Below are 128137 nucleotides of genomic sequence, written 5' to 3' on the forward strand. Positions count from 1 at the left end.
TGTCTTGAAGAGTAAGTCAGCACGGTATCAGCTACACAATGTAAATGCTACACGTCATAATTAACTCGTACAGCTTCGGACACGGCGGGTTTCACACATCCGAGCAAGCAGAACTGAGAGCTTGGCCTGCATTCCATGTGTGCAGTAATGCCATCGTCTCAAAGAGTAGGCCAGCACCGTATCAGTTACACAATTTAAGTGCTACACGTCATAATTAACTCGTACAGCTTCGGACACGGCGGGTTTCACACCTCCGAGCAAGCAGAACTTGAGAGCTTGACCTGACCTGCATTTCATGTGTGCAGTAAAGCGAGCTTCACGTGCCAGTCGATGTCAGTACCAGCGCTGACCCACCAGAACTATGCAAGCACAGCCTCTGGGGAATTGTGATAACAAACTCGAGTGGTGAGCGGTCAGTATAGAGTGTGTGAGTGTGTTTGTGATTAACAAATTGTGCATGTGTGCAATAAGTACACAGCTGACATGCGGTGCGGCTGTTCAAGGGTCGTTTGTTATGGACACGCAAAAGAGTGCTTCGCTGTTTAGACTTTTTCTTGACCAGAGAGGGGTGAAGGGGAGAGAGAGAGAGAGAGAAAGAGAGAGAGAGAGAGAGAGAGAGAGAGAGAGAGGGGGGTTGTGGAAGGGAGAAGGGGTGGTGAGGACATGGAAGAGAAAGTTCAAGCGGTCAGGAATTAGGGAGGGGGAGTGGCAGGGGGGCACGGTGCAGACCAAACACTGATTGGAGTGTCCAGAAGGAGTGTGCGCAGTTACAGTGTGTACGGACCAGAGAACATGACGAAGTAAGATGATAAAATTGACTATACGTCCCGATACGTTCATGTTTAACCGTATTAATATATTACTGTAATGAGTGGTCAGTGCCAAGAAACTCGAGGGGCGGGCTGGTGGCTGATTTATTGGGGTTGTTTTTGACACGTCTAGACTTGGCTGGCCTTTTTTGTTAATCTTATGCAATCAACGCTGTCACTCTGTCTGTCTGTCTGTCTCTGTCTGTCTCTGTCTCTCGCTCTTTCTCTCTCTCTCTCTCTCTCTCTCTCTCTCTCTCTGTCCGTCTGTCTGTCTGACTCTCTCTCTCTCTCTCTCTCTCTCTCTCTCTCTCTTTTAGTAACGGCCTTGAAAGACTCTCAATGTCTACCACGACGTGTATCATATCTACTCAAAAGCTTACACTACAGCTTGAAGGAAAAAAACACCCACCTAATACTAGACAAAGAAGAAGTTAAAAAACACATAAAAGCAACGTGCGAACAAGAACCTTACCATGACAACCAAGTTTACACAGACACGGACACATTATACTACTGCGACGAAAACAAAGTGTCTGAATGAGAAGCTAACAAAAAAAGAAGACACTAAAAACAACAAAATAATGAAGGAAACAACTGCGAGAAAAGAAGAAAACGTAAGAAAGAACACAGAAAAACACACTACAAAGATAACTTGATAACTGAACTGATATAGACATTTAAGTTGACACTGGAACACAAAACGACTTGAAGAAGCAGCTAACATGTGACAGGGGAGGCTACTGCTCCTTTCACAGCAGACTCTGCACCCGAGTTGTTGGCCTTTAAGTCAACACCGGTGGATTGTGGAATTCTGTTTGTGATGGGGTCTGGTGGTTTCCGATTGTCTGTATGTTCATGGAAACCTTCGGGTTTGCATAACAGTTTTTATAGGGCTAAGAAATTAGCCCTAACATTTTCAATCCTGTTTGATTGCACTTCGCCTCCCGAGGTGATCGTAGTGTTACGGCACTCGGTTACAAACACAAAACAAAACAAGAAACAAAACAACAAAACTTCACACACTGACGCACACACAAACACTATTAATTAACTTACCTACCTGAAACTTGTAGGGATGTCTAAACTTACTCAAATATCCACCCACATATCGACATCCAGGCCAGGCTTACCAGAGTGGTTTCTCCTACGCACCAAGGCCGGAGCGTCGCCAGTCAACACTTCTATATATACACTAATCAGGCCAAAATGATCTGTATCTCAATGTCTGGTTACTCCATCCCAAAACACAAAACTCAGCGCTAAAAGCACTACTAAACAGCAAGAATATGATCTACATAAGTATCGTTTCTACCAATCCGGTCACTATATGTACACAACATCTGCTCCAAAACACTCCTACACAGTTCGCAATAATATATGTATGTATGCTGGTCACCATGCGCTGATCGGTCATTGTGTAACACATCAGGGATAAAACACTACACGCACAAGCTGAAATGATTTGTATTGTGTCCAACAATCCGGTCACTGTGTACACTTACTCACTGCTAAAGACAGTTGTCTCCACACCGAGAGGTCAAAATGACCTATCTGTATCACGTCACGGTACAAATAGGACTATCAGTCTTCCACGACCACCACTGACGGACATGACAGTGTGTGATTTACTTGACCACTGAGAGTGACCTAGCTAGACCAAGTCAGAAGCCATCCTAGTGTCTAAGCGGCACAAACGGTGTGTTCTCTAAAATTCCTGCTTTGAGTGTGATCTTGCGTGTCAGTCAGCGCTTCTTTTGCTGTCATGTTAATTCTTCCTTGATGGATGGGAACAAGTATGCTATGACATATGATGAGCTGTAAGTATTCGGGCAGGGATTAACTTCTTTAGTACAGTATATAAAATTATACCAATGTGTAGGGTGGGGGTGAGCGAATGTTTAGAAAACGGCGTATTTTCTTTTGTGTACTTCATTAACGAAAGTGGTTAAGTGCAGGCCGACGGGGCTAGCTGAGTGATGCTTCAAAGAAGGTGCACAGCGAGGAATCACTGATGTGCAGCAGATGAAGACGCCGTGCAAAACCCGGTATTGGTGGTGCGTTCAGGTACCGATGAATCTAGGTCTTCTTCTTCTTCTTCTTCTGCGTCCGTGGGCTGAAACTCCCGAGTACACTCGTGTTTTATGCACGAGTGGAATTTTACGTGTATGGCCGTTTTTTACCCCGCCATTAAGGCAGCCATACGCCGCTTTCGGAGGAAGCATGCTGGATATTTTCGTGTTTCTATAACCCACCGAACTCTGACATGGATTACAGGATCTTTTCCGTGCGCACTTGGTCTTGTGCTTGCGTGTACACACGAAGGGGGATAAGCCACTAGCAGGTCTGCACATAAGTTGACCTGGGAGATCGGAAAAATCTCCACACTTAACCCAACAGGCGGCCGCGACCGGGATTCGAACCCTCGACCTTCCGATTAAGAGGCCGAGGTCTTACCACCCCGCCACAGCGCCCGTCTAGGTCCAGGTCATTGTGTTGTGTTCGATGATGAATCTAGGTCACTGTGTTGTGTTCGAGGATGAATCTAGGTCATTGTGTTGTGTTCGATGATGACTCGAGGTCATTGTGTTATGTTTGATGATGAATCTAGGTCATTGTGTTGTGTTCGATGATGAATCTAGGGCATTGTGTTGTGTTTTGTTCGATGATGAAGCTAGGTCATTGTGCTGTGTTCGATGATAAATCTAGATCATTGTGTTGTGTTCGATGATGAATCTAGGTCACTGTGTTGTGTTCGATGATGAATCTAGGTCATTGTGTTGTGTTCGATGATGAATCGATGTCATTGTATTGTGTTCGATGATGAATCTAGGTCATTGTGTTGTGTTCGATGATGAATCTAGGGCATTGTGTTGTGTTTTTGTTCGATGATGAAGCTAGGTCATTGTGCTGTGTTCGATGATGAATCTAGGTCATTGTGTTGTGTTCGATGATGAATCTAGTTCATTAAGTTGTGTTCGATGATGAATCTTGGTCATTGTGTTGTGTTCGATGATGAATCTAGGTCATTGGGTTGTGTTCGATGATGAATCTAGGTCATTGTGTTGTGTTCGATGATGAATCTAGGTCATTGGGTTGTGTTCGATGATGAATCTTGGTCATTGTGTTGTGTTCGATGATGAATCTTTGTCATTGGGTTGGGTTCGATGATGAATCTAGGTCATTGTGTTGTGGTTAATGATGAATCGAGATCATTGTGTTGTGTTCGATGATGAATCTAGGTCATTGCATTGGGTTGTGTTCGATGATGAATCTAGGTCATTGTGTTGTGTTCGATAATGAATCTGGCTCATTATGTTGTGAAATACGTATAGTCAATGCTTCCACATATTTCGAAGCAGCAGCCAGGCGACAAGCTTGGGTTTGTTTCTTGTGTTTTTATAGTTCAGTGCTGATGTTCTGGGTTGTTTTTTTAAGTGGATAATTCCGATTAAATGTGTATAAAAGGCATTATTAATTACTTGATAATGGACAGGAGAAAGGTAATGGGAACAGAATTTGTCTTTGTCGGCTTCTGAGAAGTAAAATCTGTGATGCGATTTTGATTTGGAACGTGGGAGGATCAAGTCTGGAAGCTTTGGAAGCTAGGACACTAACTTTCATACAGTACCCGAAACCCTTGAGGTGTTCTTCTGCATTCACAAATCAAGAATTCAGGTTCTGGAGATTTGCAGGTAAGATAGTTTTGTTTCTGATTCATGTTACGTAGGACGAAGAGAGTTACCCTTCTTTCTTGTCCAGCGTGAATTGCAGATTTTTGCGTTGTTGTTGCCAGGGTTCTCTAATTTAGATACGTCGTATTTTTATTGTTTGCCTCTGAAATGCATATCACCAAAAAATGCTCCCATAACAAACAAGAAGCTTGAGCATCAAACCCACGCGCTCACATTCCCTGCGACTGGAATGCAAGACACGAAGATCAGTGCACGCTTTTTATATTTAGTCAAGTTTTGACTAAATATTTTAACATCGAGGGGGAATCGAAACGAGGGTGTGGTGTATGTGTGTGTGTCTGTGCGTGTGTGTGTGTGTGTGTGTGTGTGTGTGTGTGTGTGTGTGTGTGTGTGTGTGTGTAGAGCGATTCAGACTAAACTACTGGACCGATCTTTATGAAATTTGACATGAGAGTTCCTGGGTATGAAATCCCCGAACGTTTTTTTCATTTTTTTGATAAATGTCTTTGATGACGTCATATCCGGCTTTTCGTGAAAGTTGAGGCGGCACTGTCACGCCCTCATTTTTCAACCAAATTGGTTGAAATTTTGGTCAAGTACTCTTCGACGAAGCCCGGGGTTCGGTATTGCATTTCAGCTTGGTGGCTTAAAAATTAATTAATGACTTTGGTCATTAAACATCTGAAAATTGTAAAAAAAAATAAAAATTTATAAAACGATCCAAATTTACGTTTATCTTATTCTCCATCATTTGCTGATTCCAAAAACATATGAATATGTTATATTCAAATTAAAAACAAGCTCTGAAAATTAAATATATAAAAATTATTATCAAAATTTTTTTTTCGAAATCAATTTAAAAACACTTTCATCTTATTCCTTGTCGGTTCCTGATTCCAAAAATATATAGATATGATATGTTTGGATTAAAAACACGCTCAGAAAGTTAAAACGAAGAGAGGTACAGAAAAGCGTGCTATCCTTCTCAGCGCAACGAATACCCCGCTCTTCTTGTCAATTCCACGTGCACTGCCTTTGCCACGGGCGGTGGAGTGACGATGCTACGAGTATACGGTCTTGCTGCGTTGCGTTGCGTTCAGTTTCATTCTGTGAGTTCGACAGCTACTTGACTAAATATTGTATTTTCGCCTTACGCGACTTGTTTTAAAGGGATACTTTGTTCCCAAAAAACCTCTCTTAAATCGCCCAGTAAGCTACACAGTTTTTGCAATCTGATCTAAAAGGTTAAAAGTCTTTCCGGAAGCGGGGAGGGGGGGGGGTGGGGGGGGGCGTCACAAAAACTACATGGTGGGTGAAGGGTGGAGACTTTTCCGATCTTCCAGGTCAACTTATGTGCAGACCTGCTAGACAGTGCCTTAATTTCTCCCCCTTCGTGTGTACACGCAAGCACAAGACCAAGTACGCACGGAAATCCATGTAAGAGTTCGGTGGGTTACAGAAACACGAAAATACCCTGAACACAGCCCCCGAAATCGGCGTATGGCTGCCTGAAAGGCAGGGTAAAAAACGTTGATACACGTAAAAAAACCAATCTTGCAAAAAACGCGAGTGTACGTTGGAGTTTTAGTCCATGAACGAAGAAGAAGAAGTACATGGTTCGGTTTAAAAAAAATGAAATGAAATGATGAAACCACGCATGAGAGATGCATTCGAATTATTCTTTAAAATGTTCAATTATGCAAATTCCAAATGCTGTGTTGCATGGGTAGTCTTTCGGAACGGTGCATATGCTCCATTGGACTTTGTCAGTCTTTCTTTTTACGCAGTCTTCTGCTTCTTCTTCGTTCATGGGCTTAGACTCACACGTTCACTCATGTTTTTGGCACGAGTGGATTTTTACGTGTATGACCGTTTTTACACCGCCACTCTGGCAGCATACGCCGATTTCGGGGGAGGCATGCTGGGTATTGTCGTGTTTCTATAACCCACCGAACTCTGACATGGATTACAGGATCTTTTCCGTGCGCACTTAATGGTCTTGTGCTTGCGTGTACACACGAAGGGGGTTACGTCACTAGCAGGTCTGCACATAAGTTGACCTGGGAGATCGAACAAATCTCCACTCTTAACCCACCAGGCGGCAGGGACCGGGATTCGAACTCACGACCTCCCGATTAGGAGACCGATGTCTTACCACCACGCCACTGCGCCCGCCTTTTACGCAGTGAAATATGTTTTAACCCGCACCACAATCTCCTGCGTCCCGTACAGCATGAGATGCGCACACCATTGCCAGACTGATTACACATTTGACTTCCTGAATCCAACGGCTCGATCTTCTCTCCCGACGAAAACGAACCCGGCACCACCACTGAATAAGATATATGACGGATTACGGGATTCTGACACAGAAGAGTTTGATATATTATAAGAAACCACTCCACGATTACAATTCATTAAATTCATCATGACAGTTACGGAGCATTTTTAAATGCTTTTTAAAAAGGTGTGTCAAAATCACAGCACAAGGAATGCCCTGCGAACTTTTTAAACTCAAATTCGATTAGAAAACACTACCAATAGCTTATTCTTAGACACTCTATCTTTTGTAGCAAAACAATAGTGAAAGGCAACACTTCATTTTGATTTGATTTGGGTTCAGTTTTATATAACGTGGGGGATATATTGCATGCCGTCTTTTAATTGGGGCCTTCTGGAGGCGTAAGGTAATTTGTGTAAACTTGAAACACCTGCTCCATACACAGTGACGCGGAGAGAGATTGTAAAAATAGGAAGCCATGAGTACAGCACAATCATATACTTGATGGGTTTTAAAGCATGATGTATGCAAGACTCTCTCACCCTCTGTCAGTCACTCTGTCAGTCAATCAGTCAGTCAGTCAGTCACTTATTCACGCACACACACATGTACACGCAAGCACGCACGCACACACGCACGCACGCACGCACACACACACACTCACACACACTCGCACACACACACACACACACTCACACTCACGCACACCCACACACACACTCACGCACACTCACACACACACACACACACACTCACACTCACGCACACTCACACACACACACACACTCACACGCACACTCACACACACACACACACACTCACACTCACGCACACTCACTCACACACACACACACACACACTCACACTCACGCACACTCACACACACTCACACACACACACACACACACTCACACTCACGCACACTCACACACACTCACACACACACACAAACACGCACACACTCACACTCACACACTCACACACACACACACTCACACACGCACACGCACACACACACACACACACACACACACTCACACTCACGCACACTCACACACACACACGCACGCACGCACGCACACACACACACTCACACACACTCGCACACACACACACACACTCACACTCACGCACACCCACACACACACACACACACACACACACACACACACACACAGCGTAACTGGGCTGGTGCGCGAGTGCACCAGTCAGGACGATGGCGCCTGTACGCCAACGACATCTTCATGACTAAAAACCCCATTGTGTTTAATTACTGTATTTCACTCGTTCAACCGCAGTTGACCGACTGTGTTTCTGGCTTGTGAACTGAACAGGGCCCTGCGTGACAAACAGATCCCCCTGTGTCAGACTAACATATTGTGTGAGAGGGATCATTGATGTTCGTAGTTATATGGTGTGTGTCTTGAGTGATGATTGATTTGTATGCTTGTATTATCGTGAAACGCTTTTGTTTTCTCTCACAACTTCAAGAGTTGGCAAAGTCTTTTTTTATCAAACGTGTTCACTTTACCACGTAACAATCAGCGCTTTTCACACTAAATCATCATGATGTCAATGTTTGTACACTCTGTGTTTCAGAGTCATTTACCTCACTTGACGTCAAGACTATATGCATACGCACAGGTCTTCATTTGAAACACCCTAAACTTAAATTCTACCCCCACAGTATCCGGTTAATGTTACCTTATCTAGGAAAGAAACTGATTCTTCCCCCATGTAACACGATACCATAAGAGAACCAATCTCAGATATTCGCCACCAACAAAAGAAAACAAGTCGCGTAAGGCGAAATTAGTACATTTAGTCAAGCTGTGGAACTCACAGAATGAAACTGAACGCACTGCATTTTTTCACAATGACCGTAGTCCGCCGCTCGTGCAAAAGGCAGTGAAATTGACGAGCCAGTTTAGCGCGGTAGTGGTTGCGCTGTGCTGCACAGCACGCTTTTCTGTACCTCTCTTCGTTTTAACTTTCTGAGCGTGTTTTTAATCCAAACATATCATATCTATATGTTTTTGGAATCAGGAACCGACAAGGAATAAGATGAAATTGTTTTTAAATACCGGCCCCCGTAGCGCAGTGGTTAGCGCATCGGGCTGCGAGCCGGGAGGTCGTGGGTTCGAATCCCATCAGGGTCATGTGGGTTTTTTGGGCTACGGTCGGCTCCTACCCAGAGTGGAAGGGCTATGGTTCCTATGGGAAGGCTGGAATCACACAGCTGAGTGTCATTCACTTAACGAATGCGACTTTGAGGGTGCTCAGGTTCTGTATACCTGACCAACACCGCAGGTGCGGCAGTTCTCGGGCCTGGTTGACGCCAGGATATATTATGACAGAAAGCGTAGAGTGCTGCCCTGTCACGTAGTCTCAAACACCAAATTGGAAATCCAAAGCATCATCATAATCATCCTCATCTCATTAATTATCCAAAATATAAATTGTCCTTGCTCTTGTGGCCCTTCATGCCCGGAGCTCTCATGGTGACCTTGGTCTCAGTGTTCCTGTTCGATCCTTCCCTGAATAGTAGTTCTGCTGTCAGTCTTCAACGTGTGACGTTCTGGGGGGTCGACGGAGGGACGTGGTGGCGGTCTGCTCTCTGGAGGGGACGCTCACTCAGTCTGGCTCCGCGACTTAAAGTCAATGTCGTTTGTCGGGGGCATAGTAGGTAGTGGGCTGCGTCCGTTAGCTCGGGACAGACCCACTACTGAACACCGTCGAAGTGACTCAGCAGAAGTGCAGTGTCATCTTCCGAGGGTAGCCTACCGCAGCGACCCGACATCCCCCCCTGGAGCGTCTGTAAAATCGACAAGTCTGGCAGCGGAACGAAATTCAGAGGTTGGAGCAGCGAGTGCAGGGACAGGGCGGTGTGAGAGCACAACGGGACAAGGTGTAAGGACGAAAAAAAAAATGTTTTTAAATCGATTTCGGAAATTTAATTTTAATCATAATTTTTTATATTTTTAATTTTCAGAGTTTTTTTTTAATCCGAATATAACATATTTATATGTTTTTGGAATCAGAAAATGATGAAGAATAAGATGAACGTAATTTTTGATCGTTTTATAAAACAAAATGTAATTACAATTTTCAGATTTTTAATGAGCAAAGTCATTAATTAATTTTTAAGCCTCCAAGCTGAAATGCAATACCAAAGTCCGGCCTTCGTCGAAGATTGCTTGGCCAAAATTTCAATTAATTTTATGGAAAAATGTGACAGTGCCGCCTCAACTTTTACAAAAAGCCGGATATGACGTCATCAAAGATATTTATCCAAAAAATGAAAAAAAGTCTGGGGATATCATGCCCAGGAACTCTCATGTAAAATTTCATAAAGATCGGTCCAGTAGTTTACTGTGAATCGCTCCGTCTACACACACACACACACACACACACACACACACACACACACACACACACATACCACGACCCTCGTCTCGATTCCCCCTCTATGTTAAAACATTTAGTCAAAACGTGACTAAATGTAAAACGGACTTTAACACACACTCTGGAATTGATTTTTTTCAGAATGATGTCACCAATTCTGGGAGTGGTGTTATACGTTATAGGAAGGAAATGAAGAAAGAGCGCACTTTCCGTGTGAAGTTGGAAAGATGAAGGTGCACGTTCGTATCTGCAGAAAATGGCTGAGGTATGTGCACAAGTGTATTAGCTGATTGAATGTCATGATTCATCTGGTTGCCATTGTCATTTATCTATTTATTGATTTAAAACAAAATCTTATTTATACAGTCAGTCATTCAGTCATTAATGCATTCATTCGTGTATCAGTTTTTATTATTTATTTATTTATTTATTTATTCATTTATTTATGTATTTGTTTAGATTTGTAAATGATTGCATTGTGCATCAACTCCCGATATACCTATTTTGTGTTTGAAGAGAAAATAAGCTCAGACATCGAGAACATCTCTTGCATGGAAAGAAGGTTTATTGGATTTAATTGATACCGATCGAGACCGTAATGTTTCGGTCAATCTATGATTTAGTGTTCTTGGCGTGAAAGAAAATGCAGTGCGTTCTGTTTTATTCTATTCACTGTATTAAGTTTGATTTACGCGACTTGTTTTATTTTTCATACAATTTTAATGAGGACATTATTCAACTAATTTTGTGTAAGAAACAAAGAGTCAAAGATTGTTTTACGAAAGTTTCAACCAGTTAAAAAATGAGGTTAAAACAGTGCCGCCTCAATTTTCTCAAAAAAGACTCCCAAAAACCCCACCGGATAAGAGACATTTATCGAGAAACAAAAGGAAAAGAAATGTCTGGGGATATTTTCTGTAAGAGATCACATTCGAAGTTTCATAAACATTTGACGGGTAGTTTTCTAGGAATCGCTGTGCACGCAAATACATACACACATACTTGCGCCATCACCCTCGTCTCGATTCCATGTCTGTCTTTCTGAAAACATTTAGTCAAAACTTGATAAATGTAACAATTAAGTCGCTAGATAACAGATTTGAATTCATGCATCCAACGGCTTTTTGACAAATGCGTACCCATCAGGACTGAATAAGATATGTCGACGAATAGTAGGGGAAGGGCCCCTAATATGGACCACTTTTTGTTTATTGCTGATAACTAGCTTGTTTTCGTGCAAAGAAGTTTCATTTTGTGCTTGGTAGTCCTTCTTTCTTAGGTTAACCGTTAGGCCTAATTAGAGTAAAATAGCTTTGATACACATTCAGCAAAAATTAAATACAGAAAAAATCACAAAGGGTCCATATTAGGAGCCTGGGCGCCTAATATGGACCAGTGAAGCGGACTTCACGAATCACTGTAAAAAGCCCCCTATATTCCAAAATAACATGATACAACTTAGTGTACAAGTCAGCCTAATTAAAATATGGTCTAGATTTATCTGTTTAGGGTTGATGAGAGCATTATTTGAAGCACACCAGGAAACTAAAGAAGCTTATCAAAAACAGAGTGAAAATAAGTGAAATTATCAACTTCCACGAAAAGAAGACTTTTCGTTGCATTTTTTTTAAATCTCGAGGGCTAGTTATAGGTTATTACCAGCAAGCTTCTTAATGAATTAATGAAAATAGCCTTTAGCTTTTATTTTCTTCGATTTGTTGAAGGCGGTCCATATTAGGGGACTCGCACATACTTTGAGATTTTGCTATTATTTTTTGTTTGCAGTAGAAACTCGGGGTCAACACTGCTAAAATGTAACAAATACGGTTTTAGCTGTCATATATAGCCATTTCTGTTTGATAAAAGCTTTGGCTGTAGACAGAAACGAGTCCGTTTTAGGCGGCAAATTTAGAGTGAACGCTGCCAAAAGTGAAAAAAGAGAAAAAGCCTAACGGTTTTGAGATTTGTGTTTCTGCAACTGTTTTGACATGTGCAAGTTATCCAAAGAGGGTGAATACAGCGAATAAAACTTTTTTGAGCGCTCTAGCGCCGTTAGTTGGTGGTGGTCCATATTAGGAGCCGGTCCATATTAGGAGCCCTTCCCCTAGCCCAAACTCCTTACACGGGAGAATTTGCTGAAGAAAACCGCTCGCCGATTAAAAATCCTTTAATCAGTTAGCATATGAGCGTGTGTGTGTGTGTGTGTGTGCGTGCGTGTGTGTGTGTGTGTTTGTGTGTGTGTGTTTGTGTGTGTGTGTATGTGTCTGTGTGTCTGTGTGTCTGTTTGTCTTTGTGTCTGTGCGTATCGGTGTGTGCGTCTCTGTTTGTCTGCGTATCTGTCTTTTTTCAGTGTCTGCGCGCACACACATGCATCCTTCCTGCAGACAGCAGCGAAATCAGACCGAGCACATTCTCTTTCCAAAGCTGTTCAAATCAGAATGTTGTTGTTGTTGTTGTTGTTGTTGTTGTTGTTGTTGTTGTTGTTGCTGCTGCTGTTTAAGATTGTAACCATGGAATGACAGGACCACTTAGGATTACCGCTGATCATTCTTAATCGGTCATTCCCATGCTTAACATAACAACTGCGGACGTTTGCCAAACGGCTCACTATAAAAAAAGAATACTTGCCAATACGACGCGACTAGACAAAGCAAATATACAACTTTAGTTTAACAATGGTAAAGACCGAATCAGAATGATACTCTGGAACTTTCACGAGACATTGACCCTCCCATTGATAATTATGCATGGTGTTGCAGGTGGATGTTCCTTACGATGGGGTTCACGACTCTCCTGTTTGTCTGGAAGGTCTCCTCCTCCGTCCAGAAACCCTTGTTTTTGCGTCCTGCCTCCACCCCCGCACACACAACCCCGCCACCCACACATCGCCCGCCCGGCGCAACAGTTGTAACGGGCAACGACGCTCAACACTCCACATTTGGGAGGGGGGTACAGTTAGAACCTCACCCCCAAGTTGGAAACCTAGAACAGTCAGAACCACAGCCCTCATCTGTCAATAGGGAACATTTTAGGAAACAACCCATAGTTGAAAAGGGGGAAGAATTAGAAATGCGTTCCCAGTTTGGAAAGCAAGAACCTATAGAACCAAATTCCAAATCTGCAATGCTTGAACGTTTAGAACCTGGAACTCGAGACCGTTCGGAAGTACAATTCAAACCTGAAAAACAAGAACAGCTCGCATCACAATCCAAAACTGAAAAGTGGGAACAGTCAGAACGAAAAACGAATTTGAAAGATAGCCCAAACAATACTTTAACTCCAACTTCTCAGGCAGGCAAGAATTTGGGAACAGTGCGGCAGATGCTGGAACAACGTCAGTCCAATGATCTTTCTTCTGCTCTGCCCAGTACGGTGCCTTCAAAGAACAAACAAGGTACATTGGCATCAAGCGAGGTAGAATTTCTTCCTCGTGGGAATGTGTCATCATCAAATAATGAAGAAACCTTCCCTCCAGCTGTGTTGTCTTCATCACGGGATAAATCTGGACCACCTTTTTCGACACTCGTACGTAATGCCAGTGCGCGGGATAGCGATGCGAGCATCCCCCAAGTAAATCATCGCGCACACAAGAATAAGACCGAATTTAAGGGGACAGATCTGAAAAGTGAAGGCAGTGGATTTAAGACAACAGATTTGAGATTTGGAGGCAGTGGATTTGAGGCGGCAAATCTCAAGATGCCCATGAGCTTCAATGACGTTGGGGACATTGACCACCGCTTGCTGGCTCCAAGGACAACAGCAGCCAAGTGCCGCCCTCATCATCACGTGGCTTTCAGCAAGGTTCACAAGGCGGCCAGCTCAACAGTTGCCAACATCCTGCAGCGCTACGGCGTCACGAGAAACCTCAACTTTGCCTTGCCCAACAAACAGCCCAAGACCCCCCGCTACAACTACATCAGCCATCCTGGCGAGCCCCTCTTTCCATCCATCGTCCTACCCCCTCCAGTAGGGCAGCGCTACGACATTCTCTGGAACCACGTTGTGTACAATCGTACCTTCTTGGACATGTTGATGCCTGCGGACACCGTCTACATCAGCATTCTGCGCGAACCTTTCCAGCAGGCTGTGTCTGCCTTCATGTTTTACAAGAGCATAGACACAACAGGTTCGCAGCCGTTGAAGGTGCATCCATTTTCCTTGTTCTTGGACGACGAAACGCAACACGCCCCGCTGTTGGACTATTACCGAAACAAACAGTCGCAGGATCTGGGCATGGAGTTTTGGCACGTGCTGAACGCTTCGCTCCGACACGGCTACCTGCAGCAGCTGAACCGCGACTTTCCCCTCGTCATGATCACAGAGTTCTTCGACGAGTCGCTGGTGCTGCTGAGACGCCTGCTGTGCTGGAGCGTTAAGGACATCCTGTACATGAACCAGAACGAGAACAGACACAAGCCCAGCTTCGTCTTCAGCGCTCAGGACTACGCTAAGCATCGTGAGCTGGCCGAGGCGGATTACGAGCTGTACGAGTTCTTCCGGCGCAAGTTTCTCCGCACCTTGGCGGCTCAGAGTGTGGACTTTGCGCAGGAGGTGAACCACTTTAGGGAGGTGTTGCAGCTCGTGCACACCTTCTGCGAATCGCCTCAGGTTGTCACCGCAACAAGCCCGGGATTTGTCGTGCCGAGGTCGCCATGGAGCGAACCTTTCTTTGTGACACGGCAGGACTGCCACATGCTCGCGCTGCCCGAGCTTCCCTTTTTGGACATCCTGCTGACCGCCAGACTTGCTCACGGTGACCTCATTCCTGTCAGCTTTCTGCAAAAACCCAGTGACGTTGTTCAGTGGTCGGACCCACTGCCGGAAAGCGTTCAGGACCCACCAATGTACACTCTTTCGCATACGAACTAAGCTACGGTTTTGGATGCGGGGGTCTTTTTATTGTGTGTGTGTGTGTGTGTGTGTGTGTGTGTGTGTGTGTGTGTCCCTGATCTGAAAATAAAGGATAGCGCACAGCCAATGAAACAGCGTAACCAGAGTACCGCCATCTTACTGCACCGTACTACACTGACAAATAGGTCAAAGGGAAATAATCGTAGTTTCGAGAGTTGACAGCAGTCTTCTTTCGCTGTATCGAACGGTGTCCCAAGATGGCGAATCCGGTGGCGTCAATGTTTTGATAGCCAATAAGAAGGGACGCGCTATCCATATAGTTTTAGATCAGTGGTGTGTGTGTGTGTTTGTGTGTTTGTGTGTGTGTGTGTGTGTGTGTGTGTGTGTGTGCGTGTGTGTGTGTGTGTGTGTGTGTGTGTGTGTGTGTGTGTGTGTGTGTGTGTGTGTGTGTGTTTCCACAGGTGTCAGAATGCGGGTGTGTGTGTGTGGATCTACCAAAAGGTCTATGAGCATGTGCACAATTTTCTGCAGCTGCATAATTATATATTAGTATTTGTGTACATACTCCACAAATTGTACATAGCATGTATTTACATTGAAACAGCGAAGTGAAAGCAGTGTTTTCCTGCTGAATCTAAAATATACATAACACAACAATAACAATGATTTGAACGATTGTAAAATTCTCGGTTTGTCTGTCTGTTTGTCGGCATATCTGTCTGTCTGTCTGTCTGTCTGTCTGTCACCCCCCGCGGGTTAGGGGGAAGAATTTACCCGATGCTCCCCAGTATGTCGAAAGAGGCGACTAACGGATTCTGATTCTCCTTTTACCCTTGTTAAGTGTTTCTTGTGTAGAATATAGTCAATGTTTGTAAAGATTTTAGTCAAGCAGTATGTAAGAAATGTTAAGTCCTTTGTACTGGAAACTTGCATTCTTCCAGTAAGGTCATATATTGTACTACGTATCTCCCCCCCCCCCCCCCTTTCCCCGTCGCGATATAACCTTCGTGGTTGAAAACGACGTTAAACACCAAATAAAGTAAAATAAAAGTAAATGTCTGTCTGTCTGTCTGTCTGTCTGTCTGTCTGTCTGTCTGTCTGTCTGTCTGTCTGGTTGTCTGTCTGTCTGTCTGTCTGTCTGTCTGTCTGTCTGTCTGTCTGTCTGTCTGTCTCTCTCTCTCTCTCTCTCTCTCTCTCTCTCTCTCTCTCTCTCTCTCTCTCTCTGCAAAGGTATTACCACTTCCAAACAATAAGGATCTTACAGACCCAAACAACTTTAGACCTATATTTCCCTCATACCTGTTCTTTCTAAACACCTCGAAAAGCACATACAACAAGAGGCAAAGCCTTCAAGGCTCACGTAAGAAATCGACAAACAGTAACACAAACTCAATCACTCCGTCACACATACACACACACAGTAAGCATAGTGCAAGAGTGCGAGACACTAGATCTAGATATGTCTGTCTGTAGCCTACTTACGGGGACACGACTGCCAGATGGCCAGATCGACACTGCGCTTTCGACAGTGCTTCCTCGCGCAGACACTGGAAACACGCTGTGCAGATTAACCTGTAGGAAATCTCCTTTGGTATCTTCTTTATCCTCGTCGCGATATAACCTTCGTGGTTGAAAAGGACGTTAAACACCAAATAAAGAAAGATCTTCTTTATCTATATTTCTGGAGCTACGAAACCGAACAATGTGAAATCATGAGTCGTCTTCTCCGAATCGGCGAACTGCAGCTCGGTGATAACTGTATCTATACCACAATCCTTCACGCGATCTGACCTAACCTTGACCCCTGACCTGGTCTACATACCACACACGACACAAACCAGTCAGCTGTTTTTACCCCCCCAAAAACCCCCACAAAACCCCCCACCACCCGTTTTCTTTGGATACACACTTTAACTACATACGTGCCGACGAAATGTTGATCATTGCTTCAATACTTTGAAGCTGTTGCTTGAATAATAACCAGGTAAAATTAGTATTTCGGTGTTCAGTCAAATGTTAAAGTTTCTACCACAGACATACATACATACGCACGCACACACGCACAGATAGACAAAAGTTAGCATCGCATAGGCTACACTTACGTGAGCCAAAAACACCTACTGGCATATATGGAACAAATGAATCTGTTTCATCCTTTTCAATCTGGATTCCGCTCTAAGCATTCCTGCCACACCGCCTTAAGCTCTTTATGCGAGACTTGGCTGTCAGCAATAAACAAAGCAGAAATAACGGGAGCGTTGTTTTTGGACTTTAAGAAAGCCTTTGACCTAGTAGATCACTCACTTCTACTAAAGAAATTAAAGTCCTATTCAAAAGACGACTCCGCCTGTCCCTTTTTTGAATCGTATCTTTCAAAATGGAAACAGTATGTATCTATTAACCGCAAAACTTCGTCAAACGAGTTTGTCAGGAGTGGTGTCCCTCAAGGGTCTGTATTAGGACCTATCTTGTTCTGTATTTATATAAATGATTTACCCCTTCGTGTGTCCGATGAAAAAGTTAGATGTGAGTTCTTCGCGGATGACTCTTCTGTTCACACCCGTCAAAAATCTTTGGAATCCGTCAACTCTTCTCTTCAAACAAGTGTGGATGAAATCACTGAGTGGTGCATTTCTAATGCAATGATCATTCATCCGATTAAAACAAAGAGTATGGTGATAACCACGAGACAAAAACACCAATTAAGTCCTTCAGTTGGTTCAACTCAAGTGCAGCAAGTTAGGGAACATAGATTATTGGGTGTTACCATTGATCAAGAGTTGAAATGGCAAACTCATTTGAGTAATATTTGCAAATTAGTATCAACAAATTTGTACCTGTTATCAAAATTAAGGCATTACTTAGATTCTGCAACACTCAAAATGTTCTATTACGCCCACATAATGCCTCATATAAACTTCGCATCGACACTTTGGGATAACTGCAGTGATAAACAATCTTCTCCTTTGAAGCAAAAGCTGGAGATTTCACTTGCAAAAAGGCGTGCAGGTCAACAGAAAAGAGGAAAGAATGAAGCTACAAAATCTTCTGCTCAGAGAAACAAGAGGGGAATATCTTCTGATCAGAGGGAAACAAGGAGAACATTCTCGACGATGCGTTCTATCCCGGGGGGAAGCATTTGGTACTGCTTCATGTGTGGCACCAACTCCCCTGAGAACATGATACAGTGCCAGAGGTGCACACAGTGGGCACACGAGGACTGCGCTGACAGCAGCGGACAAAAGGACTTCGAAATCTGTACTTAGCAATTTTTGTGTGTCTGCAAAATCAGTTCTTAAATCTGTTCTTAGTTATTTGTTTTGAGACTTTATGCGTAATGATTTTTACATTTAGTCAATTGGGCAGGTAGCCCTTTTATATCTATTTGTCAACAGAAGAGGGGTACAAATGAAGCTGCGAAATTTCGTGGTACTGCTTCATGTGTGGCACCAACTCCCCTGAGGATATGTTTTTGTGGCAGAAGTGCACACAGTAATCACACGATGACTGCGCTGACAGTAGAAGACAAAGGACATTGTCTGCGAAATTGGTTCTTTGCCTATTTTTTCTTTTAAAATTTTGTTAAGGTTTTGTTTTTCAGTCCTTTTTAGACCAGTCCTAGCCCTTATTTATCTTTTTGTTTTACATTTAAATTGTTATCCGATTTGTTATTTCCTTGGTAAAAATCAAAATATGATGTTGAAAAAAAGACATTCACATAAAATGGCTTAATCAAAATGTTATGACGTATTTATTTATCTTGTGTGTGTGGCAATGTGTGCTTGTTTGTGTGTGAATGAGAGTGTGTGGGTGTATATATGTGTGTGTGAGACACAGACAGAGCTAGAAAGAGAGTAAGGGTGTGTTTGTATGTGTTCCGAGTTTGACAACACAGTGTTCCACTTTACACACCCATGCGTCCAACCTGGAACAAATGCAGACATTTTTATTATGGTCAGTCTGATGAGTTGCGTGATTTTTATTTTATTTTATGTGGTTCGTTTATTTACTGATAGAGTCTAGTATGTGACAATATAAAGAACGCTTTGCAATATCCATTTTTTTGTCTGGTACGGCTGTTTCTCCTTAACTGTTCCAGGTTTAGCGACTTTCCCCTACTTCAGCGCGCTCAACGTTCGCCTTTTTGAACTCTCGATGAGATTTGTTTCTCTGGTGGCAAGCTTACCGTTCACAAACGCATGCGTACTAGTTAGGATTCCCCCAATTTTCGCGACCTTGACCGAATACTCTCGAAGTCACCACTCCGGCGTTCATGCATAGTGAACAGTTGGAAAGTTAAACTTCGGGAGTTCCCACTTCCGAAAGAGGCCTCTACTTCCAGTGTTGCTGACTTCCTCCTCATGCATACGGGCCCAGATTAGCGCGGTAGCGTATTGTGCTAAGCAGGAAAGCGCGCTTTTCTGTATTCTTGTTAACTTTCGGAGCTTGTTTTGAATACAACCTATCATATCTATATGTTTTTGGAATCAGGAAATGATAAAGAATAAGATGAAATTATTTTTGGATCGATTTCTTAAATTTTAATCGTAAGATTAATTAATCTATTTTCGTTAATTGTGATCACATTTTAAGAGTAAACATGACATATGTATATATTTTTAGATTCAGAATGTGATGAAGAATACGATGCAATCAATTTTAAATCTGTTTGCGAAAAATCGATTTTAATGAGCAAACTCATTAATTAATTGTTAAGCCTTCAAGCTGAAATGCAATACCAAAGTCCGTGCTTCGTCGAAGATTACTTGACCAAAATTTCAACCAATTTGGTTGAAAAATGAGAGCGTGACAGTGCCGCCTCAACTTTCACGAAAAGCCGGATATGACGTCATCAAAGACATTTATCAAAAAAATGAAAAAAAATCTGGAGATACCATACTTAGGATCTTTCATGTCAAGTTTCATGAAGATCGGTCCAGTAATTTTCTCTGAATCGCTCTACACACACTCACACACACATACACCACACCCTCGTCTTGATTCCCCCCTCTACGTTAAAACATTTAGTCAAAACTTGACTAAATGTAAAAAGACACATGATCAGGCCCCACAGACGTAAATTATCACCTTTGAAGACGTTCATAATTTCTTTCGTCCACGGCTCAATGGTTAGCGGAGGCACCTAACCAACACGGGATAATGGGTGTCTGTGGTGATTTAGAAAAACAAGCCACACACACACACACACACACACACACACACACACACACACACACACACACACACACACACAAAACACGTATAATTGCTCTCTATATAAGGAATAGCTGAGGGCCATCTTTGCGTGAAATGAGCTAACCGGACAACAAATGACACGGAAGCAAAATCAATCAATCAATCAATATGAAGCTTATATAGCGCGTATTCCGTGGGTACAGTTCTAAGCGCTTGTCGAAGAGTTGTCAACACAGGACTAACAAAGAAACTAACATCTTCAGACGGACACGAACCCTATCACACACTAGCAAACCCTGGTAAACATACAACAAACAACTGTTTAACAACAGTGTACACATCAATAGCTAGGTCCAAACAAAATAATATTAAGCACAAAGAAAACACCTCTCACAGAGCACAGCACAAGAATGTCTTTTGGGGCACAACACATCACGTCGAGCATGAAAGTCGCAGCCAGCTACGGGAAGAACTGAGTCTTCAACCTACTCTTGAACGCGTCAAGAGAGGGGCTCTGGCGAAGCTCAAGCAGCAGGGAGTTCCAGACGGAGGGGCCCGCAGAGGGAAATGCACGCTGACCAGCAGATGCGAGTTTCGAGCGAGGGATGTGGAGGCGGAGAGGGTCAGCAGCAGAACGAAGGGGACGGTCGGAGGGCTGGGTGTACAGGTCCAGGGAGGATTGAAGGTACTCGGGAGCAGAGTCGTTGAGACACTTGTAGACCAGAGTGGACAGTTTGTAGGAGATTCGGGTGTTGACAGGGAGCCAGTGCAAGGAGCGAAGTAGGGGGGTGATGATTGTGGTCTCGCTTCGTCTTCCTCAACGTCAGCCTGGCAGCGGCGTTCTGGACTCGTTGTAGGCCATGAATGGATGAGGCGGGGAGGCCAGCCAGAAGGGAGTTGCAGTAGTCCAGACGACTGAAGATGAGTGAGACAACCAGCTTGACACAGGCGTCGTGGGTGAGGTAGCGACGGATGGAGGCGATGCGTCGTAGGTGGAAAAAGCAGGTCTTGATGATGAAGGAGATGTGTGTCTGCATGGAGAGAGTGGAGTCGAGAAAGACGCCAAGGCTCTTGACAGCAGGGGAGAATGGAACAGTCGCGTCATCCAGCTGGAGGTCGGTCACAGTGAGGGAAGCAATCTTCTGTCTGGTCATACAGTATGTGACTATGGATCCTACCTGTTTATGCAACAGTCGAACCTACCTGGCGACCACCTGTCGATAACGACCACCTGCCCATAACGACCACCCAAAAGGACCTGCAACGCTTTCTAGCTTCTGTATCATTCACCTGATGTGTGTGCATTTTCATGGTTATGCTCGATACAGACTAACACAGACCACCGGAACCCTAACGGGAAGCTGAAGCAATACAAAAGCCGTTTTTTGGCGTCAAAACAAGTTACAGACTGCTCCTAGATTTCTATCAACATTAATAATTCGTTTAATCGATGATCCAGCTCTGCATGAGCATTAGCGAAATGGGCGGAGCTATAGGTTTGTTCCAGCTCTGACGCGAGTCGCGTTTGGTTTTGATTATCTGCTAGAGGCAGTAAATATTAGCAAAATATCAATTATGGTCGCCATGTGCATGTAAAATTGTCATCTACATACTTCCTCAAGCAGATAATCAGTGTGTGTGTGTGTGTGTGTGTGTGTGTGTGTGTGTGTGTGTGTGTGTGTGTGTGTGTGTGTGTGTGTGTGTGTGTGTGTGTGTGTCGACATTTTTTTTTTATTCATGGACATCAAACACGTCGAACAGGTTAGTCCTGTCCCTGAACATACAAATTCTTCGCAGTTGAGGTGCGACATCCGCCATGTTGTTTTTCAACTACTCCAGGGTTAGAAAACGTATAAGTTCAAAACAGAGGGACTTACGATTGTCAACCTCAAATTCTGCATCGGTATATTTTACACTTGTGTTAATCTAGATCTAGGATATAGTTTATCCCGGACGCGAAAATTTTTTTCACACGTCAGTTACGGGCTTTCAATCCCGAAGGCTATTTCCGAGTAGCTACGAACGTAAACGGAATTTCCGATGTGTACGGATGCTTATTGATTAGAGTTGTCGTTCAAGTCTCGCTAACCCAGTAGGCCTACACGGTAGCGCTGGAATGAGTGCAATCCGAGCTACGAACTTTGCCGATTGCATTCTAGAGATGATCGTCACTGCTGCAGGGTCAATGTGTGAATTAATACGATAGAGCGAAAAGAATTGCACTCATCACTCGCTCAATTCATGCTGAGGCTTACAAACTCCCAGCTTGCAGAACATCGTAACAGCAGTCTTTCTTCCCTCGCACCATTGGCGAGTGGAACGCCCTCCCACCACAGGCAGTATCATCAGCCTCGGTGGAATCCTTCAAAAGTTGCACACAGCAAACATTTTGAAATCTCCGAATCTGCTTGCATAAAGATGACGCAGAGATATGTACAGTATCTCTGGATGACGCAAGGATAGTGTTCGACTCGGCTCTTTGACTTGGTAATCATCGGAACTTCCGATTAGGGGAAGGGCTCCTAATATGGACCAGCTCCTAATATGGACCACCTCCTGTTCTGACAAACTCAACGGCGCTAGAGCTCCCCCAAAAAGTTTTCTTCGCTGTATTCACCCTCTCTGTCTCGGATAACTTGCACATGTCAAAACAGTTGCAGAAACACAAATCTCAAAACCGTTAGGCTTTTTCTCTTTCTTTCACTTTTGGCAGTGTTCACTCTAAATTTGCCGCCTAAAACGGACTCATTTCTGTCCACAGCCAAAGCTTTTATCACACAAAAATTGCTATATATATATGACAGCTAAAACCGTATTTGTTACATTTTAGCAGAGTTGACCCCGAGTTTCTACTGCAAACAAAAAATAATAGCAAAATCTCAAAGTATTTGCGAGTCCCCTAATATGGACCACCTTCAACAAATCGAAGAAAATAAAAGCTAAAGGCTATTTTCATTAATTCATTAACCTTTGCCGGATGCCGCTTTTGACTACGCACGCCCGACGATGCGGGTTTGTCTGAACCCATACATTTGAAAGAGGGTTTTTACCGTTTATTCCTCTAACGACGATGCGGGTTTGTCTGAACCCATACATTTGAAAGAGGGTTTTTACCGTTTATTTCTCTAACGACGGGGTGGGTTCAGGGAAACCCACAGCGCTACTTCAGTGGGTGCATCGAGTTTCTCCCTTCACCGACCTCTTGCAGGGAAGGGAGAGGGGGAGGGAGAGGGGGAGGGAGAGACTGAGAGACTAAGAAAGAGAGAGAGAGAGAGAGAGACTAAGAAAGAGAGAGAGAGAGAGAGAGACTAAGAAAGAAAGAGAGAGAGACTAAGAAAGAGAGAGAGAGAGACTAAGAAAGAGAGAGAGAGAGAGACTAAGAAAGAGAGAGAGAGAGACTAAGAAAGAGAGAGAGAGAGATTAAGAAAGAGAGAGAGGGAGACTAAGAAAGAGAGAGAGGGAGACTAAGAAAGAGAGAGAGAGAGACTAAGAAAGAGAGAGAGAGAGACTAAGAAAGAGAGAGAAAGACTAAGAAAGAGAGAGAGAGACTAAGAAAGAGAGAGAGAGACTAAGAAAGAGAGAGAGACTAAGAAAGAGAGAGAGAGAGAGACAAAGAGAGAGAGAGACTAAGAAAGAGAGAGAGAGAGACTAAGAAAGATAGAGAGAGAGACAAATAAAGAGAGAGAGAGAGAGACTAAGAAAGAGAGAGAGAGAGAGACTAAGAAAGAGAGAGAGAGAGACAAAGAAAGAGAGAGAGAGAAACTAAGAAAGAGAGAGAGAGAGACTAAGAAAGACAGAGAGAGAGAGAGACTAAGAAAGAGAGAGAGAGAGAGAGAGAGACTAAGAAAGAGAGAGAGAGAGACTAAGAAAGAGAGAGAGACTAAGTAAGAGAGAGAGAGAGAGACTAAGAAAGAGAGAGAGAGAGTAAGAAAGAGAGGGAGAGAGAGACTAAGAAAGAGAGAGAGAGAGACTAAGAAACAGAGAGAGAGAGAGACTAAGAAAGATAGAGAGAGACAAATAAAGAGAGAGAGAGACAAATAAAGAGAGAGAGAGAGACTAAGAAAGAGAGAGAGAGAGAGACTAAGAAAGAGAGAGAGAGACTAAGAAAGAGAGAGAGAGAGAGACTAAGAAAGAGAGAGAGAGATAGAGACTAAGAAAGAAAGAGAGAGAGACTAAGAAAGAGAGAGAGAGAGACTAAGAAAGAGAGAGAGAGAGACTAAGAAAGAGAGAGAGAGAGACTAAGAAAGAGAGAGAGAGAGACTAAGAAAGTGAGAGAGAGAGACTAAGAAAGAGAGAGAGAGAGACTAAGAAAGAGAGAGACTAAGAAAGAGAGAGAGAGAGACTAAGAAAGAGAGAGAGAGAAAGAGAGACTAAGAAAGAGAGAGAGACTAAGAGAGAGAGAGAGAGACTAAGAAAGAGAGAGAGACTAAGAGAGAGAGAGAGAGAGACTAAGAAAGAGAGAGAGAGACTAAGAAAGAGAGAGAGAGAGAGACTAAGAAAGAGAGAGACTAAGAAAGAGAGAGAGAGACTAAGGAAAAGAGAGAGAGAGATTAAGAAAGAGAGAGAGAGAGACTAAGAAAGAGAGAGACTAAGAGAGAGAGACTAAGAAAGAGAGAGAGAGAGACTAAGAAAGAGAGAGAGAGAGAGACTAAGAAAGAGAGAGAGAGAGACTAAGAAAGAGAGAGAGAGAGACTAAGAAAGAGCTAGAGAGAGAGAGAGACTAAGAAAGAGAGAGAGAGACTAAGAAAGAGAGAGAGAGACTAAGAAAGAGAGAGAGAGAGAGACTAAGAGAGAGAGAGACTAAGAGAGAGAGAGAGACTAAGAAAGAGAGAGAGACTAAGAAAGAGAGAGAGAGAGACTAAGAAAGAGAGACAGAGAGAGAGACTAAGAGAGAGAGAGACAGAGAGAGAGACTAAGAGAGAGAGACAGAGAGAGAGAGAGACAGAGAGAGAGACAGAGAGAGAGAGACAGAGAGAGAGAGACAGAGAGAGAGAGACAGAGACAGACAGTCAGATAGACAGACAGTCAGATAGACGGATAGACAGATAGACGGATAGACAGATAGACAGATAGACAGACAGACAGACAGACAGAGCAACTGACAACAGACATACAGACAGAGAGATACGGACAGACAGACAGAGAGACAGACAGTCTCTTGGAGACAAACAGGCAGACAGACACTGTTCCGCCGCTTTGGTAATTATGGGTGTAGCAGAACCCGCGCCGTCGGCAGAGGGATAGTTACAATCACTACTACTCTTTAAAAGTATGGGTTTGTGTGAACCCGCGCCATCGGTAGTGTTTATGTAAATTATCATTATCAATTAATTTTAATGTTTTGTCATGTACACACTAAAAATTTGCAGACAGAGAGCAAATTAGGTGTGTGAGAGATACTTAAAATTTCAAAACGATACCTTTAATGGTTCCAGAGTTACAATGATTTTAGTGTGTCTCTGGGTACAGGTGAACCCAGGAAGCACGGCAGCTTGCTGGAAATAACCTATAACTAGCCCTCGAGATTGAAAACAAACGCAACACAAAATCTTCTTTTCGTGGAAGTTGATAATTTCGCTTATTTTCACCCTGTTTTTGATAAGCTTCTTTAGTTTCCCGGTGTGCTTCAAATAATGCTCTCATCAACCCGAAACAGATAAATCTAAAGCATATTTTAATTGGGCTGACTTGTACACTAAGTTGTATCATGTTATTTTGAAGTATAGGGGGATTTTTACAGTGATTCGTGAAGGCCGCTTTACTAGTCCATATTAGGCGCCCAGGCTCCTAATATGGACCCTTTGTGATTTTTTCTGTATTTAATTTTTGCTGAATCTCTATCAGAGCTATTTTACTCTAATTATGCCTAACGGTTAACCTAAGAGAGAAGGACTACCAAACACAAAATGAAACTTCTTCACAAGAAAACAAGCTAGTTATCAGCATGAAATAAAAAGTGGTCCATATTAGGAGCCCTTCCCCTACGTTCGTAGTTACTCGGAACCAGCCTTCGGGATTGAAAGCCTGCAACTGATGTGTGAAAAAAAAATTGCACACGTCAGTTACGGGCTTTCAATCCCGAAGGCTATTTCCGAGTAGCTACGAACGTAAACGGAATGTCCGATGTGTACGGATGCTTATTGATTAGAGTTGTCGTTCGTGTCTCGCTAACCCAGTACACAGTAGCGCTGGAATGAGTGCAATCCGAGCTACGACCTTTGCCGATTGCATTCTAGAGATGATGTGACAAATGGATTTGTACATAATTTAGTCTAAAAAGTGTTTAACACATGTGTACAGATTGGCTTGCCATACTTGTGGTTCACATGAGTGCAGAAATCCCCTGTTGAGATGAGGTGACCTATTTTTGTAAAGTATATCTCCATTGGCTGCTATTGACCAAACATTTGGAGAGAGCAGACGTGTCTCTGGGTGTCTCCACGTTTAGTTGTAATGTTGCTCACCAAACAGTGAGGTCGAATGCTGTACGACTCGTGTTGTGGAAGAATCATGTGTGATTCTATGCTGTGAATATACAGGTATTTATTGAATTGTATTTTGCTCAGTAATATTGACTTGTGAAATGACTGTGAGAGTCATGTTGTAAATTGGGTTGGAAAGCGTGAGCTGTTGTCAGCCATTGTTGAAAAGAGACTGTTTGTATGTTCTTTTGTAATGAAGTCATTTGTGAATGAGCTGTTGTACATACTGTAACAGCATAAGCTAGTTGACGGATAAATGAATAGTATTGAGAAAGAATGGCAGTATTATTTTGTGGAAAAGTTTATCTAAGAATTGAGACTTATGGTAGCATAAACTTTTTACGCAGCACCCCGGTGGGAGTGACGAATGCACCACTCGGCTGCGGGAGAGAGAGAAGAGACGAGCATTCCTTCCTTGGCGCCACGGATCCGTGGATTGTGGGCGCAAGGTTGTATCAGCGCAGGAGTTCTGGAAACCGGTGGAACCCCACCCCATATTCACCACGAGCTGTATTCTGTCGTGGAACCGGCACGGTTGGCCTAGTGGTAAGGCGTCCGCCCCGTGATCGGGAGGTCGTGGGTTCGAACCCCGGCCGGGTCATACCTAAGACTTTAAAATTGGCAATCTAGTGGCTGCTCCGCCTGGCGTCTGGCATTATGGGGTTAGTGCTAGGACTGGTTGGTCCGGTGTCAGAATAATGTGACTGGGTGAGACATGAAGCCTGTGCTGCGACTTCTGTCTTGTGTGTGGCGCACGTTAAATGTCAAAGCAGCACCGCCCTGATATGGCCCTTCGTGGTCGGCTGGGCGTTAAGCAAACAAACAAAAATTCTGTCGTGGGTGATTTGGATCCAGAGTATGTACCCGTTGAATAGTGTGTAGTCATTGTATGTGTGAATTACCACTGAGGAAACATAATCGACAGAAGGATTGTGTGAGACGAGGACTTCGTCAACTGAGAATTACGTGACATGTGAAATGTGCGTAAAGTGATAACTGTGTTAAACAGGAACCATAACCGTCAGAAGGATTGTGTGAGACGAGGACTTCGTCAATCGTGAGACAGTTAGTCTCCTACGCGTTTTCAAGATATTATTCTTCTACGTGAATGCAAGTGATTTGTAGACTGCATGAGAGATAACATATTTGTATTTTTGTGTTGATGTTACAATATAGGTACGAGGGCAAAGGGCAGTAATTGTGTTTCAGTCTTTGTACCTAGTTTGAGTGCTGTGTGTGTGTGAGTAAAAGTTAGTTAGTAAACAGAGCAGAGCACGCATATTTTCTGATATATATAGTAACAAATACACACAGACACTTACACGAAAAAACCCTCCGTAACAGATGATCATCACTGCTGCAGGGTCAATGTGTGAATTAATACGATAGAGCGAAAAGAATTGGACTATTTGCAGTCTCTAACCTCGACTCCTACATATACTGGCCTTCAACAATTAATTTTTGTCAAAATGTACTTAGTATCCAAGGGCGAATCCAGGATGTTAAGGCAAGGGGGGCCCGCCCACCCAAACTTTTTTGCACAAACTTGATGGCGCGAGGCTCCTGAATTGAGGGCGCTAAGCGCCCTAATTGAGGGCGCGAAGCGCCCGAACAAGCTAGGGGGTCCGGGGGCATGCCCCCAAGGAATTATTTTTGTCAAGGAAGCAAAATGCTGCAATCTAGGGCCACCCCTGAGCTCAAAAACTGTCATTTAATCATATCTCTCTCTCTCTCTCTCTCTCTCTCTCTCTCTCTCTCTCTCTCTCTCTCTCTCTTTTTTTTCCCCTGAAGGGGGGGCCCGGGCCCCCTTAGGCCCCCCCCCCCCTAAATCCGCCACTGTTATCATAATTATCAAAAACTCTTGTTCTCGGTCAGCCCTGATTGAGCCCTCGGAAATTCTCTCCACCTGGGTCTTGGTAGACCAATGCTTGTTGCGTCACTTTTGACGTTCAACAGATTTCGCATTTTGATGACGTAATTCATGTACACAACATTCTTACTCTAGGGATACTCAGTGATTCCAAGGTGACACTTTCTCACAAATAGCCTTCATTTGTACGACCTTACATTTGATTTTGGTCAATATTGTGTGGGAAAAGTCCCTATGTCTTATTAGCTATTTAGATACTCAAAGTGAAAAGTGAGAAACACATGTTAATTCCGACTCCAGACTTCGACGATATAACATCGGCTTCTGCGCGTCAATTACTAAATAATGTTAGGCTCATGGTCTGTCGCAGTTTATTTATCTCTCTGCTGCGTAAAGTCAGAAAACTCAACATCAGTAACAACAAGGTATATCGCGTAGCTAGATTTGTGGATAACCTGTTTTTACAACAACAGCAACAACAACAAGAACAATAGCAAAAAGAACAGTAGCAGCAGCAGCCGAGGGAACTGCAACATCAGGCAGAAGCATCATCATTACAACAATAACATCAACAACAGCACCACCACCGTCATCATCAACAACAACAACAACAACAACAACAAGTTGTTGCATTTCATTTTGTTGAGCGGTTTGTGCACACAGTTCTCCAGAATGCCAGTAACTGATAAATCCTTGTTGGAATCGGTCTTTCGCGACGAAGACTGTCCCTTTCAAGAATTTAACTTCGTAAATATTTTTGAGCTGCACAGCGTGTGCGTTTGCATGTCGACATATAATTACGTGTTAATGCCCGATGGGATCCGTTCGCGTTTACAGGTATGTAGATCTACTAAGCCGCTTAAATCGCTGTCGTCGTGGAATTTTGCCGTAACTCGATTCTTGGCTATTCTTTATGTTTTTGTGCTTTAAACTCTGCAAATCACTCTCTATGAGATTGACAATACATGATTTAAAATTCTTTTATCTTTCTATCCATACCAGAAAGGAATATAAAAACCATTTCATTATAAAAGAATAATCAGTTGTGCCCATCTTCTGAAAAGCTATTTAAAACGAGTAACTCCAAAATTCTAGGACGACGTCGTTTTTGTGTTAATTTACACTTGTTCAATGTGAGCTAGAAATATGTAAAGAGAAAGATGCGTAAACGTTTAGCTTCGAATGTGTACGTAAGTCAATGGTGTGCATTTTGCGTAAAGTGTGTGTGTGTGTGTGTGTGTGTGTGTGTGTGTGTGTGTGTGTGTGTGTGTGTGTGTGTGTGTGTGCATGCATGCGTTCGTGCGTTTGTGTTTCTGTGTGTGTGTATGCGTCGGTGTGTGTGTGTGTGTGTGTGTGTGTGTGTGTGGTGCTGCTTCCTTTATTACAATTAGACATGTGGTACGTGTTTTTGGGGTGTTGAGATGCATCTCTCTCTCTCAGCGTCGTTGTTACACGACACTTGAGATTGCCACAAGTTCTCAAACGTCGTATAGTTGTGTTCTTTTATTCTACGTCGCCCGTCTTCGCAGCAACAGAAAACAACTCGTCAAATTGAGTTCGAGGATTTATTCAGCATTCAATACATACAACTGCACAACGTAGCAGAACTCAAATAGAAGCTTTTTTTAACATTCAAATCGCGCTGGCATATATAGTAAATACTCAATCTCGAGAATATTCCAGACCGAACATGATACAACTACATTATACGAGCCGTGCGTGGACTAAACTAGCGACATTCTCTCTGACGTACATCAAAAGCGCCGACACACTTAATCCGAACGAACGCCACGAACTCACGACTAAAACAGCATGGTAAACAACTTGTTTTGACAGGACTAGAAAGTTCACCTGCATTCTCGTCCAAGCATAAATATTGTGTTTACAAAATATAATATCGGTACTTTCCCACAAAGCACAAATAAGTCAACTACATGCAACACACAAAACTGAACCAAAGCTCAGCAACGGTAGCGTTTCCTAACATTACCCCCAACACAAGAAGAAATTTACCTAATTTCTTTCAATCATTGAAACGCTACCTGTACACATACTATGTATACATAACAGATTGAAATCCAGGTATGTACATTAGTCTGTTGGAGAATGAACACAGTTTTACTCACATACTCGGCTGAGAAAATCTGCTCCAACATTGTCTGAACCTTTGATCGATTCCACTCGCATATCAAAGTTCTGCAAGTACATCACCCACCTCATGATACGATTATTCACAAACTTCGCAGAGTTCAGGTAGGTGAGGGGTTTGTGAACAGTCTGAAGCACGAATTTCACCCCTTGGAGGTAGAGTTCAAATTTCTTGATTCCCCACACGATGGCTAAACACTCTTTCTCCATGGTCGAGTAGTTCTTCTCGGCTCCTGACAGCTTCTTGCTGGCATAGCTGACCGGAAACGGTTTACCTCCATGTTCTTGCATCAGCATGGCGCCGATCCCTTCGTCCGATGCGTCTGTACGCAAGATGAACTCTTTGGCAGTATCAGGAAGGCGTAGCACCGGGTCTCGTGACATCAGGTCGCGCACGGTCTGGTATGCCTTCTCCTGAGCTGGTCCCCAGAGTATTCGGTTGGGGCATCCTTTTCGGGTTATGTCCGACAAAGGCGCCGTTATGGCGGCGAAGTTTGGAATGAACTCTCTGTAGTACCCAGCCAATCCAAGGAAGGATCGCACCTGCTTCTTGGTTTCAGGACGTGGCGCATTGAGGATCTTGGTGACGTTTTCCAACAAAAACCCCTTTTGACCTTCCTTCAGTGAATGACCTATGAAGTCAACGTTGTCGGTCCCCTAAATGCACTTGCTGGGTCTCACGGTCAGATTGGCTTTTGTCAGGCGGGAAAACAGTTCCCTCAAAGTCTCCAGATGCTCCGCAAAGGTCTCCGTGTGGACTAGCAGATCATCCCAGTAGTACACAACATTCTTCATTCCTTTGAGCATTTTTCGCATTACCCTCTTAAGGGTAGCACCACTGTTCACCATGCCAAAAGGCATCCGCAGGCACTCATACGTTCCGTCTGGAGTTGCAAAGGCGGTCTTTGGTATGTCCTCTTCGCGCACAGGAATCTGCCAATATCCCTTGCTGAGATCGATCTTTGAGAAGATCTTACTGCCGGTTAACTGTCGGAATAGATCAGTTGCCGTCGGCATTGGTTCAGGGTCAAACACGGTGATCTTATTGACTTTCCTAAAGTCAATGCATACCCTGTTTGTGCCGTCTTTCTTCTTGACAACAACAACGGGAGATGAGTAAGGGGATGATGATTCACGGATGACCCCCATCTTCAACATGTTGTCGATGTCCTTCTTCAAGGATTCCCGAGCCTGAAACGGGATAGGGTATGGTTTTGAGCGAACAGGAACGTCAGATGTGAGGTGGACTTCATGTTCGACCAAGGACGTAGAGCCTGGAACATCAGAGAACCTATGGGTGAAGTCGCCCATAAAATCATGCAGCTCTTTCTGCTGGTCTTCTGTCAGGTCAGGTCCTAGCTTGACGTCGTCCACTCCCTCTTTCTTGTGGAGGTCTCCCAACTCCAGTAGTTCCTCACCATCGAACTCGTCTAGTTCGGCTGGTTCTTCCACACTTGCTGCGACCTGTACTGCTTCCGGAGGTCTCTCCACATACAGTTTCAGGAGGTTAGCGTGGTAGATCTTGGACTTCTTGCCGACATTCACCTTGTAGTCGTTGATCCCTACCACGGCCTCAACCTCGTATGGGCCTTTCCACTGCATCAGTAGTTTGTTGTGATCAGTGGGAAGCAGTATCAGCACTTTGTTACCTGGTGTAAACTTCCTGTTTACGGCTTTGCGGTCGTAGTAGTGCTTTCCGCTATCCTGAGACTTTCTCAAGTTTTCTCTCGCAATCTCGAGAGTCTCCTCCAGTTTCTCTCGCAACTCGAACACGTACTGGTAACTGTTCTTCACTTCAGGTGTGTCCACATCTTTCGTCCACAATTCCTTTAGTATCTGCATCGGGCCTCTCACGGTCCGCCCGTACATCAGCTCGAACGGGGAGAATCCAGTGGACTCTTGTGGCACCTCCCTGTATGCAAACAGCAAGGCATTGATGTAGCGATGCCACTGCCTTGGCTGCTCACTGCATAGTTTCTTCAGCGTGGACTTCAGCGTCGCATTGAATTTTTCGACCAGCCCATTGCACATCGGGTGATAGGGTGTCGTAGTCAAGTGACGAATGCTCAGCAGCCTGTTGACCTCTTCCATGCATTCAGAGACAAACTGTGTCCCCAGGTCTGTGAGGATCTCTTCAGGAACCCCAATTCTGCTGAAAATGTCCACAAGTGCCTCGGCAACAGTCTCGGTGTCAATTTTCTTCAGAGGCACGGCTTCTGGGTACCTGGTTGCATAGTCTACCAGGGTCAGTACCCAACGATGACCCTCTTCACTTGGCGGTTTGATCTCGCCGATGAGGTCAATGGCCACCCTCTTGAAAGGTCGGTCGATCAAAGGCATCTTCTGCAACGGCACTTTCGGGACCCTTCCTCGAGGTATGGTTTTCTGGCAAATATCGCACGATCGGCAGAATCGAGTCACATCTGCATGCAGTCCTGGCCAGTAAAACGCAGCCTGGATTCTGTCCGATGTCTTCTTGACACCCAGGTGACCTCCCATAATAGAGTCGTGGGCCACCTCCATCACCTGGCGCCTAAGTGGTTGAGGCACCAGAACTTGACGTAATGGCTTCCCACCGTTGACTCTCGCGTGCTGGAACACTCTGTACAGGATCTTGGCCTTCACCTCAAAGTGCACAGTGCCTTCGCCCTTAGTCATCTCCTTGACAGGACGACTCCTGTACTTTGTCAAGGTCAAATCAGCTTCCTGTAGCTGAATCAGCCGATCCCTGTCCACGACAGCAGTTGCAGAACTGTTGGTGACCCTGAGTGGCGTAGTTGTTTTGTCCTTCTTCGCCTGGGCTCTGGTCGTCACAGCGCTTACAACCTGCGGCTGGTCGCGGCGATGCACAGTTGCTCTGTCATCTCGTAACAGTTCGCTGATATCTTCATTCGCGAATGGCAGTGGGTCTTCCTCCTCAGCAGCAGGCTGAGCTGAGCCCATTCTCCATTCGAAATCAGGGTCATCAGGACGTCTCGCACCCCCAATGTTCCCAATTAGTAGATCGTACAAGGGCTTCTTCAGGCAGACGGCCTCAACTTCTCCGGTGAAGTATGGAGTATCGATCTGGATTTTTACCACTGGTGCCTTCACGCATTTGCTGTCAGCCATGAGCGTCCACTTGAAGTCACCAGTGAACTTCTCTGTTGGCACCAGATCCTCTTTGACAATGACTCCATTGCAGCCCGAATCTCTGAGAACAGTCACTTCCTGCTTCTCAACAAATCCCTTCGACACGGGCATGTTCGACACTGACACAGCTGCGCTGGCGACGACAGAGATTGACCTGCCATTGGCGAGTAGAAGCTGGCCATCAGATATACATTCTTCCACGTCCGATGGTGTATCCACTTGCTCGGCAGCCCTTGGGAGTATGACGCTGCTCGCACATACTTGTTGGTTCGAGCCACTCGTTTGCCTCTTGTTGTCGTAATATCTCCGTCGATGTTCTTGCGCTTTGTCATTGACATGTCCGTTATTTTTCTTTTGGGGACAGTTGGCGACTCGGTGACCCTTGGCATTGCAATGGAAACACGTTATGTTCTGCCCTTCATTGGATGATGGTGCGGACTCAGTTTGTCCCTTGGCAGGTTGGTTTCCCTGGTTTCCGCTCTTCTGGAAAGGTTTCGTTGACTTTGACGTCCCCAGGGTCCTTCCATGTGCAATGAGATAACGCTCAGCAGCATCAGTAATGTCCTTCAAACCCCGCAGTTTTTGCTCTTCCAAGCGGGTCGCCAGGTCCTTCGGGCAGGCATTAAGGAACTGCTCCTTCACGATCAAGTCCCGCAGACTCTCGTATGACTGCTCTTCACCTGATAACTCCACCCACTTCTGCAGGTATGACGACAGGCGCTCCACAAACTGGCTCGGTGTCTCTCCAGACAATGGCTGGCATTCGCGGAAGCGTTGACGGTAGCCCCTTTCAGTGAAGTTGTAGCAACGCAACAGAGCTTCCTTCAGTACATCATAGTCTCTGGCGTCATCGTTTGAGAGTCTAGTGTAGACCTCAAGTGCTGCCCCAGTCAAATGTGCGCTGAGTTGAATCGCCCAGTCGTCGCGCTGCCATCTAGCACTCTCAGCGAACCTCTCGAATCTTGCAAGGTAGCAGTCGATCTGGTCCTTCCCGTCAGCGAATGCTGGAAGTTTCGGTGCCCTGTGTAACATTTGCTGCTGGTTATCTCTTTGGCGTGGTGCCTCGTGCTCATTTTGAACACGCACCATTTCTGTCTGAAGCTCTAAACGCTTCGTCTCCATTTCTATTTGGAGCTCTACGCGTTTCAGCTCCATTTTCCTTTCTTCACGCTGTGCTTCTCTTTCTCTTTCTTCACGCTGCGCTCGTCTTTCTTCACGCTCACGCTGCGCTTGTCTTTCTTCCCGCTCACCCTGCGGTCTCGAATAGCAGCTAGCATCTGCTGAAGAGACATTAAACCCCAAAAACCAACCAACCAACCGCTCACGCTGCGCTTGTCTTTCTTTTTCTTCTCGCTGCGCTTGTCTTTCTTCACGCTCACGCTGCGCTTGTCTTTCTTCACGCTGCGCTAGCAGTTGTGTCTGGGACTCGACGAACTCCGTCAGCTGCTTGTCTTTCAGTCCCAGTTCAACTCCTTTTGCCCAGAACTCAGCCATTCTGGTCTTTTCCGGTGCGTTCGTCTGTATTCTTTCACAGCCACGAACGTAGACGAATGTAGTCTTCTAAAAGAACACAGTCTCTACTGCACCTCCGATGCTTCTCTCGTCGCTGTTCACCTTCGTAGACGCAGGCTGCCACCCTCCTCGTCTAACGTGACGGCGCACTCTGCTCACGATACGTACACGACGTACCTCAGTCGTATTTCGTAGTATTAATGCACTAGCTCCGCGACGAAGTCCGTCTCGTCCAAACGGCAGCTAACCTCTGTAATCCCGATACACTCCGGCGTCGCTCACCGTACCGAGCTGCGGCGATTACCAAACTCTTCACCAGTCACACCGAATCCACGGTTCCGTAGTCTCAATACTGATCCCTCAGGATACACCCGATTGATGGCTACCTCCTGTGACTGTCTTGACACTGGTCCTTGTTGCTGGAAAACCCTTGGCGTTAAACGTAGATCCTTGGCTTGGCCCCCAATTGTTACACGACACTTGAGATTGCCACAAGTTCTCAAACGTCGTATAGTTGTGTTCTTTTATTCTACGTCGCCCGTCTTCGCAGCAACAGAAAACAACTCGTCAAATTGAGTTCGAGGATTTATTCAGCATTCAATACATACAACTGCACAACGTAGCAGAACTCAAATAGAAGTTTTTTTAACATTCAAATCGCGCTGGCATATATAGTAAATACTCAATCTCGAGAATATTCCAGACCGAACATGATACAACTACATTATACGAGCCGTGCGTGGACTAAACTAGCGACATTCTCTCTGACGTACATCAAAAGCGCCGACACACTTAATCCGAACGAACGCCACGAACTCACGACTAAAACAGCATGGTAAACAACTTGTTTTGACAGGACTAGAAAGTTCACCTGCATTCTCGTCCAAGCATAAATATTGTGTTTACAAAATATAATATCGGTACTTTCCCACAAAGCACAAATAAGTCAACTACATGCAACGCACAAAACTGAACCAAAGCTCAGCAACGGTAGCGTTTCCTAACAGTCGTGATATAACCTTCGTGGTTGAAAACGACGTTAAACACCAAATAAAGAAAGAAAGAATCTCTCTCTCTCTCTCTCTCTCTCTCTCTCTCTCTCTCTCTCTCTCTCTCTCTCTCTCTCTCTCTCTCTCTCTCTCTCTCTCTCTCTCTCTCTCTCTCTCTCTCTCTCTCTCAATGCCTCCGACACGTCTGTCTGAGTCTTGCAGTGTCCATTCTCATCATCCACAGATCGTCCTGAGCTGTACGGGTGTGGTGATCGCCTTGGGGACGTTACTGGTGACCTCCTCCATGATCAGCAAGACCTCCACTGCCGTCAACATATCCGTCATCTTGCTCTACAACATCCTGCGTCTCTCCGCTGCTGGCTTCCTCGCTAGCTTCGCCCTTGTCCACAACAGGCAGTCTTTGCAGAAGGTATACTACATCATTTCAGGCACCTTGGTACTTGTGTGTTGTTTGCATCTGTTTTCCAACACTTTTATTCTGAGGCTTGTCTTTTTCAATGAACCACATGTTAGTAAGCCGACCATTAGCCTTTTTGAAATAAAGCAGTTTTTCGTGAAGGCATAATTACAAGTTCAATCTTCATAAAGACTACTGCATTTCATAGCTAACCCTTCCCTCTTTCACGCCTCGCGCATTACTGGGTCACCGGGTAACCATGTGAAATTCAGCGGTCGCACGTGTGAAATATGCGTTGGAAAAGGGAATTTACTGTTGAAAAATAAATGATGATAGCTGCGTGCGTGCGGGCGGTCGGGCTTTTGGGTGGGTGCGTGCGTGCGGAATTTCAAGATGTACCGGGTATAGCAGCTGTGCAGGGTATTTTACTCGGGGGTCGCGCTGACATTGAATGATATCCGGAGGTTCAAACAAAACTATACATATTTTGCGTAGCGATATCGCTTTAATGTGTATGGCACCCGAACATGCAATATTTACCCAGCATGGTTGGTTGGCTGGTTATTATTTTGTATCGTCTCTTCAGCACGCGACAAGGTGTCAGCCCCGGCTTCAGATAATGTGTTGGGGGAAATCTCGTTGGGGCTGTGGAAGTGGGGGTGGGGGCGGGGGTTGGGGGAAGGATTGCAACAATGCACAATTCTGCCTCTGATCCGTGGCTGAGGTGCACGGACCGAAAGTTGGTGTCATCCAATCGGGAGAGAACAAACCGCGCGGTCTGATTCGTTGAGATCACAACAAATCTCAATTTCAACCAATCAAACACCGCGGTTGGCTCCCACCCGGTTCCGTGGTAACTTTCTCGTGCACCTCGGCCGGCCAGGTGTCCAACTTCATGTGGCTGATGGGCACGTGGGGCGTGAACTACACAATGCTGGACATGTCCATCGAGCAAATCTTTGTGGTTTTGCGGCCTGACCTCGCGCACACCAAGGTGAAGGCCATCAACGCCGTGAAAAAGACGTTCTTCGCCCTTTTGCTGGGGCTGTGTGCCAGCGCCATGGCCCTCATCCACGCTATTGGCACTGCAAAGGTCTTAGTTGTGTGTGTGTGTGTGTGTGTGTGTGTGTGTGACGTGTTGTTGTGTGCGTATATATATGAGAGTGTGTGTGTGTGTGCGTGCGTCTGTGTGTGTTGGCTTATATATATATATATATCTACTGAATCGCGAGACAGAGTATGCAGCGTGGCGGTTCGCCGGCTTAGAGCACGTGTTGAAAATTTTCATCCACCAGTTTGTGCCCGGGGTCCACCTGAATATGCCCACCAAATTTGATGCAGAATATTTACGATGGGAGGGGTAGTATATATTAGTGGCAATATTTTGAAGATGGGAGGGATTTTCTACACGAATTGCAATACTTAGATGTACTACCAAAAGCGCTGTGCACGGAAAAGCGCTGCTTTTGTGTGGCGGAAGTGAAAGAAGTGAAGATGTAGAGCCGAACAAAAAAGTGTTTATTTTCGTAATTCGTATCGCGAAACAGAGTATTTATTCACCGCGGTTCACCGCAGCGCAAACACACACACACACACACACATCACACCACACCACACACACACACCACACCACACCACACCACACACACACACACACACACAACACTATCCTTGCGTCATCCAGAGATACTGTACAGATCTCTGCGTTATCTTTGCAAGCAGCTCCGGAGATTTCAAAATGTTTGCTGTGTGCAACACATGTTCAACGACAACATCTAATACGGATATTTTGGATGTTTTGAAGAAAAGAACTTCTTTTTCTTGTCGTAAAACTAAAATACACCCTCTAATTAAAAAGCATGCACGCGTATGGGAGCCACAAACCGCATGCATACTGGCACACGCTGATGCTGGTGATTCTGACTGTACACTGTTACAACTTAGATCTAACTGAACATGATCACGTTACTCGTTAGATCATCAGTGCTATTATTTTGTAGAAACTAAAAAGGCACTCGGAGTCCAGTAACAACATATTGAAGTATCTGTGAATGTGTTTCTGGCAATTAAATGGGAACTCTGGTGTACAAGAGGTCTTCTGCTGCAGTGCATGGTGTCTAGATCTGAGTTTTCAAGGCTTCCACCGAGGCTGATGATACTTGCCTGTGGTGGGAGGGCGTTCCAAAGACTGCTGTCTGTATGATGTTCTGCAGGCTGGGAGTTTATGAGCCTCAGCATGGACTCTATAGTCTCTGACTGGGTCAGCGAGACACGAACGGCAACTCAAATCGATCGACCGGCACGGTTGGCCTAGTGGTAAGGCGTCCGCCCCGTGATCGGGAGGTCGTGGGTTCGAACCCCGGCCGGGTCATACCTAAGACTTTAAAATTGGCAATCTAGTGGCTGCTCCGCCTGGCGTCTGGCATTATGGAGTTAGTGCTAGGACTGGCTGGTCCGGTGTCAGAATAATGTGACTGGGTGAAACATGAAGCCTGTGCTGCGACTTCTGTCTTGTGTGTGGCGCACGTTATATGTCAAAGCAACACCGCCCTGATATGGCCCCTCGTGGTCGGCTGGGCGTTAAGCAAACAAACAAACAAAACTCAAATCGATAAGCATCCGAACACATCGGAACTTCCGTTTACGTTCGTAGCTACTCGGAAATAGCCTTCGGGATTAAAAGCCCGTAACTGACGTGTGAAAAAAACAAACGCTGCCGGGTCGGGTGTAGCGCTGAGTGCAGTATATTTTACTCGGGGGACGGTTGCGCTGACATTGAGAGATATGCTCATGTTCACACAAAACAAGACATAGTTTGTGTAGCGATATGGCTTAAATCTGTATGGCACCTGGAATGCAAAATTCACTTTCTTGACAATCTTCTTGCAGTCGTCCTTCAGGAACGGGAAGCTCGCCAGCTGCGAGGAGACAGCGTTCTACTACTCGTATAGCATTGACTACAGTCTGTACGTTGTGGGCTTTCTGCACTTTCTCTTCCCCCTCACACTGCTGCTCGTCGCCGTGTTGTTCTTGATTATCGTCTACATCGGAACGTCCCTTCGAAGCAGCACCTTGTACGATCGGTATGCTTCTAGCCCGACCATCTACCACTTTGTCAAGTACTACAAACCTCAAAGGGTAAGCGAGAGAAATATTTTAAGTCCTTTGCCTCCTGCTCGGAATCATACTGTGTTGTGTGCAGTTTCCATTAGATACATTATAACTGAACTATCTTCTGAAGCCAGGCTCGCTCGCATCTGCTCAAGACGTTTTGTCTTTCGACACGAAAGGGGGAAAGCGATTTTGCAGAAGATTCATGCGGCCATAACATGATCCACTGCATTTGGATTGTCTAGCGGGCGATAATGGGTGCTCTGGGAGATATAGGGAAAGTGTCCCACCTTTACTCTCCGCGTAAACAACCCGCCATGTAATTATGTCCCTTCTTCATTTGAACATGAACATAAAGTTTGCGCAATGAATAGAATTTCACAGTGAGTTGTTTATCGATTTCACCAAGGTTTTGTCTCGTATTAACACACTGTCAGTATACTCTCTGTCTGCAAAGTGTTGTACCTTTGCATTCGGGACACTATTCTTGAGCATTACTGGGTAAGTTGTGAAGGTGAAATTGTGTATCCTAAATCTTTCTTTGCTTGGGGCGTGAGTGTGGGGGTGGGGGGTTTGGGGATGGGAAGGTCAGTGAGTCATGAAGTATTGCCCCCTGTACATGAAATGTAGGCTACCTTGCAAAATAAATGCTTCGGTAAAAGGAAAAGCTAAGTAGGCTACGCTACGTTCCCTAAACGCGAAACAAGCGTTTTTAAGGAGTGGAATGAATTTATTTTAAGGCAGATGCATAGCATTCATCATCTACTCTCTGGGTATATGTGTGTGTGTGTGTGTGTGTGTGTGTGGTGTGTGTGTGTGTGTGTGCGTGCGTTGGTGCGTGTGCGCGCACGGTGTTGCTCTTTTCCTTACAGTCAGCCTTGCTGTGCGTGATGAGTTTTCACCTGGGATTCAACGGTATGTACTACTACACCCTTGTTCAACTCATGACCAAGGAGGAAGCTGTGGCTCCAGCAGATCGCAGCATGTATACCCTGTACTTCCAAATAGCGGAGTTGTGCGTCCTTTGCTCCACAATCCTCACGCCGTTTACTCTCCTCCTGTGGCCAAATTGCCGCCATGAGGCAAAGATGACGGTGTCATGCAGTTCCTCGGAGTCCGGTCCGACCTCTACTAACATTTCCCGGTCTAATCATTCATTGTCTGCCTTCTCAGCACTTTAAGGACTGATGAAATATATGATTTTCTAGAAAGCTGTCGGTTTGTCTTCTCTACGCTTTAAGAACTCGATGGTGCATTGGCGTCTCCTGAAATCTCAGTGTGGCTTTGACAACTCCACGTTTTAGAGACTGATTGAACATTTGCTTCGAATCTCATGAAAGCTGTTAGTTTGCTTGCGCTACAACTTGATTTAGGGACTAATGGGACATGTGCTTCTAAAAGATGTAGGTTTGTCCTGTTGTCTCTACGTTTTAGGGGCTGCAGTAATGAGATTCGCTGTTTTGCATTTTACAGACTGTCATTGCTGTGCTTCTCTTGAAATGTATCTCTACATTTTAGTGACTAAATGACACATTCGCTTTTGAAATAAACTGAGCAAAATAATTATTGCACCCATTTTCGTACCCCACCTAAAACGTTCATTTCCGTGTCATTTCATTGAAACTGTATATGCCATTAAAGGCCCTTCACTGGACTATCTGGCACACTTTTCAGATCAAAGATTTCTGTAATAGGTTTCACGTAAGCGCCGCCGACGTAAGGGTACTCCCAAAATCGACCTGACAAAAACGTAAGATACCAATTAAAAAATCGACACAAATTCAGAAAAGGCTGAACTTGGCAACGTTTACAAACGAAGAGAAAGCCAAATCAATTATCTATTCAGAACAGGTTGTTTTGTTTTGCTATCTTGCGTATATCTTGTGGTATGTCATTTCTACTGATGCAAATAAACTTTCTGGTGTAAACAATGTAAAATATCATTCAGTTTAAGTCACCGTTTCGACGGTTGAAAGTGAAATCATGCCGTCGATTCAAAAAACGCCATATTTGAGGGTAGGCGTGGCCAAGGACCTGAGACGTCATATCCAAATATTTTTCAGATCCAAGACATTTTTAACAACCCTTTCGCTGCCAATCAAAACTTGCGTATGTGCATTCCTGACTGCCAGGGAATATTGGAGTTCGGGGTGTAATAATTCACACAAAAATTCTAGCTCCAAACTGGCAGTAGGTAGGTAAGTAAAACCTATGTTATTTTTAAGGGAAATTGAACCAAGAATCTGTTTTTAGTGTCTAATCATGGAAATAATAATTAGTTTGGCTTATAATGATGTTTAAATATGAACTTTTTGAAAAATCAGTCCGGCGCATCTTCCGGTGCCTGTGGATCAAACACAGGTGGCTGTTTTGCTTGCTCCAAGAAAGGATTATAATCACTATCATCTACCTGTTTCCAACGAATCGTCCGAAAGAAAATCTCCCCCTTCCCCTGTCAGTATCCATAATCATTTGCACCGCCTGTAGCGTCAGTCCGGCTTTGTTTTTCCCTACTAGGGCCCGGTCGACTGTCACGCGTTAGCCATTTTGACGAGTCGAGATTTCTCTCCCCTACCCTGTCGCCGAGGCCGAAAATAGCCTTCAGACGCAAAACCGCGTCACCATTTATGTTTATTCATGAGAATGAGGTATCCTACCAAGCCATTGGCTGCTATTTGTGTGTCAGCAGTGACATAGCATTTCTGGAAAATCCCGGAACGGAGAAGACGGGTAAACCCGTCTTAAGGCGCTGCGGCAGCACAAGCGCATGACGGGTATACCCGTCCTAAAGCCTGTTCTTAACCAGACGAACCTTTGGTTCGCCGAACTAAGGTTCGTGAACCATGGTTTGTGTCTTAACTGGGTGAACTTGTTCGGCGAACTCAAGGCCTAGTTCGTCCAGTTAAGACACGAAACCTGGATCGCCGACAAACGAGGGGAGCTCACTCCGAGTCGACAATAAAAGCAAGTAAGTTATTCCTCTTCCAAAAATGGCTGCCTCCATGACGAAATCACCGATTGAGTTGTAACTTCGTGCTGGTTGTCGATTTGGGTCTCTCCTTCCCACTTGATCATGGTGCACGAAGCCTGGTAATCTTGAACTTTAGTGTGTTAAATTCATAGGTCAGAATCGAGTGGCATACTTTACTTATTGTTGATACAAGTACCTAAGTCCGGGGAGTGTCTGGTAACAGTGTGAGGGTCACCTTAGTCACAGGCTTATAACTCAAACAATTGTCGCTCTTTTCTAAAACGGGTTTTACCACTGCATAGAGCATAAAAAAAAATGTAAAAATATGAAAATCAAGGTGACATGCAACTCATTCCGTGATGGAGGGTCACATATATGTGCTTTAGCTTTCTGTCTCATCATTTATAAATGTTGCCCTTCAATCACACACACACACACACACACACACACACACACACACACACACACACACACACCGGCCCACACACACTTTTGATCCAGCTCCAACCATATTTCGTAAGGCTTTATTCAGGTTTGTCTCTTGTTCTTAAACATCCGATTTCTAAGCAAACGTCTGTGCTGAGAATATGAACATAAATGTCAGATGCCTTTTTATAATGAAATAATGTCCATTTGTGTTCCAAACACTTCCGAAGAATACTTGTTCAAGTTGTTGGTGTGTCTTCAGTCGCCCTGACATCATCACAACTCGACCCTGTCCTGCAAAAATACAAATATATAGGGTGACACCCAACCATTCAACCCAAACAAACGCTTATTTCTTTTACATCTGTTGATCGAATTAGTTATCATTTGGTGTTCTTTAACTTCAGCTATACATTACAAAGGTCAACACAGTTGCAAGTTCATAGGTTAAAGTCACAGTAAGCCTCCCGTAAACCATCACAGAGCTCCCCGAGCGTCTACATACAGTACAAGCATACTTCCATGTGAACGCTCACCGAACGGGAACATCCTGGCTGCTTTCTGTCGAGCGTGACAAATTTTCAAAGAATTTATTTTCGTGGACTTGTTTCTCTACAACAATGGCGCCTCGTTTTGGTGCTGGACGGCTGTTATGAATATTCAATACCGGAATGCACGCCCGGACAGTAAGCCTCCCGTAAACCATCCCAGATAATGTCAGGCTTTTATAATTACACACAGTACAAACACCCTTCCATTTGAACGCTCACCAAACGGGAACATCCTAGGTGCCCTACGTAAAGAGCGAGCAATTTTTAAAGAATTAATTTTGCAGATTGTCTCGAACACTTTTTGGACCCATCCTGAACTCAGGTCAAAAATGAGTTACTTCCCTTCGGGTCTCATTCTATCGATGTAAACTGGCAATAGTTGTGGATCGATGATTATCAGAATGTTTTTGGACCGTGGTGCGTTTTTGCGCTAGACCTAACTTTTAAAATCTAAACTTATCTTTCAAGTTTTCTCAAAAGAAATAATTTGAAGCAAACATTGAATGTTGCCTTTCATTTGCAAAGCGTATCCCCTCTGTGTGTGTGTGTGTGTGTGTGTGTGTGTGTGTGTGTGTGTGTGTGTGTGTATTCAAGTGCAAACCTAGCGTACCTATACGCAGATCGTAGGTCAGTTGGCAGTTACAACTGTGGACGGGCCGCAGTGGCGTGGTGGTGAGACGTCGGCCTCCTAATCGGGAGGTCGCGAGTTTGAATCCCGGTCGCTGCCGCCTGCATGGTGGGTTAAGAGTGGAGATTTTTCCGATCTCCCAGGTCAACTTATGTGCAGACCTGCTATAGTGACTTAACCCCCTTCGTGTGTATACGCAAGCACAAGACCAAGTGCGCACGGAACAGCTCCTGTAATCCATGTCAGAGTTCGATGGGTTATAGAAACATAAAAATACTCAGCATGCCTCCCCCGCAATCGGCGTATATATGCTGCCTGAATGGCGGAGTAAAAACGGTCATACACGAAACAATCCACTCGTGCTAAAAACATGAGTGAACGTGGGACTCTAATAAGCCCATGAACGAAGAAGAAGAAGAAGTTACAACTGTGGAAGGGACGTTGCACACGATTCGGCAGAAATATCTTTCCGGTAAAAGCAAGGGAAAAAAGAAAACGGATGAAACGAAAAGAAATTGAAGAACGAGGCGATACGGCGACACCTTGCATTCATATTTATAATGAGGGGTGTGTGGGCTCTCGGAGAAATGAATGTTCTAATTCAGCAGGCTGGGTATAAGATTAACATGCCCTGCCATTGTCGACTCATGTCGGCAAGGACTATAAGTTGACTACTTTCATTGCACAGTCTCATAGGAACGTGGGAACGAATCCATCCTTTTATTCGTAGACAAGCATCTTTGTTTGCGTGTTATTAGGACCATAATGTTAGGGACATTATAAGATGTTTGGTGGCTTATTGACAGACCAGCTTTTTTGTTGGTCCGAAGGCCGCAGTCGATAAATATGAGACAAAAGGCGATATGCTCCCCGAGGACCAACAACAAAATGCTGGTCTGACAACAAGCCACCAAACATCGTTTTTGTCATCATTTTGGTTGTGCAACTAAAATGCACAATAACCCACAGGGAGACGAATTTTTAGAATCCAACTCCGGGCCACAAAGCATCGTCACAGTAGCACGAGGTAACACGTCAAACTTGTATGTGACGTCAAACGTAGCTAGTTGACGCTTTTCTTCCAGTCTGAAAATGTACAGAGCTGCGATCATACCTGTGAGTTCAATAAGTGTTGCGCATATTTCTTTTCTTTTAAGTGTTTATGACTTTTCGTTGTGGATTTTGCGATTACAGAGATAAGTTGCAAATTGACCATGAGTCGCCGCTGTAATTATCAACATTGATTGGGTCTTTGAGAGTGAATGCTTACTATCGTTGTCCTAGGAAACACAAATCCAAAGCCGCGATGGTTTCACACATCAAACAATCAGCCTGATTGGCTTTTACTTTGACAATCCACGTTTCACCTGAAAGCTCAAACCCATTCACCACCTCGAGTTATTGCATGGGGAACATGAGATTTATTTCCCAGGTGTTTGTAAATGAAAACTCGTGAAAATGATGACAAGCAGGGAAAGGGGGGAGATGGGATATAGAGCCACTTGTCAATTGTTTCTTGTCAAATAACCAAAGGGAAGTAATCGCTCTTAATGCATACGACATGTGTAATAGAGTAAGCGAGAGTTGTACGGAACCTTTTCTCCTGGCACCTGAGAGAATAACAAGCAATGTATCGATTGGAGATTGGATTTCCCTTCTTTGAGTCATGTGACGTCAGAGGCCGACAAAACTTTATAATTTGGCTTTTCAGGTTGACCGAAACTTCAAAGGATAAAAAAAAAAAAACGTCATGTGTTTGATTGCATGTGTGTGTGCTGTTCAATGTCAAAACAACAACAAAGTCAGTACATGACGTGTGTTTTGTAGTTCCTTTGAAGTTTCGGTCAACCTGAAACGCCCAAATATGAAGCTTATGTGTTTGATTGCATACATGTGGATTGCATGCATGTGTGTGTGTGCTCGTTCAATCGTCTAAACAACAACAAAGTCATAAGTACCTGAAAGGAATTCGATCGATACATAAATGTTATTTGCGTGTTTGACCAAAATATGTATAGGTTACAACACGAGTGGTTTTTTATATGGCTTGTATTTCAGTCAAGACCCAGCGGATGAATATCATCGGGAGACACGAGCCTCTGGCGAGTGGCTCTCGATTGATATTCCCGCTGGGTCTTGACTGAAATACAAGCCATATAAAAAACCACGAGTGTTGTAATCTGTATATCCCATTCTACCATCAAACACAAAGTGTAGACTACTAGCGGCACTGTTGCGATCTGTGCAGGGTAAAACTGTTGCCAGCGAGACTTAGCCCTTTTGCAACCTTAAACTAAGTGACCGTCGCTGAAAAAAATAAAACGAATGAGTGCATCGATAAGTACGCGGTAACACTACTTTCAGACCATTTAAAAGCTTTAAGTAAAGGTTCATAAGTTGCAAGAAAGTAATGAAGTCGAATAGAAATTAATTTAGTTGAAGCGCACAATTCTTTTGTTTTGCGTTTCAGGTCGGCAGAACGGGCGAAACGGGTTTGGGACCCATTTGGCTTACTCGATTCAGAATCGATTCCACGTTGTTTTTCTCGAACGTGTGTAATTAGGCTTATTGACAGAGAAGCAAATTTTAGGGAACAAATATGTAGGTTTAGATTTAACCATTTGCTCCCTATTTGAAATGTATCTACGTGATAAACTGTTTTGCGAGTGTGTTTGCATGGATGAACTTAAACTGGTATGGGTGTGAGGAAAACGCGACCGACACGTCTGTCACCGCCGATTGATTGCATTTTGAAGGAATATGACTGGATTACGGAAAAATATGTGGACTTACTGCAGAGCCAGGCAAAAGAGTAGACTTGCTCGCAAAACACGTGAAACAGCCGATGTTTGATAGCTGAAGGCGCACACCAAAACACACTACCGACAGATTCTCAAAAGTCGTCTGCTAACGATGCAAGGGGAGGGTACTCGTGTTTTTGTTTTGGTTCGCTAGCATCTGGTTATCTTGTAAGTTGAATGTTCGTTTTTTTCGACCCGCATTGCTTTCATAATGAAAGAAACTTTTGCTTATTGCATCTCATACATCAGATCAGTTCTGAGATTCATTTTTGCGTGCAACTGATTTGGTTTTCTGAGCCGTGCAATACGATTTTAGAACTTCATACAAATGTGTCACATTGTTCGGCGCGAGGTCAAAGGTCGGGAGGAAAGTAGTCCTTTGCCCAAATCGGAATCTTCACTATCATATATTTTTTGGAGTCCATGATGTATTTATTGAGCTATAAAAATACAACATATATACCCATACTGAAGTAACAGAGACAAAGAAGGGAGGTCATGGGATATGACATTTTACACAGATCTCGACAGTCATTGTTCACCTCGACCGCTAGCGCGGTCTCGGAGAACAATCATATGACTGTCTCGATCTGTGTAAAATGTCATAGTTTGGTCAAACACGCAAATAACGTATATTGAAATGAACAAGCGACTTTCATCCTGTTCACAAAACGCACTAATCAAAAATTTGCTCCAGGGGCTACAATCAATATTGTATGGGGGAGATTTATAATATAGCGCTTGACGTTCTCTAAGCGCTTTACATATTAATTTCTGCCGTGTGAGATGGAATTTTTTACACAATATATCACGCATTCACATCGGCCAGCAAACCTCAAGCCTATTAGGGCGAGCATTCACCTTTTACGGCCTTTATTCCAAGTCCCACAGGTATTTGGTGGACATTTTTATCTGTGCCTATACAATTTTGCCAGGAAAGACCCTTTTGTCAATCGTGGGATCTTTAACGTGCACACCCCAATGTAGTGTACACGAAGGGACCTCGGTTTTTCGTCTCACCCGAAATACTAGCACTTGAACCCACCACCTAGGTTAGGAAAGGGGGGAGAAAATTGCTAACGCCCTGACCCAGGGTCAAAATCGCAACCTCTCGCTTCCGAGGCAAGTGCGTTTACCACTCGGCCACCCGTGGAAGGTGAGCGATTTCCTTCACGCGTTGATTGACAAAGCTGTACTGTCTGTGATGATGGTCTAAAAATAGCCCAAGTCCTGGAGAACTGTTGCTTAACATAGCAATAAAGAATTAATTATTTCTCGCAATTGGTAAGGACTTCAAACCTAAAACTTTGCAGGAAGCTTAATTTATACAACCCCGCAACGATGGGAAAAACCCTGGAAGTAATTAAACTAATTAAATAGGACTATATGTCAGCCTTTAACTGACACTCTGAACAAACTTGACCAGTATGTCATAATGCAGTAGCAATCGGACGAATCTCAAGTTGGCTGTTGCTTGAATTGTTATGCCTTTGCTTTTCTTCAACTATGACATTTAAGAAGAAAGCCTGTACTTAAGGTTTTCTGTGTTGGCCAACATCACTTCTTTTTCTTTCAATTGATTGATTAATTGATTGATTTTACAGACACACAGTCAAGCTTGTAATTTCTCTTTTAGAGATGAATAAAGATTATTGTATTGTATTGTATTGTATTGTAAATGAACGATTCCTACAATCGCAGAACTAACAAGTATGCATTTTAAATCTAAGTCTTTGAAACAATCTGTGTCATCTTCCACATTTTACAATTGAACTGCCAGTTTTGTTTCCCTCTGTCCTTCTGTGCACAATACTGCTGGATACAGAATAGCTAGGTGCCATATAGCACAGCAAAGGTATTCCAAAGCAAAGTTTGTTCTTAAAAATATGACACGTACAGCAGTGAAAAAAACAACTAAAAATAAACGTTCCATCAACCTATCACTTGTCCAGTCAGTAAACAGAACAGCTTTGTTTTAATAACTGTCAGTGCCTGCAGGAAAGTAAAAATAAAAAAATAAAAAAATAGTTTAAACTAGTCAACATTTAAGGTAATTGAAATATCCCTGAACATATACAACCCACATGTACCACTGTCTTGTCGTTAATTAACTATTCAGTGAGAGAAATCAGTAAATAGTGTACAAATCAGTCGTACACAAGGGAGCGTCACTAAACTACAGTTCCAATGTACATGTACCAACGTCATGGGATTTGTCAGCTCTTCACACTCATTAACATTCAGCATCACTGTTATACTACTTTTCTCACTTTATCTAATTTGGACACTGCACAGAACTGATTCCAGAAAGATAGCGAGCAAGTACTGCTCTCTGTGTGTAAAGCCCCTGAATCCCTGATGGCAGAAATGCCTCTTTCTAGCAACTTACTTCCCCTGACACTCTCACTCATATCTAAGAGCATAAAAGGTGTTGGTGATGTCTCAGGGTCTACCTTGTTCCTTTTTTTTCCAAATGACAAATTTATTTCTGCAGTGTTTTGATAGTGTTTACCAGCCTACAGCCAGACGCAATGTGGTAATCACAATTACATAAAGCATTTAGCTATGCATGCATTTATATTGTAATTGGAAGCATCCAAGATTATTCAATATAACATATATATATATACTACTGTTCAAATAAGGCTCAAAAGCTGAGGTTACATGTGCAAAAAGTTATTTTCTTCTTCTTCTTCTGCGTCCGTGGGCCGAAACTCCCACGTACATTCGTGTTTTTTGCACGAGTGGAATTTTACGTGTATGACCGTTTTTTTACCCCGCCATTGAGTCAGCCATACGTGGTTTTTGGAGGAAGCATGCTGGGTATTTTCGTGTTTCTATAACCCACCGAACTCTGACATGGATTACAGGATCTTTTTTGTGCGCACTTGGTCTTGTGCTTGCGTGTACAAACGGGGGTGTTCGGACACCGAGGAGAGTCTGCACACAAAGTTGACTCTGAGAAAAAAATCTCTCGCCGAACGTGGGGACGAACTCACGCTGACAGCGGCCAACTGGATGCAAATCCAGCGCGCTACCGACTGAGCTACAAAAAGTTGTAGAAACTACCCTAAAAAGAACAAACAATATGTCAGTTTCCAACCCACAGTGATGGGTACCGTATTTGACGGACTACAAGCCGCGACTTTTTTTTCAAACAAAATTCGCATTGCGGCTTATAAAAAGATGCGGCTAAAACGTTACCTAAACTTGAATCGCATTCACCTAAGGCCTAAAAAAAAAATAGGTGTGGTTACGGTAACCCGACCTACCCTATTTTTAGGGGCCGACCCTATAACTTTTTATTACATTTTGTCAAAAAAAAAAAAAAAAAAAAAAAAAGAGTGCAGAAAACGCAATGAAAGCGACAGCGCTGGAGTCGCACACTTATTTCCCTGTCGAGTAGGTTTAATTTGTACACATTAGAAAAAAAAGTTAAAAAAAAAAAAGTGATTGCCTACCTTCCTACCCATTTTTTTGGGGCTATGTTACCTTAACCACACCTATTTTTTTTTTTGGCCTAATGGAAGTCGCCGCGGATTTTCATTTCGCTCGATTAGCTTCTTCTTCTGCGTTCGTGGGCTGAAACTCCCACGTACACTCGTGTGTTTTGCACGAGTGGAATTTTACGTGTATGACCGTTTTTTACCCCGCCATTTAGGCAGCCATACGCCGTTTTCGGAAGAAGCATGCTGGGTATTTTCGTGTTTCTATAACCCACCGAACTCTGACATGGATTACAGGATCTTTTTCGTGCGCACTTGGTCTTGTGCTTGCGTGTACACACGGGGGTGTTCGGACACCGAGGAACGTGGCCGTGGGGACGAACTCACGCTGACAGCGGCCAACTGGATACAAATCCAGCGCGCTACCGACTGAGCTATATCCCCGCCCCTGCTCGATTAGCGATTACCGGTACTTTATTAGCTCTCTACTCAAGACTCGGCGCTTTTCTCTTTCTTTCGCGAATCTTCGTTTGTCAACAAGTCGTCGTGACAAGATAGCGTACAGAGAACCAGCAGATGTATCAGGATCTCGCGCGCGCGAGATTTCGGTTTTTTTGTGTCTCGCGATAGTTGGAGGAGCGAGAGCCGCCATGTTGTGGTTTCGTCTGCTCGAAATGTGCGCAAAAGTCGAAAAATCATCCCAAAAAAGCTTATTCCGTTGGTTACAAATTGTGTGTGTGTGTGATATTTTTCTTCAAACTTTCTCACTTTTCTTCTTTGTTTCACTTGTTTATTCTCGGAGCCCATTTCGCCAAATACCGTACTTTCGTTTGCCTGGTTGTTTTGATTGACACGATCTGATTATATTTTTTTCGACTGCGGCTAATATAGTGACGCAGCATATACGTGGCTCGTCCCAATTTTTTTTTTAAAAGTCGGGGGTGCGGTTTATAAAACGGTGCGTCTTGTAATCCGTCAAATACGGTACAGTGAAAACTGTCAAATACGGTCACTGGACTTGGCGGACACTCGCAGAATACGGACAGTCAGTCTCGGCACGGACTGCTTTACACTGTAAAACACCTGTACGTTACGGCCACCTCGGCATTACGGACGCGGACACGTATTTTGGGTCCATAATAAGTCATATACCTGCTAAATACGGACATCCACAGCAAGCTGGGAAGTTCGATCGACGAAGAAGACGATAAATCGATCAGTTGATATTATTCGGTATCTGAGCAGCTCTCGCGAGACACGCTATTTGTTATGCTTTGAACATCGCGAGAACTTCGAACCTTGGCTTGTGCAGCTCGCACGAGATCGCTGTACCGCATGCTTTGCTATGCTCTGAAGTTTGTGAGAGATTACGAAAGCTTGGAATACCGATAGAGTCTATTCTTGGTGAGTGTTTTAAGTCGACGCATTTGATTGGCTGCTAGAGTTCCAAGGCAGCCAATCCAACGCGTGGAACGTGTTCGGCGGAACGGAAGTGAAAGTGTATGAGTGAATGTATCTTCTCTTCGAAAGAGTGATTCGTGTTTAACAAGATGGCAGCAAGAAATTCAAATTCAAGAAAAGGAAGAAATGCGCTGACTTTAGAACAAAGGATAAATGTTGTCAAACAACTGGAAAGTGGGAAATCATGCCGAACGATTGCACAAGAGCTTGGGTGTGGGAGAACGCAGATTTCGAAAATCAGCGTCGATCGGGAAAAAATAATGAAGTTGTGGGAATCGGGAGACGGACGTGCTGACCAGAAATGGGTTTCGAAGAAGACAACCGAATACGAAGAGCTAAATGACGCCGTGTTCGAGTGGTTTTCAACCAAACGTGCGAATCACATTGCCATCAATGGTCCACTCAGACAACGCTGGACAAATTCTTTCAAAAGCTGATGAGTGCAGAATGAAGTGAATGTGAATGTGTTGTATGAATGAGATCCAGTAACTTTTTAACAATTTAAATTTATACAGTTGATATGATAAAAAGCTTTTAAACTTGTTTTACAACAGTCAATATTAAATGTTTCTCTATTTAATCTAAACAGCTTCTGTTTTTCTTATAAATGTACTCTCTCTCTCTCTCTCTCAACTTGACTTTGTCGCGTTTACTTGCACCTGTCTAATAAGGACACCTGCAGAATAAGGACACTTTTGTCTGGTCCCAAGGGTGTCCTTATTTGACAGGTTTTACTGTACTAATAAACAATTAAACAACATATGTAACATTCACAAACACACAAGCTCTCTCTCTCCCTCTCAGTATCTTGCATACAGATGTATTAGTCAGCTCTCACTGATGCTCATGTAACAAGGCATTTAGGTACACAGACATGTTCTATGAGGCATCCAAAATTATTCAAAATATGAGAAAAGCAATGCTTGTCCCTCATTAAGGCCAACTGGCAATCTAGCTCATCTGTTTCAAATAAAGGTCAGTCTCTCTCTCTCTTTCAGACACACACACGCGGCGTGGGCAACACACACACACACACACACACACACACACACACACACACACACACACACACACACACACACACACAGCACTGCAAAGTTCTTCAAAAACATGTGTAACCAAGTCGGTACCTGGAAGTCAGTGAGTAAAGCACGCACACCCATGAATAACGTCACTCAGCTACTATCTAAAGCTTCAACCACTTGCTGACCAGACACATGATAACCAGTGTATGTATATTTGATTTCTATGTTGTTTTATATCAAATTTAAATTATAATGCACTATGTGATACACATATAATTATGGCACCAAATGAAAAATAATTGTGAATTAACAAATCCACTATCAACTTAAGTCAAGGCTATATATACAAAAGAATAAACAAACCCAAAAAGTCAAGAAGAATTTGGCCTGCTGCCATAAAAATGAACTTAACAGTTTAAAATAAAGTTAACCTCACAATGAGAAACCGACGTAGCACTGCTAATTCATAAAGTAGTTTTGAACTGTAACCATGTTTACATTTTATTAATCAAATAATATGGAACTGCAGCTTTAACCAAAATAAAAATATCAGCAGATGGGTGTGTTCTTAAAAAAGTAAAACAGGTAAACAGCATTTTTACTTTTGGGGGGTGTTGAGGTGAGAGATGGGATTGGGGCAGAAGTCAAGGACAACAAAGCATAATCCATGAAGATGCATGTCAACATTAGTGAGTTTTGCCACACATCATACAAACAATACAATACATGAAAAACAAACTTTTAGGTAGCTGCTAATTATTAATACACATTTCTATATACATGTATAAGTAAAACAAGAAAAATAATTGTCCAGCTTTCCCTGCATTGCTGTCTGCTGTATTTTAATTAAAAAAAATCACTTCGACAAAATTCCCCCTCCCAATTCTGCCTCCCTCAGCAAAGAAAAAAATGGAAGGAAGGCAACCAGCCATTCATGAGAACATATTATGAACGCAATCAATGATCACATTGTGAAAGACAAACAAAAAAACAAGACAGCCTCATGTCACAAAATTCTTTGCGAACAACAAATTAGTAAGGTCTTACATGCAACCATCAACACAGGTCAGGCACTGTTCCAAGCCAATAATATTTACAGGAACAATAATATTTGTCACACTCCATGTATGACTATCTGTCAAGGAAGAAAACTGAAAATTGTAGGCACTCTTCTCTGCATGGTCATGTCACAAGAACACATGTCCTGCTTAAGACACATCAACACATGTAATTTTTTGTCACAAAAACACGTGTCATTTATCAGTGTTTATCATTTTGGTGTTTTGCAGCCACATGCCATCTTTGTGAAATATGTGTGCGCTTTTTGGTATTTGTACAAACAAACCCCCCATCAGGCCTACACTTACATGTGGATTGGCGAGTCTGAGATCTTTAACATGTGCCATCATCTTGGTGCCATGAAGGTAAGACAGACACTTTCTACCACAAGACGGCATACATACAGTCGACTGGGAAATATTTTATGATTATCTCTACTGTGCTCAACTCTGAAATTGTGTGTGTGTGTTTGTGTGTGTGTGTATGTGTGTGTGTGGTGTGGTGTGTTACATTGTGTGTGGTGTGGTGTGTTACATTAAGTGTGTGTGTGACTGATGTTTGTGCTTAAGTGTGAATGTGTGGCTGTTTGAATGGTTTCTTTCCTCCACAATATACTCTTCATAAAAATGTCATTTAACTAACTGTAAAAATAATGAATCAGTTAACATAAATTGCACTCAAAATCTTTGACGGAAAAAAAGAGAAAACAATGCAGAAATCTGGTGTTATGACAAGAACACAAACCGAAACTAAAGTGGAGAAAATATATTTGATCAGTACACAACTACCTTCACATGTTCTGACTCATTCTTCACGTCTTTTTCACTTTCTCCTTCTCCTTCGTGTCATTTGTGACCTTAATCTCTTCGTGATTCACCACCCATTTCTCACCAGGCAGAAAGTTCTTGAGCAACTTTGGCCATGTAAGCTGCGGCCATTCATACTCATTAGGCACAGCCCCGTCGCAGTGCGACTCGAAGAAGGAAAACATGGGAAACCAAATACGCGTGCGTCGGGCGTCTTGCTGCATCAGAGAGCGATTGTTGGCCAAGGTGTGATAATACATGAAGAGGCGAGAGGTGAGGTAGAAGGCGATGAACACGTCTATGGAGTAGTGTTCGTGGGCAGCCAGGATGAAGAAAATGCCAAAGATGTTCAGCACCCAGGAAGCGAGGTGGAGATAGTAGCAGCTGTCCGAAGGCGTGTCTGCACAGCATTCAGATAATTTGTTTAAGTCACACACCTGATAAAAGGTCACATGCAATCATACACTACTTACAAAAGCAAAACAAAAGATGCACAAAACAATCAGAAAAAAACACCCACTGAGATACCCAATGAGCTGTAGATATCATAAAAAATTATGCTGCTCAGTTCCTATCATGCACTTGTCAATGTCTATCTTTTGATTGGTTCTCTTGTGGAATTTACAAGTATTAAAATTACTCCTTGACTGGACAGCAGACAATTACCTTCTACCTCCGCACACAAAGGCCAACACCACTATGTTGACACACAACTTTATCCACAAATGTTTTTTTAATTTGTTTGTGACACTGCTAAGAACCAAATTCCTGACAGGAACAGTAAGCTGGGAAACATGCAGGGTACATCCCCACAACAAAAATCTATTGTTTTCAAGATCATCAAGTTTGCTGCCTGAGCACTGATCATTATACAGGCTTTTCTGGTTCATCAGGTGTATAACCCCTACAGTGTGAAAGTTTAGGAAAATCTTCAGGATACGGTCCCTGAATAATGAACAACATAAAAAAACATTAAAAAAACAACATCAACAAATGCAGTCAGGGGATGAGTCTGCCAGTTGCAAACTGGATATGCGTAGCTGTTATATTCAGGCATGGGAATTGAAAAAAGTAAAAAAGGCTGAAAATTTGTAAGTAATGGCAAAGTCGACGGCGCAAAGTGCCTAGCCCTGTTAGGGGCATTCGGGGGCATGCCCCCCCGGAATTTTTTTTTTCTCCAAAGAACCCAAATGGTGCAATTTGGTGTCATCTAAGCTCCAAGTTTGCCATTAAATTCAGTTTTTAGAACCATTTTTGCCTCCCACATTTATTTTTTCGGCGGACACTTGCTTTTTCGGTGGAACAAAAAAAACATTCGGCGGAAATTTGCCTTTCGGAGGACAATTCCCATGCCTGTATATTGCCTCTACGATCATAAGAAATCTTGCGAAAATGCTCAGAGTGTTGTGCATGCGTGCATCTTTTGTTTACTAACATTCTGTGATGAAAAAGTTGAGGGTAGTGATGATGACAGTATGTCCGCTGAACATGTAGTCTCCGCAGCTCTTCACTCCCTGCAGCGTCATTCCGAGACCCTTCCAGATCTCAAACGTGCGCTGAACACGAGACCACATGTCTCCATACCTCTGAAAGAAACAACAACAGCAAATCTGTTAAGATTTTACTCCCAAATGTGTCTCTTGCTGGTTACATAAGCAAGCTCATTGCCAACTGCTGGCAATCAAAAAGGATTCTGCACATTACCAGAAACGGACCACTCTTGCTACCTTATTCTCTTTAGTCAATTTGTTAGCAACATTTCAATCAATTTGATTGAAAATGAGGTTGTGACAGTGCTGCCTCAACTTTTGTAAAAAATAAAAAATAAAAAAAAGACATCAAAGACATTTATTGAACTAAATGAAAACAAGAAGAGCAAACGCTTGATCGAGTCACTTTCGCAGTTCTGAATATTATATGAGGCATCAGATGGACAGGAAGAAATTGCTATTCACAACACAATGAGTCACGTTCACATAAAATTTGAGCCCGGTCACTTTTATAGTTTCCGAGAAAAGCCCAACGTTAAGTTGTGTGTTGCCGAACAGAAAAGGCTAGTTATCTCCCTTGTTTTTCTGATAACGTTCGTAAAAGGCTACAGATGTAAATACTTTGATGTAAAGAATAATCCTACAAAGTTTCAATCACATCCGATGAACTTTGTCAAAGATATAAAATGTCTAATTTTTCCTTTGACGCTGACCTGTGACCTTGAAAAAGGTCAAAGGTCAACGAAACCATCGTTAAAGTGTAGAGGTCATTGGAGGTCACGACTAAACAAAATATGAGCCCGATCGCTTTGATAGTTTCCGAGAAAAGTCCAACGTTAAGGTGGTGTCTACGGACGGACGGCCGGACGGCCGGCCGGACAGACTAACACTGACCGATTACATAGAGTCACTTTTTCTCAAGTGACTCAAAAACCATCAGGGGATATCATCTGGAAGAATGTGTATACATGTATAGTTTCATAGAGATCTGTCCAGTAGTTTTTCAGGAATCGCTTCACACACACACACACACCTGAACCTCGTCTCAATTCCTAGTCTATCTGAAAACAAATGTCAAAACTTGACTAAATGTAAAAATTAAGTGCACTTCTCTCTCTTAAAATCTACTTATTCATATCTTTGTAGCCTAAGCCATAATTACACTTATTAAGCAGGGATGCGGTTAACCACAAATTTCAAAGTAGTTCACTCGTGGTAGTTAGTTAAAACACACACAATGAATTACAAAAAACAAAACAAACAAGTAAACCAAACAAAAAACAACAAGAAAGAAACTAAAATGGTCAAAAAGCCACAACTACCAGAGTGTGATTCCAGCGAAAATGTACGCCCTGCAAATAAATAACTTATAATATAAAACATTACCATATTTATGCCAAATGCTGGTATTCCTAGTCATGATGTATGCCACCAAACTAGAGCTAAGTAAAGAAGTGGCCACACACACATTACGATTAAGGGCGTATATTACATCGCCTTATGACATTTTTCATTGCGTGGAATTTTGTTCCACTAGCTCTGCACTACGGATTTAATTTCTCAGAATAAACAGTTACTATACAGTGTTGATGTAGTTATTCTTGAAGAAACACTAAATGATGTGGTACACAGTGCTTCATGACTTCTACAGAAGTCCATAATTTAGTGAAATTGTGAGGAAAAAGGCCTATTCAAAGTCCTCCATCTTGTTTGAAGTCACAGGCCTTGCTGCCCCAATAGCAGAGTACTTCACCGCCTTTTCTAATTGGTCAACTCGGCTGGGCTTATAAGGGGAGACAAAGAATACAAGTGCTATCCTTATGACTTAATCGTAAGCCCACGCGCAACGCGCTGCATAAGAGATTTCTAAGGCGTAACGAAAGTGTCACCATCTGCATAGCCCGAGTCTGGATGGCCCTCAAGTCAGTGGTCAGTTTAAGGGGAGCTAATCTTAATGTGGGGAATTTCTCACCAGTTTGTAAACATGTGCACTAGCATTATGTTTAGTGGAACCCCCTTTTAAGATCCCCCAATTTAACTTTAAGACTTCCCCTCATTTAATTCAAGACCATTTTTCTCAGACTTTCTGTTCACCTCTGTAAATTTACCCCCATTTTAAGACTCTTTTGAGACATATTTTTTTAGTTTTAGTTTTGGACATCTTAAAAGTAAGGTTCCATTGCACTGAAAATTGTTGCTTTCTGCCTCACAGAACTGAACACCTTTCAGAAATCTACTAGTTTCACAATTTGTCAAACATACCTTTCCTACACAGTGGAGGTGTCTGCCAGGCACTGACAGGGAGGTGATGAGCATTGTGATGCACCGCAGCAAGTAGACTGTCCCCATCAGTGAAAACATCCTCCTCAGCAAAATAAACCTGCACAATTCACGAGAAAGCTGTACATTAATTGTTCTATTAATACAATCAATCAATCAATATGAGGCTTATATCGCGCGTATTCCGTGGGTACAGTTCTAAGCGCAGGGATTTTTTGACTCACATGCGAAGCAAAAGTGAGTCTATGTACTCACCCGAGTCGTACGTCCGTCCGGACGTCCGTCCGGCCGTCCGGAAAACTTTAACGTTGGATATTTCTTGGACACTATTCAGTCTATTAGTACCAAATTTGGCAAGATGGTGTATGATGACAAGGCCCCAAAAAACATACATAGCATCTTGACCTTGCTTCAAGGTCAAGGTCGCAGGGGCCATAAATGTTGTCTAAAAAACAGCTATTTTTCACATTTTTCACATTTTCTCTGAAGTTTTTGAGATTGAATACCTCACCTATATATGATATATAGGGCAAAGTAAGCCCCATCTTTTGATACCAGTTTGGTTTACCTTGCTTCAAGGTCAAGGTCACAGGGGCTCTTCAAAGTTGGATTGTATACATATTTTGAAGTGACCTTGACCCTGAACTATGGAAGATAACTGTTTCAAACTTAAAAATTATGTGGGGCACATGTTATGCTTTCATCATGAGACACATTTGGTCACATATGATCAAGGTCAAGGTCTCTTTGACCCTTATGAAATGTGACCAAAATAAGGTAGTGAACCACTAAAAGTGACCATATCTCATGGTAAAAAGAGCCAATAAGCACCATTGTACTTCCTATGTCTTGAATTAACAGCTTTGTGTTGCATGACCTTGGATGACCTTGACCTTGGGTCAAGGTCACATGTATTTTGGTAGGAAAAATGTGTAAAGCAGTTCTTAGTGTATGATGTCATTGCTAGGTTTAGGTCAAGCATGTGAGTCGTATGGGCTTTGCCCTTCTTGTTTATATTTTTTTTTAATGTAATTTATATCGCGCATATATTCAAGGCGCAGGGATTTATTTATGCCGTGTGAGAGGGATTTTTATTTTTTTTACACAATACATCACGCATTCACATCGGCCAGCAGATCGCAGCCATTTCGGCGCATATCCTACTTTTCACGGCCTATTATTCCAAGTCACACGGGTATTTTGGTGGACATTTTTATCTATGCCTATACAATTTTGCCAGGAAAGACCCTTTTGTCAATTGTGGGATCTTTAATGTGCACACCCCAATGTAGTGTACACGGAGGGACCTCGGTTTTTCGTCTCATCCGAAAGACTAGCACTTGAACCCACCACATAGGTTAGGAAAGGGGGGAGAAAATTGCTAACGCCCTGACCCAGGGTCGAACTCGCAACCTCTCGCTTCCGAGCGCAAGTGCGTTACCACTCGGCCACCCAGTGAAACCCTTATCTTGGGACCTCCAATAACCTTCGAAAATCAGGCCTTAAAAGAGAGAGTCTTTAAACGAAGACAAATTTACAAACATTTAACATAAAATCTGGAAGACTAAGGTACATCTTAAAAGCGAGATGGTCTTAAAAGGGGGGTTCTGCTATGATAGCATTGAAATTGCCCGACTTTATTGAAGTAAAACTAGCACTTGAACTCATTCAAATCATCCAGCCACATGGAGGCCCTCAAACATTTGTTTTTAATACTTATAATTTTATATTATGTGTATATTTTTATATTATAATGTATGGTTCTACACATAAATCATAATAATATAAAACACCACCAAATAGAATACTTTAAAATGGTTGATCTCTCTCTCGCTCACATTATGTGTATATTTTATATTATAATGTATGGTTCTACACATAAATAAAACACCACCAAATAGAATACTTTAAAATGGTTGATCTCTCTCTCGCTCACAGTCACACAATTAAAACAAACACTAACCTGTGCTTGTGGAAGAACAATGTGCCACACCACATACACACCAGGATCACGCCAGTCAACTCACAGGCCGCGAAAGCCCATGGGACATATGGCATGTTATCCAGAAAGATGTCAGGAAGAGGAGGGTACTTCTGCATGTCTGGTACACGATCATGAACTATGACCATAACAAAGGCAGTCAGCAGAAACACAGCAAACACATAGACAAAACTTAAGAAAGTTTTCCAAAGCTCAGTGTCCAGAGAACGTGACTTAATAGATAGGTCTTGTGAAAAGGACGTCTGATATCGCGGCTGAGATCTTCTCCTGGCAAGCTGAGAGTGAGAGGTGGACGAACTGACTCCATCAATTTCATCTAACGCCCCTGTTTTACTTGGGATAGCTGTCAGGCTCTGAGACTTCTGAGACTTCTGTAACATCTGCATGACATCCAGCCCATTGCTGAAAACGCCGACCTCAAAGTCTGGGTCCTGAATTCTGAGTTTGTTGATTTTGCTCATAAGGCGCTTGATGTCGCCCAACACGGTCATTTTGATTGGGGGTTGTTTGAGATCGTCCTCCGAGAGAGCGAGTAGAGTAGGTCCATCAATTTTGTGCTGCCTGCAGAGCAAGTCGCTGTACTCGCTGAACCCTTCCTGTGTCAGCCAGTCAGCAACATCCTGGCACGTCCATGCACTCAGAGTTGCTTTGACCTCCCGAGCCATGGTGACTTGATCCTAATCAAAATATCCAAGAAACAACCACATGTAAAACTTTAAAACAACAAGAACAAGAACATCCAAACAAAAATTAATAAAAAGTGTAAGACTAAGAAGGTTTGCCTCGGGCAAGCTTTTTCGGACAGGAGCATGTTCCACGTTTCCGATCAGCTCTATATCTTGCGATTGGGACGAACAACTTAACATGATATATATACTAGACTAGATGAATACCCGCTTCGCCGGGTACGGCTTCGCCGGGAAGAAGTCGAGCCGAAACCCCGGCTGTGCCGGGGACCTGGCTTTGCCGGGTGTACGCCGGCTTAGCCGGCGCACCGCACGAAGGAAGGGAGATAAACGCGCAAAACACTGGAGAAGAGTAATACCCGGCTTCACCGGGACACTGACGACAGTAACCTTCTAAAAATAGAAACGGGAATATGGATTGACGCCACACGAAGGAAGGGAGATAAACGCTGAAAACACTGGAAAAGATAAGGAAGAGTTACTGGGAATGGATCCAGAGAAAAACCAAAACTGGTTCAGCGCTGCACGCTGAGAGCACGTGTTGAAATATCTCATCGACCAGGTTGTGTCCGGGGTGTACCTGAATATGGCCACAAAATTTGAAAGAGATCCATCGAGAACTTTGGCCGTGCATCGCGGACACACACACACACACACAAACAAGTCGTATATATATATAGATGAATACCCGCTTCGCCGGCTAAGCCGGGTGAGTGGCGCACCGTACCCTGCTTTGCCGGGTGAGTGGCGCACCGTACGTGATTGACGCCACACGAAGGAAAACTTCTAAAAATAGTAACGGGAATATGGATTGAGCGTTGTGGACAGTGACCTTCTAAAAATAGTAACGGTGAAAAAACTTGTCCGAGGTAAAGGGGCTCTTACTCTTCCAGACCGCTGGAAATCCTGACAGAGAAATTTTCGAAAACCGTCTATTACAATGGATTAGCTCACTGGGGCTTCCCATTTTCAGTAAATGGGAATTGAAGGTGCATGAATCCCTGAATGATATGAGGGAGGGGAGTGTATGCTATTTAGGGTATACAACACAAGCTTGAATGACATAAGCTCGAACAACAAAAGTTCGAACAGACAAAAGCTTGACGCGACAAAAGATCAAAGGACAAGTGCGCTCGACGCGACAAAAGTTTGACGCATCAAAAGATCGAACGATTGCAGATGACAACAAGTTAACCCTCCCTCTGACACCCCGCCCCCTAGCTCTCTCTCTCTCTGTCTGAAACTAAAACATCAACACAGAAAACCAGTCATCACCGAAACTTGCAGTAAGTTAATTAGGCTTGGTAAGCCCACATCCGAGACGAATTGGGCTCCATCGCCTCGGCGAACATAATTTGCACTAACCCATTTTCATTCATTCTGAGCACAGTTTTACTTTTGGAGGAAACAATGCAATCAATTTTGATAAGTTGATTTTAATGACGGATATTAGTAGTTTTCTCAGAATCATTCTACACAAGATTAGCAACATGTGTGCGCGCCTGTGTCATTTTCGAGCTTTTGCCGCCTGGAGTTTTTCTCGCATGTGTCGTTCAAGCTTTTGATACGTTTACCTTTTTATTTGTGGCGTAAAGCTTTTGTGGTTCAAGCTTATGTCCAACACTGGCAATGCTGAGCTGGACTTTTTAACTGTTACTTAACTTCCTATCAAAACTGCCAACTGTTTTGTAAAGGATTTTGGTGATTCTGCCAAGAATCTTTTAACAGAGAGATTGTTCCACACTTCAACAATAGTTTGACATTATCTTCTTGTGTCCTATTAGTCTAACAGATCCCCACACGATCACAGTTGTACTCCCGTCCCAGTAGTGTAGGAAGAACATCAACTTACTCATGCAGTTACTGTAAAGTCTGCAAACTTTTGTAAAAGGAGACCTATTACAACACATCAATCTTCAGTGCTCCTATGTCAGACAAAAGCAACATACTTCTGGTGGACCCTTCTGAGGAACTGGAAACACAGTTAACCACTTTTCATCTAAAAGACAAACAAACAACAACCCCAACCCGTTCACTACCTCATCAATCATCATTCATGGTGTCACTCACAATGACACAATGTTCAAAGTTCACGTTGGTTGACATGAACACGTGCCAACTGAAACTTTGAGTTAAACCACCCATAAGTGCCACATAACATGTGCCAATATTCAACTTTATCCGTCATCTATATGTTGTTAAGCATAAAACAAAGTGCAAAACCTTGTTTACCACTCAGAGTGACTGCTTCTCGAAGTTCTCTGTCATCCTTCCCAACCAACCTGTATCTTTCAACTCAACAACACCAAACCAGAATACACATGGTTGGAACTGGTATAAACAATTCCTGAAATGAGAGAAAAGTATGCAGCATGTGTTTTGTGTTCTTTGTCAAAATGTGATACCATTTGTGATTGATCATTTATTTTCTATCACTGACAAAACAGTTGTCCTAAGTTTAAGTTTTAGGATGGTTCCTACCGGCATTGACAAACGGTTGTTATCCAATTTGGAATTACCTATACCAGCATTTCATTCCTTTCTTGGTACACCTCTTCACATTTGGCGTCTGCATGATACCGAGAAAGGCAAAACTTAATTCTTTATTGCGGAATACTTTTTTGTTTTTATTATTGTTAGTGCACTTCTGACACATAAATAGAGCAACGAAAGTATCGTTCAAATAAAAGTCGCAAAACGATTTGTATTTCACTTTTGGCGCATGCGTCTTGGTTCCTTCCGACATCTTGCTTCATCAGTGACCTTGTGGTCGGCATCACGAACTAAAAGAACACAGGTATTTGGACACAGGATATGTTTTAAATGATTGCATTTGATATTTTACATTGAGCTATTCGTCCGTGACGATTTTTAAATGTATATATGTAGGGTCCGTGTGGGTTTAAACGCTTGAAATGACACTGTCGCAGATAAGCATGGACACGCACCGGGTACTCCACAGAAGAATCTGGCAGTGTCACTGTCACGGATGTATGTTTTCAACTTTAACTGTTTTGCTGATAATGTTTGTTCATCACGGGTCTGCTTGTGCTTGCGTATTGCAGATGTCTGATTTCTGCCAAATTTCGAATGTGGGTGATGATTAGTGAGAATACTGTCTTTGTATTCATGTTACCGTTGTAGAATGAGTTTCGCCTTACTGTCCTTGATTGGTTGGTATCTTGACATTGAGTTGAGTACTGGAGGAGGATAGACCAATTTGCTTCTAAAGGCTGATCAATTATACCCAATCACGAAGAACTTTTTTGCATTATCTGGTGCTGTGAAAAAAAAGCCACATTAGGTTTCTCTTCCCATTTTCACAGTCCCTGCTTTTTCTGTTGAAATTGAAAGTGCCATGGCTTCATTTGATCTGACAAGGTGCGGAGTACAAACTACTATTAACTAGTGCTTGTGAAGTTTGTAAGTTATACCAGTCCTGATGTTGACAGTTATGGTGACAAGCAGTGACTCATGCTTAACAAAAACAGAAGTGTTGATAATGATAGCATTAGAAATAGAATCGGTCGAAAATGACAGTGACAGTCTCACCTACAATACATGTTTGACTTTGAAGTGTTTCCTCTGCAATGAGACATTTTGAACAGTCATGATTGTGGTATCAAGGTCAATGCCAAGTTCCATTAAATAAGGAGCAAACTGTCATTCTAAAACACAGACATGCATGATTGAAATCATAATCGTAATGCTTCATACAGAAGAAAGTCGTGTTAATTTGGACAGACTGACCAAGTGATAACCGATAATGATGTCACTGTCAGTTATCAGCTAGGTTGTATCAGCTATCATTCACAAAAGAGACTTTTGCACAGAGGTCTGCTCTTGATCTTTATACTAGTTAGTGTACTATTACAGATGCTGAACTTTAAATTTCTGTTAGGGTGGTACTGGTAGTGGTACACTATCTTGATGCACTTTTCCACTTGCTGATAAGAATAGATGACTTTAAAAATAGCTATCAGGATTTTCAGCAGTCTGGAAGAGTAAGACTAAGAGCCCCTTTACCACGGAGCATATTCTATTAAGTTATTTCCGGAGAACGCATATTCTAATGGGTCATTTTCATGTTTTATGCGCCAATGGTGTATAAGCAAACTGAACCCTGTGTAACTGTAAAGAGTCACCAGAAAACTAATGTTACCACTTGATAATGCTTTGGCATGGGTCATTTTGGAGAATATTCATATTGAATGTTGTAAATACTGATAAGTTAGTTTTCCAAATCTAATCTTTATTTGATTTGTATTCCAGAAATGGCTCCCCCAAGCTATTCTGACCTTGGTAAAGCTGCCAGAGACTTGTTCTCTAAAGGATACAGTAAGTCATTGTTTATTATAGTTCTGACTTTAATTTTCTTTAATTAATGTTGTGGTGAAAAATGCTAAAATTACTCATGTGTAATATCTTGATGCTGCTTACAATATGATAGTGTCTTCATTGAAATTAAAGGTACCCTCTAGTAGCTCTACACATGATGGTGAGTTATATAATGAGCATTCGCTTTTCTTGTTATATTTCCTTGGGTGTTTTTAAAGACAAAGCTTTCACATTTGGGAAGGTTTTCGTCTTTTGTAACCCTATTAGAGTTGTACATTGTATTGTTACATTGTACACGTTTCATTGACCAACATTGTCTTTCGAGGTCACAAGGTACCACTACCCGTTTTTAATTGTATTGAACATAACAATAAGCATTAAGTGATTTACAATAAACATGATCAGGATAAACAAGGAATGTTGATTTTCTGTGTGCAGACTATGGGTTCTTCAAGCTGGAGGCCAAGACAAAGACAGACAGTGGAGTCGAATTCACCACCAGTGGCAACTCCAGCAGTGACACTGGCAAAGTCAGCGGCAACTTGGAGACCAAATACAAGTGGTCAGAATATGGTAGGTTGATCAACTTGATGAAATGACAGTTTAGCACTACTGCTCTGAATCTAAGAGCTGTTGTACAGTTAATGTCATGGTTGCATTTGCAGTAGATTCATTTGGTTTGACTGTACAGATTTTATGATGTGCTTCTTTCTGTGAAAGAAAAATCTTTTCTTTATGATCAAGGTACAAAAATGCATGTCGAATTACTCAATGCAAATATTCTACCTATCAAAGTACTGGAATTTAAGAAGCCAGAATCCCTTTCTAAAAAAGCTTTCGTAACAATCTGAGAGTGGGAGAAAACTTAGCGTAAGTTTTGTTGGTGGTTAAAGCTGTGGTCTATTTATGACTTTCCGGGGCTACGAGGTTGAAAAATAGGGACACAATCATGTACAGAATTCTGTACAGCAAACGCTACCCGAAACCCCACCTTTACGGCGTGTATGACCTTGAGAGCTTCAGTCAACGCTTGAATTTTGCAGGGATAACATCCGGTTTGCTCTCTCAAAACTGATCATATTTTATCTTCAAGAGAGATCAAGGGGGAAAAATAAACGCCCCGGCGAAGATTCGACCTCGAGACTTCGTGTCATGTCCTAACCACTAGGCTACTGCGCCAATTGAGAAAAAGCAGGAAAAACATTGATATGAATTCATGTTATGTTATTCTTGAAGCAGCATGATTTATATCTCTATCCGCCCATTGTTCAGAAGTGAATGCATGCATTACCATTTCTTAGATGTCTGGTTTCAACTGCACAGAGCTTTCGAGAGATTCAATTACTGTTGTCATTTTCTTGCATGTTGTAAATATAGATATCGCAGCTATTTGCATGGCGCGAATGTCGTGTAGCATGACGGTGTAAACATGTACTGCGATTCCGTAAAACATGTTTGCAAATAAAGGCAAATTTTAATGTCAATTTTTACGTTTTTGCAACGCATGAATGGTAATTCAAGCGTAGAATGATATAAAATTATCAATTTTTTATCTTTGACAACACTGGTGGAGTGGCCTAGCGGTTAAGTCATCGGCCCCGACATTTCAAGGCCTTGAGTTCGAATCCCTGCCAAGTCGTTTATTTTTTTCTGCTGGATCTTTCTTGACAAATATGCTCAGCTCTGCGAGAGCAAACCAAATGTTACCACTGCAAAATTCAAGCGTTGACTGAAGCTCACAAGGTCATACACGCCGTATAGGTGGGGTTTCGGGTAGTGTTTGCTGTACAGAAATCTGTACATGATTTTGTTCCAATTTTTCAACCTCGTAGCCCCGGAAAGTCATTAATAGACCACAGCTTTAAGGGCTTAAGTGTCATGTGCATTTTCCGTGTGCAGGTTTGAACTTCACGGAAAAGTGGAACACTGACAATGTACTCAACACAGAGATCACCATTGAAGACCAGCTGGCCAAGGGGCTGAAGCTAGCCTTTGATACTTCATTCGCACCACAGACAGGGTAAGCTAGCCTTTGATACTTCATTCATACCGCAGACAGGGTATGGCATTTGCCGTTTAAATTTATACTTACCTCACAGTTTGTTTATTATAAATTACAGGCTGCAACTTTACATGTTAATGAATGTTTTCTCTTTTCTTGGGGTTACTGGTTCCTGAGAGTGTGAAGATTTTTTAAAGACCTGTCCTGTTTAAAATTTAGAAGAGTAAAATACAACTGCCGTTTGCAGGCATTCTTTCTCTCTTTGTGTCTGTGTTCCTCTTTTGTCTTTTCTTTTCTTTCTGTCATGTTTTTCCCTTTTACATAACATATCATGTGTGTCGTTTTTCAGCAAGAAGAGTGGCAAAATCAAGTCTGGCTACAAGCAAGACTACGTGAATGTGAATGCTGATGTGGACTTCGACTTTGCTGGTCCCACCATCCATGGTGCTGCTGTTTTAGGGTGAGTTTTGTCTGAGAGAGTTTGCCTCTGTTCCTGGTACTTTGTTGGTAATATTTGTTTGTCTTGTTGCTTGCCTGATAGGGTGTAGACTTTGCCTGTTGCTACACTTCAATATCAGTGTACCAGATGGCTCAAGCTTGTTATTAAATAAGGGTTTCTATTGTGTGAGAAACAAAAATAGATTGGGAATTTTTTGAGTCACTTGAGAAAAAGTGACTATGTAATCGGTCAGTGTTAGTCTGTCCGGCCGGCCGTCCGTAGACACCACCTTAACGTTGGACTTTTCTCGGAAACTATCAAAGCGATCCGGCTCATATTTTGTTTAGTCGTGACCTCCAATGACCTCTACACTTTAACGATGGTTTCGTTGACCTTTGACCTTTTTCAAGGTCACAGGTCAGCGTCAAAGGAAAAATTAGACATTTTATATCTTTGACAAAGTTCATCGGATGTGATTGAAACTTTGTAGGATTATTCTTTACATCAAAGTATTTACATCTGTAGCCTTTTACGAACGTTATCAGAAAAACAAGGGAGATAACTAGCCTTTTCTGTTCGGCAACACACAACTTAACGTTGGGCTTTTCTCGGAAACTATAAAAGTGACCGGGCTCAAATTTTATGTGAACGTGACTCCCAGTGACCTCTACACTTTGACGTCTGCTTTGGTGACCTTTGACCTTTTTCAAGGTCACAGGTATGTCTTGAAGGAAAAAAATTGAAATATCATATCTCTGAAACTATTCATCGGATTTGATTCAAACTTTATAGGATTATTCTTTACATCAAATTATTTACATCTGTATTGTGTTGTGAATAGCAATTTCTTCCTGTCCATCTGATGCCTCATATAATATTCAGAACTGCGAAAGTGACTCGATCGAGCGTTTGCTCTTCTTGTTGTTATATCAATCGCCAGTACTTGACAAGTTGTTTAAGTTGCAACTCCAGTTCAAGAATCATTAGACTGCTTTGGGAGAGATTCTGAATTTTGATGAGAACATTGGTATTGTAGAAATTCATGAATGTGCTGCTTTGCATGGATGCATTTCTAATTCGGTATAGGTCCAATTCATTCTTCTTACTCGGCGTGACGTTATCAAATGGATCGGCTAGCTTTGGCCCTAAGGGGCACAACTCCGCTCATACTCTCTTCGCGCCGCCATATTGGATGCCGTCTTTGTTAGTTTTCTTCATTGCACTCTTGTTCTTTTTGCGTATTTGACAAAATGAAGAAAACTGTGCATGCATGAGTCCAAAGGGGATCTGCCTTTTTAACACAACAGCACAACATAAAAAGTAAAGCAAGAATACATTATTATATTCATTTATTTATTCTTTATCTCAAATTACCATGCAGACAGTGCACCAAAATTCACAAGATAAAGCTCTCAAGACAGGCAAATGAGGTACAATGCAGCTCAGGTAACTACTGCAAAGTATAATTTTCAAAGCATCCTATCACAGTGTTCACTCTAAAGGCACAACCGATGGACAATTGTTGATTAGCGCACTGCACACAGCAAAAAATAACCAGTTATAATCGTCTTCTCCGCTCAGTAACTTCCTTCCAGTTGTCACCCTGATGGTAAACAACTTTAGGGATCCTAAAGTGTGCCTGCTGACTGCAGTTTTTGGCCACACAACGTGTCATTTTCACTTTTGTCGAGTCGCCACCCAACGCTCAAGCACTGTCAGAGATCGTGCAAGGCATCCAACATGGCGGCGGATGACCAATTCCAGAGAGTTACGACCCGTGATTCTCATACCGCGCGCGCCGAGTAGAAATGCTGTTGTTAACTTGAGTTTCTGCAATGGGCCTATACAGGGGGCAGGTAATGATGATTTATTTATTAAGGAGATTTGTATAGCGCATAACTAAAAGCACTATGAGCTAATGCAGTGGAAACGAAGGCTAGTGGTATAATTTCAGAAAAAAAGGGTTCAAAACATTGATTTAGTTTTGCTTTCTTTGCAGCTACAATGGATGGCTAGCTGGATATCAAATGTCCTTCGACACTTCCAAGTCCAAGCTGGCCAAGAGCAACTTCGCCGTTGGCTACACCACTGGTGACTTCACCCTTCACACCAGCATGTAAGTTTCCTGACGATGTTATCATTTTATGTATCTTTATGACATGGTCCATGACTTTGCCCTGTGAGTGTGGGCAAATTTGATTTTCCTGATTCAAAGTTGGTATAGCTAGACATGATTTCTGTTTGTGAACATGTGTGCGATTGCTTGCCTGCATGAGTGCAAAAAGAAAGCGCACAGACTTCATCTCATCCCAATCTTGTTTCCCACTGAGTTAGAAGTTGGTTTGGTAAATCACACATTTGCATTCCTCTTTGCAGCAACGACGGACAGGAGTTTGCAGGGTCTATCTACCAGCGTGTGAACCCTGACTTGGAAACAGCAGTCAACCTGTCTTGGACCTCAGGCACGAACGCCACCCGCTTTGCCCTGGGTGCCAAGTACACCCTGGACAAGAATGCCTCCGTCAATGTAAGTCTTGTTGCTATTGTGCCTCTTTTGCTTGATGTGCAATCAAGTCTTGCAAATCATCACTGTTCGGTTGCATGTCTGGCCAGTACTGTAGAGATGAATCTTGCATCAGTCCTGTTCTAGTGTTGAGTCCTGTATGTAAATTCAGGTGTTTTGTTTTAGCTTCATCAGAGTAATATTGTACAAAGTACTCTGAGAAATGTTGGATCAGGAGTGTGAAAGCAGCGTTATCTTTTTGTTTTCAGGCGAAGGTGAATAACTCCAGCCAGATTGGCCTTGGATACAGCCAAAAATTGCGTGACGGTGAGTTGTGTGCTACATTTTTCTATTTGCCACAGCCAGTTCATGCAAAGACTTACCCCCCGCGGGTTAGGGGGAAGAATTTACCCGATGCTCCCCAGCATGTCGTAAGAGGCGACTAACGGATTCTGTTTCTCCTTTTACCCTTAAGTGTTTCTTGTATAGAATATAGTCAATTTTTGTAAAGATTTTAGTCAAGCAGTATGTAAGAAATGTTAAGTCCTTTGTACTGGAAACTTGCATTCTCCCAGTAAGGTAATATATTGTACTACGTTGCAAGCCCCTGGAGCAATTTTTGAGTCACTTGAGAAAAAGTGACTATGTAATCGGTCAGTGTTAGTCTGTCCGGCCGGCCGTAGACACCACCTTAACGTTGGACTTTTCTCGGAAACTATCAAAGCGATCGGGCTCATATTTTGTTTAGTCGTGACCTCCAATGACCTCTACACTTTAACGATGGTTTCGTTGACCTTTGACCTTTTTCAAGGTCACAGGTCAGCGTCAAAGGAAAAATTAGACATTTTATATCTTTGACAAAGTTCATCGGATGTGATTGAAACTTTGTAGGATTATTCTTTACATCAAAGTATTTACATCTGTAGCCTTTTACGAACGTTATCAGAAAAACAAGGGAGATAACTAGCCTTTTCTGTTCGGCAACACACAACTTAACGTTGGGCTTTTCTCGGAAACTATAAAAGTGACCGGGCTCAAATTTTATGTGAACGTGACTCATTGTGTTGTGAATAGCAATTTCTTCCTGTCCATCTGATGCCTCATATAATATTCAGAACTGCGAAAGTGACTCGATCGAGCGTTTGCTCTTCTTGTTTTATTAGTGCTTTTGTGAACAAGAAACAATTGACAAGTGGCTCTATCCCATCTCCCCCCTTTCCCCGTCGCGATATAACCTTGAATGGTTGAAAACGACGTTAAACACCAAATAAAGAAAGAATGCAAAGACTTGCAAAGTAATATGCATTATTGTCATCATTTTCACGAGTTTTCATTCACAAGCACCTGGGAAATAAATCTCATGTTCCCCAGGCAATAAATCCCCGGTTACCATAGTTGCAGGAAGCAGGTTATACATGGATAATCAAAAGCAAACCCAATAGAAACGCTCGGGGATTCTTCGGCTCTTTTTATTGGTGTTTCCCCAGACCTAAACAGACGACACGACACTGCTTTGCAAAGTTCCAAAAACGAACTGGCAAACTGGCAAAAGTAAACAAAAAACAAAACTACTTCATGATAGGTCATACAATACATTCATCAAAAACAAATGAAACCTAGCGATATGTTTTGTCTTCTTACAGAGTCATGGAGTGCGTGTGTCATGGAGAAACACGAACGTCAAGTTCAAGTAAAACGACCCCTGACACACACATTTTGACCCGTGCACAAGACGTATCGATAAACGAAGCACAAATAAGAAACAATCATAAAAGCAAAGAAAATAGCAACGAGATATGTGAACAGCTCAGATCATGGGTCAATAAAGTGTTACACAGATGGTCAAAATTAAAGTACAAGATATTGCACTGGAAGTGGAACTACACTGTTGCTTAGTGTCTGTATGAAGCTACAAGGTGAAAATAGAAAAAGAAAAACACGATTCTTGACTTTGATGGGCTTTTTCTGCTCGTAAGCACACATTCTTCCACTCATCACAGCATGCCCCATTATTGAGTTTAAAACACCAATTAAATTTTTTTTGAATAAAACTCACAATTTTACAATAAGAATTTAGAGACCTGAATCAATTAGGTATATCCTACTTAGTTTGACTTTTGCGAAACTAAGTAATTACACATTTAATTGAATCAGTCAGACAGACGGAGACATAGAGAGACAGACAGAGGGCAAACAGAAATCTGAGAAAGAAACCCCTTTAAAAATGTTACCATGTTTGAAATGAAACATCGCAAGGTGAAGCCATAATTCATCACCTTTCAGTATGACGTCATGAGCGTGTTCCACACTTGAAATGACGTGATTTTCATCATGTTGTCAGCTGCACGGAGCTTGGAAGTATAATTTCCATTCAACGATCCGAGTTTGTTAAGTTTTAGCCTATTTTCAACGTCAAACACCATGAAACTATATATATTTGGAATCAGAAAATGGTAAGGAATAGATAGAAGTTGTTTTTAAGTGTCTTTTTTCATAAATAAAGATAGTGGTTATTTATCGGTTTTCTTCATTTTTAAGCATAATTATCAATACAAAACAACAAAACTATATAGTTTTAGATACAGGACGCAATAGGGAATACACCAATATAATTTTTTTGTTTCAAATATTAGTTTTTAAAAATTTGAAAAAATGACATATTTCGAACAAACATTTCAATAACAAAACTTTAAGTGACCAAACTGAAATGCAATCCCATAATCCGGCCTAGATCTGAGATTGTGTGATAAGAAATAAGATCAAATTGATGAAAAACTGTAACTGTGAAAGTGCTGCCTCGACCTTTTGGCAAACGGTAAAATATGACGTCATCAAACTTTCCTATCAATAAACGGGAAAACCTTCTATGAGAAAATCCAGTCAAAAATATCCATATCAAATTTCATAAAGATCCACTCCGTAGTTTTTGAGATATGATCTGCAGTGTGAAAAAACGCCCATAACGCCCAAAACGCAAATGATTTGGTCGTGTTCTGCTGATACTATAATGTTTTTCTTTCCTAAAACACACTATAATAGTAGCCTTTCCCAATGTCTATGCTAAAACTGACTTGTCTGTGTTGTCAATGATTTTGCTACAGTGTGAGAACACAATCTCACGCCCATAACGCTGTGACACGAAAACTTATTTGGTCGTGTTTTGCCGATACTGTAATGTCTTTCTTTCTTAAAACACACTATAATAGTAGCCCTTCCCAAATGCAATGCTAAAAATGACTGGTCTGTGTTGTCAATGATTTTCTGCGAGAATGCGATATATCTGTTTGTCGCAAAGCCCGTGTGACACGAAAGTTATGAGCTGAAGACAAAATCTGCTGAGTGCAATTACGTTTCAGAAGATAGTTGTTTAAAACAGTTTATCACTCAGACACGCAAAGGAACACTATAACTTTATTATTCAGGCCATATTTGCTTTCCTTTGTCATGTATGAAAGTACTGGCCTTGGTTGAAGAAAGTGACCTGTCGCTGTGCAACAAATTTGTCGCCATTTTCCGCCGTGTTTTGTAAATAAAACGTGTTTACTACCCACACATACAAAACGATGCTGTTGTTTCCTTTTATTTTCTTATTGTTTGATTCATGCTTAGCAGTTTAGTATGCTTTGTTTTCTTCTCAATTCAATGGATGGCTATAAAATAAGCATTTAAATGTGAAGGTGTTAAAATGACCCATGATCTGAGCTGTTCACATATGCAAACATCTAACAAAGCCGAGCAAGCAGAATGACAGGTCTAATGAAAAACAAAGAGGTACTGAGTCGGAAACAAGATCGCGATTCTTTCCTTCGCTGCGCAAATCTTCTGTGACCTTTGACCAAACGTAGCTTCCACATTCGATCACTCAGCTTAATATTTACAACAGAAAGCCGAGGGGGTGGAATACCGAGATGAACCTACAGAACTGTGCATCCTCAAACCTGACATATTCATCCCAACATTTAGTGAACTCAAAAACACAGAAAGTTGCTTTCACACGCCATCTTTGATTGCCAGTGGTTATCAAACCGGGACTCGTGTGGTTATCAGCACGGAATCCGTGTTTCAAAGCATGGCTCCCTGTGTTGATTGTGCACTTATTTTCTCACTACCAAAATGATGACAAAAACAATGTTTGGTGGTTTGTTGACAGACCAGCTTTTTTGTCGGTCCTCGGGGGGCATATCGACTTTTGTTTCATATTTATTGACCGCGGCCTTTGGCCTTGGTCAATAAATATGAAACAAAGATGATATGCTCCCGCTCGGACCGACAAAAAAGCTGGTCTGTCAACAACCCATCAAACATCTTATATTGTCTCCCTTCATGTCTTTGTCTGATTCTCCAATCGCCCATCCCTACCCAACCCCATGTATACACATACACTTTGGGAAAGATGAAATCATTTCTCTGTCTCTGCAGAGTTCCCCCGGTGAATGTTAACAATAAAGTATATAAAAAAAATAACTTTTTTTTTATCTTGCAGCAAGTGTGGTTTGTGTATGGTAAATATGAGATTCAAAACATGTAATTATTTTGATGAAATAGAATTTGGCTTGTACTTGGTTTGAAGAAAAATATTGTTTAAACACCTGGGATTTGCTGGTAATTTTGTATGGAAGATGGCGACACTGACATACATGTAGTGGTGTAACAGTTTTTTGGGTGTGTTATTTTTTGCAGGTGTGAAGCTGACACTGTCGGCCTTGATAGAAGGCAAGAGTATTAACCAGGGTGGCCACAAGGTGGGCTTGGGACTGGACCTTGAGGCATAATCCACAGACAGACGTCTCTGGTAAACTGCTCCCGATGCACACCGCTGCCGCAACTTTCTCTTCACTTCTCCGACCGCCTGCAGAGCGGTTGTTTCCATGGTGATTGCTGAACATCCAGGTTCTCTCCAGCTCCTGTGACGACGACGATGTGAACCATATTTATGCAGAGCTGGAACAGGATCTGGAGTCTTCATCTGGACTGTCGCCAACATTCTGTGTCTTTTAGGATGTGTTGCTGAATCAGTTCTCCTGTGTTTGGGTATTTATCAGAATATTACTAGCTCACCTTTCAGATCCAGACTGAGGAGTGTCAGTGTTTGTTGAACAAGAGCGTGAAAAAATGAAGTGAATTAGGCTATAGCTGACAGACAAATTGTTTTGTTTTTCTTTCTTTTGTTTGTTATTTCAGGTATACATTTTCGTTATGCGAATGTGTATGTAATATGAGAGTCGTTTTGTGTGCCGATGGACTCTTATGTTGTACTTTGGATCTGATGATAATAAGACGTCATTGGCTTTTCTCTTAGGAAATATTCCATGTATAGAAGATGAAGATTAAAACATTCTGTGGAATATTATGATGCAAGCCTTTTTGATATTCTGGAAAAAAACTGTGCGTGTGTGTATGTGTGAACTGAAAGCACAAAGGAGCAGAACTTCATGAAGGGCTGAATCTCATTGTAAGATGGGAATGGACTGGAAACACTTGCACAAAGCATTATAGATCTTCTCTATCTGACCGATTCCCACATTATTGACGCACACATGATCCAATATGGAGCATCACACATTTTGTGTGTGACTTTTTTTCTCCCTTTGTTTATCCTGAACCAATTCAAACTTTGCAGTAAACTAATACATGTATTGGTCTGTGTCACTCTTTGCAAACATGCGAGACATTGAAATAGAGGGTTGCTTATTAAAAGACACTTACCGGAGGGTTTTAGTTTCTTGATTCATTGTTTCCTTGTTCGGATAATGAACCTCCCCATTGTTGAATACAGCCTATATAGACTCAGGGTTCGTACAGAGTCCTTGAACCCTGGAAAACTCCTTGAAAATTGGAAAACCTTTTCCAGGCCTTGAAAAGTGCTTGAAAATAGAGTTTTGTTAAAATAGTCATTGAAAAGTACTTGATTTTTCCAAATTGTTGCCTATACATTTCGTCAGCAGCTTGTCTTATTTAAAAAAAAAATGCAACCCCCTTTTTTTTCGTCAAATACAGTACACACATTTTGGGAGAATAAAAGATCGAGTGAAAACGAAAGCAGACAAACTAACTATTACTAGTCACCCGTAGTTGCTTCCCTTCCCGGAAGTTGGCAAGGGAAACAACTACGGCATGACTAATAGTTTGCAGACTTGAAAAACTGAAGGTAAGCTTGGTGCTTTGCAATAATTTGGGGAAAATCATGTCCTTGAAAAGCATTTATTTGGTCCTGGAAATGTCCTTGAAAACTCATTGAATTGTATCAGCTCTGCCCTGCAGGAACCCTGTATATAGTGCAAAAGGGCGATAACTTTTGTTTTGTTATTCATGGAAGGGAAGTAACTCATGCCAGCATAATTTATCATTCTCAATTATCTAGATATTTCTCAAGATAGGTAGCTCATACCATCAAAAAAACATGTTAGCAGGAATTGAGTTGGTAGTTGAGGCCATCAAGCATTTCAAATGTCCTAAAGGTTTCAATTTACATAAGCAAGGTAGGTAACTGATTTCCCCAAAAAGTTTGATTTGGAGTTTCTTTCATATTTTTTGTTTCATTTGTGGTACATGTTTTACGATATAGAATTCATAAACATGTTATGTGGTGGTACTTGGAATAAGTTCCTAAGGGCTCCTCAGAGTCAGAGATGGCAAGGGGCAGGAACAAAATATTGTGCATGTACACTGCCAAGGAGCCACAGATGTGCATCTGGGTTGTAGTTTCTCGGTTTATTGTTTCCTTTCTAGGATAATGAACCCAAGGGCCAAGGGAAGTTACTCTTGGGGTGAGTTATCTTCCTTGGTGATTCGCAACATACTTTTAAGTAGTCTACATTATGTTAGGATTATAATTTATTAAAAGTATATCGTGACCTCTTTCATGTGTGTGTGTCTGTTAGTATGTGATGTGTAATTGTATGTATGTATGCTCTGTGTGTGATGTGTAATTGTGTGGACGCGGTGTGTGAATGTGGAGGGTGTGTGTCCTGTGCGGCTTTACCATTCATAAAACTTCAAGTATGAGAAAGAGTAAAAGGTTTATGGTTGGTGTGTTTTTTAGCAAAACTAAAACTATGGTGTGTTTTTGTTTCTTTTTTGTTGTTGTTCCTTTGTTTTGTTTTTAGATTTGCCCACTTTTGCTGCGTTTTTGGAATATAATTATTCTCACATTATATTGTTAAAAAGACATTAATTCATCTATCGTTTAATCTTATCAATTTTCTTGAGATACAAAAAAGTGTCTTTACATTGGAATGGAGACCGCACTCACCTATGCAAATCGAATAAACGAAAGGTCCACTAATTAAAATCGTCAAGAAATGGAACCAGCCAAATATGAATACGTTTTGTATGTCCCTTAGTAAAACAATTGATGTCCTATGGCTTGCCAAAACGTGTACGTGTCATGTTCGCCAAGAGCCACAAAAGACGGGATTTGATAGTGGTTTGCAACACATTTAAATTAATGCTGCAACCAACAGCCTTCATATTTCTTAAGGGCGTTGTGCTGACATATTTAACACAGCATATTAAACAAAGAGAGCTTACACATATGCCATTAAAACAATTAAAGGGACATTTGCTGTACTGTGATTTAGAAATACCTGCAATGATTTGCTCAAAACTGCTCCGAAACTATGGCAAATAATTAGATGAATTTTAATCAGCGAGCGGTTTGCGGCGCCAAGCTCTCCTGTGTCAGGAGCCGGATTCCGTTCATCATATTTTATATTGTCCTCATAAATAACCATTCGTCAAAGCAGATTAAGACCGTTGGATTGAGTAAGTCAGTCAAACCTACAGTCTAGCAAACGCATGCATAGTCCGTGCCAGGCAGGGCTAAAACGCTTCTCATAATGTAAACAAACACACCGTCCGTTGGAGAATATTACGGTCTGGACTACCAAACACAGCATTCAGATTTGACAAATGAAACACTCAACATGTGTTGTCATCTATTCAACACCCAAAACAAACCTTGTAGCTCAGTCTCGGCTCAATTTCAAATAGGTAGGCCTAATCTTGAACTTTAGCGTGTTAAATTCATAGCTCAGAATCCAGTGACATGTCATCTTCCAGGGAATGCGGTGGATGTAGATGGAGGTTGAGAGTAATTTGCTCGCAAGCTTAATCATACTTAAACAAGTTCTTATGGGTAGATAAACCAACCCTTAAGATATATATATCCAAAATGTGCTTAATCATGTACAGTGTCTGTGTGTGTTTAATTATGTACTGTGTGTATGTGTGCGTGCGGGTGTGTGTGTGTGTGCCAGTGTGTGTACGTGTGTGCGTACCTGTGTGCGTATCTGTGTGTGTGTGTGTGTGTGTGTGTGTTACATATATTATGCGTTACAAACATTTCCACACATTTTTTTGCTGACGCGTTCTTCTCTCTGATTCGTTCTCTGACGGAAGGTGTAACGAATAGAATACTGACACCTCCGAGATTGGATTAATTTGTACACGTGTCATTAAGCAAATTCGAATAGTAGGCTACAGCTTACTATGTCGGTCCGTGCTGTGTAGCTTTCAGGGTTCACAGTTAACTTTAGTAGTTGGATTCAAACTTGAAGAGGAATATTACACTAGTTTGCTGCGTGCTACCGGGCATCACTGAGTCGTTGCAGCATAGGATAGTTAGAAGCATCTGTGACATTTGCCGAGACAAAAATCCTTAAGTTTTACTATTCATCACCTGAGATAACCTGCATTAATAGCTTTAAGACATCTTTCTTTCTTTCTTTATTTGGTGTTTAACGTCGTTTTCAACCACGAAGGTTATATCGCGACGAAGCTTTAAGACAATTGTCATTGGAAAAATATCTTGATTCAGAAAAAACTGTTATTTTTTTCTGCGCAAACAATCACTGTTAATAACAGTGTTATCGAGTTTATTCATTTCGATGATCAGGATATTATTAAGAATTATTATCTATATTCACTCTTTTGATTGTAAACCTGTCTCCCAAAAGGGACACCACTGGGTATAATGGCTGAAGGGAAAAGCAAACTTTCGTGTTTTCTAAGACTTCGAGGGCAGGCATTCCTTGTCACGATTTTCTTGAAGGCGATTGCGACAGGCATGTTCGTTGCTCAGAGTCAATACCTATACCGCCGTGTGGCGTCGACGTACACTGATGATCTGACGTCATTGGAAAACATCACCTCTGACGACACGTGTGGTGCCGCTCACGTGAACACGTCATCAGAGGAGTACAAGGTCAGTGATGAATAAAACACATATTTGTTTATTTAAAAAGGTAAAAATTCAATAAAAAATAAATACAAGGATTTGCTCAAATATTTCAAGAAACGTGTAAACTGTTGTCGTTCTGTTGTCGTTCGCTCTCTGTCGCTGTTTGTCTGTCTCTCTCTGTATATCTGTCTCTGCCCCCCCCTCTCTCTCGCTCTCTCTCTCTCTCTCTCTCTCTCTCTCTCTCTCTCTCTCTCTCTCTCTCTGTGTCTCTCCCGGCTCTCTCTCTCTCTCGCTCTCTGTCTCTCTCTCGCTCTCTCTCTCTCCCCCTCTCTCTCTCTCTCTCTCTCTGTGTCTCTCCCGGCTCTCTCTCTCTCTCTCTCTCTCTCTCTCTCTCTCTCTCTCTCTCTCTCTCTCTCTCTCTCTCTCTCTCTCTCTCTCTCTCTCTCTCTCTCTCTCTCTCTTAAATGTATATGCTGTTTCTCTTGGAAACAAGTAAATAATTATGTGATAATAATACATCATTGCTTGATATTCATAATGCATTTTGAATGTCTTTTTAACTGTTTGACATGTTAATTATATACATTGCATTGTAATTAACTTAACTTCTATTTCTTGTTATTAATCGAGTTACCCTCAATGGGCGAGGGCCGGACGAAAAAAAGCATGTATATTTTGCTTATTCTGTTACCCTCGATAAATAAATAAAGTTCAAAGTTCTCTCTCTCTCTCTAATGGCAAAGAAGCGACTCTTTTACGGCATAACAAAAACGGTATTACTAGCTACATGCACTATGCTTCCTTTTGTGATAGCGGGTGGAGTGGAAGGGGGGAAATAGGCCAGGAAGCATAAATGAGACGCCAAGACAACGTGACTTTTATTTATTGTACACCAGAAAGCAGACACCAGAAAGCTGTGTAGTTCCTTCCTCAATATACAGCCGCACACAACTCGTCGGAACTTGAATTACGATTCCGGTCGAAAGTCACTTCGCTGATTTAAACCCAGCTCTAAAACGTTTGTTCAGCTGAACACACACACAGAGTCTCTCTAAACAATCCTCGAATCACTCCTTCGCCAAAATACCGTTATAATGGCCCAAACTACACTACTTGCATTGATTACTACAGAAACACAAACATCGTTCAACTACAACTAAACATCACAATCCAAGACACGCACACTGACACGTCTTCTCACTTCGAAATCACACCGGGTACTCTTCTAGCCCACGCTATTATTCTGACTCACGCGCGCACCCGTTCAAACAATCAACCAATAAGAAACCAGCCTCCATACACACCTACAATTAGCTACAACACACAATATTCAATAATCCTAGCAGGAGACACAACTTGGGTCTCAGGGGAAGATAATAGACAGGGAGTAAAAGAGAGGGACAACAGTATAAGAAATCGCCACATGGCTACACTTTGATGACAGATTTACGCCAAGATCAGCGAGGAGACTGCCAGCTGGACGATGTACCTGAACTTGTGTGGGGGCATCCCACCTATATTCACCATCCTTATTCTGGGGGCATATTCTGATCAGGTAATCTTATCAGTTTTGGTCTTCACTGTGTGTGTGTGTGTGTGTGTGTGTGTGTGTGTGTGTGTGTGTGTGTGTGTGTACATGTGTGTGTGTGTGTGTGTGTGTGTGTGTGTGTGTGTGTGTGTGTGTCTGAGTCTGTGTCTGTATCTGTATCTGTGTTTTAGATGTTACACTGGTTTTAACTTCTCTGTGCAGGTGGGACGTCGGTTTCTGTTTCTGGTCTCCATCTCCGGTGCTGCAGTCAAAGGTGTCTTGATGTCAGTCATCATTTTCTTCGATCTTCACGTCGTCTTTCTGCTCCTCGGAGACTTCGTGGAAGGTGTGACCGGAGGTTACGCTTCTTTGACCATTGCTTCTTTCTCCTACACGTCGGATATGCACACGCCTGAAATGGAGATGAAAGCCATGGACAGACGAACCTCACATGTCAACAAAGATGGCAGTATCCGCGGTAAATCAAAAGTGACAGGCCTGTACGACGCAAGCCAACCAACACAGAACGGCGCAGAAGACAATCCAGCCTTTGAATCTGAAATCAAGGCCCATCAGACGAACAAGAAGACCCACTCTGCGGAAGACACTGCGACTACTGCTACAGATACCCCGGCCTACGACAGTAACCGCGCCGTGAGAGTTCTGGCCATCGAGTGTTTCCACACCGCTTCAGCTGGGGTCATCCAGCTGACCAACGGCTACTTTATCGCCTACGCTGGCTTCTTCTACGTTATCCTCACCGGGACCCTCATCCTCATCATCGACCTAGTATTCACCTGGTTCGCCATCCAGAACGCCGAGTCTCAGGTTTGAAGGCTTTATTTAAAGTTTCGTTCAAGGTTTAACATTTTGATACAAGATTTGATTGAAGTTTTGATTCATGATCGTATTCTGATTGAGGCCAACTTGTCTTTGAAGCAAAATACGTGAAATAAATTCAATAAATTCTTAAACAAGGAGTCGTGTGCCTCGGCAAAACATCAATTTTGAAACGTTGCTTTTTCCAGTGTGAAAACCATTCTAAAGAATCTAAGCTTTACTTGTCTTAATCTAAAAGTTGCGTTGCACTGCAACGAATTTCAATAAGCAAAAGAAATTGCAGTTTAAGATCGTGGTTGATCCTCCGTGGACAATACTCCCCGTTAGTTTCTATTTCACAGTACTAGTGAAAAGTTTTAAGAGTATGCCGAGAACAAAACAGAGAATCAGATCGATGCTGAATCAGTCTCGCATGACCCCCTGGGTTCTCAAGACAAGAAACAACAAACCAGTGCTGTCTTCAGGTGAGGAAGAAGGGGAGCATCCTGGCTCCCTTGAAGATCGTGGTGAGAGCCATCAGACAGCCCCGCAAGCTGGTGGCCTTCATCATGTGCAACCTCGCCATCATGCTCATCGTCCTCGGCGACGGCGGACTCATCAGGACCATGCCCATCTACCAGATGAGTCCTCCCTTCTGCTGGAGCTCCGTGCAGATCGGCTGGTTCAACAGCGAGTTCTACTTTGCCACTCTTCTGGCTGTGCCGTTTCTGTTGCTTCTGAAGTGTTGGGGATTGTCGGAGCCCACCATGGCCGGGATTGGTACCACCATCAACGCCCTGGGTACGGCAATCTACGCCCTGGCTAATGTGTACTCGTGGGTGTTTTATATTGGTGAGTTCTCGCGGTCTTTACTTTTACGATCTTGCTCTGGCTATGCAGGCGTCTTAGCATGTGACTTAACGTTTGAGCATTTATGAAGCCTCATGAATTTCTGTACAAACATAGAAAAGGAAAGAAGAAGAACATCTCAATTTCAAACGTATACAACTAAACGTGAATTTGACAGGCTGCATGATGGGTTTACTGTTCCCAAGTGGCAACTGTGGTTCACAAAACATTAATATTTGTGTTCTGTATGGGAGCGAGTCTTCGGAATGTTCAGTTCCGAAAAAAATAGAATCAAAACATGCCCCGTGCTCTTCCCTTCATTTTAAGCGCAACGTTATGCAAACAACTTGAGGCCAACTCAATCTTTGCAGAAACGCAGAGATGGTAGTACACTGTAAGAGTATATAATTATAATGTTCAAACTCACTCATGGTCTCTATACTGCTTACTATGCTTTTCAGTGGCGGTGATGACAGTGCCTGGAATGCTAGCTTACGCCTTCACCAGAACCATCACCTCCCGTCTGGCAGGACCTGAAGCTGTCGGTAAATCAAATGTGACCCTCCACCACGAAATGAGTCGTATGTCACCTCACGCGGTTCTGCGCTAGGCATAATATACGTCCGGGGGGTGTCTAGTAACAGTGTGAGGGTCACCATAGTCACAGGCTTATAACTCGAAAAGTGTTCACTCTTTTCTAAAACGGTTTTCACCACTGGATAGAGAATAAAAAAACTCTTTAAGAAAATGTAATAATATGAAAATCATGAAAAGGTGACATGCGACTCATTCCGTGGTGGAGGGTCACAAATCATCTTCATTGATGACTCCAGTTGAGTGTGGTCTCTGGTTGGTTAAAGTCACCACTGTTACATTTTCACTTGTTCAGGCCATGGGTCATGAAGCCGATTCGGTCTACTTTCTGCACCGGAGTGTCTTTGCAGCACCCAGTTTTTTGCCTGAAAAGTATGATCGTTCTCTTTCCGACATTAATAACTAAATAACTCGACGCATTCGGTGAAGACTTTTTGGCAGAAGGGATATGGGATGGGGAAAGGGTTAGAGGCTATGGAGGAGGGATGGGGAGAGCGGGGGCGAGGGGGCAATGCTTGTTTTATACTTGAACTGGGCGGGGATGTAGCTCAGTCGGTATAGCGCGCTGGATTTGTATCCAGTTGGCCGCTGTCAGCGTGAGTTCGTCCCCACGTACGGCGAGAGATTTATTTCTCAGAGTCAACTTTGTGTGCAGACTCTCCTCGGTGTCCGAACACCCCCGTGTGTACACGCAAGCACAAGACCAAGTGCGCACGAAAAAGATCCTGTAATCCATGTCAGAGTTCGCTGGGTTATAGAAACACGAAAATACCCAGCATGCTTCCTCCGAACGCGGCGTATGGCTGCCTAAATGGCGGGGTAAAAACGGTCGTACACGTAAAAGCCGTGGGAGTTTCAGCCCATGAACAAACAAACATACTTGAACTAATATCCAGTCTCACACCTGCAGCATTTTGATTTATAGGTGCCATGTTCGCCTTCACGTCGCTGGTGGAACAGACGATGTGGCTGATCGGGTCAGTGACGGGCAGCGCGGTGTACCTGGACACCGTGTCCAAGCTGCACTCCGCAGTCTTCATCTACTTCGCTTCAGTCTACTTCCTCGCTGCCCTCATCTATTTGTAAGTGCACGTGCTGTCCCAGACAGACCGCCGTAATAGACGTGTTCCGGGATTAACTCTGTCAGAATTGTCAGCGGTCTGGTAGAATAAGAGCCCCTTTACCCGGCCGGACACGCTTTTCACATCATCCGGAGAATGTTACACGATTCCAAAAAAGCTTATCCGAGGTACTCTTACTCATCCAGAATCCTGACAGTTATTTTCGAAATCTGTTATTGGGGGTCTTGTGATTTGAGTGCAGACACCGTTGCCCGTGTGCGTGCTAGTGTCAAAACACGCTCACAGACGTAAAATACTTACACAGATAGGCTGGCTCACACGCGGGCGCGCATACATGCACGCACGGACACGTACACAGTCACACACACACACACGCACACACACACGCACACACACACACACACAGAGAAACACACACAGTCACACACACACACACGCACACACACACACACACACACACACATACACATAAAATGCGCGCGCACGCACACACACACACACACACACACATGCGCGCACACACACACACACACATGCGCGCGCACACACACACACACACACACACAGACACACACACACACACACACATAGACACACACACACACACACACACACACACACACACACACGCGCGCGCGTGCGCGCGCGCATTATTTTTCTCAAAAGTGTCCACAACTCCCCCTCCACCTTCCTCCAAATTATACCGTAACTGCTGGAGTCCTTTTGCGCAGAATACTGTTAAAACTGAATGTCTTCGTTGCAGTTTCGAGGGCTGTGTGGAACGTCGTCTTTCTCCGTTTTCTGAAGACCCAGAAAATATCGAAGCGGATTCAGGGGCAAATCCAGAGGCGGTGTTGGCAGAAGATGAAACAAAAGAAGTCCGACTCTAACACAAAAATTACATGATATCATATCCGGATTGCTGCACTGCTGGTTACCAATAACTTTACGTTTACTTGGAATTGAGTAATGCTGCCAGATGCTTGTTGTTCCTTCAAAGTTCTTGGTTATTGTTTATTATCTGAAATGAATATTAAGAGAGATAGGGTCTGTGTGTTTGCAAGGCTTTTTTTATGTTTATTTGTTTGCAATCTTGCTGTAAATGTGTCGGAATTTTAAATGGGCTTGATTTTCATGCAAATTTTGTCAAGGATCCTTGAGCACTGTTTCCATTTGACATGAACTGTAAATAAACTTAGGTAGGAATTACCATTCTTGTTTCGTTTAAAAAAAATTCTAAACTTAGGTAGATTGAAGCAGGTACACCCAAATGAAAAAGAAGGAGAAGACTTTTTGTAATCAGAAAGGCTAGGCCACTAGCTGTTAGACAACAACACTGATGGTGAAAACCTTGAAATTATGAGAAAAATTGCACGAACGTGTGTGACGGCGTATGCATGCTTGCGTTTGTAACGTGTGTGTGTGTGTGTGTGTGTGTGTGTGTGTGTGTGTGTGTGTGTGTGTGTGTGTGTGTGTGTGTGTGTGTGTGTGTGTGTGTTTACAGCTGGCGGAAACGAAATATGTATGACTGTCCTGACACACAAACTAAACGACACGCAATTTAAGCGTCCACTATTTGAACACAACAACAACAACCAACAACAACCAACAACCAACAACAACAACGCAAACAACAACACAAGCAACAACACAAACAACAACACAATCAACAACACAAACAACAACACAATCAACAACGCAAACAACAACACAAACAACAACACAATCAACAACACAAACAACAACACAAACAACAACGCAAACAACAACGCAAACAACAACACAAGCAACAACACAAACAACAACACAAAGAACAACACAATCAACAACACAAACAACAACACAAACAACAACACAAACAACAACACAAAGAACAACACAATCAACAACACAAACAACAACACAAACAACAACACAATCAACAACACAAACAAACAACACAAACAAACAAAACAAACAAAACAAACAACACAAACAAACAACACAAACAAACAACACAAACAACACAAACAAACAACACAAACAAACAACACAAACAAACAAACAACACAAACAAACAACACAAACAAACAACACAAACAAACAACACAAACAACACAAACAAACAACACAAACAAACAACACAAACAAACAACACAAACAAACAACACAAACAAACAACACAAACAAACAACACAAACAAACAAACAAACAACACAAACAACAACACAAAACAACACAATCAACAACACAAACAACAACACAATCAACAACACAAACAACAACACAAACAACAACACAAACAACAACACAATCAACAACACAAACAAACAACGCAAACAAACAACACAAGCAACAACACAAACAAACAACACAAATAAAATAAACAAAACAAACACAACACACACGACACACACAACAAACCAACAGATGTCATCCTTGATTCAAGCATAGATAATGATCTTCGTACAATTGTGTGTAAAGCCTTTCAATTTTATCTGTCTGCTACGGAAGGAAAAGCAAATCATCCGTAAAATGACAAACCAGTCAATTTTTGAGTGTCATTTGATTCCCACAATTTTTAATTTCTCATTTTATCCTGCACATGTGCAAATAGAATATCAGAAACCGAACACGAATCGCTGTATTTAAAAAGATGAAAGATGAAAACGAGACAATCTTTTCATTTGTACAGTCGAACCTGCCCTTAACACCACCTGTCTAAGGAGACCTGTCTAAGGAGACCACCCCAAAATATCCCCAAGGGTTTTTACTATATAAATAACCTGTGTAAAGAGACCACCTGCCTGTCGAGCTCGACCAAAGACCACTCAATTTCGGTCCCAAAACACGGTTTCATCACATGTTGATCACTCGACGATCCGCATGGCTGAGCAAGAAAGCAGTGTGTGTGTGCGTGTGCGTGTGTGTGTGTGTGTGTGTGTACCCATGTTTCCACAGGTTTGGTTGCCTAAATCACCATAAGGCAACCATCCACACGTGGATGGCAACCTAAACTCTGGATGGCAACCTAATTGTGTGGATGCTCGCTTCATTTAACACCGTTAAATTGACTTTTTTGACGGAAAGAATGTCATAACAATGTTCAAAATGACATTCTTTCCGTCCTCTATAGGCGACGAAATAGGTCAAATTTTGTGCATTTTTTAGTGCAAAATTCTTCGATGCCGGAGCGAGTACTGCACCCAGTGCTGTTGTAGTGCAAGTGCACTAGAAAGGCACTACACCCAGTGCCGCCTCTTAGGTAACCATCCACACTTTAGGTACGTGTGTGACGTGTGACACTACGTTCAAGTGTTTCTGGGAAGATGGGAGTTTGCCAAATGGCGAACCTGTCTAAAGAGACCACTTTTTCTCAGTCCCTTGGGTGGTCTCTTTAGACAGGTTCGACTGTACATCAAAAATTATTAAGGCGACACCGTTCACCTGTATCCCCGTTTTTACATTTAGTCAAGTTTTGACTAAATGTTTAAACATTTTCTTGTGTATAATGATAGCGTCAATATTGATTCTCACTGGATTAACGCACAAACTGATCGAAAACGGATACGCAGTTAAAAAAAAAAATTAAAAAAAATACTGCCAATTTCCGTGAATGTTTTTGACTTCGGGCAAAATTCGTAAATCTTATTTAAATATGCGGAAGAAACGAGTGCACATTTAAATATTCTTTTTTTTTTTTTTTTTTTTTTACATTTCAAACGCTGTCCCATGTGTCTTGAAAAAAAATCGTTTAAAAGGAAAAGAGAGTAAAGCAAACAAATCAGGGCTGAATTTGATGTTGGACTCGGTGTACTTGTGCTCGACCCCGCATTGTCTGATAACGTTTTGAAAACATTCGAGGAACTATCCTGTCAGGTAATTAAAATAATTATGCAGCTGTAGCATTTTTAGGTTGGCAGCGGCTCGCAAGCTTTATGTGATAGTAGTTGTAGGTCGAGTAAATTTTGAATGTTTTTAAATAAATGTTGTTGATCTGTTTGTATAAATGATGCGTGTGTTGGTGTATATGGCTGGATTGAAATGTTTCTTAACTGCAATGTCATCACAAATTCCCAACCTTGGGCAAATAAGGATTATGTATTCTGTATTCTGGGGGAGGGGGGGTGGGATGGGAGGGGGTGAGGGGAGGGGGGGGGGGGGGGGGGGGGGGGGGGGGGTGTCGAACCGGCCATTGTATTCGTCCCGAGATCTGACTATGTACGTCCGACATTGATTTCGTTTGAGAAAAATCCCTTTAATGATATGCTGACAAAGTAAATCTTACCGCGAAAGTTTATTGAAAGAAAGTACAATAAAAAAGGAAGACAAAATACAGAATTTAAGGAGGAAGACAAACAAGAAGCAAAACGAACAGACAAATACATAAATATAAAAACTGAAAAACTAAATAAATAGATAGATAGATAGATAGATAGGTAGATACATAGATAGATAGATAGATAGATAGACAAACAGGTATATATATAGATAGATATACAAACATAGATATACAGATAGATGATAGATAGATAGATATATAGAGATGATGGATTGATGGATGGATGGATGGATGGATGAATGAATGAATGAATGAATGAATGGATGAACGAATGAACGAATGAACAGTAGAAATATCCCCGCCATTGACATAGGTCAACGCGGTCAACGATCAGCCCTTCACAACACTATATTAGCACCTCAAGGGGTGGATAATGGTGCAATGTAATGACATTTTCAGTTCAAGTAAAATGCGGATCGGGCACTACAAACATACGTAGATGTTTAACAGTAGACCGGCAATTTATCAGCATTTCCATACAATTCTAGTTTATACAGACGGAACCTAGCCTAAAGGCTAATCGCAATGTCAACGGAAACACGGTGAAGCTTCGCATTGAAATTCTGCTACATTAACCTGATAACGTCTCTGCACTCTCGCACACAGCAGGAAGTTGCTCACAAGCACGAAAAACAATTTTTGGAGTAAATTCACACTTACATTTTCTGTTTAAAAATACCTGACACTATAACTCAAAGCTATCAAACACAAAAACACATCTGACTTCGCACTATTCTGTTGCAGACAAAACCATACGAAATCATACCATTTTTGATTTACCACGACCGAAATTCTATTTCACAAAACAACACGTTCAATCGGTTTGTCTATGCGTGGATTACTAAAAAAACATCAATGCCACTCGAAAGAATCGAGAGACACAGACCCCTGACACGAACAATATAATTCTTGCGCAATATTCTGAATTTGGCAATTAACAAATTCGAATGGCAAGAATCGGTGATGGGCATAGGTACTTTAACCTGGATGCCACAAATGCGTTATTTAAATCACGGTATTTCACATACACAATATATCTGTGCATTCTTCGCAGTCTGCGTAAGCAGTGCACAGCTTTGTAGTACTGAAATAAGGTAACTTGCTACCCTTCACTTTTCCGGTGTATTCTGGGAAAAAATGTTCGACTAGGAAGATCTACAAGAAGACAAGAGTTATTGCATAATGCTTGGTTAGTTATTCTTTCTATCCAGCAGGCTGAAAATGTAGGTGTTTTTTTCGTGGTCCAGGTGACTTGAACAATGCAATTTATTTAAACATCATTATCCTGAACTGGATACGTCACGTTACTTTCATTGTAATTGTTCTGGGATCAGTTTAGTCAAGTTATCAGTAACATGTGTAATGAATGGCGGTTATGGTGTTTATAGTGAAGGGATATAACTAGTGCTTTTTGTAATACAAAGAGGTTGTCAGGAGTGGTTTAACTTTGAGAGTGGAAACTTTTAACAGTTCAGTAAAATTCCATGGTTAGCTACGGACGGTCAAACTGGGTTCGCGGCACGTGAATTTACAACTGTGCGAGTTGTTCACGTTATAATCGCAACCGCCTGATTTTGTGAGTTGTGATTGTAAACTGCCTGACAATTGAAAGTCATTCGACCTGGGCTCTCGGATGAGAAACCTGCTCTTGCTTTTGATGTCAACTTTGCAAGAAAACATTTGATCTTGATGTCAACCTTGGAACCGGGAAACATTGCCGGGATGACTTGGACTTTTGTATGGGTGCCGCCATATTGGAAGATGAGGCCGCCCCAGTCTGACTTGTGCGGGGTGATGCCAGTGTGGCGAGGGTGCGATGGAGGCCGTAAGGTTGAAAGCTAGCTACATCGTCACCTCTACATAACGTAAAAGTTATGTTTTGTTTATTTGCTTTCTTGTCCTTGTAAATATGTTATGACGTTGACAATGAATGAGTGAGTTTCACAAGGTCGTGGACAATGAATGAATGAGTTTCAAAAGGTCATGAATTGATTATTGTAAGCAAGGAAAGATTTGAGAATTTGAGGAATGAGTTGATAATTGCTATGTCAGAAAGAAACCAATTTGTATGTTCTAATTAAACCATTGGCTATTGTTTGGAAAGAATGAGTTGGTGAAAGACTACAAATTCTTCTAATCTTCTCTCTGCTTTCCTAAACTTCTGAGCGGGAGTCAGATGATTGACTGTGTGTGTGTGTGTGCACATATAAAGAATCTGGAAGGAGATTAATAAGGATAACTACGGATCTTCTTTATTTCAAATCTCTTACATTGGCGAGCTTGCGGTTGTATTAATTGAAAATTTTTTGAAGATTAATTATTTTTTTTGGTGCGTTCCCTTGAGTGCAGTTAGGCTTATTTTATATTATTGACTTGTAGTGCTGAAGTGTTGTTTGGTTTTGCGCAGATGCTGATGCATGCAGTCTGGGGGATGGACATCCTTGTCATCTGCCTGTGAAGGGAGTTCCTTGGTCTGTGGACGGATGCATCCTGTGCCTGACTGAACGACATATTTTGGACAGGAGTGAGTCATTTGTCATTTGCTTATCTGACACTCAAGTTAACATTCTATATATTTTTGAGGGTAATTTGTTTCTCTGAGTGTTGGTTCTTGCTTGTGAGTAGGTTATTTTTTCCCCCCTACTTTACATGAAGCGCCCTGTAGGTTAGTTTTACCTACAAGTGAATAATACATGACACATCATTTTTCCCTTTTACGTGTACACAGTTTGTAAATAGTTGTGGGTCAGCAATGCCTTGATTCATAAGTGTTTGGGAATGGGGGTATGTCTAGTTTCTCGGCCAAGTTTTTGAGCGGAGCCTAGTTTAAAATGTATTGATTATTTCCCCTTGTAGTTCAGCTGATCGGTTTCCTAGACTGTGTCGCTTTAGTACTGTACTTGAGGAAGTCAGGTAAATTCTAAAGTTTAGTGGACTATTGTGTTCACGTTAGTCAAAGCTAAGTCTTGGTGTTGCCCTCTAGCATTCTATGTAGTGGATAGTCATAGTTTGCTTAAGTGATAGCGGTTTGTTCACGATGGCATCTCAAGAAGAGGTTCAAGCTTTGATAGCGCAGTTTAAGGTGGAGGGTGAAGCCTTAGGAAAGGATGGTGCATCACTGAACAAGTATGTGGAAGATAGTTTGCGTGAGGAAAGAGCAGCAAGAAGAGAAGCTTTGTTGAAAAGAGAAAATGATATTGCTCTTCAAGAAAAAGAACTCGCTGCTGCACGTGAGCTTAAAGAGAGAGAGTTAGCTGAACAAGCTAAGATTGAAAATCTTCGTCAAGAAAAAGAACTCGCTGCTGCACGTGAGCTTAAAGAGAGAGAGTTAGCTGAACAAGCTAAGATTGAAAATCTTCGTCAAGAAAAAGAACTCGCTGCTGCACGTGAGCTTAAAGAGAGAGAGTTAGCTGAACAAGCTAAGATTGAAAATCGTCGTCTCGATATTGAAGAAGAAAAGGCGAACAGGGAGGCAAAGTTGCGAGCAGACGAGTTGGTTGAAAAAGCAAGCAGGAATAAATTGGCCAATCGTCCCAAGATTCCCTATTTTGATGATAAATCAGATGACATTGAGAGTTATCTGTATCGCTTCGATAAGCACGCAGCTAGCTTGAAGTGGTCAAAGGATGAGAAGGCTTTGATTTTGCCTACTCTACTCAGAGGTCGTGCTCTGAATTATTTTCAAGAGTTACCAGTAGAAGATACTAATGACTATGCCAAACTGTCAGCGCATTTGTTGAAGAGATTCAAATGTACTGAAGAAGGTTTCAGAACGCAGTTTCGCTCATGCAAACCTGAATCTGGTGAAACCATGCATGTCTTTTTCTCCCGCATGAGAAGATATTTTACTAGATGGACAGATATGGCTGGAGTTGGCACAGATTTCGCTTTGCTCTGTGACTTGGTGCTCAGAGAGCAGATTCTGTCTAGTTGTGCGTCGTCTCTGGTTACTTTTCTGAAAGAAGACAAGCATACTACCGCTCAAACCATGATAGACGCAGCTGAAAGATACAGGGAAGCACATCCTAGTCAAAACCTAGCAGCAAAAGGTTCTAGTGATCCTCTGTTGGCTAATGTTGGTATTCCAAGTGGGAGAGGTCATTCAGGGTCAGGTGGTCGAGGTGGTCACAGGTTTTCTAAGAAGAATAGTCAGGCTGACACAAACCCACCGACAGAACAAAGCTCTCCTGATAATAAGGGTGGCAGAGGTGCTAGTCAAGCTGGTAGAGGTAGAGGTGGTCAGAACTATCAGAGGAAGTGTTGGTGGTGTCAAGATACTTCGCACAAGTTGGCAGATTGTCCCAAAAAAATGCATACTGCTTCAGTATCCGTTGTCACTGTTGAGGAGTCCAGCTGTAGTGAAGACGAGCAGTCTGTGGCGTCAGTAGGATTTTCAGGTAGTGATGAACTTCCCGAGTCTATTCAGACATGTGAAGGTACCTTAAATGGTAGTGAGGTCACGGTCATGTTGGATAGTGGGTGTTCCACGGTTGGGGTCAGGAAGTCCCTAGTGAGAGATGATCAGTTTACTGGGAAGGTACAGGTGTGTAGACAGTTCAGTGGGGATTTGGTTCGGTTGCCCATTGCGATTGTGAGTCTGGATACACCATACTTTTCTGGAAGTGTTGAGGCATGTGTGATCGACAATCCAGTATGTGACGTCATTTTGGGAAGAATACAGGGATGTACATTTGGATGTGTCGAGGTTACTAGCGCAGTCCAGACAAGAGGTCAAAAAGCTAGAGAAGAACGTCCTTTTAGACCGCTGTTGACCGCTAAAGTTCCCCAACTTGATATCAATGCTGAGAAACTGTCCAAAATGCAAAGGGATGACAAAACGTTGCATGATCTGTTCGAGAAAGTTGGCCAAGGAAAATCGGAAGAGTCGTCTGGTTGTGTGGTGTCGTTTGTTGTGAGGGACCAGTTGTTATATCGAAAGTACTACTCCAAGGTCAACGATGAAGTGGTTTGGCAGCTAGTTGTTCCTGAACGCTTGCGCGAGTCTGTTTTGATCACTGCCCATGACGGTTTGTTTGGTGGTCATTTAGGCGCGAACAGTACGTTCAAAAGGGTGTCCGCATTCTTCTTTTGGCCTGGTTATCGGCAGTCGATCAAGGATTACTGCAGATCATGTGATATCTGTCAGAAAACCTTTCCCAAAGGTAGAGTTCCTTCGGCACCTTTGCAACCACTGCCTGTGATAGAAGTCCCATTTTCCCGAGTTTGCATTGATCTGATTGGTCCGATTAAACCAGTGTCAGCTCGTGGTCATCAGTACGCTTTGGTGTTGGTGGATGTTGCGACACGCTATCCGGAAGCAGTACCCTTGAAATCAACGACCACAGAAGCAGTGGCGGAAGCTTTGTTGGGCATTTTCACCCGGACGGGTTTACCAGATGAGGTTCTCTCAGATCTAGGTACACAATTCACATCTGATGTCATGCGAGAGGTGATGAGATTGATATCGGTATCGCAGTTGCACACGACTCCTTATCATCCCCAGACGAATGGTCTCTGTGAAAGGTTCAATGGAACTTTGAAATCCATGGTGAAGAAGTTGATGGCAGATAGACCTAAGGATTGGGATAGATATTTGCCTTTTGCGTTGTTCGCATACAGAGAAATCCCACAGGAGTCTACAGGGTACTCACCTTTTGAACTTCTGTACGGTAGAAACCCAAAAGGACCGTCGGAACTGCTGTATCATGCGTGGACCGATAGCAGTCGGGAGAATCAGCAGGTTCCAGTGTCACAGTATGTGCAGGAGTTGAAAGAGGTCTTGGCTGACAGTGTTAGTAGAGCACAGAAGGCTGTTCAGAATGTATCAAAGAAGAACAGATCATACAGATCTCAGAATCCAAGAATGATACTCGCTGGAAAGAAAGTCTTAGTCTTACTTCCAACTGAGAAGAACAAAATGATACTACGCTGGCGAGGTCCATTTCAGGTGATCAAAAGACTGAATCAATGTGATTACGTTGTAGAAATTTCACCTGGGATCGAGAAAGTGTACCATGTCAACTTGCTCAGGGAGTATGTGTCTAGGAATGAAGATGTTGGTCAGAACCCAGTTGTTGCCTCATTGGGAGTGATCAGTGGGTCCAGTGCAGTAGAGGAGGTAGACATTCAGAAAGTCAAACTACAGTCAGTTCCTACAGTTCAGACTGAGAATGTAGATGATGTGGTCTATAGTCCTGACTTGTCTATGCAGGCAAAACAAAAAGTGCAGGCGGTGTTTCAGAAGCATCAGGACAAAATGACGGATTTGCCTGGTACTTGTGACCTAGTGCAGCATATGGTGAGGATTCCTGAAGGTACTGTGGTCAATGTGAAACAGTATCCGTTACCATTTGAGTCTCAGAAAGTGGTTGAAGAAGAAGTGAAGAAGATGTTAGATCTAGACGTAATAGAGCCGTCTATTTCTCCGTTCTCGTCTCCTATTGTTCTAGTCAAGAAGAAGGACGGAAGTACTCGTTTTTGCATCGATTTCAGACACCTCAATAAGATTACGGAGTTTGACGCTGAGCCAATACCGGATCCGGAAGTTCTGTTTGCTTCATTGCAGGGCAGGCAGCATTTCACGAAGATTGATCTGGCTAAGGGCTATTGGCAAATTCCGATGGCAGAGTCGGATCGAGCAAAAACGGCTTTTCGTACCCCTCAAGGTCTATATCAGTTCAAGAAGATGCCGTTCGGAATGAGTACAGCACCAAGTACTTTCGCGAGGATGATGAAGATGTTGGATCTGGATAGGTTCAAATCTGTTCATTTCTTTGATGACGTACTTGTAGCCACAGAAGACTGGTGTGAGCATCTAGAGGCACTTGACGGACTGTTGACAGAACTGGGAAAACATGGGTTGACTGTGAGACCGTCGAAAGTAGAGGCAGGGTTTGACTCTATTGAGTTTTTGGGTCACATAGTTGGGGAGGGTAGCATGCGTCCAGTTCCCTCCAAAGTGTCCAAAATCTTGAATGTCTCTGTCCCAACCACAAAGAAACAAGTCCGGTCATTGGTAGGGCTCATCAGTTTCTATAGGCGCTATGTCCCAAGCTTCGCGTCTATTGTGTCCCCCCTGGTAGAACTCACAAAGAAGAACCAACCAAACAAAGTTCGTTGGTCAAAAGAGTGTCAGATGGCTTTTGACAGGGTCAAAGAAATTTTGTCGTCTGAACCACTGGTGAGATTGCCAGACTTTTCCAGGCCGTTCACAGTGCGGTCGGATGCATCCTCCACGGGGATTGGAGCAGCCCTGATGCAGCCTGATGATGACGACGTCCTTCATCCAGTTCTGTATGCCAGCAGGAAACTGCTGGAAAGAGAAACCAGATACTCTACTGTGGAGAGAGAGTGCCTAGCGTTGGTGTGGGCAGTTGACAAATTCCATCGCTACTTGTTTGGCTCACATTTCTTTGTTGAGACTGATCACAGACCGTTGACGTACTTACGACAGTCCAAAACTGCCAACGGCCGACTGTTGCGATGGGCTCTGTCTCTCCAAGAGTATTCATTCACAGTAGTGCCAATTCCTGGAGTCAGGAATTTTGAGGCTGATGTGTTGTCACGCTTGACGAAGTGAATGGAACATGATGGTTGAAAGGACAGTGAAAAGACTTTCTGCAATCAACAAGGACAATACTTTTTGTGCTGTGAGTGTTGATATGCTGTGTATGTATTAAGAACTAATTTAATTTTGTTCTTGTTTTTTTTGTCACATTGTGATTATTTATTTAATCTGGCTGGAAAAATTTGTTTGGATATTTTTGATGCTAGTACCATTTTGTGTTGTAGTCGAGGTTTACTGTATTGAGTTTAGCGGGGGCTACTCAAACTTTATTGGCGATCTTTGGTACCAAGAACGTCAATGTTATTGCATTCAGTAATAGGCGAAAATTGCTGAATGTCCATGAGTATAACTATTGTGGATTAACACAGTGGGTGATTATCTACACGGCGGCGTAAATGTGGTTTATTATGCTTGCCATTGTTGCTCATGTTTAAGGACAGCCTCGTGGCTTTCGTCACTTTTTTGGTGGATGGCACTGTCTTTTGGTTGTAAACTGATTGCACTCTTTGGGAACGGACAGAGTATTTAATAAATGTTTTCCTTATGCTTTGATTATTTATTAATCTATTTATGTATTTTTTTATGTATTTAAAATTTTTTCTTGTTACTGGAATACTTATACTTGTACAGTTTTTGAAAAAAAAATGTTCATTTTGGGTTCACATTTTTTTTTAATCGGGGAAAGGGGTGATGTAATGAATGGCGGTTATGGTGTTTATAGTGAAGGGATATAACTAGTGCTTTTTGTAATACAAAGAGGTTGTCAGGAGTGGTTTAACTTTGAGAGTGGAAACTTTTAACAGTTCAGTAAAATTCCATGGTTAGCTACGGACGGTCAAACTGGGTTCGCGGCACGTGAATTTACAACTGTGCGAGTTGTTCACGTTATAATCGCAACCGCCTGATTTTGTGAGTTGTGATTGTAAACTGCCTGACAATTGAAAGTCATTCGACCTGGGCTCTCGGATGAGAAACCTGCTCTTGCTTTTGATGTCAACTTTGCAAGAAAACATTTGATCTTGATGTCAACCTTGGAACCGGGAAACATTGCCGGGATGACTTGGACTTTTGTATGGGTGCCGCCATATTGGAAGATGAGGCCGCCCCAGTCTGACTTGTGCGGGGTGATGCCAGTGTGGCGAGGGTGCGATGGAGGCCGTAAGGTTGAAAGCTAGCTACATCGTCACCTCTACATAACGTAAAAGTTATGTTTTGTTTATTTGCTTTCTTGTCCTTGTAAATATGTTATGACGTTGACAATGAATGAGTGAGTTTCACAAGGTCGTGGACAATGAATGAATGAGTTTCAAAAGGTCATGAATTGATTATTGTAAGCAAGGAAAGATTTGAGAATTTGAGGAATGAGTTGATAATTGCTATGTCAGAAAGAAACCAATTTGTATGTTCTAATTAAACCATTGGCTATTGTTTGGAAAGAATGAGTTGGTGAAAGACTACAAATTCTTCTAATCTTCTCTCTGCTTTCCTAAACTTCTGAGCGGGAGTCAGATGATTGACTGTGTGTGTGTGTGTGCACATATAAAGAATCTGGAAGGAGATTAATAAGGATAACTACGGATCTTCTTTATTTCAAATCTCTTACAACATGATTGCCAACTCTTTACTCAGAAGCCACTTTACTATACTCCACAAAAGAAAGGAATACAATAAATGAACTTTCTTTCTTTCTTTCTTTATTTGGTGTTTAACGTCGTTTTCAACCACGAAGGTTATATCGCGACGAGGGACAGGGGGGAGATGGGATAGGGGAAAGGGGGGAGATGGGATAGAGCCACTTGTTAAGTGTTTCTTGTTCACAAAAGCACTAATAAAAAAATTGCTCCAGGGGCTTGCAACGTAGTACAATATATGACCTTACTGGGAGAATGCAAGTTTCCAGTACAAAGGACTAAACATTTCTTACATACTGCTTGACTAAAATCTTTACAAACATTGACTATATTCTATACAAGAACCACTTAACAAGGGTAACAAGTGAAGAATTTTATGGGTGAGAAAAGGAAAGTAAAAGGACTTTGGGGAGGCAGAAATAGAGAAGAAACAAGAAAAAGATCCTAATTAGGTTCACGGCATCGAGAGTGATGCGACCTTCTCTCAGAAGTTAGTAGAGAAGGCTCTCCCATCCACCACCCGGGGGACGCGCCTCTACGCCAATTAGGGGGCGCGAGGCAATAAATGAACACATAGACTGCAAATATGGAGCTACTCAGAGAAGAAGTAGCAGAAGAAGAAGCAAACAAAGAAGAGGAGCATGGTCATCTTTGTGACAACAATAAACACTCATGTAGATAAACATCATGAACATTAATTAATCAATCTTGACAAACCAAGAAACTGTTCCATGAATTACAACAATTCAACTTGTTTTCTTTTTCTACAGTCAAAGCTGGTGATGGAGAGGGATAGAGACGATCGAGGAGGGCTCACGCGATGGTTGACAGGCCGGAGGTTTGTTTACATTGAGATTCCCCCCTCCCCCCTTCCCTCCAAGGCCTCCATTGGTGGATTCACTGCCTCGTTTTTCCACCGGGAGCAGAAATCAGCGCCTGAACGTTCCAAATGTACTAACTGTCTGTCATTTGGTCATGCGGCTTTCACCTGCACCCAAGAGGTGGTGTGTCGTTCATGTCACAACTCGGGCCACAAGGTTGGCGACCCCCTCTGTCCCCTTCCCCGGGACCCCCCGCCGGCTCATACCGGCCCTTCTTCCTTCAACCCTCCCTCGTCTGCCCCCCCTCCTCCCCCTCCCCCCCATTCTGCTGCTGTGCTGGGGACCCAGAACGCCGGTACGTCTGTGCCCACCTGGCCTCTGTTCAGTAACACCATGCCCCCACCTGTTACCCCCTCTACACCCCCCTCCACCCCGGCCAGACGCGCAAGGAACTCACTTAAACAATCATTTCTCTCACAAGTCAGATCACGCTCATGTCCCCCAAACAAGCGTCAGCACCCCTCACAAGAGACAGACATGGAATCGTCCAAGTCCGCCCGCGTTGAGACAGGAGGGGAATCCCCTCCTCTGAGTGGGGCGACACGGATCGCACGTGAGACCGAGAACGAGACGACCGACACGGACAACCAAGCAGTGAGCGTGACTGAGGAGACCGAGACCTGATTTTGTCTCATCCATGGTTACTTGCGGTTAACGGACTGGCCTGCCCCACGGACTTACGAGTACTCACACCGATTTTACCATATATGTAACTTTTGATTGATTAATATGAATTAATATGGATACTATCAAAATATGTTCTGTTAACATACACGGATTGAGAAATGCGATAAAAAGAAAAACGTTTTTCAATAACAAAAAGAAAGAAAAAACAGATATAATATGCGTACAAGAGTCTTATATTACTGACGACGTTAAGGAACTATGGGAAAAAGAATGGGGAGGGAAGATGTTTTATTCCACTGTCTCCAACCACAGTATGGGTCAGCTAGTTTTAGTGAATAAGAACTTTCAACATGATGTAAAATGTGTGTTTAAAACAGACCGAATGTTAGGTGTAGAAATTCAGATAGATGATAAGAAACTGTATGTAATCAATGTGTATTCCCCAACAATAGTGAATGAGAAAGAACCTTTTCTTAAAAAATTAAGTACCCACATTGAAACGATTGAAACAGATGACGTTATTGTATGTGGAGATTTCAATTGTGTTCTGTCAAATTCACTTGATGTAATTTGTGGTGATGATCATGCACAGAAAGCTATAGACAATTTTAAACGTTTTTTGAGTGACTGTCAGCTGGATGATATGTGGAGACTCTTTAACCCAGATTGCAAAGAATTTACGTGGAGTCGCAAGAACCCTTTTATAGCAAGAAGACTTGATTACATTTTAGCCTCTAGTGGAGTGGTCGACCACGCCAGCGATTGTATTATACAGTCAGTGGCTCATTCAGATCACCGACAGGTCATCTTGACCTACAAAGTAACGCACGTGTTGCGTGGTCCATCATACTGGAAGTTTAATGATAGCCTACTGCACGATAAAGCATTAGTTGACAACATCAATATATTTCTTAAAAAATATGAAGAAGAATCAAGTAATGAAGATGCACAAATAAGATGGGATATATGTAAAATAAAAATAAGAGAGATGTGTATATCGTATTCTAGAGAAAAGAAAACTCTCAGTATAAACAAACACACCCTTTTACAACAGCAGTTAAATGAAACGGACAGACTTCTGGCTCTGGACCCCAGTAACGCCAGACTGGTGACTAAGCGAGAGCACATCAAGCAGGAGCTAGAACTATTTACAATACAAGAAGCTAAAGGGGCACAAATTAGATCTAGGATAAAATTCATTGAGGAGGGTGAGAAAAACACGCGTTATTTCCTAAACTTAGAGAAAGCTCACGCAAAAAATAAGATACTAGATAGAATAGAAATAACAGAGAATGAATTTATTACAAGTCAGTCTGAAATATTAAAGGAACAAACCCGCTTCTTTACTAACAGATACACTAAAAACACCAATTTTAATAACTTTCTTGGGGACGAATTTTTAAAAAACACTGACATCCCAAAATTATCAGAGGAGCAAAAGGGCAGTATTGATCAAGAAATTACAGAAAAAGAACTCCTTATTGCACTTAAGGGAATGCGAAGTAATTCTGCTCCAGGATTGGATGGAATAACAACCAATTTCATAAAGTTCTTTTGGAGTAATATAAACAAAATGTTATTATCCTCTTTTTGGTCAGCCTTTGAAAAAGGGGAACTATCTGTATCCCAGAAGCGAGCAGCAATCACACTGATACATAAAGGAAAGGGGTTGAAACGAGAGCACCTAAATAACTGGCGTCCTATATCTGTAACGAACACCGACTATAAACTATTAGCGAAATGCCTTGCAAACAGATTAAATCAAGTCGTCAATTACTTAATAAGTGAAGATCAAGTTGGGTTTTTAAAAAAAAGAAATTCCAGCACTGTTATTAGAATGATTGATGACGTCATTGAATATATGAATAACAGTAATCAACCAGGTATTTTAATGGCGCTAGACTACAGAGCTGCTTTTGACACGATATCTAAAGAATATATGCTCTGGGCGTTCCAAAAGTTCGGATTTGGTGAACATTTTATTAGGTGGGTCGATACTTTAACAAAAAATACAGAGAGTAGTATTAATTACATGGGATGGATATCGAGTCCATTCCCATGTGATGCTGGAATAAGACAAGGATGTCCATTTTCACCATTAGCCTTTGTTCTGGCCCTCGAAGTGTTAGCAATCAAAATCCGTGCAGATCAAGATGTTAAAGGGATTAAACTGCCAAGGAATTCTGATAGACATGGTGAAATTCTTAAACTACTTATGTATGCTGACGACATTAGTTTCTTCCTACAAGATGAGAAAGACCTAAGAAACGTATTACATCTAATAACTCAGTTTTCAAAATTTTCAGGGTTAGCAATGAATGATCAAAAGACAGAAGCAATGTGGCTTGGTATAAATAAATTTTCTGCTGACCGACCATGTAATATTATTTGGAAAAAACAAATCAAAATCTTAGGTATTCATTTCAACAACTCTGTCTCAGCCTCCAACATAGAAGAAAACTGGGAACCTAAACTACATAAAGTAAATTCATTAATAGCAACATGGTCGAAAAGAAACCTAAGTATAATGGGGAAAATTTGTATAGTCAAAACATTAATGTTGTCACAGTTTACTTACGCACTGCAATCTCTATGTGCCACAGAAAACTTCCTCAATAAGCTAAATTCATCTCTATTCCGATTTATCTGGAAGAAAAAATATTCAAACAAAAGAGCTTATGAAAAAGTTAATAGAAAAGTAATGTGCCAAGAGACAAATCTTGGAGGTCTGAAAATGATTAATGTCAAAGATGTACAAACATCATTTCTAATTTCATGGATTATGAGGCTGCTGGACGGAAGTAACGCAAAGTGGCAACAGATTCCATTGGCATCCTTTTTAAATCTGGGCGAACGCTTATGCTGTCTGCGCTCAAATGTGAGTGCAGACAATTTTAAAGGACTAGGTGCCATAAAGCAATATTTCTGGAAACAAGCTTTTATCACCTGGCTAAACAATAAACACAAGATCAAAGAAATAAGCAGTAATGAACAGCAGATAAGTGTACGCAATCAAACCTTATGGAATAATACAAATATAAGGTACAGGAAGCAAACGCTATACATGAATGACTGGATAAAGGCTAAAATATGCGTTGTTAAAGATGTTTTTAACGATAACGACATGTGCTCTTTTGAGGAAATATGTGAACTAACTGGATATAAACAGTCTCGCCTATTTGAATATAATGCAATACAGACTGCCATTAAAGCTCTATTATTGCGTGATACGGGTCAGGCCCGTTCTGATCATATGCCATTTATACAATTATCTCCACGCCAAATTCGCCTAAAGATGTTAAATTATGAGATAAAGGAGCCAAGCTCAGCTGGATTTTGGTCGAACAAATTAAATATTACATTAGAAGATAAACACTGGAAATTAGCTAACGAATGCTCGACAGAAACCCGTCTTCGTCTATTGCATTGGAAAATTTTACACAATATATATCCCACCAATATTTTGCTACATAAGATGGGAATTCGTCAAACAAATCTTTGTCAGTATTGTAACGAAACCGACTTCATCGAGCACTTTTTTTGGCAGTGTAGAGCAGTGCAACCCATATGGCAGGAATGTCAAGGGTACATATTTAAATGTACAGGCAAAAATATAAAGTTAAGCTGCGAAGAGGCTCTTTTTGGGTATTTCACACGTGATATCCCCAGAGAGAAAACCTTCATAATTAATCACCTTATATTGATATCGAAAATGTGCATAAGCCAGTTTAAGTACGGAAATCCAAAAACTAACATGAAGATCTTATTTCAGAACCAAGCTCGAGTTCGAAATTTCTAGTAAAATTGAACTGTGTATAAGAATATAGATAACTAGTAGTATTGTGCTGTTAATGTAAAGTTATTTATATATGCGCTGTATGATGCTGTGCTGAAAACTGGTACTGTAATTGGTAATTTGTAAATTCTCGCCTTTGTCTATCGAGCGTTGGATTAATTAACTTGTTATGTATTGTCCCGCTGAAAATGTATTATATAACAGAATTATGGGAACAGCAACAACAACACACGCACACACACACACACACACACACACTAACACACACGCACATACACGCAGACATTAGTTAAATTGTAATGTAAAAGAAAACAAAATTAAAACTTCATTAAAAAAAAAAAAAAAAAAGACCAATGAAGAAGGATATGCTCACCGCCCAAAAAGAAAGAAAAAAAAAAAAAAAAAAAAAAAAAAAAAAAAAAAAGACGAAAGAGGCAAAAAAGATGGGTTGAAGCAGCCTTGCATGCAACTGAGGTCGAAAAAAAAAAAAAAAAGAAAGAAAAAAAAAAAAAAAAAAAAAAAAAAAAAAAAAAAAAAAACTTGTTTTCTTTTTCTTTGATATATTTTGTTGAGGCAGATTGTATACATTTTGTCATAAAATTCACAAATATTATGGGCATAATTCACACGACAGTCTAAACAATGTTCAATACAATGAGTTGGTAAATATAGCAATTATTGGCCAACATGTGTATTTACATGGTACCTATTTTTAATTCAATTTTAAATGATTCATTTCAAAATAACTCGCATATTTATGAACCTCCGACAATAGACGAGTTTTGGAAATAACTACTTCGGGATTGCAGTTTTTGTGGAAGAGTGACCGTTTCTTGCAAAACCTCCGACAAACAAAGGATAGACCAATCGCTAGCGAAGTGTCTGTCGGAAACACGTGGACCGACTGACCTTTTACTAGTGATTGGTCTATCCTTTGTTTGTCGGAGGTTTTGCAAGAAAAGGTCACTCTCCTACAACCCATACAAACCCGCCGGAGTTATTTTCGGAATTCGTCTAATAAGACCATTGCTCTCCACTGAGTCCCTGCTAATCGCCACTCCAATATTGTCCTCCCAGCTTCGACCATGTCCTTCCTGCTTCTTCTCCAACCCTTCACCACATTGGCACTGTCCATGGAAGAGAGCGTGGCCAAGCAGCTTACTCCCTTAGCAAACCTCTTCTTCACTGACAATCAACTCTTCAACAAAGATGACACCTCCGTCGCCAGATGTGCTCAGATGTGCCTGATGAGCGACGCCTGCAAACTCTTTACCTTGACGGAGAACTCGAATTCATCGACAACTTGCAGCTCGCGGAGGTCGTCTTTAAGATGTCGTGGCCATTCAAGTGTGGCGAGAAACGGTGCAGGACGGACGCCTTCCCCTGGCTCACGGATGTTTATTCTTGCTCGTGGCAGTTCTGGTAAGTGGGACACGTGTTTTGTTGTGTCAGTAACGGGATGATTCGAACAAAGTTGTTGCAAATTGTTCTTTTCCTTCCTTGTCTGTAGAACAAGTTGATTCAGTAGATTCTGTCAACGCTTTCGATGATTTCTTCCAAAACTTTTGAAAAAGGCAACACTTACAAAAGTTGCTGTTTTTTTCTTTAAAAAAAATTGAAAGAAAAACTGAGATCATGTCTTCGTAACTGACGATGAGACAAATGACTTAGTATAACGAAGACTGAATGAAATGAAAGTATAAAGATAAAGATATTGAATATATCAAGAGCACGATGAACACACTATAATGACCATAATTGGATTTTGTATACGTGACAGATATATTGATTTTAATGTGAAGAATCTTACATGTTTCAGTATTTCTGGAGAAACCTTGCAGCAGCAACGCTGACTGTAGCGCAGCAAACTCTGAATGTTTCGTCGGGAAATGTCTCTGTACTCCTGGCTACTACTATTCCATAACGGGTGACACCTGCCTAGCCTGTACGTATATGCATACATGTGCATGGGATCCGATATGTAACAAAAATAAGATAATTCAGATTTGAAATAAAGAAGTAGAGTACTTCGGATATAGAAACAGGAGAATTCATGGAAAATAAGAAACAGAACGCTGCAAATATTAGATCGGATATATGTATACATGACTTGATTAGAATACAAGCAACCAAGCAACCTGATCAAACATGTAACTACCCAATAAACATGCCAGAACTGGGCCACTGCTGGCTTTTTGCTGGCAAGTTTGGTAAAGCTGGCCATAAAAAAACCAACACTGGGCCAATTATGGTTTGCCAACAAAGGCCCAGTTATGGCTTGCCATCACTGGCCCATCTCTGGCATTCCAGTAATATTGTCGGCCAGTAAAATGCCTTAATTGGCCCACTGTTGGCACGCCATTGGTGGCCCAGTGCTTGTTTGCCAGCATTGGGCCATAGGTGGCGATTTGCTGGCAATTATAGGTGGGTTTTTGCTGGCACGCCAGCAGTGGGCCAATGCTGGATAATTGCTGGCAAGAAGATCTGCGACAGCACAGCGGTATGACTTTCTCACTTGGAGTGACGTAATGTACAAACAAATGTCGAAATATCTTGACGTCACTCGTGATGATGACGCATTGTCAACTAAATCCGGCCCGCGGTGGTTCTGCAGATGTCCGGTTATTTGTTTTGCATTCAACTTCAAGGAATTTCCAAAGCACCTTCTTCGATTTCAGTACGCGTCCGATCTCCTCCGGCTAGAAGCAAGCGTGGTGAGTTTCACAAACACAAAGTTGTGTGAGCAGGTCGTCGCAACGGCGTTAGATCTAGTATCTTCTTGTTCTTTTCCTCCGTTGTCGGTCTTTTTTTCAACTTTCTTCTGCTGGACGTTTGAGTCAGTTCGCAAAATATAATAGACTTTAAGAAGTCGTCCTCTCTGTAAGAAAGAATCTGCGCGCGCACGCGCGTGTGTGTGTGTGTGTGTGTGTGTGTGTGTGTGTGTGTGTGCGCCCGCGCGCGCGGTTGTGTGTGTGTGTGTGTGTGTGTGCGCCCGCGCGCGCGGTTGTGTGTGTGTGTGTGTGTGTGTGTGTGTGTGTGTGTGTGTGTGTGTGTGTGTGTGTGTGTGTGCCTTTTTCCTTTCTTTGTGTGATTGAGTTTGTTTTGTCTCTGTCAAAAGAAAAGCACCATAGGCATTACCATAAGCTTACTTGTAACCAAACAAATTGCATCTTGTGAATGTTGACATTGAGTATGTGTCTATTCACTCCAGGACAAAGATTTGTGCAAGTGTCTGACTGCCCAACTGGATAAGATGCAGCTCGCCTGGGTCTCAGTTCCTGAGAGAAACGCAAGAGAGCTGTCCGAGACAACGTAAGCTTCGCAGGTTAGATCAAAATACATATTCCTGTTGACCCCTTACTTCTGCTTGGCATTTTTAATTTTTAGTCAGTTCAGAAAATATGATAGATTACAAGAAGTCGTCCTCTCTGTGAGAATGCCTCTGTGTGTGTATGTGTGTATGTGTGTGTGTGTGTGTGTGTGTGTGTGTGTGTGTGTGCGCGTGTGTGTGTGCGCGTGTGTGTGTGTGAGCGCGCGCGCGTGTGTGCGTGCGTGTGCTGTTTGCTTGCACGCCTGCGTGTATGCTTGCGTTTGTTTGGTTGTTTGGTTGTGTGTGTGTGTGTGTGTGTGTGTGTGTGTGTGTGTGTGTGTGTGTGTGTGTGTGTGTGTGTGTGTGTGATATGGAATAATGAATTAAAACCAACAAAACTCGTTTGCTTTCATGTTTCAAGAGGTGAACGGCAGGAGGACTTGAGAGTTTCAATGGCTTACCGTAGGCTACGACGTCAGGACAAAGAAAAGAAGCGTTATCTCAACGTTGCGGATGCGAACAGAGAAATGACAGAATCAAGACAATCCTACGGAGGTTTACTGGGAAGTGAACAAGAAACATTCCTGCCTTTGGTCATCATGTCTCGAGTGTGAAATTTAGAACGTTGTACAAATAAAATAAAACAGTGAGCAACTGAAAACAAAGCGTACGTTTCTGTAATGTTTCGGTAATGAGTCGTTGCTGTTTGGAAGCTTTACATTTGTTTTGTTTTTAATATATATTACTGTATTGTTGTTGTGCCCGCTATAACTGCGTTGATGACGATATTCTGTCAAAACCACTGCCTTTACTTGCCAGATAAGTTACACGACAAATGTGATTAGCATTTCAATTGCATTTTACTGATGAATTTGATAATTACGCATATGCATATTGCTAATGTACAGCTTGACAGCATTGCCCTTTGCTTTATTTGCGCACGTCTTGCCGCCAGCATGGGTTGAAAAGTCCATTGATGTGCTGTGTTTTGTTATTGTTATTACATTCACAGTAAAAAATGACAAAACAAAGCATATTTATAGACTTCTAACAACCATCTATGGGCTAACAAGACTGTGCAGATCGAGTACATGAATAGAGCCGTCATTCTATCCGAATCAGTGGTATTGGTATATTTCCTGCAACTTATTGGCATTTTGCTGGCAATGGTAAAGACAGAAATATGGCATTTTGCCGGGCCACAACTGGCCCGGTAATTTCAGCAGGTAAAGGGCCATTAACGGAAAATATATGGAAAAAAGTTTTTTTTATATGGAACTAAAAACCTGCAAAATGCTGGCAAAATGCTGGCGAAATGCTGGCAAAATGCTGGGTTTTTGATGGCAAGCCATCAATAAGCCATCAAATAAATGATGGGTTTTTGCTGGCAAAATTCTGGCAAAATGATGGCAAAATGATGGCAAGCCATCAAAAAGCCATCAAATAAATGATGGGTTTTTGCTGGCAAAATTCTGGCAAAATTCTGGCAAAATGATGGCAAGCCATCAAAAAGCCATCAAATAAATGATGGGTTTTTGCTGGCAAATTGCTGGCAAATTGCTGGAAAAATGATGGCAAGCCATCAAAAAGCCAGCAAATAAATGATGGGTTTTTGCTGGCAAAGTGCTGGCTTGCCAGTGATGGCCCATCAATTTGCCAATGTGCATACGGGTAATATGCCAGCATTGGGCCATAGGTGGGCCTTTGATGGCAGTAGTTCTGGCAACTGGCATTGCCATCAAAACGCCAGCAGTGGCCCAGTTCTGGCATGTTTATTGGGTATATAACTAACTAAAGAACTGACTGACTGAATGATTAACTGCCTGAGTGATTGACTGACAAATCAACCAACGAACCAACCAACCCAACAAACAAACCACCAAGCAAGCAAGCAAGCAACCAAGAAATTGACATAACACAAAAATGTCCCTCTAAAAAAAACCAAGAATTGTAGGTTATAAAGATCAATCAATCAATGAGTCTTATATCGCGCATATTCCGTGGGTACAGTTCTAGGCGCTCTGCAGTAATGCCGTGTGAGATGAAATTTTATACGGCCAGTAGATTGCAGCCATTTCGGCGCATATTTACCTTTCACGGCCTATTATTCCAAGTCACACGGGTATAGGTAAAGACACACATTAATGTTGTCAATAATTAAACGTTCCAATAAACTACAATTCTTGTTGTTTGGTTCTGAAGTTTGGAAGTAAGCTGACTATCTGTTATTGGATTTTTGTTCCACCCACATCATTGTCTTTGTTTTGCAGCATGCCCCCAGGCAGAAATGCAGGAAACGTACGTCCTCTACCCACGGTCCGTCATGAGACAGAACAACCTCAGATGCCCTACGATCCCTCAGGACCAGTGCTTGAAGAAATGCGGCGGTAACAAGAACTGCAAAAACGTCGTGTTTTGGACTCACTCCAGCGTATGTTGCTTGAAATCAGCCTCGGCCCTCGACGCTCCATCGGACTGGGAGACGAATGTGGACAACGCTTACACTTACGTCAAGAATTGTTTGTAATGATGAAATTCAGAATCCAACAGTCTGTTTAAGCTTTTCTGTAGAAACCTTACAGCAGCGTCACGGACTGCAGCGCAGCACACTCGGAATTAGTTCGTCAACTATGTATCTGTACTCCTGGCTACAACTAATCCCAAATCGTAGACACCTGCCTAGCCTGTACGTACGTTAAGAATTGTTTGTACAATTATGAACTTCAGAATCTAACAACCTGTTTCAGCATTTCCGGAGCTCGGAAACCTTGCACTGAACCGCAACACGGACTGTAGCGCAGCAAACTCTGAATGTTTCGTCGAGAAATGGCTATGTAATACACCTGGCTATACTACTTCTACTCCCAAACTGATTGTAGTAGACACATGCCTAGCCTGTACGTACGTTAAGAATTGTTTGTAATGTTGAAATTCAGGTTAAACGTCCGCAGTTGCAGCAGTGGCCATTTACGAACATGTCTTGTATTAATACTCCAAACACACTTTGTTTGTAACAGGAGATGTTTGCAAATAACCCTGTCGGGGTCTTCATTGGCTTTGCGAGTTGTGCCCCTTTAAAGAAAATGACAAATACACGCGTCTATTTTTGTAATCAAAGGCATCACAGTGAATAATGAGCTCCCATGTACATTTTATGCAGAGTCCGCTCGACATGATGCCCCTTTCTTTCGAAAATATGCATAACAATATTATGCAGAAAGCATTTTTGTCCATGTAATGGATTTTTTAGTTTGCCCTCACTTAAATTCATGTTAATAAAATAGGACGATGGCAATACCTATTTGAACTTAGATTGTGTATGCATGCGAATGTGGTTGAGAGAGAAAAGGGAGATATATGGGGGAGGGGGGGAGGAGAGGGAGAGAGAGAGAGGGTTAGAGAGAGAGGGAGGGAGAGAGAGAGAGAGAGAGAGAGGGAGGGAGACAGAGAGAGAGAGAGAGAGAGAGAGAGAGAGACACACACACACACACACACACACTCACCCACACACACACACACACACACACACACACACACACACACACACACACAAACACACATACGGACGGACAGACAGACAGACGGAGAGATAGGCCTACAACAGTAGAGACAAATAGAGACAAAACGAGACGAACATCTAAACAGTTACATAAATAAAGGGATACTATTGATCGAGTGAACAATTTGGGGACCCCACTGTACCGTAACCTTGAAGCACACGGCACGATCTGCTCCAAAACGCAACACAAGTATGCTATTTAATTGAATGTAAGTGAGTGAATGCTCTTCAGGGTGCTCCTTCTCTCCGGGGTTTGAAACTGAAAAAGTAGTCGAGAAGCACCGCCTGGTGGCAAGACGACTAGCGCCCTCTATGACGCGGTCGCCTAGTATCTAGCATCACGTACACAAACAAGGAAAGTAACTCAGTGGACTGAATTAAAACGACCCAACGATCACGAAGAGTGCCTTTTCTTAGCCTTTTTCACGGCATTTAATTAAGCATTTAAAACACTTCCTTTCACAAAGTGAAGGTATTCCTCCTGCGCGGTAGCATTTGTCACGCAGAATGTATGTATTACTCTGAAAGCGATCTTAGCGCCTTTTCTCTAAGCTATTATTCCTTTAACTGCATGACTAACCCATGGTTATAACAATAGCAACAGTGATAGTACGCCGTATTCAGGCCCTTCAATCAGGAGTGGGCTTATGATATGCTGGGTGATCTTAGAATAACCCTTGTTAGCGGATGAGCGTATGATACGAAGAGCGGGGCACGAGGTGTGTGTCTGCATAAAAAAATGTAATAACTCCTAAAATACTAATTATCCTGCAACCATATTACAGTTGTCAAAACCCGAAATGTAGCGCTACTTATTCACGTTGCTCTTTTTACAAAAAAATGCGTATCTATTGAATAACTATCCAAAACACAAGGCAGGTCGCTGATTTGTGGTCGGGTGCTCTTATGAAATACCCCCTTGTGCGCTTATGATAGCTTGATTTTTCGGATCGGATGCGCTTATGACTGGTTTTTCGCTGCGCTGCCTAGTTTTTTGCTTGATGACCTGAATGATCTTAATTAAATGTTCTCATTTTACAGATCATGGATTATAGATGTTACCATTGTGGAGAAGGGTTCTCCATCTTCAAAGAAATCATAACCCACACAGTTGATAAACATGAAGCACATAAGCTTCGGTATTGTTTTGTTCAGCTTAACACGGAGACAGGCAAGCGGAGGCTATGCACAAAAGCATTCGATTTTTCACCAAAAGAGTGCGCTGAGAAAGGCTGCAAAATAGTTGTAACCGATCAAAACAAAATAATAGTGGATAAAATTCCAAATTCCATTGGGCTTACTCCAGCATCTCAGAATGGCAATCAAGAGGCTCAAGAGCCTACGCCAGTGTCTCAGAATGACGATAAACATCCCCAAGAGCACACTCCTAGTGCGGTTAACTATTTTGTGAATAACCTTGCCGAAAAGGCTGGACAGATTCTGGCTGAAAACGGCTTGATAAGTGAATGGATTAGTTTTCATCAAATGATAATTCAATGACATTTTCCCCTTGATAATATTGCCTTTCGGTTATTTCTTGACGTTGTGAACTATTACACCACTGGAGACAAAAAAAGAATGAGATACAGTAAAGAGTCCCTTCTGTTTTGGCACACAGGCTATCGCTTATTCCATGGCAGATTCATTCACTTCATGAATGGAAGAGAAGCTGAAGAAGATAGAAAGCTGGCACAACATGGGGATAATCTTTTGACAGGTGCTGGAGCGGATACAGATGAAACAGAAGTTCGAGTGGATATGACAGAAGCTGAGACCAAACCTGGAGTGGATACAGATGAAACAGAAGATTATTATTATTATTATTATTATTATTGTGATCATTTTTATGCGCCTAATCTAGATATAGCCCTAGGCGCTTACATATTAATTTCTGCCGTTTGAAATGGAATTTTTACAGACAGACAGACAAACAGACATTTTTTACACACAATATATAACGCATTCACATCGGCCAGTAAAGCTCAGTAGCCTATTAGGCGAGCATTCACCTTTCACGGCCTTTATTCCAAGTCAAACGGGTATTTGGTGGACATTTTTATCTATGCCTATACAATTTTGCCAGGAAAGACCCTTTTGTCAATCGTGGGATCTTTAACGTGCACACCCCAATGTAGTGTACACGAAGGGACCTCGGTTTTTCGTCTCATCCGAAAGACTAGCACTTGAACCCACCACCTAGGTTAGGAAAGGGGGGAGAAAATTGCGGCCTGACCCAGGGTCGAACACGCAACCTCTCGCTTCCGAGCGCAAGTGCGTTACCACTCGGCCACCCAGTCAAAGATGGAGTGGATATGACAGAAGCTGAGACCAAACCTGGAGTGGATACAGATGAAACAGAAGATGGAGTGGATATGACAGAAGCTGAGACCAAACCTGGAGTGGATACAGATGAAACAGAAGATCGAGTGGATATGACAGAAGCTGAGACCAAACCTGGAGTGGATACAGATGAAACAGAAGATCGAGTGGATATGACAGAAGCTGAGACCAAACCTGGAGTGGATACAGATGAAACAGAAGATCGAGTGGATATGACAGAAGCTGAGACCAAACCTGGAGTGGATACAGATGAAACAGAAGATCGAGTGGATATGACAGAAGCTGAGACCAAACCTGGAGTGGATACAGATGAAACAGAAGATCGAGTGGATATGACAGAAGCTGAGACCAAACCTGGAGCGGATAGAGATGAAACAGAAGATCGAGTGGATATGACAGAAGCTGAGACCAAACCTGGAGTGGATACAGATGAGATAGAACCTGGAGTGAAAAGAACCAAGACAAAAAGTGAAAAATGGGATTTTGACAGAGCATACAATATAAATTTTGCTGTACCCAGCCTTCAGAGATTATCCAAAGAATCCAGTAACAAGCCGAAAATTTCTCTCGGCATACTAAATGATTTGGTGTTTTGAGAAAAGTGGTCCACACATTCATTTAGTATGCTGGGAGAAATTTTCGGCTTGTTACTGGATTCTTTGGATAATCTCTGAAGGCTGGGTACAGCAAAATTTATATTGTATGCTCTGTCAAAATCACATTTTTCACTTTTTGTCTTGGTTCTTTTCACTCCAGGTTCTATCTCATCTGTATCCACTCCAGGTTTGGTCTCAGCTTCTGTCATATCCACTCGAACTTCTGTTTCATCTGTATCCGCTCCAGCACCTGTCAAAAGATTATCCCCATGTTGTGCCAGCTTTCTATCTTCTTCAGCTTCTCTTCCATTCATGAAGCGAATGAATCTGCCATGGAATAAGCGATAGCCTGTGTGCCAAAACAGAAGGGACTCTTTACTGTATCTCATTCTTTTTTTGTCTCCAGTGGCGTAATAGTTCACAACGTCAAGAAATAACCGAAAGGCAATATTATCAAGGGGAAAATGTCCTTGAATTATCATTTGATGAAAACTAATCCATTCACTTAGCAAGCCGTTTTCAGCTAGAATTTGTCCAGCCTTTTCGGCAAGGTTATTCACAAAATAGTTAACCGCACTAGGAGTGTGCTCTTGGGGATGTTTATCGTCATTCTGAGACACTGGCGTAGGCTCTTGAGCCTCTTGATTGCCATTCTGAGATGCTGGAGTAAGCCCAATGGAATTTGGAATTTTATCCACTATTATTTTGTTTTGATCGGTTACAACTATTTTGCAGCCTTTCTCAGCGCACTCTTTTGGTGAAAAATCGAATGCTTTTGTGCATAGCCTCCGCTTGCCTGTCTCCGTGTTAAGCTGAACAAAACAATACCGAAGCTTATGTGCTTCACGTTTATCAACTGTGTGGGTTATGATTTCTTTGAAGATGGAGAACCCTTCTCCACAATGGTAACATCAATAATCCATGATCTGTAAAATGAGAACATTCAATTAAGATCATTCAGGTCATCAAGCAAAAAACTAGGCAGCGCAGCGAAAAACCAGTCATAAGCGCATCCGATCCGAAAAATCAAGCTATCATAAGCGCACAGGGGGTATTTCATAAGAGCACCCGACCACAAATCAGCGACCTGCCTTGTGTTTTGGATAGTTATTCAATAGATACGCATTTTTTTGTAAAAAGAGCAACGTGAATAAGTAGCGCTACATTTCGGGTTTTGACAACTGTAATATGGTTGCAGAATAATTAGTATTTTAGGAGTTATTACATTTTTTCTGCAGACACTCACCTCGTGCCCCGCTCTTCGTATCATACGCTCATCCGCTAAAAAGGGTTATTCTAAGATCACCCAGCATATCATAAGCCCACCCCTGATTGAAGGGCCTGGTATTAGCGAATCACCATAATAAGTATGTTACATATTGGCCAAATGGACCCAAGAGGACGATATTTCAAGACTGAAGAACGAACGAACAAACGTACGCCTTCTATAGCGCTCCAAGAATCCAACTAAAAAGCCCCAAGCGCCGATTACTGCTCCCGGGGAGTCTGTCTGAATGAAGTGTATCTTTTCGTGTCAACTGGTTCGCATTGCGACGCAATCTTTAGGGCTATATTAGTTGCTCACACTGTCTTGCTGTTAGTTCAGTGTAAACAAGTTAGAGTGCCACTTGGTGCGTGTTTTTCTCTTTCTCGTTCGATGAAGTCAGTATTGATAAATATTGAACTGATAGGCTTACTTCTGTGTTTGAAGAGGACTTTTGTTTCTGTAAAAAACAATTTAATTTTATACCTCGTTTAATCAGTACGCATAGTTCAGCGGCTTAAGATAGAAACGATATGTGGAGAAATTATTGCGTGGAGAAGACCCTTCTATACCCTCTATCCGAAAACTTTACACTTGATTTGCGATCACACAGTCAGACAGACAAACAGACAGAAAGACAGACATAGAAACCATATGAGTCATAGAAAAAGACTGACAGACAGACAGACAGATAGACAGACAGCCATACAGACAGACAGATAAACACACAACGCACGCACGCAGGCAGACACGCACGAACGCACGCTATAACGCACGCACGCACGCTCACACACACGTACCAATTACGCACGCCGACACATACGTGCTACATACACATACACACAAAAACAGATACACAGAGACACACATCGTTACACAAAGGGACTAAATAGACGCCGCTCTCTCTCTCTCTCTCTCTCTCTCTCTCTCTCTCTCTCTCTCTCTCTCTCTCTCTCTCACACACACACACACACACACACACGCGCGCGCGCACGCACACACACACACCCGCGCACGCACACGCACACACAATCTCCAAAGCGTGAGGGGCGGAACGTCACAAGTTGCAAAACATAAAATCACACACTGCAGGTGGCAGCTGTGACGAGCTTGCACCACGTCGAGTGTACCTGTACTAGAGACATATGGTACACAGGGCTGGACCCAGGGTGCCCCCCTCCAGCTCAAAACAAAACAAACAAGAAAATTGGTTGATTAAAATCAACATGGCCGAAGCAATGTTTTCATAAAAGAAGCGGTACTGTACGGGCACATGTTGAATTTGGGTTACATGTGTTGCAGAGTATTTGAAAATCCGCAGGCATAAAAACATGCAAAGAAGAGTGATAGGTCCCTGTTGTGAATATAGCCAAGTGCATAAATTGATTATTTATGTTTCACACTAGTTTTGCTGTTACAGCAGTCCCTCTCATGAACGGACACCCTTGGGCCAGTGCAAACCTGTCCGTACATTGCAGGTGGCCGGTCACGGGAGAGCCCCCCCCCCCCCCCCCATCACACTCACTCAGGCACACTGACGGACTGAGTGAGTCTTTGCTACTGGTGAATGAGCTCTACTTGTCCTAAAACAATAAGGTCAAACTACTACAACTTATAACTGAAAGGAAAAAAACTGTCCTGTAAAAATGACGTTAAATCAACGGTGTCAGAAAAAGAGAGATAAAAGAAATCCTCAAATTCCTGAGGATACAGGCACCCCATGAAAGCAGCCACGAACATACTCACAGAGGCACACATGCTTGTGCAGATACTTTGCAAAAATATGAATTGAAAACCTGCATATGTGGTAATTTCTTTTTTGTGTGTGTGGCTTTATTGAATACTTCAGGCAGTGACTTTTCCCTGTCCAGTTTTCTCTTTCGTCTCTCTTACCGGCCCTCGCTTACCCCCCCCCCCCCCCCCCCACACCCCCACCCCCTTACCCTCCACTCCCTTTACCCAGCCCCGACAGCACACATTTGTAATCTGCAAGGCAGAGTACACATTTTCTAAAAGGAAGACTACTCCTCTTCAATTATATCCAGAGATCTTCCAGCTGTCTCCACCATAAGCCAAGTGGTCGAGTCTTATACCCCTTTCCACACAACCGTTCTAGGTCCCGTTCCCGTACCGACCAAGGAACGGTGCGGGCACGGGAGGGATCGGGACAGAACCGCAATGAACGTAACTGATCGTTAACGGAACTGCTTTGAACGGTAGGGTCGATAGGGACGGCTGAGTTTGGGCTGCATGTTCAAATATTAATTTAGCCGTTCTCCTCCCGATCAGAATGAACGGTAATGGAACCTCAACCCATCGGTAACGGAACGCTTGGATCGTTCATTAAAGGAACTTAAAACAACGGTAACGCAACGGTAGCGCTCTCACACACTGAGTTGTCATACCCGCATTCCACACATCCGTTCTAGGTCCCGTTCCCTTACCGACCAAGGACGGCTGCCACTATGGTCAGACGCTGCTGAAAGATGCCAAAAAACGGTCGTTTGCGCAGCGTTCCATTGTTGTAGCAGCATTCCTTGGTTGGTACGGGAACGGGACAAAGAACGGTACCGGTTGTGTGGAATGCGGGTATAACTTTTGACACCGACAAACTGAAGAATGAACAGATCTATGAGGTAACCGTCTCAATGGACCAGGCTCAGGAAACAAAGATCAGTTTAACATAAAAGTAAAATTAGATTCCACGAAACATTGCTTCTTATCGGGTTTTTTTCTCGAATAATTTGCACTCCAGGTCAAATGTGCGAAAAGATTGTATTGTTAATTTTCAATACATTATGTAACATTTCAGGCTCGGTCTTACGTGATTTAGTTTTATTTATTAGTTGTTGGTTTTTATTTTATTTTCTTATTTGACGTAGTAGGCCTCAAGGGAAATTTAATTTATTCAAATTAAAAATTTTAAAAAAAGGGAAGAGAGAGAGAGATGCTGTTTTTACTTGGGAATTTGGTAAGAGGATTCCGTGGCAATTCCTAAGCTTAGATGGCACAAGATTTTGCTTCTTCGGACAATTTTTTCAATACCTTTTATTTGACGTAGTAGGCCTCTTTTAAATTAAAATAAAACATTCATTTATTTTTTCAATTCTTTTTAGAGCAGACGATATTTAGTGTTTTCTTGAGTTTACCTACTTTACCTGCGCCATTTTGTTTGTTGGGGGGGGGGGGGGGGGGGGGGGGTGGGGGTGGGGGTGGGGGGGAGGGGAGGTCTCCTTGAGTTTAAGTCCTGCAAATAAAATCCATTGACGTCGCACGAGGTTCTGTTTGATGTCTATCGATTTTAGTTAACAATCATTTCCCGGTCAATCCGACAATCGAGAATAAACTCAAAAAGCTAGCCAGAGTGGTACACCATTCCAAGAACAATGGTGCTTTCATCTATTGCTGCTTGCAAATAGTTTGTGGAACTGTATTAAACAAAAAACACCACGAGTCTTGTCTGTTTGCTTCATTTAATCATTTATGTTGAGCAGAAGCAAATAGCTTATGGTGCTTCTTTAGCATCGCCCATTATTCATGTCATTCCTTTTCGTGCAGTACTTTGGACCTATATTATCTTTGAAAAGATGTTGACGTTTTTCTTCCCCTCCCCCCCTATTCTTCCCCTCTATCCCCCTCTATTCTTCCCCTCTATCCCCCTCCCCCTCCCCCACCCCACTCCTCTTTGTCGTTCTGTAATATAACAACGCAAAGGTGGATCTGGGTGACACTACCTTCTTTGATCATAAACAACTTAGCAGTCTCCAGGAAGATAAAGGTGGTTAGTAAGTGCAGACATTTTGTGAACTATTGCTTGCGAAACAGCCCAAATGAATGGTGGAAGTTAAAGAGTAAGAAAATAAATAATATCAGGAAGAAGAAGAAGAAGAAGAAGAAGAAGAAGAAGAAGAAGAAGAAGAAGAAGAAGAAGCAGGAGATGATGATGACGACGACAACAAAGACAATGATGATGACGATGTTGTTGTTGATGATAATGATGACGAAGTTTGTTGTTGATGATAATGAGGACGATGTTTTAATGATGACGACGACGACGACGACTACTACGACGACGATGATGATGATGATGATGATGATGATGATGATGATGATGATGATGATGATGACCCTCCTTTCCCCTTTTTGCAGATCTCCAAATTATGGCGTCGCGTCACATTTCTCCCATTGTAAAACCCATTCTCCGTCTTTTCCCCCTCATCCTCCTCATCGGCCTTCAACCCGCTTACACCCTGGCGCAATCCGAGCGACAGATTTTAGCCAAGCAACAACCTCTTCTGGCGGATCTCACTTTCACAGACAACGTCCTGTTCGACGAAGATGACGCCACAGATATCAGATGTGCCCGGCTGTGCCTGGAGAGCGACGCATGCAACCTCTTCACCTTGACGGAGACCTCGTCTTTGTCGGAGGCTCTAAGTTGTCGTGGTCATTCCAGCGTCGCCAAGAACGGTGCAGGGAGGGTACCTACCCCAAGGACAAGACTCTACACCCTCCGTTCCGGGAGCAGTTCAGGTATGTGAGAACGAAATTCTGTTGTTTGCTTCAGAGTCCTTTTGGTGGGGGGGGGGGGGGGGGGGGGGGAAGGAGGCTCTGATCAATTATGGCGGTCTATCTTTCCCCACTTTCCCTCTCTCTGTCTCCGGCTCTATCTGTCTGTCTGTCTGTCTATCCGGCTGTCTATCCGGCAGTCTATCTGTCTGTCTGTCTGTCTGTCTCTCTCTGTCTGTCTCTGTCTGTCTGTCTGTCTGTCTGTCTGTCTGTCTGTCTGTCTCAGCCTCTCTCTCTCTCTCTCTCTCTCTCTCAGTCTTTCTCTTTCTCTCACTCTCTCTCTTTCTCCCTGCTTTAACAAGGTTAGATAAAATAATGGTGAATTCTCAATAACAGAAAATGGTTGCAATAATAACGATTAAGCGTGGTTTTTTTTTTAAGCGCAACATAAAAAAGAAAACACGATACAAAATAAGTATGATAGTACTCTGGATTACATGATGATACGGACGGCAGTACAGATTATGATCAAGGCTAAACTGGTTTCAACGGAGACATTTCCCTTTCAGAATTTCTGGAGAAACCTTGCAGCAGCAACGCTGACTGTAGCACAGCAAATTCGGAATGTTTCAACGAAAAATGTCTGTGTACTCCTGGGTATTACTACTCCCAGACTGGTGACGCCTGTCTTGCATGTAAGTACACCCCTAAGACTTTGCTAAATCAAATATTTGTGCCACAGCGGTACAATGGTGATATAAGATAAAGCGACATATGGTATGGATATCTGTAACTTCGCACATGGGATATGTACAGATGATATACCCGTGATAAACACACAGAATATACAACTAAAGTAAAGACAATTAATTAATTAAGTTGAGGAGGACAATCGCGTGTTCATGTCAATGCTTGCTATTCTCTCAGGAGCCAAGAAACTGGTTCCGCACTCACTTACTCCATTACACATGTCGTAAGCATTTTAGGGCGCTTACTTCCATTTGTTTATCAAATATTTAAGTTTAAGACCTGTAAGATATGTTTTACCAAATTAAAAAGTTATTGCCGTGTATATCACTGATAAGACCTGCTGCCGTAACGGAGGGTGAAGAGGCTTGTCCCTATGCTGGTCCCGAACGTTCGGGAAATATATTATTCGAAGAAAATACAGCTTAAAGCATATGACATGAAGGGGGAAATAATTATCAATAAAAAGTGCAATATTCCCGTGAAAGAGCATCATGTTGATACTTCTAATTCCTACTCACGTACAAATACTATTCTTTCCACCAAATCAGATGTTATAGTTCTTTTTAAGAGCACGTTTACAAGCTTATAGTTTGTTGTGCTCCATTTAGTATGCACAAAACTTTGCTGCGTGCTCAGCGTACTGCGACGTATGCCAGCGTGCTTCAGCGTCCTCTTAACGTATACAAAACGTACTCATAACGTATTCGACGTACGCCAGCGTACTTATTCAAATACTTATTCAAATGTCCCATACGTCGGCATACGCAGGCGTTAAAACGGTCGTGTGACAGGGCCATAACGGAACAAGTCTATGAAAATAAATTCTTGGAAAATGTCTCACGCTCGACAGAAAGCAGCCAGGATGTTCCCGTTCGGTGAGCGTTCAAATGGAAGTATGCTTGTACTGTATTTAGACGCTCGGGGAGCTCTGTGATGGTTTACGGGAGGCTTACTGTGCCTTTAAAGTGGATCACACGGGTTCACGATGGCTCAGGGGTAAAATAAACCACGAAATCTGGTGTGTGGTTTACACAAGCTAAATAGCCATTCAAACGAAATGCGTCACTTAATGCTATTAAATGCTGTTGTAAGTGTGTTCCATAAGGTTAGAAGTGCTTTTTTCGTGAGAGGATTTAAATCGTTCTGTAAATCATTTGAGGCAGACTGGGCCTTGTTCTACCTCTCCTTTCTCTTTTTTCAGCATGTCCCACAGCACAAATGCAAGACACGTACTTGTTCTATCCAGCATCCGTGATTCGACAACACAACATCGGCGACGACTGCCCAGTCACCCCGCTAGGGCGAGGCGCATGCGTGGAGGTGTGCAGTGCTGACATCCGTTGCAAAAACGTGGTGTTCTGGTCCCACTCCGACGTGTGTTGTTTGAAGGATGTCACCCCCCTCGAAGCTCCCGCAGCCTGGGATGCCAATGTCAATGTCAATGCTAACACGTATGCTAAGACCTGTCTGTAATAGACGATGTTCGGAAATAAATCTGTCAGGGTTGTCAAGCGTTGTTGAGGAGTTGAGGCCCGCTTTAGCTGACCCAAACAATACTCGAGCCGTGATCGACCAGTTAAAACCAGCAATCGCAGCGAATATCTCCAATGTGAATGCTATGCAGTGTCCTCCTTATCTGATGCCTTTTAATTTCTTTCGAAAGTCTGCACGTCGGAGCCACGATTCACTGCCCCTGGCGATGACCTGCAGTGATCGCTGAGCACGCGTACGTATTTCCCAAAGTCACGTGACCTCAAACGAAAATCACGTCACCGGCTCAGGAAAATCCGCTGTGCGGCCCCAACAAATTGTAAACTCCGATGTGCATATTATTATTATATATATTTTTTTTTTAAGAAATGGGGTCATATCGAGCGGACACTGAATAACATATACATCGGAGTCAGTTAGTCCCTGCGATTGCTGATTTTAACTGTTCGATCACGTGTTATTATTTTGGTCACTAAACTGCGGCGGGGCGCAACTCTCCCACAATGCTGGAAAATCCTGACAGTGTTATTTCCGGAAAAGGTCTATTGAGCCGCATGCTTACCGTGGTGCAAATAATGGTGTTTTGGTGTGTTGATTAAATTATGTCACCGCTCAGTGAAGCCGGCTCAAAGATCCAACGGCCTGGGATGCTAATCTTAGTGAATGCTTAAAGGTGGTCGTCTACATTTTTGCTTTTTTTCAATAATCGTATGGTTAGATTTCGATACTAAATTTTGTCAAATGATGAATGAACCATGGGGAAAAAAGTGATAGAAAAAAAATATATGTAAAATAAGATTTTATTTTTGGGTAGCGTGGCTCACGCTTACAATATTTTGTTTTCTGTTTGCTGAGAACATGTGCTTTGCCTAGAAATACTGACCAATCAAATTCATGTCACTATGCTTATAGCCACGCCCAAACAAGTGCAGCAACAGTTTGACACTGGAGCGCTGTCCACGCTTTTTTTTAAACGCACGAAATGCACGGGATTTGAGAGGAGTTTTGCGCTTGGCATTTTCCAAATAAGGATATCCTACTATGAGTATTGCGCTGGAATACTACAATGAATTTTCAAACGGCTACACTGGCTTCGTCTTTCCCGATCGAAAGGGGGTGTATTGTTGATATTTGTAGATAATAGACTCTGCATTTTAATGGTCAAATGGCGATTTCGGTATAAAAATGTAGACAAGGACCTTTAAAGGCATAATGCGCCTCCCGTAAACCATCACAGATACTGTCAGGCTTTTACACACAGTACAATAACACCCTTCCATTTGAACGCTCACCAAACGGGAACATCCTAGGTGCCCTACGTAAAGAGCGAGCAATTTTCAAAGAATTAATTTTGCGGAGTGTCTCAGAGACAATCGGACCGTGGCGCGTTTTGGCGCTAGACCTAACTTTTAAAATCTAAATAATAAATTGACAGCTTGTTACACAAACATTCCTAAATCATAAAAGAATTCTTTTTTCATCAAGACAAGATCAGTATAATTCGAAGTTTTGAAAGTTTGAAAAAAGAAACGCCCAGAAGCAGGGTCACGCAAGGTCGTGGTTCTCGTAGCAGACGACGGTTTATGCCTATCGCCAGTCAGTTCCTCTGAACAGTCAAAAGCCATCTCGAGAGTTCTTGTGAACCACAGCCGTTTGTTTCGTGCATAGTCAGAGGTACATAATAACGTGCTATTGCAGATAAGCTCACAGCGAGTCGCATTCAAATTACTAACTGACGACTGCATTGTGAAAAAGGGAAACTGGATCACACGGGTTCACGATGGCTCAGGAGTAAGATAAACCACGCAAAAATAAATTCTTTGAAAATTGCTCGCTCTTTACGGAGGGCACCTAGGATGTTCTCAAGCGGTGAGTGTTTAAATGAAAGGGTGTTTGTACTGTGTGTAAAAGCCTGACAGTATCTGTGATGGTTTACGGGAGGCTTACTGTGCCTTTAATACATGCTTATGCTTATGCTTGTTTGTTAAAACGCTCGATTTCTGAATGACTGAATTAACACATCAGGACCGTAAAAATAATAGACTGTTCCGTTGTTACTGTAGCTTGTCTTAATTGTTTGGAGGATGTCACCGCTTTCTAAGATCAAGCGGTCTGTCATGCCAATGTTAATAACATAGCTAATACTTATGCGAAGAATTGTATGTAACTGATATTATACTTTCTGATTGACTGACTGACATAGCAAGTAATGGAGATAATCGCTCAGTAGGCTTTCGCTCAACTGGCTCTCGCTCAGCAGATAAATGTCACCTGGGATTCGCTAAATTTGGCTCAGTAAACTGGTCTCATGCATTTGCATTTGTGTAATTATTCAAGAAGAACAATGATCTCCGGGCATATTCAGCGACACCCATGCTGACACTAACACATTATTAGATACTAGATGATTACCCGCTTCGCCGGAAAAATTAAGCTATCTTTTAAGTTTTAATAAAGACCTTGGGTGGCAAGGTCCCAAACTTATCGCTGGACTTATGCACACGCACCCACTTGGTCCCTGGATATGAAGAGACGTTGCTGCGGCTGACGCCATTGCTTCTCATACAGCTACTATATATTTTTATCAGAACTTTTAAAAATACCATTTTATATCCAAGTATCTCTTAAACACCATTTTTAATTAGATGAGCGAGAGTGTGCGGGGGGCGGGAGGGTGGTGAACCACTGTACATAAAGGGAAAGTTTGTGTGCGTGCCTGTGTGTGTTCTTAATCTAAGACAAATGTCGCCAATGTTTTTACAGAGTGACGTTAAATAAACGATTTTATCATCATCGCCGGGTACCGGCTTCGCCGGGAAGAAGTAGAGCCGAATACCAGGCTGCACCTGGGACCCGGCTTTGCCGGGTGTACGCCGGCTTTGCTGGCGCACGAAGGAAAGGAGATAAACGCGCAAAACACTGGAGACCTTCTAAAAATAGTAACGTGCAGTGACCTTCTAAAAATAGTAACGTAGTAACGGGAATATGGATTGACGCCACACGGAGGAAGGGAGATAATCGCGGCTGAAAACACTGGAGAAGATAAGGAAGAGTTACTGGTAGTGGATCCCGACAACAACAAAAAAATCGGTTCAGCGCGCACAGCGCTGCGCGCTGAGAGCACGTGTTGAAATATCTCATCGATGAGGTTGTGTCCGGGGTGTAGCCGAATACGGTGTCCAAATTTGAAAAAGATCCACCGAGAACTTTGGCCGTGCATCGCGAACAGACAGACAGACAGACACTAGTCGTATACAGTGAAGTCCGGATGTAGTGATAGCCCTCGGGACCAAATTTTTTTATCATTACATCCGGACTATCATTACACCAGGACGTCCGATTATAGTGATATTTTTGTAGGTTTTATCACTACATCCGGACGTCCGGTTATAGTGATATTTTTGTAGGTTTTACCACTACATCCGGACGTCCGGTTATAGTGATATTTTTGTAGGTTTTATCACTACATCCGGACGTCCGGTTATAGTGATATTTTTGTAGGTTTTATTACTACATCCGGCCAATCGCTTGTAGTTGTAGTGATATCTTCAAAGCTTTTATTGCTACATGCGGCGGCACATTTGGTAAACTAGCCTCAAGGCAGTAACAAGGTGATTTTGGAACCACTATTGATTTCGTTTTGTGACGTTTCTTCTGTCGTCTTTGTCAGGCTTGCAAATGTCCTGTGTTAACCTACCCCCGTCCTGGCAGTTCAACAGCCGGTGTGTGTGTGTGTGCGTGCGTGCGTGCGTGCGTGTGTGTGTGTTTTAGAGAGAGAGAGAGAGAGAGAGAGAGAGAGAGAGAGAGAGAGAGAGAGAGAGAGAGAGAGAGAGAGAGAGAGAGAGAAGGGCCACTTAGAAATAAGGGTTAACTGAAAAATTGTCAGATCAATTTTCCGCTTCAGGGTAAGCACAGTGCGTGGCTGGCTTTTGCTCGCCATTTTGGTAAAGGGAGATTACTCTCTAACATTATCACTACAGCCGGACTTTAGCTGCCCCCGGACTTGAAAATAGTATATATGGGTCTATCACTACAGCCGGACTTCACTGTATATATATATACTAGATGATTACCCGCTTCGCCGGGTACCGGCTTCGCCAGGAAGAAGTAGAGTCGAATACCCGGCTGCGCCGGGGACCCGGCTCTGCCGGGTGTACGCCGGCTTTGCCGGCGCACGAAGGGAGGGAGATAAACGCGCAAAACACTGGAGAAGATAAGGAAGAGTTGTGGACAGTGACCTTCTAAAAATAGTAACGTGCAGTGACCTTCTAAAAATAGTAACGTAGTCAGTAACGGGAAATGGATTGACGCCACACGAAGGAAGGGAGATAAACGCAAAACAGTGGAGAAGATAATGAAGAGTTACTGGGAATGGTGAAATGAACAGAAAAACCAACATCGGTTCAGCGCTGCGCGCTGAGAGCACGCGTTGAAAATTCTCATCGACCAGGTTCTGTGCGGGGTCTACCTGAATATGCCCACCAAATTTGAAGCAGATCCATCGAGAACTTTGGCCGTGCATCGCGGACACACACACACACACACACACACACACACACAAGTCGTATATATATATACTATACTGTTCAAAAAAAGAAACGCATAGTTGCTACTTGCCAAATTTGTTTTATTTTTCGAAAAAATTAACAGAAAATCCAATATTTAGATTATTTGTTTGAAATTTGGTATGGACACAGTTGAATGCACACACAGTTCATTTGCATCTTCAAATCAATCAGTCAATCAATACGATTGGGTGCCGAGGCTGTCAAGTCAGTAGGGGGTGTGACTGCCTTGAGCAGCAACAACTGCCCGGCACCTTCTGGGCATGGACTGGATCAGATGCCGGATATCTTGCTGTGGGATGGTGTCCCACTCCTCCTGAAGTGCCTGCAATAGATCGCGGTGATTTGCCGGCGCTTCTTCTCGCCTGCGCACACGTCTGTCCAATTCATCCCAGAGGTGTTCTATCGGGTTCATGTCTGGCGACATGGATGGCCAGGGAAGCACCTGGACATGGTGGTCGGTGAGGAACTGGGTGGTGAGTCGTGCTGTGTGCGGGCGAGCGTTGTCCTGCTGGAATATGGCATCCTGGTCAGCCAGAAGAGGAAGGGCGTGTGGGCGCAGAATTTCCTCCACGTATCGCTGGGCAGTTATGCGCCCTTGGACGTGCACCAGGGTGCTCCTTCCAGCGGTATTGATCGCCCCCCACACCATGACGCCTCCACCACCATGAACGGGTGCCTCATCCACACAGTTGGGCGCGTAACGTTCGTTTACTCTCCGGTAGACCCTCCTCCGACCATCATGTCGCTGGAGCAGGAAGTAGGACTCGTCGCTGAACCACACGTGTCTCCAGTGATTCCGGACGGTCCAGCGAAGGTGCTGGTTGCCCCACTGCACTCGGTTCTGGCGATGGCGGCGGGTGAGGACAGCTCCTCTGTGAGGTCTGCGAGCTCTCAAACCAGCTTCATGCAGGCGGTTCCGCACGGTCTGGTCCGATAATCGGTGTGGCCCGGGGAGAGCCTGGACAGAAGATGAGGCCGACAGGAAACGATTCCGGAGGTGGCGGAGCCGTATGAAGCGGTCGTGAGCAGCAGTTGTCGCCCTTGGTCTTCCCGCTCGTGGCAAGTCAGCAACGGAGCCAGTGGCTTGAAACCTGACCCACAGTCTACTGATGGTGCTCTGGGACACGTGGAAGTGCCTGGCGGATTGCACTTTGACTTTGGCCTGCTTGTAAACGACCCAATGCAATTTGGCGGTCTTCTCTGCTCAATCGGGCCATCTTTCGTCGATGAATTGTCGTCTGATTTCTTTGTGGCGAACAATCCGCTTTTATGGGTTTTGGAAGACATGGTGAGAGCTCAATATTCCCCGAGTTTCACGAGATTACACTGAAGCATGACGAGTGGTCATGCCAAATGAGCAATTTTGACATTGTAGCCACTGATAACGCATGCGTCACGTGCAGAGCTCACTTGTGGCAATGGACGAAAGATCGACGACCAGATAAACATTTTCTGCAGTTTGGTGGATATCCTTGTAGCCATATAACTAAATTAACCAAATATTACAAGCTATGCGTTTCTTTTTTTGAACAGTATAGAATGAATACCCGCTTCGCCGGGTAGCCGGCTTCGCCGGGAAGAAGTACTTAGAGCCGTACGCCGGCTTCGCCGGGTCCGAACAATGGACCCGCCAAGCTTAGGTCCCTCCCAGATTCGTGGAATGGGAACAGCACGAAAATGATTCAGTGGCCATAATGCCATTCCTGACCATATCGAGTCCCATCCTTGTCGACGAATGTAACCGTGTTAATCACCTTTGGAGGCGAACTCCACTCAAACAGGACTGAGCAAGTTATGGCTTCTCAAAGGAAGGCCAGTACATAAAATTACACAAAAGCCGCCAGACCACATCACAAACAGAACTGAACAATGCACAGGTGTTGCTCACATAGAGACACACACACAAACACACACACACACAAAAACACAGAGAAGCCGTATCTATAGAGAGATAGATGACAGTGTATTTTTCGCGTGGCTATAAATTGATTCGACCTTTGCACTTTTACAGTGAGGATAATTTACGGGTCCAATTTACGTTCTGTACACTGCGTTGACCTTCTA

At 42.7% G+C, this 128137-nt stretch overlaps 6 protein-coding genes and 1 non-coding gene across 8 annotated transcripts; 6 read left to right on the forward strand and 1 right to left on the reverse strand.

Annotated features, from left to right (window-relative positions):
• Window positions 1–8867: 8867 nt before the first annotated feature.
• Window positions 8868–8941, forward strand: Trnar-gcg (transfer RNA arginine (anticodon GCG)). The gene has a single exon. It is a non-coding gene; the product is annotated as a tRNA-Arg (tRNA).
• A 3985-nt stretch (window positions 8942–12926) lies between these two features.
• LOC138958456 (uncharacterized) lies at window positions 12927–16056 on the forward strand. The gene has a single exon (XM_070329623.1). It carries the CDS (start codon window positions 12951–12953, stop codon window positions 15054–15056), a length of 2106 nt encoding a protein of 701 aa, XP_070185724.1. The 5' UTR covers window positions 12927–12950; the 3' UTR covers window positions 15057–16056.
• A 12652-nt stretch (window positions 16057–28708) lies between these two features.
• On the forward strand, window positions 28709–41555 carry LOC138958459 (uncharacterized). Its single transcript, XM_070329626.1, has 5 exons — window positions 28709–28741; window positions 36612–36797; window positions 37669–37878; window positions 39675–39923; window positions 40769–41555. Exons 2-5 carry the CDS (start codon window positions 36672–36674, stop codon window positions 41075–41077), a joined length of 894 nt encoding a protein of 297 aa, XP_070185727.1. The 5' UTR covers window positions 28709–28741; window positions 36612–36671; the 3' UTR covers window positions 41078–41555.
• A 13459-nt stretch (window positions 41556–55014) lies between these two features.
• Window positions 55015–63874, reverse strand: LOC138958457 (sphingomyelin synthase-related protein 1-like). Of its 2 annotated transcripts, XM_070329624.1 has the most exons (6): window positions 63761–63874; window positions 60804–61519; window positions 58823–58940; window positions 57883–57912; window positions 56506–56656; window positions 55015–55470 (listed from the first exon to the last, which is right to left on the reverse strand). In XM_070329624.1, exons 2-6 carry the CDS (start codon window positions 61505–61507, stop codon window positions 55076–55078), a joined length of 1398 nt encoding a protein of 465 aa, XP_070185725.1. In that variant the 5' UTR covers window positions 61508–61519; window positions 63761–63874; the 3' UTR covers window positions 55015–55075. The 2 variants fall into 2 exon arrangements, with proteins under 2 accessions (XP_070185725.1, XP_070185726.1); XM_070329625.1 differs by lacking the exon at window positions 57883–57912.
• A 301-nt stretch (window positions 63875–64175) lies between these two features.
• On the forward strand, window positions 64176–76160 carry LOC138958460 (voltage-dependent anion-selective channel protein 2-like). Its single transcript, XM_070329627.1, has 9 exons — window positions 64176–64325; window positions 65801–65866; window positions 66305–66439; window positions 67766–67886; window positions 68218–68328; window positions 70307–70423; window positions 70684–70834; window positions 71080–71137; window positions 75491–76160. Exons 2-9 carry the CDS (start codon window positions 65803–65805, stop codon window positions 75580–75582), a joined length of 849 nt encoding a protein of 282 aa, XP_070185728.1. The 5' UTR covers window positions 64176–64325; window positions 65801–65802; the 3' UTR covers window positions 75583–76160.
• Window positions 76161–80872: 4712 nt separating this feature from the next.
• On the forward strand, window positions 80873–86239 carry LOC138955923 (proton-coupled folate transporter-like). The gene is made up of 6 exons (XM_070327425.1): window positions 80873–81546; window positions 81742–82347; window positions 82824–83190; window positions 83649–83732; window positions 84707–84863; window positions 85627–86239. Exons 1-6 carry the CDS (start codon window positions 81475–81477, stop codon window positions 85751–85753), a joined length of 1413 nt encoding a protein of 470 aa, XP_070183526.1. The 5' UTR covers window positions 80873–81474; the 3' UTR covers window positions 85754–86239.
• Window positions 86240–90242: 4003 nt separating this feature from the next.
• Window positions 90243–110283, forward strand: LOC138958461 (uncharacterized). The gene is made up of 4 exons (XM_070329629.1): window positions 90243–90373; window positions 104764–105108; window positions 105506–105631; window positions 109267–110283. The coding sequence occupies exons 1-4, from the start codon at window positions 90367–90369 to the stop codon at window positions 109521–109523; spliced, it is 735 nt and encodes a 244-aa protein (XP_070185730.1). The 5' UTR covers window positions 90243–90366; the 3' UTR covers window positions 109524–110283.
• Window positions 110284–128137: the final 17854 nt, after the last annotated feature.

Source organism: Littorina saxatilis, linkage group LG2 (genome assembly GCF_037325665.1).
Source record: "Littorina saxatilis isolate snail1 linkage group LG2, US_GU_Lsax_2.0, whole genome shotgun sequence".
Classification (NCBI taxonomy): domain Eukaryota; kingdom Metazoa; phylum Mollusca; class Gastropoda; order Littorinimorpha; family Littorinidae; genus Littorina; species Littorina saxatilis.

Coding starts and splice junctions, on each gene's coding strand:
- LOC138958456 (XM_070329623.1), top strand. CDS start 12,951: ATGTTCCTTACGATGGGGTTCACGACTCTCCTGTTTGTCTGGAAGGTC.
- LOC138958459 (XM_070329626.1), top strand. CDS start 36,672: ATGATCAGCAAGACCTCCACTGCCGTCAACATATCCGTCATCTTGCTC. Junction 37,879..39,674: donor ACGCTATTGGCACTGCAAAG/GTCTTAGTTGTG, acceptor ATCTTCTTGCAG/TCGTCCTTCAGGAACGGGAA. Junction 39,924..40,768: donor AGTACTACAAACCTCAAAGG/GTAAGCGAGAGA, acceptor TTTTCCTTACAG/TCAGCCTTGCTGTGCGTGAT.
- LOC138958457 (XM_070329624.1), bottom strand. CDS start 61,507: ATGGCTCGGGAGGTCAAAGCAACTCTGAGTGCATGGACGTGCCAGGAT. Junction 58,941..60,803: donor TTGTTCTTCCACAAGCACAG/GTTAGTGTTTGT, acceptor TGAATTGTGCAG/GTTTATTTTGCTGAGGAGGA. Junction 55,471..56,505: donor CAACTTTTTCATCACAGAAT/GTTAGTAAACAA, acceptor AATGCTGTGCAG/ACACGCCTTCGGACAGCTGC.
- LOC138958460 (XM_070329627.1), top strand. CDS start 65,803: ATGGCTCCCCCAAGCTATTCTGACCTTGGTAAAGCTGCCAGAGACTTG. Junction 66,440..67,765: donor ATACAAGTGGTCAGAATATG/GTAGGTTGATCA, acceptor TTCCGTGTGCAG/GTTTGAACTTCACGGAAAAG. Junction 70,835..71,079: donor ACAAGAATGCCTCCGTCAAT/GTAAGTCTTGTT, acceptor TTTTGTTTTCAG/GCGAAGGTGAATAACTCCAG.
- LOC138955923 (XM_070327425.1), top strand. CDS start 81,475: ATGTACCTGAACTTGTGTGGGGGCATCCCACCTATATTCACCATCCTT. Junction 81,547..81,741: donor TGGGGGCATATTCTGATCAG/GTAATCTTATCA, acceptor TTCTCTGTGCAG/GTGGGACGTCGGTTTCTGTT. Junction 83,191..83,648: donor CTCGTGGGTGTTTTATATTG/GTGAGTTCTCGC, acceptor TATGCTTTTCAG/TGGCGGTGATGACAGTGCCT.
- LOC138958461 (XM_070329629.1), top strand. Junction 105,109..105,505: donor TCTTGCTCGTGGCAGTTCTG/GTAAGTGGGACA, acceptor TACATGTTTCAG/TATTTCTGGAGAAACCTTGC. Junction 105,632..109,266: donor GGGTGACACCTGCCTAGCCT/GTACGTATATGC, acceptor TTTGTTTTGCAG/CATGCCCCCAGGCAGAAATG.